Source organism: Sabethes cyaneus, chromosome 2 (assembly GCF_943734655.1).
Source record: "Sabethes cyaneus chromosome 2, idSabCyanKW18_F2, whole genome shotgun sequence".
Taxonomy (NCBI): Eukaryota; Metazoa; Arthropoda; class Insecta; order Diptera; family Culicidae; genus Sabethes; species Sabethes cyaneus.
In genome coordinates, this window is record NC_071354.1 from 36,181,118 (window position 1) to 36,325,296 (window position 144,179).

At 40.1% G+C, this 144,179-nt stretch overlaps 3 protein-coding genes across 3 annotated transcripts; 2 read left to right on the forward strand and 1 right to left on the reverse strand.

Moving 5' to 3' along the window:
* The first annotated feature begins 245 nt into the window (after positions 1-245).
* LOC128735283 (protein stum) lies at positions 246-55,983 on the forward strand. The gene is made up of 11 exons (XM_053829774.1): positions 246-432; positions 902-1,382; positions 12,658-13,122; positions 13,182-14,161; positions 14,222-15,764; positions 54,523-54,880; positions 54,941-55,161; positions 55,225-55,339; positions 55,391-55,489; positions 55,548-55,770; positions 55,838-55,983. Exons 1-11 carry the CDS (start codon positions 246-248, stop codon positions 55,981-55,983), a joined length of 4,818 nt encoding a protein of 1,605 aa, XP_053685749.1.
* Positions 55,984-70,827: 14,844 nt separating this feature from the next.
* Positions 70,828-118,076, reverse strand: LOC128737036 (EH domain-binding protein 1). Its single transcript, XM_053831582.1, has 12 exons — positions 117,037-118,076; positions 97,520-98,106; positions 96,742-97,456; positions 96,478-96,680; positions 86,710-87,206; positions 86,491-86,589; positions 84,616-84,963; positions 84,383-84,506; positions 72,649-72,745; positions 72,382-72,570; positions 72,149-72,303; positions 70,828-72,089 (listed from the first exon to the last, which is right to left on the reverse strand). The coding sequence occupies exons 1-11, from the start codon at positions 117,138-117,140 to the stop codon at positions 72,222-72,224; spliced, it is 3,045 nt and encodes a 1,014-aa protein (XP_053687557.1). The 5' UTR covers positions 117,141-118,076; the 3' UTR covers positions 70,828-72,089; positions 72,149-72,221.
* Positions 118,077-127,887: 9,811 nt separating this feature from the next.
* Positions 127,888-142,878, forward strand: LOC128737037 (integral membrane protein GPR180-like). Its single transcript, XM_053831583.1, has 7 exons — positions 127,888-128,706; positions 129,130-129,556; positions 129,620-129,763; positions 129,830-129,900; positions 129,963-130,147; positions 130,284-130,388; positions 140,893-142,878. Exons 1-7 carry the CDS (start codon positions 128,201-128,203, stop codon positions 141,195-141,197), a joined length of 1,743 nt encoding a protein of 580 aa, XP_053687558.1. The 5' UTR covers positions 127,888-128,200; the 3' UTR covers positions 141,198-142,878.
* Positions 142,879-144,179: the final 1,301 nt, after the last annotated feature.

Consider the following 144,179-nt stretch of genomic DNA (forward strand, 5'->3'; position numbering starts at 1 on the left):
GCTCCAATCGCAGATACACAGAAATATTAAAAAATAAACCATCATCGGCTAGCCGGAATAAATGTCGCCTGACCCGATTACCATTATTGAAGTGTTATATGATGGCCAAAAGTCATAATACGAAAGTCATTGCGTTAATAAGCGCACTCGGGGCTGTGCTTCGCAAAGGCCTAAAGCGGAAAATTATTTTGCGAAGCCCCAACGTGGTACCAACATGGTTATTTTTTTTCTCGTTTCCACCAACTATGCCGACCACCAACTATGTTGGACAGCAGGGCTGGAGAACTCACGCTGCTGGTCAGCAGCGACGGTGTGTTCCGACAAGCGACGAACAACGGTCGCTGTCTCGGAACGAGGTCATTCTTTCCCCTTGCTTTAGTTCGCTCTGGTTGCCGGTGGAGGAAAATCCGATCAATAAGAAGTGGTCTAGAAGTTCGTTAACCTAAAAATAAAGCAAATCGTGACCGGTTGACTGCGAAAGCAGTAATATTTCTTCGTCCTGATTAGTCTTAGGCCTATGAATGTTGGCAACAGTAACAGTTACTTATTTTTAGAGTTATGTGATTTAAACCAATCAGTTTTGATTCATATATTTTACGTTACACACTTTCGTTTGCTCGAGTTCCCGAGTTCTAGCCTCAATCAAAAGTAATTAATGGTAGCAACAGTAATTATGTTTCTTTAACTGTGAATTGACCGTAAACAAGCTTGGCATGTTTGTAGCAAATCATCAAAAATAGGTACATGCATTAATCTTGTTCCAGCAATTATGGTTTGATTCTTGATACGAATTTAATGGAAGAATTAATTAATTGCTTTTCCATTTCCTTACAGATAACAATGCTCCGGTAGAACAGACGGCATCCGGCGACGGCGATAGCGAGGGCTTGAATACTACTAGAAACACACCATGCTATTGGTATGAACATGTTCAACCGGAACGATGACAGTTCTACAGTTGGATCGCGGTCACGCTATGGCTATTACTATTCGACGTCATCGCCGTCATCATCGATGGAAAACCAAAGGTACACGGATCAGACGAGCCTGTTTGGGGATCCGGTTCTGCCGGCTAGCCGGCATTCGGACCTACTGGAGGGAGGCGATCTATACCAGAATCTCAAGAACAACATCGAATTGTACCACTCGAAACTGTACAATGAACAGGAAACGGCACGACAGGCGGAACGGGATCAACTGTTCAACCAGTTTGCCATTGGTGGCCAGCAACAGCAACGGATGACCTCGTCGGCAACCAGCAGTAGCGTTAGGAATCACTCGCTCGGCAGTACGACCACCGCGAATCTTGTGGCGAATGATTCGATACGCCGATTCCCCCGGACCCAGTCGGCCAGCATCGGAACGGAATTTAGTGAGAATAGGTGAGAATTATCAACTTTTTTCTCTTTATGTCTATTTGGTATGTTACATTTAACCTTCGCTATTTCATAATTTTTGGTCTCTATTTTTAGTCTTGTACCTCTACGTTATTTTCAATTTTCAATTTTCAATTTTCAGTTTTCAATTTTCAATTTTCAATTTTCAATTTTCAATTTTCAATTTTCAATTTTCAATTTTCAATTTTCAATTTTCAATTTTCAATTTTCTATTTTTAATTTTCAATTTTCAATTTTCAATTTTCAATTTTCAATTTTCAATACAGTTGGATTTCGATTTTGGCAACAAATGCGTGTCGCCTATGTTGCCAAAATCGAAACCGTGCCAAAATCGAGACCCTTTTTCGATATGAAAAAATTTAATGTAAATGCTTTAGAGGTTGACTAAATATCATTAATCACCGATTGCAACCATTTTATGTTTGAAAAGTCCGACAAGAGCTATCCGTCCGGTGCAAATAAGTTATTGACACCCTGCGGTAAGACGTAGTCCTACGGCAACAAAAATATTATTGTTCGAAACCACATAACTTTTTTTCATGAACATACTCAGGGCATCATTTTTTCGTCATTTAAAGCATGTATGCGGAAACTGATTGATATTTAAGCATATTTTTCGAAGAAAAACATCTTGTGTTGCCAAAAACGGATACTTTTGTTGCCAAAATCGAGGCATGCCAAAATCGAACCATGCCAAATTCGAAATCCAACTGTATTCAATTTTCAATTTTCAATTTTCAATTTTCAATTTTCTATTTTTTATTTTTTATTTTCTATTTTCTATTTTCTATTGTCTATTTTCTATTTTCTATTTTCTATTTTCTATTTTCTATTTTCTATTTTCTATTTTCTATTTTCTATTTTCTATTTTCTATTTTCTATTTTCTATTTTCTATTTTCTATTTTCTATTTTCTATTTTCTATTTTCTATTTTCTATTTTCTATTTTCTATTTTCTATTTTCTATTTTCTATTTTCTATTTGCTATTTTCTATTTTCTATTTTCTATTTTCTATTTTCTATTTTCTATTTTCTATTTTCTATTTTCTATTTTCTATTTTCTATTTTCAATTTTCAATTTTCAATTTTCAATTTTCAATTTTCAATTTTCAATTTTCAATTTTCAATTTTCAATTTTCTATTTTCTATTTTCTATTTTCTATTTTCTATTTTCTATTTTCTATTTTCTATTTTCTATTTTCTATTTTCTATTTTCTATTTTCTATTTTCTATTTTCTATTTTCTATTTTCTATTTTCTATTTTCTATTTTCTATTTTCTATTTTCTATTTTCTATTTTCTATTTTCTATTTTCTATTTTCTATTTGCTATTTTCTATTTTCTATTTTCTATTTTCTATTTTCTATTTTCTATTTTCTATTTTCAATTTTCAATTTTCAATTTTCAATTTTCAATTTTCAATTTTCAATTTTCAATTTTCAATTTTCAATTTTCAATTTTCAATTTTCAATTTTCAATTTTCAATTTTCAATTTTCAATTTTCAATTTTCTATTTTCTATTTTCTATTTTCTATTTTCTATTTTCTATTTTCTATTTTCTATTTTCTATTTTCTATTTTCTATTTTCTATTTTCTATTTTCTATTTTCTATTTTCTATTTTCTATTTTCTATTTTCTATTTTCTATTTTCTATTTTCTATTTTCTATTTTCTATTTTCTATTTTCTATTTTCTATTTTTTATTTTGAATTTTACCTTGTTATTTACAATATTTCCTTTTTGTTTATTTTATGTGCTAGGTTGTGTTTTACTATCTTTGGCTTGAATTGGCTTGAAAAATTCGGGAGAAAAAATTTGTGGGATATAAGTCAAAATTTTTGAATAAAAACAATAGTCTGTGGACTATGGACTCTGCAGCCTAAAATACTCGAAAAATGACGCCTCCCCCTTAGTTGCTCAACATCAGTGGGACAAAAACTTAAAATAATTTGTAACGGCCTTTCCTAATTTTATTATGCGTTTTCCGTTTGCTTTCTTTTTCCAATTTTCTATCCGTTTTCTAAAGTTAATTTTCTTTTTTCAATTTTCTATTGTCTATTGTCTCTTTCCTGATTTGTATTTTATATTTTGTATTTTGTATTTTGTATTTTGTATTTTGTATTTTGTATTTTGTATTTTGTATTTTGTATTTTGTATTTTGTATTTTGTATTTTGTATTTTGTATTTTGTATTTTGTATTTTGTATTTTGTATTTTGTATTTTGTATTTTGTATTTTGTATTTTGTATTTTGTATTTTGTATTTTGTATTTTGTATTTTGTATTTTGTATTTTGTATTTTGTATTTTGTATTTTGTATTTTGTATTTTGTATTTTGTATTTTGTATTTTGTATTTTGTATTTTGTATTTTGTATTTTGTATTTTGTATTTTGTATTTTGTATTTTGTATTTTGTATTTTGTATTTTGTATTTTGTATTTTGTATTTTGTATTTTGTATTTTGTATTTTGTATTTTGTATTTTGTATTTTGTATTTTGTATTTTGTATTTTGTATTTTGTATTTTGTATTTTGTATTTTGTATTTTGTATTTTGTATTTTGTATTTTGTATTTTGTATTTTGTATTTTGTATTTTGTATTTTGTATTTTGTATTTTTTTTATTTTCGTTAGCCGTGAAAATAATGTTACTGCAAAAGTATTCAAAAATTTGCCCACACCGAAATTTACTAACCCTGTGTCACCTGCAAACCGTAGTTTATGTCCATACGGTTTGACGGTAACACCAACCCCCGCAAAAAAATCTGTGAATGTATGTTAATGATATGCAGGCCACGAAATAGGCGCGTATAGGTTCGCTCTACTGTTGCTTAAGTTTATAAGAATAATTCGATATTCTAGTAAGAGGTTCTATTTGATGCCTCCAAAACTACAGTGAAAATGTGTTACAATTCCCACTTTCTAAAATGTTATAAATTCCCTTCAAAATAATGACACTTAAAAAATTTTTACGGGAATGTTAATATCCATAAATCTGGCGACACGGTGTTCAAACGACACAGCGAAAAGAAGTCCTAGCCATAAATAAGATGCCGGCTGCCATCGTCCCGTTGCCGTCGTTCTGCTGGTTCTATCCTACAAACAACGTTTACAAACCACTACACGTTTACTTATAGGTATCAGTCCTGTCCGAATCTTTCCAATTTCCCATCGGGGAAAAAAACTTCGTTCCGACAAGGCGCGGGACGCGTGGTCACGCCATAGCACAATTTTCATTCTGTTTATGCAAATGGGACGCCGCCGTTTGGCTTCTTCTCGAGTCCCCGTTGGCTCCTCTGGTGCCAACTTTCATTGAACCCTGCCACCCCCTGGACGACGATTGCGGACCTCATTCGAGGCCTCCTATTGTAACGACGTACACGAGGCGAAGTTCAGGGAGAATCGTACAGACGTGCCACCATTAGTTGCGGGGTTAAAGGAAGTTTCATCGAATTTTTACGCACCATGATAGTACGATGCTGACAGGAACGGTAACGACCAGCTGGTCAGCCGGTCGGTGGTGGCTTGGTGTTAGCATCCTTGATAGAGAGAGAGAGCGAATCCTTGGGACTAATCTGGCCGGGTCCACAGCAATCGAACAGAGCAAAAGCCCTCGCGACAACACGAAGCGTGGTTTTGCTGCATTCGTTGTTGGTTTTGAACTTTTCGAGGATAAAGAGGGGGCTAATTTTGTTAGGAGAGTTATTCTGGGATTCACGGGTAATTGCATATTTTGGTTTGCGTACTAAACCGGTAGCCAGTTTGTTGCCACTCCTTCCGAGCAAGGTTGCACCCGCAATGGCCTTTAAGAAAATGCCAAACTACGCGAGATGACGTGAGTGGTCGTCGTATATTTTGTCTAAATGTTAAACTAAATCCAGAGCGGTTATAAACCATCCACAGAATAAATATGTACTGCTTGGAAAGTATAACGCACTATTCAAAGTTTTGCATAAAAGACAGCAAAGATAAAAAACTCTACATTAAACTCAAACTAAAACCATAATTTCGAAATAATATTGCGAAAAATGATTTATCGGTAAAATTAATGATTTTATTGGCCCCAAGGTATAGGTATTTACTAACCAAGTTCTATTTGAATGTTGCTTTAAAAAACAAATCTAGCGAACAACTTAAGAAAACTAAATAGAAAATTAGTAGAAAAAACTCAAATCAACAGCATACAACTGTTGATAAAATCACTAACGTGGTAAAGTATTACTAGATTACCTCAAATATAAATTACGATAGAAAATTTAAAACTAAAGAAAATAGGTAGCATAACATAGTATAGTTTGGCCACCCGTGAGTTGTCCGCGATTGAAATTGCACTAGGAACCATGAGAAGTGGCATATCATTCCCAGTGTGCATTGTAAAATGTAAAATGGAAAATTAACAGTAAAAACAGAACGTGAAAATGGAAAATTAAAAATTAAAAATTAAAAGTTGAAAATGTAGAATTGAAAATTGAAAATATATAATTGGAAATCGAAAATTGAGAAATGAAATTTAAAAGCAGAAAATGAGAAATGTAACAGGTAAAATTGACAATTGAAAATAAAAAATTGAAAATCAAGAATTGAAAAATGGAAACAAAAAATTGAAAATCTGCTACATATATGAAAGACGTGAGTTTGCTCCCAATTGCTCCCCGTAAATGGCGTCTTAGATCCGGGTTGCAACGCTGACCGTCTCAACTGGATACCGGAACGCAACGACAATAATTCGAGCCATTGCAGCCAGCGTACAATAGTCGTACCGGTCCAGCGTGTGGATGTGGGGAACTGGACTTGCGTAGCCCATCTCATGGCAAGTAGGCACTTCGATTTCTTTCATCCTCTCTTGATACGTGTCGCAACTCACACAGTGTTAGTAGATAGCCTGCTCCCTGATCCGTGCCTGTTTGAAACCCTGCAAGAAAGTAGTCGACCACTTGTTTTATCTTTGACGATGCACCGGGGCGTACCTGTATTGGTATCATGGAAGCCCCTAACCTCCTCGCCGCAGTCGAGCCTATCCTGCCAGCGCACAACAGTCGTTCCGAACCTGCACGGGGGTGTAGGGTACGGAACTTCCAAAATCCCAGACCTTCAACACCTATTTCTCCATTGATTTCGATTCGCCGTTACAGGATATTCAACCACCGCAACTTGATGCAGTACCTACAACCGAGTCCAAAACATCCCGCGATGTTACTGGCCGTATCTGGGTGCATTACCCGAATGTACGAGGACTTAGGACGAAGGCCGTGGACTGTTTTCTTGCTACTCTTGATCTTGATTGCAATTACGGCGTTGACATGTTGACAGAAACCGGCCTAGACGACTGCATTCGGTCACAGCAACTCTTCGGTAGTCCGACAACGGTTTGGTGGAGCGGTTATTACTATATCACAATATCACAGATGTATTTTCAGGTTGACAAAACTGGCGAACTGATTTAGCGTTTACCAGAGCGTTAGCGTTATTAAATTATGGCGGTGGCTGTCAAGCAGTGAAAGCTTAATCGGTTTTATTGCTGCTTTCAGCAGAGCGTGATGCGACTACTTGTGCTTATAACCTGGATCTTATAGAGGTTATGGAAACATTCTGAGGAATGGGTCACTTGATTAGAAGGCAGTTTTATAGTGATCATCAGAAAGTTCTGGTGGAGCTCATAGTTTTATTAGCGGTTTTATAAAATTGGTCATAAAAACCACTATAGGAAAGTAATAAAACTTCAAATTGTTACTTGGTCATGCTGTATAAGTGTATAAATTATATGTTATCTGTGTTCAAACGAGTCTTCGGTATAACCCCGGCAGTTACTGGAGTTTCGGGTGGATTCAAGCTCTTTGACATCATTGTGAGCACCCAGGTCGATGTCATATACACGGCCAGGCATTCGACCGAATTAAACCTGTATTCCTGTTGTATAAACTAAGTGCCTAGGAGCATCGGATGATATGATCCATTAGCTGCGATCTTACCTGGTCGGTAAAACACTTCGTGTACGATTGGATTCCAACACTTCAGAATCATTCGTTTATCATCTGGTATACCACACGGTAGCAACTTAAGCCCGCTGCAAACTAGTATATGTGGATCATTTGAACATGTTTTATGGAGTTCGTACACGTGATGATTGCACGCACCTACAACTACATTGACTGGTGCAGACAAAATCGGCTTACGACTAGCATTCCAGAATGTGTCGTCATGATGTACAACCGCAATCGTTTTCGTATTATATTTGACTATAGAATCGATGGTGTTCTACTACCGAAGGCAGACCAGGTAAGCGATAGTTGCGAAAGCTAATCGGCAACTAGGATTTATTTTTAAGCTCTCTAGGACTTTATGGAGCCTTATTGCCTTAAATTACTGTATTGTGCACTAGTTCGACCAAAATTGCATCATTATTGTGGTATCCTTATTATCTATCTTGGACTCTACGCCAAGAACGTGTACAAAAACGATTTGTTCGTCTCACTCTCAGGAACCTACCACGGAAAGACCGCGCAAATCTGCCGCCGTACCGCGATCGCTGCCGGTTGTTGAACTTGGATACGCTTGAAACACGTTGCAAGAATACTCAATCGAGAACTTAACGCCCCATGGCTGCTATCGACATTGAACTTTTGAGCACAGCAGAGATCGACGAGGTCAACGGCGTTACTTAATATCACACCCCCTATGCGCTAAATGAGCCGATTACATCCATGATCCGGACTTGTAGCGTGGCCGCAGAATTGGGATGAATTAGAATTTGATATTTTATAAATGTTTGAGCAACTTACAATTTCTGTCTCCTATGTTTGTTCCTACCAACAAATAATTTTAATTTAATCGCTAAATGAGCGGTAAATTATTCGTGAGGTTAACCCTTCCATTTTCGCGTGGTGTGTAAGTATAATTGTGACTTTCGTCGGTAGTGCGCGTTCTGTTAATGGTTGTGGTCGTTGTGTTACTCCCTGTGAGCTTAGCTGGAGGAAGTGGTTGGGAGTCAGCGATTCTTGCGCCTCATTATCCAAAGGAACTACTGTGAGTGGCCACGAGTTGACTACTCCTTCCGCTTCGATCAAAAGCGTCATCAGGGTTTCTGGTGATCGAAAGCAGTTTTTATTGAACGGACTAGCCGCCCCCACGAGCCGCCCATATGTGGCGCTGAGGGTGAGGGTGGATTGAAAATCCATTTAGTGTTGGCGTTAGTGAAAACTTCCGACACTTCCGTTGATTGGTATGGTTCACCGTTCGTCGGCTGGCGCCGTACCGTTGTCGCTCTAGATTTCCAGTGGGAATCCTCCTCGTACCAGGAAGCGTCGAATAGCCTTCTTGCAGGAATCCGTGGACAGTGCATGTACTATTTCTAGGTGCACTTCTCGTAAGGTGAGACACGTGAACAATGCGACCTATTACTTCACAAGTAAACCTCCTATTTTAACCTGCATAGTGCCGAAGTAGTCCAGGCCGACGGTGCGCAGAGATGGTGTATGGAAGCACTACCTCATCTTGTTGAGAACCGTTTCGTTATTTTCGTGAAGACACGCTCTGTGATACCAGTCCAGCAGTAGGATCGTTAGCGGATGTGTCTTTGGCAGAATAATTGGCAACTTTGCTTTAAAGGGCATTAAACTAGCAGCTCATAATCGAGAATCCATACGAATCACTCCACGATCATCCATAAAGGGAGATAACTTGTAGATTCGGTTCGATTTTTCGATCTTTGCAGATAAACCTTGCCCAGCGACCGCTTTTAACAGTCCAACTTCTTCCTGAAAAGCACATTCTTGCACGAGACTCCAGACCGTCTACCCTATGGGCTTTATTCAGCTCGTCCTGCGTTAAATGGCCGCATCGCAGTTGCTGTCTCTTTCATCGCATGTTTTCTATTACTCGGTGCCTTGACATAAAGGAATTACCACTGGGGGTTTGAGACATTTAAATGAAAAAAAAACGAGTTTTGTTTCTTGCACTATGAGAATTTTCGTTACAATAAGGGATGTACAAGTGACAAGGAGCACCGAATAAGATCGGGCACTCCGCTAGTTTAAAATAAAATTGAATCTATATCTATAAAAAAGGATTTCTGTCTGTCTGTCTGTCCGTATGTTCCTTATAGAATCGAAAACTACTGAACCAATCGGCGTGAAAATATGCATGTAGAGGTTTTTTGGGGCCAGAAAAGGTTTTAGAGATGGTTAGAAACCCCTCCCCCCACTAAGAGGGGGAGCTCCCATACAAATGAAACACAAATTTCTGCATAACTCGACAACTAATCAAGCAAATAGAACAAAATTTGGCATGTGGGTGTTTTCGGTGACAAGAATTTATTCTATGGTAAATTGAGACCCCTCCCCTCTTTATAAGGGGAATTATAACTCCTCTCCTCTTTAAAAGGGGGGGCTTCCATACAAATTTCCTCATAACTCGAGAACTAATCAAGCAAATGGAACAAAATTTGGCATGTTGAAGGTTTCGAGGGCAAAAATATTTTCTATATTGAATTAGAACCACTTCCCACTTTAAGAGGGGGGGCTCCTATACAAACGAAATACAAATTTCCTCATAACTCGAGAACTAATCAAGCAAATGGAACCAAATTTGGCATGTGGGTGTTTTTGGAGACAAAATTTTTTTCTATGATGAATTGGGACCCGTTACCTTTTTAGGAGGGGGGGGCTCCCATACAAAAGAAAAATAAATTTTTGCATAACTCCAGAACTAATCAAGCGAATGGAACCAAATTTAGCATGAAGGTATTTTTGCAGGCAATTTTTTTCCTATGGTGAATTGAGATTCCTCCCCTCTATAGGAGGGGAATAATGACCCCTCTCCCTTTTAAGAGAGGGGCTTCCACATAAATGAAATACAAATTTCCTCATAACTCAAAAACTAATCAAGCAAATGGAACCAAATTTGACATGTGGGTGTTTTTGGAGACAAGAATGTTTTCTATGGTGAATTGAAACCTCTCCCTGCCTTAGGGGGGGGGGGGCTCCTATACAAATGAAATACAAATTTTCTCATAACTCTAGAAGTTGGGGGAGTTGTTTTCTACTTTACTGTGAGGAAAATTTGTATATTAAAACACCTATGAACTCCCCAGAAACTTGCAAAACTCAAGATTGTGAGAAAGGTCATCCGAGATTCACGATTTATGTACAAAACAGGTTAATTTTTGGTAATACGAAGTTTGTCAGGTCAGCTAGTCTTATATATAAAAATGGATTTCTGTCTGTCTGTCGGGATGTTCCTAATAGAATCAAAAACTACTGAACCAATCGGAGTGAAAATTTGCATGTAGAGGTTTTTGGGGCCAGCAAAGGTTTTAGTGATGGTTAGAGACCCCTCCCCCCACTAAGAGGGGGGGGGGGCTCCCATACAAATAAAACACGAATTTCTGCATAACTCCAAAACTAATCAAGCAAATGGAACCAAATTTGGCATGTGAGGGTTTTACGAAGCAGGATTTTTTTCTATGGTGAATTGAAACTCCTCCCCCATTTAAGAGGGGGGGGCTTCCATACAAATGAAATAAAAATTTCCTCTTAACTCAAGAACGGATAAAGCCCCCCCGCAGAAATCCCCTCTGCCTAGGTCTGTCTAGATGTGGAACGTGACTACATGAATGTAAGGATGCTTCGTCATAACTCCGAAACGCCTTGACGCCTGAGCAGACATGTTCCTTGACATGAAAGAATAATCAGCGCTGGGAGTTGACAAAAGCGGGGGGTCTCTAACAAGAAGAAAAGGTCCTAATAAGTAAACGGGGTCGTGTTCCTCTTGCCTTTGGAACGATAGCTGTTGTACAATAAACTAATAAACAAGTGGCTGGCCGATAAGGGAATAGGGTGGCCATTGATAAGGGGAAGGTTGAAAAATATAAAAAATGCTTTGTATATAACTTTATACAGATTATCGAAAAGAAAATAGATTTACATTTGGTGGGGGAAAATAGGTGGGAAGATCACAAAGTGTAGACACATTCAAATGATAAAAAAGATTTTTCTCTAGCATTATGAGACTTTTCGTTATAATAAAAGTTTGATTAGCTTGATTAGTTTTGGAGTTATGCAGAAATTCGTGTTTTATTTGGGTGGGAGCCCTCCCTCTTAGAAGGTGGAGGGGTCTCTAATCATCATAAGAACCTTCCTCGGCCCCAAAAACTCCTACATGCAAATTTTCGCGCCGATCGGTTCAGTAGTTTTCGATTGCATAACGAACATACCGACAGACGGACAGACAGAAATCCATTTTTATAGGTGTAGATTTCATAGAAATGGTAAAATGGAAAATGAAAAATAGAATACAGAAAGTAGAAAATAAGTAATTGCCTATTTTCAACGGAAAATAGAAAATAAAAATCAGCAAATTGAAAATTGAAAAAGAAAATAAAAAACAAAAGAAAACAAATAGAGAATAGAACTATAAAGATAGAAAATTGAAAATAGCAGATAAAAAAGACTGAAGTTTTTGGAGCGTCTTAGTAGAATACGAAACCTGAAATTAAATTATTTTATTTAATTTCAGAACGAAAAAGAGAAGATAGAAAATAGCAAAAAAATAAAGACACAATATGAAATATGGAATATAAAAAAATGAGAAATAGAACAGCGCCAATAGAAAACTGGCGTTAAAAATGAACTAAAAACTGCGTTTGTAATTTTTAATTCCCTGATTTGAGCACAGGACAATTACAGGGCTAGTGCAACAATTCTGCTGACGGGTAACTGACCAGTGCAGTGGTGTGCATTGTACGCCAGACTTTGGGGCTAAGCAAGCCAGTCGTTTTCTTAAGTTTTTTGCTGTTTGTCCCTTTTGTTCAAGTTACTGATAAAGTATTGTCTTTAACCAGCCGACTTGCGACAAACACATATTTTATTGTATACCTGCATCCCTGCGGTTATGAGAGCGAGTGTGTATCAAAATATATTCTCACCGAAAGTTATCCTTCTCACTGGTGTGAAGGGTCATTCATTTGTCCTATTATTTTGTTATCGTAATACATTCTGGTTGCTACGTATGCTTGTTTTATAAGCAGAGAATAACTGGTTTATCGCTCTTCGTTTTTGTCGGTTATTTCTGCGTTTGAACAATGATATTTCGATCAACGATTGATGCCTCAGCATTTGCAGGAAAATATTTTAAAAAGTAAATAGCAGATGCAGTTATAACAAAAAATTTATGGACTTTTTGACTTAGTTGAGTGTTATATTTAAACCCGATCCATTTAGTTTACATTAATCATTCTTTATAAACCAATTTCTGTTTCTCTTTCGCTGCAGAGCCCCACTGCTGGACATGGATTTGCTGAAGCAAAACGACTGGATTAACTACTCGGAGTATGAATACCAAAACAGTCTGATCCCTAAGAACAGCCAAACGGTGGCGGACGTCCAACAGTTCGCCAACAATAACCTAAACCGAACGATCGAGAACGGTGTCTTCCAAAATCCACGCATTGCAGCCCTCCGTTCGCGACGCAACTCTATGAGCGACAATCTGTACACGACGTCGACCACTTACAGTGGCTATGAATCGCTAGATAATGTGAAACCCTCTACTTTCACCATTCTGGGTCATGGATCACAGCCTGGATATTACAGTAGCAGTGCCACCAGCCGTTTGAAGCCAGACCATTCGACTTACAGCGAAAACATGACCGAATTTGAGCGAATGATGCACTACAAGAAGGTCGATGCTACGACACCCATAATCAAGGACAAAATTACCACCGGTTCCCATTTCAGGTAAGAAATTAACAAGCGATTGTGTTCCAGGAAAATAATTATGCCTTCTATTTTTTTAGAGTATCTGAAGCACGCCAGCACAAGAAACCCGCATTTACCATAATAAACGAAACCCTGCCGAAGTCGCATTCTTTTGACTCCTCAGCCGGTCCGTACAATCCAAGCCTAACCAAACAACAGATTGCCGTCAATCGAATCCTTTCGGCCAGCTCTCTGGGCAACAGTGGTTTCTACAATCGCACTGGCGTACGCCATACGGATCCCGAGCTTGATCCCGATGACTTCCAGGCGTACCGGCGACGGTACAGTGCCTCGGAGATTGCATTGCCTTCGCCTGCTCGGCGGAAAAAGTCCACATCTAAAAAAGGCACGAAGAAGGGGAAACGATCCAGCAAAGCCGGTGCGGATGTTACTCAAATCGTTCCGAACCCCAGTCGGAAGCAGAAGGGAATCCTGGGAGTGTTCAATAAGTCAAACCTTTCGCAGCTACGTGCCCAAAGTGCCAAACTAACCGTTACTGCAGCGTCCGATGATGGCCGATCCTCGATAACACCGGAGAGTGAGCTAACCGACAGGGTCGAAATTCCAGCCCATCTGATGCGCAACATGAAGCTGCTATCGTACAAACCATTCGGAGGAAGGGCCATGCTCTCGCCGGTACCGGACAAAAGCTCGATGGAAAATTCTCAAATTGATCTAGAAGAACAGACACCTGTTAAGAAGCAGCCGCAACAATCATCGCCTAAAAAAGAAAAAGCAGGTTATCTCCGGACGCCCATATTCAACATAAGAGGTTTGCTGTCGCCACGGAAATCGAAGGAACGGGAAACCTCACCGGTTAAAACGGAAAAACCTAGCGGCGGGTTGGGAGCAATAGCGGCTGCAGGAGCATTAGCCGTAGTCGCAGCTGCGGCTGGAGATGACGGCAAAAAGGAGGAACCACCAAAGCCAAAACGAAAGTTCAATCTAGCTAGGGCCATAATTGATTTCGGCAAAAAATCAGACGACGAGGAGAAGAAGAAGGAACAGCAGCAAACGCAGCATCAGCAGCAGCAACAGTCGCAACAGCACCATCAACAAAAACAGTCACACCAACAATCGAAACATGCATTTCATGTGAAGAGAGACGGCATTCGAAAGGACTCGGAAGGAAACCGCGTGAAGGAAGACAAAAAGAAGGGAAAAACGAAAGCCGGTAAAAAAGGGCCCCGCGATGCCAACGATGATTACCACGAAAGTCAGAAGTCCCGAAAAGGAGTACTAAAAAATTTAACATCTGGTTTCGGCCAAAAAGGAGCGGCAAACAACAAGAAGGTATCCGAAAAAGTAGCCAAGTTGGACCGGGTTGGTAGTGCCAAGCGACGGGACAAAAGCGCCCGCGTTAGCAGCAGTCGAACCGGAACACGTGCGAGCAGTGGCAAAGCGTCGGCGAAGCTTTCGGCCCGGCCTGGAGAGAAGTCTGCAACGAAAGCGGGCAGTAAAACGCCGCAAAAGACAGTAGTTAGTCCTAAGGGAAGACCGCTAAGGAGGAGCAGTTCCGCAAGTGCCTTAAAAGTAGATAGTGTGAAAAAAATGAACAGACTGTACGAGAAGAACGTCAAAGCTAACGATCGCAGTGGGAAACTGCTGAAAGGAGACAAGAAGACTCGACAATCGACGGACAATCTGTTGAAGAAGACCGACAGTAGAGGAGAGTTGAAGCAAAAGACTGTAAACAAATCGGCTACCGCGAAAGAAATCCAAAAGCGTGACTCGGAGAAATCGTTGAAGAAGAGTGATAGTAACAAGTCTCTTGGAAAGTTGAGCAAAAAGAGCGATTCCAAAAGTTCGCTGCTCGGTAAGCGGTCTGATTCGAAGTCCAGTTTGCACTATCAGTCGGAGGGTAAGGGAGCAGCGTCAATGATGGACGGCGGTACCCCTAAAAGTATTGGAGGGGGTCGAGGGGAAACGGCGCAAACTCCACCGAGTACAATGAAGGAAGCAACTCCTGCCAAAGCGAGAATGACTCCGAAAAAAATCCTCCAAAGTAAAGGATCCCTGCTTAGCTTACTGAGTATGCGAAGTGGAAGCAGCCGTAATATGGCGGATGTGGAGAAAGGCGATGGTTCCCGGAGTGGTTCTCGGCCTGGAACTGGCACAGCAATTGGACGACTCAAATCGGCTTCGGTTAGAAATCTGAACGAGAAACCCGGCACCCCGAAGGGCAGTGATCCGGAGCTCGGATCGCGGAGTAGCATGCGAGATAAGCCGGGCAGCACTAAGGCAACGCGACGCGGGCTGAGCAAAAACAACAGTCTTATCTCGATCAAAAGCGTCATGTTGGCTCGTTCCTTCACCAGCATTCATCGGCCGGCTTCCAGGGATAACAGCGAGATGAAAAAATCCGATTCGATGTCACAGATGACTAAAGTGCAGGAAGGTTCCCAGGAGCTTGATGACGGTGATGAAGCGGCTCTGGCAGCCGGTGCGATGACAACTTCAGCTGTGACGCATGAAATGAAAATCGCCGGCGATGGGGAAGGCCAAAAGGTGTCCAACGAGTATAGTGAGCAAGGACTAGCGGGAGCCAATCCGATGAATCTAGCAAGTGCCAATGCCGGCTCGATGATGGCGCAAGGCCATCACAATGGGGCGGAACACAGGTAAGTGCGGCTGCTGAACGTTCGTCCGCAGGGAGGGTTTGTCACTTTAGCTAGCGTTGCGGTCGTTTGCCTTGAACAGGTCCTTCTAATCGAGTAATGTCTTTAATATTAACAACAAGCAGTTTTTCTACAAATTTTACAATCTTCTATCAAACTAGGTTCATTTCCGATATTGGAGCAGACATATTTAGACTCAGGATAGTAGAAAAATATTGGTTTTTTGTTTTGCCTTCCAGTTTGCTTCGAGGTATGACGCTGGCCTAATAGATCAGTCGTCGTATGTTCGAATCTCGACTGGGAGAGGCGGTTACGAGTCAAAAGGATGGCTGCGAAGTCTGTCGTATAAAAACGCAAGTTTCGATAACGGACTGTAGTGCCTAGGCTTTGCTTTTGCCTTCCTCAAATCGGTATTTGGTATGGAGACTTTTTAAAATTACCGTACAAGTTTGGGTCATAGAGTTTTAGAATTTCACTCGACCTGGTCTGTTTTCCTAGAAAACTCCGAAGGAAACTTTTCGATTTTTTCGAACATCGTATATTTCAAAAGTTCATAACTCTTGAGCGTTGAAAGAGAGGGTTTCGGAAACATTTACGGTACGTACAAAAAAAAAAGGATGAAATGTATACAGAGCGGAAAAAGGAGGTGAAAATGGACATTTTTACTTTTAACATCAAATTATTCAAAAATAAAAATACCTAGCTTGTTCTAAGAAATTCATTGATATTCTTTTTAACAAAGTAAGGAAGTTGCTTTCATATTCTCGTTTACAAGCTTACAGTTCATAGAACGTGCTCAAAAATCAAAGTTAGGGATTAGCGTAAAAGATCATATATTGATATTCTTATTTGCAAACTGTTATTGCTGCTTATCGTTAGTGTAGACCACAGATTGCTTAACCTTGCATTTCGGTCTACCTTTCTTCTTCGATTTTTCCTTCTGACGGTTCAATTCACGTTCCTTTTCTTTTGCTTCTCTTCTCTTGTTTTTAACCGTTCTTTCCTCTCTTTATCTTTCAACCCTTTCATCATAAATCGTTTTATCATGTTTTGTTCCTTTTGCAAAGCCTGGCGTTTCTTGTCTTTCTCTTGCTCTTCCATCTCCTTAAGACATCTTCGCTGACGTCATAAAGCTTTTGTGATTTTGTTTGGGAGGAATATTAAAGAATGTCGAAATGCTGATCCGGCGGCCCGCTTGGTTAATGTTCGTTAGTGCATTCTCTTTGTTGTTCGGTTTTAAAGTAGAGCCTTTGCTATCCCATTCAGCGCAGTTCACCGTTGAAGACATTTGTGAATTGACCTTTGATTTGGTTACGGCTTCCAAGTTCCAAGTCGCAAACAGGTTTATTATCAAGGTCCAATGCGTACCTACCAGTCGTTTTCATCAACTTGTGGATTTGAGTGGATGACGAGATGGGAGAACTCGGAAGCATTATCTCGGAGGCAATTGATCATCAGGTGGCCCGCTTGATTTTTGATGATGGTCCCGTTCGAATCCATTTTCAGCATCAATTTGATCGATATCACCAGGCCTGTCCGAGTCGTATGGCGAAATAAGCGTTTTATACACATATAAAAGGGCTTTTTCTGACTCACTTCACGCAATCGATTTAATCCTGGTGGCGTAAATCAGCTTGAGGGCTTCCGTTATATGGCAAAGTTTGACGAGTACTGCTTCCTCAACCATGGATAAATTTGCGGTACAATCAGGAACTCTTAGTACCCGATTACCTTTGGAAATGCATCGCGTATAACCCACTGCGTCGGCGTTAAAGGGATAGAGTCCGCACCTGTGAAAACCAGATCGAATAGTATCTTCTGACACACCCTGGTCGATGACTTCCTTTAGCACTTTACCAATATAATCAATTGTAATTGTAAACATAGTGTCCTTCATTCTGTGCTTTCCACTCCCCAACTGTTCTTCACCGGTTTGAAGATGGCAACATCTGCCGGCTGCATTATGTGTGTTGCATTCGGGCGGGTGCAGTGCAACGAGGATTATGCCGAGTTCTGCACACAGCTCTGCAGCTTCAATTCCCGTATGGGAGGCATTAAGACTGTCGCAGTGGCCTTTTAACCCAATGCCCTTCTGGTATACAAAAAAATGGGAGGAATATACCCGTCCACACAATATACCACGGCTAGTGGCGTTTTTCGAGAAGCTGCAACCTACGCAAAGAAAATTTTAGGTTAGGTTTGGCAATTGCTGGGCAATGTTTATGTATTTACCTGGTGTGTTATTCCTGAACATAGAATTACTGGGGCTTTAGTCCAGGAAGGCTTTCGTTATAGAAATTAGGACATGCTTCGTGCACGGGAAACCATGACGCTCCATCTTCCGCATCTGCAAGTTATAAACTTTGATTCCTACTCAGCTGTGAGCATAGTTCGCGGACCTTGACGGAAATTTTTCGTCCATTTTTGGCTCACTCGGAACTTAAATGCAGATTTCGTCACTCCGAAACATCTGAATACCTGACCTAATGTCATTGTCTTAGTTTATACGGCAACAGCAGCCCGTCGAAGAGAGTCCTCTGTGTATTTTTTACATGTTTTCGCTGAAAGCGACGCATGGCTGCTGGTTTCCGGAATCGGAAAAGTACGTCGCTATAATCAGGAATAAGATTTAATTATAGAAAAAACCATTTACATATACTTCAGGATTACCTTCACCACACGAACCGTTGCTTTTCAAGAGATGGCGCTTTTCTAGTGGTAGTCAGTGATGTTAAAAACTCAAAATCTCAAAACTCATCAAAAATCAAAATCAACTGTGAATCATGTCAGCTTGATCCTATGCATAAAAAAAATCACGCGTGAGATTTTCTGTTTTCATAGCAAGAACCATCTTAATTTATGAATGTGTGCTGGCTTTTTTCGCTGCTGATGTTTTCTCTGGCGGTTAATTCTCTTTCGCTCTCTGGTTCGTTGTATGAAATGCCAGCTGTGGAAGAAGTAAGCAAAATGCTCACAGCTGAATTTGGTTTACACCGCATAGCAACAGAGACATCGCATATAATAGCGAGAGAAATTCATATGTGAGTTCGGCGTTTCTGATCAAAGTTGAAATTTCTTGTGCTTGAAATCTCATTGAGTTTTTTGCAGCTATGAATTTTTCAACACTGCTTGCGGCCAGTAATTTGGCAGATTTCTAGTACACACATAATGAGAAGAAATACCAGAATAACGATAACATCGCTTGCTCGTCGTATCGCACACATTTCGGAGCGGAAGAGACACGCTTCAACATTCTAGCACCATGCATGACAAAAGGTGTAGTGGTTTTTGGTATTCTCGTTTGCTACTTCATTCGTATGCCTATAGCTTTTCCCCAAATAATGCGGATTCAAAGAAAAACGATCCCAAACTTGAAAACGAACTCTACTGTATCTATTCTTAGAAGATCTTTAATGTAGTGATCAACCACAAAACCGTGCAAAAGAATTAACAATTACATAAATTACAGGTGAAAAACGCCTTAATAATTACACCTTATTCTCTATTGCTTGTCCATACTATTCCAGCTACAACTGTAAACAAAAAGCGGCGAATACTTGTCACTTCTATACTGTGACATTTTTTTCGACATGTCACAGTGAAATAAGAATGTTTGCTTATTATCATGTACGTATTCCAGCTAGTTTCAACACATCAAGAGATAGGCTCTCTCGATACAGAAACAATACGAAGCGACGGTATTGGCTGAGATTATGACATGGCACTACATACTGGCAAATGTACAGAAAAAATGTAACCGTTTCGGTCCCTGGATCAAACCAAGCTATAATCAGAGATTATAACCGGATTCGAACCCACAACACCCGCCAGGGCGTGTGGCTCGCTGGTACTTGTACCTTTGAACAATAGAGGCGCTGGACAAAAAGAGACTGCGCAACCCCCTTATTAATGTAGCACATTAATGTACCGCCCTGGCGGGTGTTATGGATTCGAATCCGATTATAGCTTGGTTCGACCCGTGCACCTTCCAGCATTGGACAAAAGGTAGGAGATACAACGACAACTTGTTAAGCGTAGCTACCTATGACTCCTCCCTCCCCCTTACCTTTCTACTCTTTGAAACCACCGTTTCGAAAAATATTAATAAAATATGTTTGACCGCATCAAGGTCAAGGCTAAAAACTCGAGGTTGGCCTATATTGAAAATATGCTTGTCTAGCAAGGAGGGGTGCAGTGAGGAGGCAATTGCGAAAAACTGATGGTTCAAATTGCTAAATTGCAAACATATTTAGCAAACGCAGAAAGTAACCTAATAATTTTCGCGTGGGACTCTAAATAATGTTTAAAAACTGTGGGGGCTGAGTACCCCTGAGATAGAATATTACATCGCGTTGCTCCGGTATCAGAGAATAGATCACGCGGTACACTCTCTTGGTAGTGCTACACTATGCTTCCGCCGTGTAGACAGCGTGATCGGTTCGGTACGCCATCGTGTCGACGATCATTGGTATATTCTGCAGTCCGACCGCGTTGATAGTGCTGGTTGCTGCCGACCACACTCGATGGTTGGCAGTCGGTCGACCAGGTAAGACTTGGGCGATTCTTAGTGACGGTAAACCAGGTCTTGCACAATGGCGACCGTGATAGGTCAGTTTCTGCTGTAACAGAATCCAATAAATTGGTTTTTTCCTGTTATCTATATGAGAATCGCCCAATAAATCCTGCATCTCGTGCATTAAATGCTACGGCACGATCATTACTAGATGAAGCTTATGGTTCGGTACGACCATTAAAAAGAAAAATGATTCGGTACAATCATTATTGAGTTAAGTATATGGTTCGGTACGACCATTGGTAATTAAGATGTTTCTATATGGTCATAAATTGAATGGATCGGTACGACCTTTATAAATTAAATGATTCGGTACGACCATTGATAAGAAACATGATTCGGTACAATTATTATTGAATGAAGTATTTGGTTCGGTATGACCATTAATAAGAAAAAAATGATTTGGTACAATCATTATGGAGTGAAGCATATGGTTCGGTACGACCATAGATGAAACAAATGGTTCGGTTCGACCATTGGCAATTAGGATGGTTCTATATGGTCCTAAATAGAATGGTTCGGTACAACCATCATAAATTAATTGATTCGGTACGATCATTACTAGATGAAATATATAGTCCGGTACAACCGTTAATAAGAGAAATATTTCGATACAATTATTATTGAATGAAGTATTGGTTCGGTACGACCAAAGATGAATGAGATGGTTCGATAGGAATATAGGATTTGTTTGGTCATATATTGCACGGTTCGGTACGACCATCAAAAATTAAACGACTCGGTACGATCATTATTGGATGAAATACACTGTTCGGTATGACCATAGTGAAATGAATAGACATGGGTCGACACAACAATGGATAAATGAAATTATTCGATATGACCTTTGATAAATCGTGTTTATGCACGATCACGATCATAGCCATTATTCAGCGTAAAGGTCCTTCATTGTGTACAGAAATAAGGATACTACAATGGCGGAAGCAGCAATGTAATTGAGTGCTTTTAATCATGAACAGAATTGAACTATTTTTCCCTTCTCTGGCATTATAGTATTTAGTGTGTCAGAAGGCAAATATCATTGATCATTGAAATCATTGATGTCGATGGTGTCTAATATGGAAGAGACTCCTCGTAGGAAGATTTTATTGTATCTAGGGAGCCAAAAAAGAGTTATACGAAAGTTGGTAGGAGAAATGCAACAGCCTCGTCTCGCAAAAATGCCAACGAATTGAATTCTGCGGGTCGAAAAGTAGTTGCGCAAGCAAAAAAATTGCTTGACGGCCTAAATAGGATGAAAAGAGTACTTTTCGCATTACCGAAAAGCCAAGAACAGTAGTTGCGTGAAGTCAAGATTCATCCGTGGTTTACCTTATAAGTCAATCAATCTCCAAAACCAGAAGACTTGGAATCTCGTGGTTTCTCTCAGACAAAGACTGTTAATATGGTTGGCATACGCTGGGACACCCGATCGTTAACAGGGCATACCTACCAAGTTCAAAATTGCTACAGATTTGTAATAATGCCCGTGTTGGAAACCGTATCAAACTCTCTTCTTTTGATAGCATGACCAATGAATATGAATGAATAATTTTCGCGTGGGACTCTAAATAATGTTTAAAAACTGTGGGGGCTGAGTACCCCTGACATAGAATGTTACATCGCGTTGCTCCGGTATCAGAGAATAGAGCACGCGATACACTCTCTTGGTAGTGCTACACTATGCTTCCGCCGTGTAGACAGCGTGATCGGTTCGGTACGCCATCGTGTCGACGATCATTGGTATATTCTGCAGTCCGACCGCGTTGATAGTGCTGGTTGCTGCCGACCACACTCGATTGTTGGCAGTCGGTCGAACAGGTAAGACTTGGGCGATTCTTAGTGACGGTAAACCAGGTCTTGCACAAAAACTTTTTGGGATCGGAAAAATGATCATGATGAGAATTTTGTTAATCAAAAGTACGATCGCTTACGCAAGCACCGTTTGCCTCACACATTTTTTCAACGTATTCTCTCGTGATCTCTACTGTTCCCAAATAGAATGTGTTGCTTACAAGTGTATTTACCTGACCGATTATTCCGGAACGGTGTGATCCGCTCATTTGATGTCAGGTACTCACTAACTTTAAACAGAAGTGCATGACGGGAAACAGGGAAACCACGATAGTGAATATTGGAATCCGGATCTGTTTACAGCTTGCATAAACCGTCATCCTGGAATTGATGATCTCGCTGCAACATAAAATACCTTTCTTGGAGTAACGTTTATTGGAAATTTGCTTTCGATGTGCAGCCATACTGTAGAACGTAATGCAAATAGGGTAAGGAACGAGTTAAGCAGTGTCACCTATTTTAATCAGTTATGAATAAACGAGCCGAAAATGCACTTTTTTATTCATATTTTCAAAATCTTTTGATAGGATCATCTTCACAAATCACTTAACCAGACATTTGATTCACACAAACACAATTTACTGGGTTTCCGACAAGAAATATGGTGAATTAAAAATTGTTGTCCAAAAACGTACATTTTTCAGCTGCTGAAGGCGTTCGCCACCTCGCTACTAACGAAACCATCACATTTTTCAGCACTGATTACAACTACTCTAAAAGTCAAGCACTCAATTGTCACATACCGTATTATTCTCTCTCTTTTTTTCTAAGGCTTTGTCACTAGCCGAAAGTTTTATTATTTTATAACAAAACTGAAAACAAATTCTGAATTGACGGAACCTGTTCACCACTAGCAGCAGCTGCAGCATAACTGATGAACTATCGTGTTGCCAAGACACTGTTTCGGTTCTGGAAATAAGAATTATAGGTTTGAAATTAACTGAAACCTCCAATGGTGAAAACGTGGTTCAATACTTTCAAGAGAAATGTATGTTCATAATTAGTTTTTCTTTATTAAACACAACAGAAAAAACAGCTTTTTCAATAATTTTCGAAGATTTTCTCAGTGATTTAATAAAGCAACGATGTGTGTCAATGTTATTTGCTTTGACAACACTGTTCTGAGTCGGACTGTGTGTACTGCTATATGTTTACCTCTTTTGTTCTCCCACCATCCTTATGAACAGCGAGTGAGACGTCCAACTCGCAGTTTCCCATAAGAACACTAGAGAATAAAAGAAACGACGAATACCGTTTGCCGAACGGTGCGGTGAGTGTATGTCCCGATAAACAATTTAGACAGATGGTATTTCACGCATCTATGCCGATACGCTATGTCGATTACGCATCAGATGCCGATTTGTAGGTCGCGGATAGGAACGCGAATTTACTGAATAGGGGGAATAGTTCGAGTGATTTTTTATGGGGACGTAAAAAAATTCAGATTTCGGGATTGCTTAACAAAGCACCTTGAGGGTGAAAATATGTTTGGTCTGATCAAAATTAGTTCCACCGCTCGAACTTTTAAAGCGAAAAATCAAAAGTTTAGCTGAGCAATACTGTCTTCCAATGGTAACAGCTTGAAGAACTAAAGATAGCAAGAAGATTGGCATGCTGATATCCCCCACTTAGTCAACCCATCGCTTGTAATAAGGTAAAACAATCAGTGACCCGCTTAGACTGCTTAAAACCGGTTCTTTACCCTATTGTAATTATGTGTAGGTAGTATGTGGCTAATTTTTGTACATACCTGGCATTTTGATAACAGCGAAAGCTAATAAAAGCAAATTAATTTTCTATTACATCCGGTAAACAACGCATTATGACCTAAAGTGATAGCTATCAGAAATGGAGCTTTCTTTTGCTACGATACTACGGCATCGCCTACTACGATGACAGGTGCGTCGATATAACGGGTGGCAACTAAGATTTTGGATTTTGGAACTAAGATTTTTTGAACATATTCAATGATTGGTCATGCTTCCCAACTCCTGTATGAAGGGCCAAAAGGGAATTGGTCGATAAGCAACATCACTTACACGTACCAGGGATTTAGAGAATCTCCTTCCAAGAGCTAAGTCGCCTGAGTCAATCGTTGAATAAACCGTCTTAATGCAGAATGACTCCAGCAGGTGGGGAGAAGAGCCCGCTCATTATCCACGATGTGTTGTTAATCGGGCCAAGTTTAACCCTAGAAAGTTGACTGTTTCACTCTCCCTAGGCCCACCGCTTCAAACAAGTGCTCTGATGGTCTCTCCCTCTTCCCCATTCTAGTTTATTTATGAAATGTGGTATATATGAATAAAAATAGAACAATCTCACCAGCAGTCCTTCGAATGGAACAGAGTTGCGTCCTTTTAGTTTCCATAAGTGCTTCCAATAATTAGTTTATTTTTTTCTTCTGGTATCCAATATCCATGTGCAGTATTAACACTCGTATTGGAAAAAGTTTTATATAGCAGGAGGTACTTCATAAGCTAAAACGAAAAAAATAATTGAAATAACTTATTGTTGAGACTTAGAAGTAAAATCGACCGCACTGGCGGATAGAATTGCATCCTGTAGCAGATTGGTGCTAACGGGCGTACATTTAGACCAGTTTTGCAGCCCTTCTGGTAACCCGTCAGCCGCATAATAATTTCGGTAGCGATCGGACGATAGTCACTCCAGATCGAACCAGTAGCAAGAGTGAACGCAAAACTTGCGTCTTCGTTATCCTGCAATCAAATATACTTACCACTCTGCAATACTTACCTGTGTAGTTAGTTATTAGTTGAACCCGTTTAGCCTGAAATAAATCTCTAAGTTATAGTGCCTAATACGGTGACTTAAGTGATATTCTGTAACAGTGAAATTTCCGATCCACTACCATCCTCTTTGGTGGTTATTATCCAGCAGCCGCCGGTTGTCGTCGTTCCCGCCTGCTATACACGCTTGCTGCCGGCTATCGTCGTCTGCTTTTTTCCTTCAAAATACACAACGTAGGGCAAGCGCCAACACTTATTTTATGCTTACCTATTAACAAGGTCGTCTGGCTCCGCCGTCTGCCCAAAGCCTTGATTTTGAGATCAGGTAGTCGGGAATCACCCAACATCGCACCTCCTAGCTTGGCTACTCAAAAGAGCATTACCAGGTATGGCCAAGTGGAGGCGCTAGGTAGGGGCTTGGGATGGCTAGAGCTATATTGGACACTCCGTATTTGCCTTCCCCATTTCATACCCAGAGACGATGAGACGATGCTTTATCTGGCCATAACACGTATTGTCTATCTGCATGATGTTTTTGTAGAAACGAAATCAAAATTTTCTTCAAACATGTTAATTGATAGCCAAACCAGAGGGCTTCTACCACGGCTTAGAAATACTTCTCTCGGAAATGACAATGTACAGCATCACTTTCTATTCAAACTTCTGTTTAAACTTATGCAGGTATACATTTTTAGAGCTTTAATAGGGCCTGATATATAAATATATGATATTATTACGAAGTGCCTCACCCCTCGAGAAGTAACTTTCATCGACCAAAATAAAGCATTTTCTGGAATAATTTTTTATCAATCAGTGGCACTGGGGTTTCAGCGTCGAAATCAGCCCCACAGTGTATCCCGGGGCTTTTAAATGTTTTGCCGATGTACTGGTGGGACCAGTTAAACTTTTTCCGGCATCCCGTTGGCGCACGGAATTCTTGTTGTTGAATGTACGAGAAACAGAACAAGGTCCTTCTGCGTCTATAATTTTGGCTGGCCTTCCATTAGCTTGCTTGCGAGTAGTTATTGGGGATCTTAGGATATGGTAAATAGTCGATGCCGCAATATTTTCGTTTTTAAAATGTTGTACCGTATACTTTTTGCCGAGTTCTTTGTGCAATTCGTAGAAGTGTACAACGCGCACGCGATTTTTTTTTGTTTTGACGCCATTTTGAGCAAAACTTGGCAAGCATAAACAAAACAAAAAAATGCTGGCAGAAAGAGGAGACAGAAAGAGTGCATGCAGGCTTCTAAAAAAAATCAAAATTTTAGTTGCCACCCGTTATAAACTACATTTGCCGAAAACAAATCCACATGGGGGAATTAGTTACAACCTTCTTAACTAATTCAATATATCGACACAAGAAAGTTAGTTCTTGTTTAAAAATACATTTTTCAATTAGGAACAGTATATCATACATGTTAAAAATTAATAGACTCTCTCGTACTATCATGACTGGTGCTATGACTATATCAGGAACTTCTACCCTAGCAATCGCACTTTCATAATCAATTATGGTAGTTATGAAATGAATTTCACTATCGAGCTTTTCATGAGCAGAAATCGTGGGAGCAGTGAAAGTATATTTTTATCAGACTCCATGGCTTAATTTTGGCCTTTCTACTGTATCTCACATCATAATCAGTCCGGTCCGCTGCGTGAAATGTCAAAAATCGGTCGCTATTTCCGCTTTCCGCAAGGTCTTCCGATTAGCTAAATTGGCCGACTGTAATGGGTTTGATCGAATGAAATTTCCGCTACCATTTGGCAAGCAAGGTTGGCTGCCTCTTCTAGCTTTACTTCGGCTTCTGCTCGAGCGGAAAGGATTGAAAAACTACGCTACGGGTTATGTTAGAATTTTTTTTTATAATTTAAGTGTCTGAAACTGTTTCATACATCCACTTCAAGAGGTCAGGTTTAAATTTTTAGTCTATCGGTAAAGAAAAGAGGTTTTATAAGAATGGTAAGAATGGTTTTATTTTTCGTATAGAAATTGGACAGCTAAAAACTTTAATTGATTGATTCTTCACTTGATTCTTCAATTGAGAAGGCACATTCTTGAACAAGCACATATATAAAAAGATGGGTACCCTCTATAGTGAAGAACATGCGGTTTGAGCCTTGATTGAGGTTATAGCGATCATAAACTGAAAGCCCCAACTACATTGCATTATAAAGCAGTAGGTACTGTTCATAGGAAGGGAAGACTGACTAGCATCAGGGCGAGAGAAGGTTATGAGGTTAAGTTCCTTATTTTCAATGGCACCAATATATAATAAGGGGCATACGTTTCTCACGCAGCGAGAATCGTGATAGCCAAAAAAAAATACCAAGAGGGTAGAAAAAAACATCCGAATATATTATATTATACTTGCACTCTTCCATACCGGGAGCTTTGTAACGTAATGCAAAAGAAATGATGATGATTGAAAATAATTGAGGAGGAAATTGCGGTGATTTCAGAATAATCTAGCGTTGACTACACATCAGAACGATTACAAACCATCTTATATGGTCACGTTCTTGCTACCAAACTAGCTGATTTTTTCAATAAAAATTAAATTTATTATGGAAACAACAGTTTATGGGAAAAAATTGTATTTCCGGAAAAGTTTAGAATCCTTTTTTTAATGTCCCGCTTTTCCGTTAAAGACCGGGCACTATTGAGAGTGTATTCTAAATCAACACTAAATGTCAAATGTTGACGCTAAAAACTAGTCTAACTAGGCTAGTCTAGAAGCAAAATTTCCACTTAATCATATGATGGTTAGAATGAACGCAACCATAATCAACTCTTCGAAAATAAATTAGAATATTCCGCTGTTACGTGCAGGTGTCCTTCGTGTCGAATGCAAATTAGCTAGCTCACATGATTCACTTTACAGTATATGTTTACGTTTGGAAAAATAAAAACGTACCTAAAGCAAACCCGAAGAAACATTACGTAAAAATTGAAACAACATTTCAACAGTAGCCCTCCAGTGCCCGCGGTAGGACCACTCGGAGCAACTACATATCGACCGACGCCGGACGACGTCAGCCTGCTGGCTGGTGACGGCGCGTTGAGTACCGCAGAGCTTTTTACACTCCCGTATGTGGACTAATAAAATCCGTTCCGTGTTGTTTCGTGTGATTGAAATGACCAACAAATTTTATGCAGCAGCAATCAGCAGCAACTGCTGCGAAGGAGGTCTACCGAATCCAAGGAACGTCCGACTTGTTTCCGAGGAGGCAAAATGCTAACAGGCAAACTGTCCTTGTTTATGCTCTTAGTGGTCCGTCGGCAGCGTTGCTGGTGGCGGTAACCACAGGAACATGGAGAGTATGCTATGGAACAAGCCAGCCCTGTAGCGACGGTGCACTAGATGGTATTTTACTGCTGAGTTTTTTTCTCATAAGTTGAAAAGATACACAAAAAATAAAGCAGAATAGTTTTCCGCATGCGATACTTGTTTGAATATTTAGCGTGGACAAACTTAATCGACTGTAATGAATATGTGACTGGGAAGTATTGTATTATTCTTTTTTAAGATTATTCTGGTTTTGAAATGTTGTTAAATTTACAATAAAGTGTAAATATTGATTCTCTTCTAGAACCACCAAATAATCTGAAAGACATTACAGCCTTCCTTCTAGCAGCTTCAGTAATTTTCCCTTAATTCTCCCCAAATCCTTTGCAAAAGGAAACTCATTTCCACCGCAAGGAAGAAGGCAAAACGGTCCGTTATGTGACCTCCTTCTGCAGCAATTGCATACCAGCCAAATTACCTTGCGACCGTGCCGTTCCTTAAACGTCGTCGACGACGGTCGTCTTTCAGCCATCAACCATTCCGGCTTGCTTGCATGGGGGAAAATCCCATGGGGAAACGGACATAACGGCCACTCATCGTTTGACCATCTGCTGGGCCAGTCGCACGAGTTACGCGCCGGTGGTGGATCCTCCGTCCAAGGTGTTCGCGGCTAAACAAAAAACAACGCGAACAGCGCGAATAAGTGTCACAAATCGATTTCCAAGCTTGCTGGCTCAGTGCTGGAGTACTGAGTGAGTACAGGACGGAGTTAACGCCTGTCGAACGGTCGAGGAAACTCGCGGCGGAAAGGTCCTTCCGTTGACCGCGTTTCTGCCGCGTTTACTTCGCAATCCCGTGACCGGCTGACCCGTGTGTCGGTCGAAGTGTGCTAGTGTGTGTGATTCGTGGGCAGCAAGGAAAAATTCGCAGCGCCCGATGACTAATTATACTAAAGGGCGCCGGTTTGTGGATTGGTGAAGGGAAACCAGGAGCTGGTCTCTAGCTTTGCTGTAACTGTGATATTCCTGTTCGGTCGTGATTGGAAAGCGTGAAGCTCCAACATAATGGAAAAGAACCTCTGAACCGGACGTATGGCGTGTGTGCGTTTACTAAGTGTAAATATAAATGAATGCTTTTGCCCATGTCGAAAGTATTTTGAAATGTGGACTAAGCCAAAGTAGCCTCAAGTTAGAAAGTTGCTATTGCACAGTGGTAGAGATGATGAGAAAATTGTTGAATTTTTTTGAGTATTTCAAAAACGAAGGTATCTGTGAAATATAAATTTAGAGCAGGCCAACAAAGATATGTGCAACAAAATAGCTCACTGACTGCGATTATCTACTCAAGAAGATCAGACATGTTACGTTTCTTCGAAACTCAGTTAGTAAAAGCAGTTAAATCGGAGTCTACAAAATCTGTAGTATTTAAACAAATCTATACCTACAGTCCATAAATTTTATGATATGAGCATTTTTCAAAATTATCGTTCAAAAAGACCAAACGATTTAAAAATTTAGTGAAATTTTAAAGGGCCTGATTTTTGCAATTATGAACAAAAATAATGGTTGAACATTTTCCAAGAAAAGTCTAATGAAAAATTTTTTAATTTTTATCAGAATCACTTTTTCGAAAATTCGCAAAATCTTCGCAGTAACGTCGAAAACACCATGTAAACCATTCATGTAAATTTTTTGCAAAAATTTTCTCTAGTTCATTAAAACCTGATCGTTTGGTGATAGAAATTTCACGATACCGTTTCTTTTTCGTTTCTAAGATATATCTAATCCTGAATATTACCTGCTTCAAAAATTCTACATCATTCTGAAATATTCTTTTCTTGTTTGCCAATTCATTGATATTCTTTTCCGAAGAGTTGCTGGATCATTTTGGGCATAACTGCTGTGCGTACGAAAACATCAATGCTCAATACTTGGAGAATAGTGGCTGGGAAGTTTTATCCCACCTACCATATTCACCAGATCAAACAATTTGTAAATGCTGCCGCAAGCGGTAGTCTTGTTTACCGTGAGCGTACCATATTCTGTGTAGTTAAGACTTTTTTATGATTCTTTCGCTACTATAAGTATTCTAGATTTGTATTAACAACGTTGAAAGCAACGTGTAGTGCTATGGTCTATAATATCTGGTAAAAAATATAGGTGTTATAAGTCGACCAACAATTGAATATATTTTTCGTTTTGTACACTTATCCACGGTGCCTAGTTCTGCGCACTTTCTTGCCCATGTTCCTAATTATGCGCATGTTTATTCCTAATTCTGCGCACCTAAAAAGTAACAATAAATATTTGTCATGTTCTTTATGTCTTTATACGCTGAAAGCACACCAAAAATCCGACATTAGACCATAATTAAATCCATGATCCGGTCTGCTTGTGCTGTCCAGGTGGCACAGGAATATTGTTAACATTTTGATTGGCTCATTTTAAATACTTTTTTCTCGATAACGTGAAGAGCGAATCGATACGGGTTTTCTGCATATGGAACACCACACTTTAGACTAACATTAACAATTGTGTTTTGATATAGAAGCCACTTCAACACTCCCTGAGAACTCCATGAGGTTGGACATTCAACAAAAATCAGAAGACATGGTTCCATGAATTGGCGCTCGTAGGTTTGGACTCCATGATATAGCACAGCAGCAATGCAAGTGAAAGGTTTTACTGTAATTTTTATGCCTCTATGTCTCAGCCATTTGGGCGAGGATGTGTATTCTTTTGCATTTTCTTCGATCATAAAGTTGTTAATTTTCTAAAAGGACAGTCTTAGCGTTGGTGCTAACGACGATGTTTTCTGACATTTAAAATACTTTCAGTTTCACTTTAAATTATTTCGTTGTCAAATATTATGGCCCGTTTGGGAATAATAGCGTAATATTCAACAGAAATTTATAAAAAAATAACACAATGATCATAGTTATGTACAATGTTAAAAAATACAAATATAACGAAAAATGCGCAGAATTAGGAGCGGTCACGGTAGTTTGAAAGACCAAAAAAGAGGTTTCGACGGTTTATATTTCATAGGCGGTGCATCAGTGCGAGCACTAGGAAATTCTAACTAGAGCTGCGTTTTCCAATATTTTTTTTGTGCGCGAACGTCTCAAGAAATGTCATAAAATCTTGGGTCACTCGTCTCTAATTTCTTCGGTGCTCCAGAATCCGCAAGTCGTTTTTGATCTGAGTAGCTCGCCACTCTCCGTTTTCAGTTTGCACTTCGTCAAATATCGTATAAGTGCCTGCCGCTTGAACACAGTATGTCCTCCATGCGTCGCGTCACAGTTTCAAGTCCGTAAAAAACTATTGTAGATTCGGGCAAAATTGATCAGTCGGGTGAAATTGATCACCGGAGACCACCGAGCAAAAAACTCATTATTCTACGTGTATACTGATTCATATAGCTAAATATGCTCCCATTCACATAAAGATTGAGTTAAAGATCAAAGTCACTTGGATTTCAACTAGATTGATCATGTAAACAGCTTGATTTTTTGAAATTTACTGTTTTGATCGAATCGCAATCTTCAACATGTATGATAAAACTCGTTTCCGTTACCACAAATTTCGTTGCTGAAGAAAGTTTTAATTCCGTTCTCTATTGTGAATAAAATAATGCGATAGAATTTGTTTAATTGAACCTTTTAAAAAATTAATTTTTAATAACATCATGGACTGAGACAACAGTTCCAGTTGGCCTCGAGGTAAGACGCTGGTCTAATAAGCCAGTCGTCATATGTTCGAATCTCGGCTGGGAGAGGTTGTGAGAGTCAATATGATCGTAACACTGACCCTGCACTGTCCTGTATTCTAACAGCTGGTTGCGAAGTCTGTCGTCAAAAAAAAAACGAAATTTCGATAACGGAATTAGAACCCAGGCTTTGCTTTACTGAGACAACATTGATTTTTAATTCGCTATGGGTGCGAAAAGGAACTGCCACCTGCGAAAATTTGTTCTACTTGTGAAGCAGAATAGAGATTTATAAAAGAGTGCAAAAGACAGACAATACTTTGAAAAAAATTTACAAACGTTTCATATGGCAATTGTGTGCGAGTACAAGAGATCGGTTTGTGCTTACATGGCGAAATGCAACTACACATTCAAAGAGACAGTCAAACGTTCCGTATATGAAGAGAATTAAATTATCAGTTTTACTAGATAGGAAAAGATTATATACGTAAATCATCGTACATTTACACATTTACATTTTTATACAGTAACGATTTTTTTTTCGTTTTGTTTTAAACAGACGCAGTTACGATGCTTAAATTTGCTTAAAATTCTTTTTAGTGTTCATATTTATTCAGCAAACGCATCAACCCTGCTTATGCAGGGCCGGCTGCCTCATTTTTCTACTAGTTGCCTATGCGCGACATTAGGCCGTATGAATAAAACAGTTTGCTTTGCTTTTCCCGTGTAACTCTTCTATTCATACGGCCTATTGTTGCCTATATGTAGGATAAATCTCGATTACGCTAGATTTTGTGCTGCACGCTAGTTTACTGCTGTCAGAGAACATGGTTCGATAGCAATATCGTCTTAATTTCTATGCGATCAATGTCACCCGTAAATGTGATTTTTCTTTTTCCGTATTACATTAAATTGTATCTAAAATAAAACTATTTCTATAAGATGTACATGACACTGTCGTATAGCCAGCACTACAGTACTTATTTTAAAATTGAATCATCTTCTTAAATACGTTTCTGTTCAAAGATATTTGGGAAATACTCGAAAAAGTGATCAATTTCATCCGAATTTACGGTACCAGTCTTATGAGAGTTGTGTACATTGTCAAGTTCATACGGCGACATATGCTTCTTGATCGTAACGCGTTTTGCGAAGGGGAAACTAGGTCCGATTTCCCGCTTAAATGCGCCACTGGACCGTCGCGGCCACCAGCGATCCCATTTACAGGAAACATCTACCACTTCTAGTATATCGCCGTCAACGGTTATCGTCCGTGGGAGGCACACATTTGTGTCTTATGAGCCTATTCATTTTATGTATTTGGTCTACGACGCATTTTTTTAGTCCAATCTTCTCAGATTCCGCTACAGTCTGGCGTAGATTTGCCTGGCTATGATATCAAAGTTATTTACGAAGGCTAGGAGTTGGCTACCTTTTGTTAAAAATCGTGCTCCTTGGTTCGATTTCGGACCATGCCTTCAAGAGTGATACTGAAAAGCATGCAGGATAAGTCGTCGCCCTGTGTCAACCTTCGACGCGCCTCGAAGGGACTCGAGAGTGTCCCCGCGATGCGCACGAAACACGTCACGCAATCCAATCAGTCACTAATCAGTCGCGTCAGTTTGTCCGCAAAATCGTGCTCGCGCATTATCTGCCATAGCTGGTCGCGATCGACTGTATCGTATGCTGCTTTGAAGTCAATAAAGATGTGTAGGACCGATTTTTATGACAAACTTCGGAAAACCCCAACTAGCGGTTATTTTCATTATTTATTTTTATGTCTCCACTAGCTCCACTGCTGGTGAAAGGTGGTGGTGCATGCTTGCTTGCAAGAAAAAGCGTACAGTTTTTCGACATTTTCTAAAAATGTTGGCAGCTGCTTCTACATAAAATTTGCTTCATCGAGTAAGCTATCACAAGAATCTTCATTTGGTTGCATCTATGCTTCCAAGTCACTGTTTTTATTTAGCGCCAGTGATATTGGCAGCGGAGTTCCGCATTGGAGATCCAAGTGCGAAGCTTCCAAGCCCGTACAGTGTATTGCTGACAGCGGTTTACGAAGATCTTTAATTTACGCGTTATCTTCGCCGATACGCACCACATTTCGCAGGCATACAGTAGAACAGATTTCACGTTTGAAACGAAAATTTGTGTTTTGATCAGTGTGAGGATTTGATTTGAACGTCAAACATTCCGAAAGCCCATCAAGACACCATTTTGATTGGCCAAGTCAGGGTCATACCATTGCTCCATTGTCATAGAGTTTCAGGGTAATGGTTGATTTGGCTCACTATCAATGGCTCTAATATTAAAACTGCGCCCCAGATGCTTTCAAGATTTACTTTTTCGAAATCAATAAAGATAGTCCAGGAATTCTTCGATTTTCTCCAACACATGGATTCGGTTAAGACCTTGTAGAGTACTTTAAGAGTGATATAGTGCAACATGATGCTGTACCAGTTCACAAATTCAGATAGGTTCCATTCCTTAAGGACTTGTATAAAGATGCCCTGAATGCACTCTACCAGAAATGTTACGGTTTCTCAGGTATTGCCGAAGAGCTGATGCATATTTGCATTTGCGTATCGTTGACGGGCATCAGCTGTTTTAACTACTTTGTTTCGTGCTCTCAATGCTGGCTTTCGCCTTTCTCTGATCTTCGATCATCCTCCACGTTTCATCTGAAGCTCTGCCGATGAAAGCAATAATGATTTCAAAAGCTATCCCATATCAGACTAGAACTGATTTGTAAGAATATAACATCTCTATTGTCTATGCTAACAGCTGTTGAATTTGATGTTCAGCGCAAAGAAAGTAAGAGAAATTTTTCGCCTATACTGCCAAATTTTTCGCGAAACGCCTAATATTTTTGACGAACCCACATTTAGGAACCGCTTAACTTAACCGTTAGATGCAGTAGATCTAAAAGAACGAATAAACGCGGCAGATGTGTTTTCTGTGGGGCGTTTTTTGAACGTTATAAAAAAAACTACAAGGTATACAGCCCTAAGGGTTGTACGAAAGGGTGACGTAGGACTGTGTCATATAATACTCATTATATTGATAACATGTTTTAATCGATGAAGTATAACTTTATGTCTGATCATTAAATCAAAGACTAATGTAAACTGCATTTCTGGCATATGCATATTTGAGTATTTGTGAGTATCATTGTTTGAGTGTTTATTTGTAAAAGAAGAGCGAAATATTCTGATTTAATTCTTCATTGAATCAATGGTGGTTTTAAAATACGTTTACGGTGGTTACGTAAATATAACGCCTGCAACCATTTAGACATAGCGAATTCTTTAACAAATCACTACTGTATTTCACAAAGGTTGAAATAGCAATGAATGGCCAGCCCACAGATCATTGTAATAAATATGTTATGCGTAGTTTGATATTTGAACCAACTTCCTTCAAATAGTTTCTGGCCGCTGGTTACAAATAATAATCAAAACCATTTTGCACATTTGAGATAAATTCTGATTATGCTTCATTTAATTAGTTTGCGGCCCTTAAAAGGGCCATTGGTTACAAGTAACATCAACCTCTTTAGTGCAGTCAACAATCGGTGTTGCCACCAATAACCGGTCTTGCCGCCAAATGCCGTTGGTTTCGCCACCAATAGCCATCGATGGTAAATACTGACCGTCCGTCAGTGCGATTGTGCGATGAATGAATGTTGGGTATGCCCTGAACTCTACGGTCTTTTCCTGATTCTCTGCTAAAAATAGTTCTGGTTACTCTCTCGTCGGGCATTACGGTTACGTGTCCAGCCCGTCGCAGCCTGTCACTTTGTGCTTACTATATCAGCCTATTTGTATACTTGATACAGCTCGTGGTACATGCGTTTGCGTCACATTTTATTTTCCATTTTGCCATCGCGGAATTTTACGCTCAATAACCCCAAGCACTCGTCGGTCAGCTTTCTTTAGCGTTCATGATTCCGGTCCGTAAAAAGCCACCAGAGGATTAGTGTTCTGTAGAGCGACAGTTTTGTGTGAATTAGCAAACGAACGGAACTTGCGATGGCTACGTAATCCGTAGAAAGCCCGATTCTCGACTGCAATTCGTCGTTTTACTTCGCGGCTAACATCGTTGTCACATATCACGAGCTTACCAAGGTTTATGAATTCATCCACTACTTCATATCGTTCCCCACATCCACTCTACCTCGGCACCACTGGACTCGCATGTTCACTGCCTGCAACCATGTACTTCGATATTAATGATGAGTCCCAATCTCGCTGCTTTCCGTTTAAAAGGCCGTAAAGACCACGTCATCCGCAAAACCAAGAAGCAAGGGAGATTTCGTGATGATAGTTCCATTCCTTTCCACGTTTGCTCTTCGTATAGCGCCTTTCAAGGTAATGTTGAATAGCAGGTTGGAGAGTGCATCCACCTGCTTCGGTCCATCCAACGTCACGAAAGCGGCGCTATGATTTTAACCTATCCAAAACGCTAGCACAAATCAGCGTAACTAGTTTCGTTGGAAAACCATGTTCTAGCATTATCTGCCACAGCTCATTTCGTTTGACTAAATCGTACGCCGACTTAAAGTCCACAAACAGATGATGAGTCTGCAAGTTGTATGGGATTATCCCCGATTGTGAAACGGCTCCGGTCGTGAAACACCCATAATTTTTGACGTGTTTATTGAACTAGTGCTACCTAATTACTACCAATGTCCCGTCTCATTGTATTCTAGCTGTTGAACAAACAACAATCAAAATACAGCTTTTAGAATGTTTTGTAGGAAATGTGTTCAAATGTGCTCTTTGCAATCCTCACTTTGTGCAATCCTCACGAAAACCAGCTTGGTACTCGCTGACGAAGGATTCCGCATCGGTGATATCCGAAAAGTGTCGACCATCAATCAAGACATGATTGATCTGAGAGCTAGAGTCACCATTTGGATGCCTCCAGGTGTGCTTTCAAATATTCAGACGTGGAAAGAAGGTGCTACAGATTTACGCAGCGAAATTTATGAGCCTCAGACTATTATCATTGAGCGACGAATGAAGGCTACGTTTTCCAATAACAGGACAGAAACTGCTGATCTCCACATTTGCATCCCCGATGATGATTTCGCGTCATGTTCTGGGCGCACTCCATAGGTCCTCTCGAGTCTATCATAACTCGTCCTTAGCATCATCGGATTTATCATTTGTCGCTGCGTATACGTTGATTAGGCTATAGTTGATTAATTTGCCCTTAATTCTCAACACACTTATACGATCATCAACGGGCCTCCAACCTCCAGTTGCTTTCGCTGTCCCAACACTACGGAGCCGACTCCATATTCCGGCTTTCTACCGTCACTGTAGTAAATGTAGTACTTGAATGAAGTGCTTGTAATAGGGTCTACTGCGCGGAACTCCCTTTCTCCAGAAGAGTTGGTCATCGAACTTCTGGCATAGCAGCGACCTCCACTACGAGTCGATGTAGTTCTTATGCAAACACGCCAACTCGTGCCAGTTCATGGTACCAAGTTTCAAATCGTTTCCGTGTTCTTTGACGCCCACTATGCCGATTGATCCATTCCATATTCCCATTTTCTTTCTTCGTGGTAATTTAGAGTTATACCGAAACTACCTTATCAGGGTCGTGATACCTACATCCCGCTGAAGGGTCTGCCATCTTAGGTGTGGCTTGCGGGATACTGCGTTTCATATTCGGTCGCTCTCTCCGAGACAGACGCTGTTTGAACCGCCCCTCATCTGGGGAACCGGCGCTCGAGTTCGTACTTCCAAGCGTAGCTGCTCCAGTATGTACATGAAGCATTTCCTGGCATGGCCATCAATCGTCATCATTTGACTTAGATCTTCGAAGAGGCACTAGTAGGTGGTACTTTTTTATTATTTAACTATAGTCACCTTAACAGCTTGGGCAGTTGGAATTTGAACGCCGGGATTGACCCCGGTGAATTGATAATATGATAAATCTTGATATTTTGATATTAATATCACAACATTCTGCCCATTCGTTCAAGAATTAACTTGTGTCAAAACTGAGAATCCAGGAAAATTACGAAAAAAATGTTCCACAAATTTTGCTTTCGAAGAAATACTAGAACAAAATAAATGACCTCAAAAATTTTCTATGGGTAATTTACATGCTTTAGTTCGATTTTGTAATATATCTGTACCGAAAAAATATCTGGGTAGAACGTTAGATATGAGAAATGGTCATCGCCCAATTTTTTCGTTATCGTACAAGTACGGACCTATGTTGATCGCTAATTTTCTCGTAAAAAAATCAAAATTCATAAATCGAGCATAACAGAATCTTAACAAAGAATTGTAAGCGAATGGTCATTAGTTAGTCAATATAGATAGAAGAAAACTTCGCAAAATAAGGGAGAATACGGCTCATAAAAATGGAATCATAAAAATGTCGAACATTAATTTCCTAAGTAATGGTCAAACACAAAAATTTTCTCATCGGTTTTTTGTGTTGTACCTAATTTCGTACAATTGTACGTTGCATGCAATCATGAAACAAAACTTCTCATAATTATTATTTTTCTTTCTTTTAGAGGTTTTCAGCCTGCGGCTGGTTCGCCTCTTTCCAGTTCCCATAGCTTTTTATGACTTTTAAGTCATTTTTACGTCAAGTCAACTCTGGTAAACAGGCTTACATGCATATAAACATACATTACATTAATTTTCTATTGCGTGAAAAAAAATATTACATCATTCGCAGTGTTTTTTACTGTGCATGTTAACAAACGCAAATTTACATAATTTTTTCGATGTGTGTACGTGTAGTGATGCAGAAAAGAGAAATGCATTTTGAATGGTAACGCAAACGATAATGATCCAAAAAACGCAACGCATGCCTACTATTAAAAAATTGTTTAAGGACCAAAAACACAAGACCATGGCGTGGTCAAACTAATTAAATTTAATTGTAATTGAGCCAATAAAATCCTAGAAAGGAGAGAAATATAAGGAGCGTGCTTTATATTTGCAGTCATAATATTCAGTAGCTTGATCGATTTATTTCCTGAAAAAGTTGAAAAAGTGATCAAAGAAGGCCAGTACTTGTACTAAGTTATAAACATCATCTCTGTCCCACTGTGTGCAATGCAACGAGTCCTCGCAGTTCCAGCGAATAACTGCCACATTTTCACACTCGAGAGAAAACTCGCTCGGTATTTACTTTTTGCTTCCTTAAGAACAAAACTTTCCAGCCAAACTTCCTTTACCAGCTCGCGATTGTGTGTTGTGTAGGTATGTAGGTATCCATGAAACGTTGCGATAAGCGAAGTAAAAACTGTGCCCCACATTCGGCTGCTGCCCTCCTGTTGAATTGAAACACCAGCCGACTCCACCATCATCGCATCGCATCGCATCGCCTCGTTAGAGCCATGAGCGGCCACAGCAGAAACGACCGGACCGTCTACAGCATTTCGCTGCACGACAGTCAGAGTGAATTAATTCAGGTGTGGAGCAGGTAGGTCGTATTTTTTTTTGCTTCTTACTACGCTACGATCGGAATAAATAATCAAACCTAGCAGATTTCGGGTGTTCTCTCCGCTGGCTGCCTGCCTATGTTCAACCGGTGCCTCCAAATTTAGGCAAAGTGTGGTGATGGAGGTGTCCACGATTGAAATGAAATACGTTTGATTGAAGGTTAGTTTGCCAAGGATGCTAAATATAGCGCCGAAAAGTTCCCCGTTTGGCCACCAGTAGGTTAACGTTTTCCGAAAAAAGTCTCCAGTTGTGAATGTAGGTCGGAGTGGTTAACAACTTCGGGAGGATTGTTTGTTTCGCGTTTGTCTAGCTATTGAGTGAGACATTTTCGTGGTGAAGTTGCTGATATGGACAGTGTACTACTCAAAGCGGGAAATTATATGTTAGAAGAAGCGGCACGTGTAGAGACTAAATCTGCTTGGGCCAGGTAACGGCATGGTGAAAGGATTATCCTTATTACGAACCTGAAAAAAATGTTGTAATCGATCAGTTGGCCATCAAGCAAACAAATGTTGGTTTTAGTCACCAGTTTGTTTCAAATGCTAGATGCTTGGAAAAATTAAGGGTAAAACATTCTTTCGCAAAGATGCATTGGGCATGTGTTCCTTATAATACCTGGTCGAGCCATCCAGTAAGTTGGGTTTCTAAAGGCCCTCATACGCGTACCCGAAAGTGTTGGTGAATTCATGTTCGGTCAACACTAACGCCTGTGTTTAAGCGCCACGAACCAAGCAGGCAAAAGAAGATGTTGGGCTTGTCGCTCGACCTGAATGACCCGCTAGCATTTTATTTGTTTCCAGTCTAACACATGCGAACGTGTATGAGGCCCTTGGCCGATGAAGGTCTAGAAACGAACAGATTCACTGCATGGTTATCCGGTACTCTTGCGACGTGTCCGACCCATTGTACTCTCCCAACTTTCGACAAGTGTACTTTGAGAATCATTCCAAGTAGTGCCTGCAGTGCATGGTTCATACGCCTACGCCACTCTTCGCTTTCCGTTTGCGCTCCACCTCCTCCCGATGGAAATCTATTCGCAACAAAACACAACAATCGAAACACTGAGATAAACGTGATGGAAAAGTGTCATTGATTTTTCGGGAGAGATTTTCGAATCTCTTCAGAATCCGTAATCAGCAGATTCATCTTCGATGAAGTAGCAAGATATGAGGACAAAGTTTCTGAAGTAACAGGAAATATGAACCGAACGTTTTCGTTTTTGAAGGTTTATCATTCTAATAATGGGTTTCAAGAAATCGACCATTATTCAAATGAAATGGCGGTTGACTGTGACCAGTGTTACGAATCCCGCTCTTGTTTCGCTCTAATTTTCTCACTCGTACTCGCACTCGTTCTAATGAACACACCGACATAAGCATTCCTTTCGGACTCCCGCTCTTGTTTATTTATGCACTGCAATGACTTTTGCGAATGTGTATTTAGCTAACCGCCACGTTTGTCGCTCTCGCACGATATTACAGCCTGAGAAATTGATACCGATCACTCGCGAGGACTCGCGCTCCCACCCACGTGTAGAATCGAGGGCGTAATGCAAAATCTGTATCCTAGTGTGCTGCTAGCCCTAACGGGCAGCTGGCTGATCACGAGTTGTTTGCCACGTAGGTGATTATGCAGAAAGACGCTACGAGACTGTGCGTTTGCGAGTGCTGTAGGTAGTAGAATGTCGGTACACAGCAACGCCGGTTATTTTTCGTTTGTTCTGGGGGCGCCATTTTGAGAATTTGCGTGGAGGACAAATTGGCTAGCGCCGGCCCTGCCCTTTACTTTAATGATGGTATATGGCAATGTAATAAAATATGTGTTATATGAATATAGAATATATGAAGGTATATGGGCAAAAATAGAACAATCTCAACAGCAGTCCTTCGAATGGAATAGAGTTGCATCATTTGAATTTCCATAAGTGCTTCCATTATTAATTTTTTTCTTCTGGTATCCATGAGCATTAATATTATTTTCGGTCAGAGTTTTCACTATCCAGTAGGAGGTGCTTCATGAGCTAAAATGAAACAAATGATTAAAATAACTTATATTAAGCTTACCGCCTAACAAGGTCGTGTGACTCAGATCAGGCAACTGGGAACCACCCAGCATCGCACCTCCTGGCTTGGCTACTCAATACAACATTACCCGCTAAGGCCACGTGGAGGCGCTAGGTAGGGGCTTGGGATCGCTGAAGCTAAGTTGGACGCTTCCTCATTTGCCTTCTCCATTTCATAGCCGATAAAAATTCCATTATTACTTGCCACAAAACTACCGATTAGTTTGAAAACTCCGCACTTTCGGGTGCGATTGGATTTAAAATCATAGATGAAACTGGACAAGAAATTAGAATCGAAATTGAATATAGGACATTACATTAGACTAGAATTTGAACTAATAGGGGCTTGAGGATTTATTCCCCTTTTTTATATGAGTTTGTTTCGTTGTTTTGTTTCGACGTAGGACTACGTCCTACTTTAATAGGGTGGCATGCTACGAAAACAAAGACAATCGTTACACGAAAAAGTGATAGATTTAGAACGCTTATAGCTCAACCAATTCTGAATATATTTTTATGGTTCGCATACCATTCGAACCACAAAAGATGTGCCTTTCGTATAGTTTTCATCAAAAGATTGAATTTGGCAAGTAACTTTTGGAATTTCCTCGTAAAGTTGAAGAATTTTTATAAATTCGCTACAGTTTTTAGCACATCATTTCGTTATTAGTTTTTATTGCTAAACTATTGTTGATAAACGATGTTGATTGATTGCTAAGGTATTGTTGATAAACGGAAGCAAATAGAAAAAGAGAGGGACATTGAAAATTTGTTTGAATGAAGCCAAGACTAGCCGAGTTTTTCCATGGGGTTTCTGTCAAATTTCCGCAACGTAGTAAAATCCGTATGCATTGTGTTTGGGCCTTAAGTCACGCCATTTCGGTATGGCTCACTACCAGAGTTGCTCCACGATTACCTTTCGCGGGCTTTAGATCTCCATTAGTTTCCTGTCATCTAAAGAATTAGGACAAGCATCTGGTTGTCTCTGAAGCTACCAAGGTTGTTACCAAGTACACTTACTCTAAATTAATGTTTTAGAATAAGCTCTATGAATCACCAGTCAGCCTTTTCAAGGGCAGTACGGCACTTCAAATTATTTCATTTCTTCGCTTAGCAAAATAGTTTTTTAATCCGGATCCTTCCTTATTAAATCAACCAGAAACCCGTTCCCGCAAATAAAGCAAAAGCTGATGTTATCTACCGGCTGCAGTTTCTTGAGGGTCCAAAACCCAATGAGATTAATTTTTTGTAAGGCGCTAGTACTTATTATAAGCTAGGCAATTATCAAAAATCTGCTAATTGGCCTGAACAGTATCGCAGGTTTATTGTGTTCTGCACTAGCATTTTATTGCATCAGCATTACGTAGTCCTACGTTAAACAGGCGGTTGAGCCTTGAAAACAACCTTCCATTTTTTCTTCGTTTTCTGTCCCATTCCTCTTATATTCGATCTTGTTTTTCACTCGTTTTTTTGTTATTTTCTTTCTCATATTTCGTCTTCATTTTTTTCTTTTTTTCTCGCTTTCAGTTTTTGTCTTTTTCTAACTCTTTTAATTTTCTTCCCTTTTCGTTTTTCGGCTGTTCCGTTTTTCCTCTTTTTGGTGCCTCATTTTTAATCTTTTCTGTCACGTTTATTATAGTTTACTTTTATTTCTTCTTTTACTTCCAGTTTTATGTCCCATCTCTTTCCTTTTATATCACGTTTGATCTCTTTTTGCTGTTTTCCATGTTTCCTGTATCGATTTTCTTTTTTCTCGCAATTCTTCTTTTCCCTTTTGATTTCTCCCGGTTTTAGTTTCGAATTCCCTGTCCTGTCTCGGTTTTTTCTTTAACTCTCTCATTTTTTCCGTTTTTCTGTCCGCCGTTTGATTTCTGTTCCTTCTGATTTCTCTTCTCTGTCCCATTTTTCGCCCTTTTCATGAGTCCTGATTTTCCTCTGTCCCGTTCTTCGTCTTCAGGCCCGTTTTACTTCTTTAATTGTCCCATTTTTTGTCATTTTCCGTCTTATTTTTGAGTTTTTTTGGTCCAGGTTTTCGTCTGTTTTCGCTTTTTAATTCCTTTTCTATCCCGTTTTTCATCTTCATCTGTTTCGTTCTACCTCTTATTATGTCCTGCATCTCCCCCTTTTCTGACACATTCCGTTTTTCTTTTTATCCTTTTTTGACTTCTATTTGATTTTTTTTTCTCTCCATTTTTCTTCTTTTTCCGTTCCGTTTCTCCATTTTCATACTTCCGTATTTTTTTTCTTTTCTTCCTTTTCTATCCCATTTTTTCTCCTTTATTGTTCCGCTTTGTCCTCATTGTTTTCGCTTTATTTATGTTTTTCACTTCGTTTCTCTTCCGTTCTTCGTTTTTTTCGGTCCAGTCCTCGTCTCGTTTCCCTTTTTTTCTCCCGTTTCCTTCTTTTTCATTTTTTATCTCTTTTTATGCTCCCATTCTGTCAGGTTTTTTTAATCGTGTTTCTTTCTTGTATGCCAGTTTTTATTATTTTTCTTGCTCTGCCGCGTTTTTCCTTATACAGTTTGTTGAAGGAAACTTCGTGCTCTTGTTGGTTTTTTCCTGCTTTTCTCTCTGATATTTTTCTATTTTTGAATTAGGTAAATATCGTAGGATTTAGATTTTAGCATGCGTCGATTTAATCATAGGCTTCAACATAGTTCGCATTCAAATTTTAAACGATGAAAAAATAATGAATTCAGTAAGTACATGAAAAAAAACGTTGAAGTTTCGAGTATTTCGGAAGGTTACATTTTTATTGCTGTAGGATCACGTCTAACCGCAGGCCGTAAAAAAAGTGGCGTGTGTCGGCTTGTGCTGCTCTCGTCTAGTTAGTTAGAGGTAAAATTATTGCAATCGTGGAAAAGTCGTTGATTTAAGATAATTACTCAATATTTGACACATATATTCAATTTTTCCATATCAACATTGAGTACCAATTTTGGCACGGTTTTTGGCAATATAGGCGATATGTATCTGTTGCTAAATTCGAAATCCTACTTTATTCAGAAAAACCGAGTTTTTCAGCCATAGCATGAAAATTTTATCGTTAGATAAATTAGATCAGAAATTCACAAACAAGAAAAAAAAATTCCAAAAATTTCCATATGGCAGACCATATTTTTTCAACATTTCTTTGGCACTTTTCACCATCATTTAGAATTGGTTGAAATTAAATGACGGTCAGCTATTGTAATTCGATACAATCAGCAACTGAGCGAACTCCAAGGAAGATTTCGAGGCCATCAGCGTACACCAATCTGCATCTTGGAGGAGGTATCATGCAGACATCGTTGTTATACAGCGAAAGGATTTCAACCACCGGACAAAAGCAGCAGAGGCACCGAGATTCTTTATTTTGGCTTGCCGTATGATGTGGTCAACAATATCGAACGCTGCTTTGATGTCGGTATACGCACCGTGTCGACTTCTGCTCCGCCTGTCATATGCTGCAAACAAACTCTCCACCAGAGTTTGTTTACTCCACCAGATTTGTGCTAATCGAGTGACCAGGAAAAAGGTCATGCTGATCGGGGGGCACCCATTTGGCATAAAGTCATTTGGCATAATGCTATTTGGCATAACGCCAATTGGCATAACCCATTTGGCATAATCATAAGGGGCTATTTGGCATAATGCCATTTGGCATAACGCCAATTGGCATAATTCCTCAAACATTATTTTATGACCTAATGGTCACTTTCCTAGATGATTCAGGGCGAGCCGGCCGTAGGCAACGGCGAGTGTTCGCCGGTGACCCGCCGTCGGAAGCGCCGGCCACTGCGGGGGGCAGCCCCCCCGCAGAAATCACATCTGTCTAGGTTTATTTGTTTTCCTAGGTTTACTGACCTCTAATTCTTTCCTTCAGTTGGGTCCGAACGAGCGACAGCGAGTAAGGACGGATCACACTTTCTTTGTGAGGCGATCGAAGTCCATGGGCTTAATTAAGTGGATTACTAACGAGTGGTCCTCATTAATAAGCAGCGAAAAACGATTTTGAATAATGGTTACCTGCACAGAAATATTCGTAAATCACGTTTATTCCAAATCAAGAACTTATTTCCAAAAATATTATCCGTAAGACATAGACATAACGGTGAATAAATTTTTGTGCACGGTGAATGACATATTTAGAAAACTTTTATTTTTTTCATACAAGTGATAATTTGGGATATCTGTTGTCAAGGATTCGTTGAAAAATAACAAAAAAACATTTTTTTATAATAACTAAAAGCTTTGTGCTGCTGGCTGGACATATACTAAAAACTTGACTTTGTATTTAGTGTATAGTAGATGGTTACTGTGTGCTATATGAAGTGTCAGTAAGACTTTCAAATACAGCAATGACTCGCTCGTAAAAAATCTCGTTTATTGGGCTGTTCGTTAGTTGGGTGTTCTCTAGTTGGGCCCTGCTCTAACTAAAATGCACTTGTATTTCAAAATTCTATCGTTTCAACGAATTCAGACTGTATAGGTATATGTAACGCACCGGTACGTTTTCAAGTGATACTCTTAGTTCTTTTCGAAAAGTTATGTAAGATTTCTTTCTATGGCAAGAAGCAACAAAAAATTTCTTGAGGTTGACGGCAGATAACCAATTACCTGAAATTTTGAAAAGCACAAAAGTCAAAGACATTTTAGCATACTATGGAACAGGAAATCGGTACGCAAAGATTAATTATCAATTACTAATTGTCACTGGTGTTATAAGAATCGAGTTTAATGTTATAAAGTTTATGAGTGTTTGTCGGCGAACCTTTGCAGAAATCACTTTTGTCTAGGCTTATTCGTTTTAGTAGGTTTACCAACTACAAAAAACATCTTTAGGAGGGCGACAAGCGTACCCGGCTACCCAAAAGCGAACTTTAACAATTGTCATAACAAATTTAAATTGATTTTGACGCAACAGGTGTTATTTGTTTCGTAAATTTATCTAGTTTAGACACACAGGACTATTTGGCCATTAAAAGACAGTGCCAGAAAATCCGCAATTACTACGGAGTGTCAGCTATGGAGTAGAGAACTGGTTGGATTACAAGAATAACTGTCATGATGTGGGTGGGCTCTAGAAATTCATTTAAAGAACTTCTTCATATAATGCGATGAATCAGGTTGAACATTCTGGAACAGGTAGTAATTTTTGTTTTGAATGGTCATTGCGAAACTGGCTTCTACAGGATCACAGATTATAGTTTAGGATTCGCAATAATGCTTAGCACTAAAACCATCGATTATTCGTTTAGAATCAGTTCAGATATGATCAATCAGTACTACTGTGACCATATCCTTTCGAAATGTCAAAAAGGATCAGTGAAAACAATTCTAATTTTGTCTTGTGTACCCAATTGACTATTCCGCAGGAACAGATTCAATTGCCCGAAATCAACAAATTTTACGATGTCACAAAATTTCCGTAACGTATCTTCCAAATTGACTGAGTTCTAACAATTTAAAACTGAAAAGGTACTCAGTAAATTGCTGCACACATAAAGATTAAGCACCAAACAACAAAACCTGGCTAGAATATAAATTATGCCAAAAAGTCGTTATGCCAAATAACCATTATGCCAAATGACTATTATGCCAAAAGACCGTTATGCCAAATGGCGTTATGCCAAACAGCATTATGCCAAATGTCTTTATGCCATATAGGGTAGCCCCATGCTGATCAGTTGAGATGTACTGCGCAACACTTTTATGCAACGAGCCACTAATAATTTTTTTGTTTCGCTTTTTGTACACAAAAAAGATATAGGACCTTTCCAGCATACAGCAAATGTTCAGCCTCGAAGACTCCATGGATTTCAACTGCTTCAAATCAACTTCTGCTTCATTTGGCGTGACACTCGATATGCACACGTTTGCGAACGAACTTCAGAGCTTCCTGGACGTCTAGGTCTAAAGCACTACCACTCGCTGCACTAGAGAACTGCTGACCAAAAAGATGAAAGATGTCTACAGTAGTGCTGGTACCAAAACCAAAAACGTTTGTGATTTTATTTAAGATTCTGTTACTTTCACGAAACATATTTCGAGTAAAGATGGCGGTTATGGGTTCTGTATCAACGACTGGTTCTAAAAAACTCTTATTTGCTGATCGCATCCCGTATACGGGAGTACTTCTTCAGTGCTGCAGATTTCTTACGTTTTAAACGACGAACCCATTAATTTGAGCACGGTGGTTACCGGTTTGAGCAGTTGGTTGAAAAAGGGTACAGCCATATTCACATCAACCCCATCCAGGAACGACAAATCCGTTGAACGCAGAGCTTCGTACAGGCCAGAAGAATCAAGGCGGTGGAAACTCCCGTTCATCAAGTACCTCATTGTATCCAATGAGGGGCGGACAGCTAGGAGAGACAAGTGCTGGATAATGCAACTGATCAACTTTGATGACAGCTTCAGGTGGTTCCTCGTTACGGGACACTAAGTCCTATTATGCAGATCGGTTCCTGTTTCATCAAATACTTGGCACTCTAGTGGAAAATGAAGTACTCTTTAAACAACTATTTTACAAGGTATTTGCCAAAAAATTAGTGAAACGGGAGGCGATTCACAGAGTAACAATGGGTGCTAATTGTGTCCCGTAACGCTAGAATGTGTCATTGACAAACACCAAGTCCAAATCCCGGTCAGGGTCATTTGTGAATGTTAAGCGTTGAGCTGTTGAGCGAAACCGGGAAGAGCGTCGGGTTTGCAGTCTCCACTTCTGTATGCATCGCTCCACATTTCGACGGGTGGCTCTACACAGCATTTGTACCCGCACTGCGTACTTCTCAGCCAATATCTGCTGGCACACCTCGTCAAACCATTCGTTACGTCGATTCGGTGCCATACGGCTTAGGACGTTCTCCGCTACGCTGTTATTGGCTGTTTCCACGGGATTCCAACAGTCCTCAACCATGCCAGTGGTGTGCGTCCACCTTGGCGTTAGCGTTTAGCACACCAACGAAACGAATAGAACCGCCATCCGGGGTGAGATTGTGCCAAAAACCAAAAATGTTTATTTGTGAAAATTTATTATATCTATAGCGACTGGTGACCTAAATTCAAAATGATGATGAACATAACATATTTATTCATAACTTAGAATGGAACACAGATAATATTAGCAAATTATTTAGCCTATACAGGGTGTCAAAGTTCGTGATCAAAAATACTCGGAAATAACGCTTGTAAAAAATATCCCGCATAAAGCAACCCAAACAAGAAATCGCACCAACTTGCTATTTTGAAGGTATATAAACTAATCATTTACAATGTATTGAAAAGTTATTATGCGTTGGATAAGTTTTGATTACGAAAATAATATTTTTCGAAACTTTGTACTCTTCGAGCTTCACGGGGGTGAGATTGTGCCAAGCCATAATGATCGATCCAATTTGTGGATTTCACATATACAACACAGATACGTCAGTATACACAAGTACACTCACATTCTTTACTATTATGCACAATATTTTGAGAGATTAGATTGCATCATCGATTTTGGAGCACACAGCATCAGACCTATGATAAATAATTTAAACTAAGTTTTACATTTTCTCTGGAAATTTCAGATGCTTTGAATAAACACTCCAGTTTTGAGGAGGGGGAGGGGGTGGGATAGGCCACATGTTCTGCGGTCGCGAGTTCTCGAACGAAGTAATGGTTACTTTTGTTAAATAATCAAATAGTTGTGCCCCCTTAGGATACACCACTTCATATATCTCCCCTTGTTAACCCTAGAGACGCTACTGGCTATATAAAGGCTGTCCATTGACTCATTTATGGTTATTTCTAACCTCCCCGGGCTATTTTCGTTCATACTTTTTGTATGACGCGTTGTTTTTGGCCGACCCCCTGCCTATAATAGTCCACTTAGTTCATGGACGACCCCATATGAACTACTTTATTTATTTGTGTTGTTTATAAACATGCTAATGTTCACTGTTTAGGTTTTTAGCTTAACTTTATGTTTTTGGCACAATGTCACCCCCTAGAAGGGGTGAGATTGTGCCAAAGTTCATGCACTTCCAGTAAAATTAGGTTTCATTGTAACTAAACCATCTCTACGGTAGTTGTTAATTGAACAATTTTGTATATATTGACAGGTTTGAAATCAACTTAGTTCCTAAATTGTGTGTATACTGAGCTAAAGAACAAGAACATATGCTTTTTTGGCACAATCTCACGCCGGATGGCGGAACCGCTTTTCATAAAGCTATGAAGTCAGGTCTGATGGTTTTCACGAAACAGACAATTGAAATTGAAGTAAAAATATATCAGTGATATCCAGCTATTTAAATAAGTCAAAAAAACAGTGGCGCACAGTGGCTTCACGGCTTCAAAAATAGGCGGACATCAGCTTTTGCGGCGAAACTATTAAGTTTTCCGCATTAGTGTTTTCGCAAAAGTTTCTTGGTTTTTAATGTAATTTTTCGTTAGATAAAAAAAATAACATTAAGGGGATATGAACGATTAAAAATTTTGGAAAAATCATATTTTTATTTCAGATTTTGATTCTGCAGTCTTTTCCACTTATTTTGATACTAAACTTGTAATGAATGATCCGACCACGGGAAGTGGTCGAAAAACGATCATACACATAAGCATTTCAGTGCGGCGTGGAAAAACTTCGGCGGAATAAAACGCCGCTCCTGGAAAACCACGATTTTCAAACTTTATGTACCTTTTTCTCAGAAAATACACAACGTATTGGAACAAACTTTTTTTTTGTTTTGTTGGTAGTAGCTTGGCAAAGACTTTTATAACTTTTGAGGTTTATAAACGAAACACAACCACAGAAAAAAGAAAAAGAAGAGATAATTTTATTGTGTCAGGCATTCATTTTTCTTCTTTCTCGTTTTTCTCAAGCTGCGTTTTGTTTACGAAACTCAAAAGTTATAACAGTCTTTACCCAGCTACTACCAACAGAACAAAAAAAAAGTTTGTTCCAATACGTTGTGTAGTTTCTGAGAAAAAGGTAGGTAAAGTTTGAAAATCGTGTTTTTCGAGGAGCGGCGTTTTAATGCTTATGTGTATGATCGTTTTTCGGCCACTTCCCGTGGTCGGATCATTACAAATCTAGTATCAAAATAAACGGAAAAGACTGCAGAATCAAAATCTGAAATAAAAAATAATAATTTTTGCAAAATTTTTGGTCGTTCATGTCCCCTTAAGGGAGTGGGTCAATATATAGAGAAATTAACTTTTTTATGTTAGGTCCAAAATAAACAGTCTCCAAGGAAAAGTGGTAGAGGACGTTATTTAAAGAGTATTTTGTGACGGAAGAAAGTTTCTATCCCTTAAGGGAAAAAAAGAAACCCCCTTAATATCAGTTTTCCTAATTTTACTTGCTTATTTCCATTTTTACGTAGTTTTGATGTTCAGTTAAGTTTAAGATATAGTAAAAATACATCTTTTTGCTGAAGAAAGCGAAGCTCCAACGTTATGGGATTTTGAGCTGTTACAGTTTTCATATAATTTTATAGTCAATTTTAAGGTGATTTATTTTAAAAAGTATGCGCAGCCAACCTCAGCGACTTTAAGTGTTGTGGTGTAGTGCCTTTCATTTCATGTATATGTCACGGTGGAACACGGTGGAACATTTGAGCAAACTGTGATCTATTTTATATCACGTTTTACGCCTGAAAAATTACATAAAATAACATAATAGACCAATACAAATGGTATAAACATTTAAAATAAAAATAAATTTAATAATATATGATTTAAAAATTCAATGATGCTATATTTCTAAATAACTGTTCATTTCTTCATCGTTAGCTTCGGACGAATCTGGTTCACGCAATAACTTCAGTGTTGTTTCACTAAATGGCATTTTCTTCCGTTTTGTGTTCTTACCCACTGTTGAAATAATCGGATCAGATGATAGTATTGAGCGGTTAAATATATCTTGATTTGTAGATACTCTGTGAACATAAGCGTATGCAAATAGGAACAAAATCTATACCTATAAAGAAGGATTTCTGTCTGTCTGTCTGTCTGTCTGTCTGTATGTTCCTTATAGAATCGAAAACTACTGAACCAATCGGCATGAAAGTATGCATCTTTAGGGCCAGGAAAGGTTTTAGTGATGGTTAGAAAACCCTCCCCCCACTAAGAGGGGGGGGCTCCCATACAAATGAAACACAAATTTCTGTGTAACTCGACAACTAATCAAGCAAATAGAACAAAATTTGGCATGTGGGTGTTTTCGGTGACAAGAATTTATTCTATGGTAAATTGAGACCCCTCCCCTCTTTATAAGGGGAATTATAATTCCTCTCCTCTTTAAAAGGGGGGCTTCCATACAAACTTCCTCATAACTCGAGAACTAATCAAGCAAATGAAACCAAATTTGGCAGGTGAAAGTTTTCTAGGATAAGAATATTTTCTATAGTACATTAGGACCCCTCCTCACTTTAAGAGGGGGGGCTCCTATACAAACGAAATACAAATTTCCTCATAACTCGAGAACTAATTAAGCAAATGGAACCAAATTTGGCGTGTGAAAGTTTTCTAGGGCATGAATATTTTCTATGGTGAATTAGAACCCCTACCCACTTTAGGAGGGGGGGCTCCTATACAAATGAAATTCAAATTTCCTCATAACTCGAGAACTAATCAAGCAAATAGAACCAAATTTGGCATGTGGAGGTTACTGGAGACAAAATTTTTTTCTATGATGAATTGGGACCCCTCCCCGTTTTAGGAGGGGGGGGATCCTATACAAATGAAATACAAATTTCCTCATAACTGAAGAACTAATCAAGCAAATGGAACAAAATTTGGCATGTGAGTTTTTGAGGGCAAGAATATTTTCTATGGTGAATAAGGACCCCTCCCCACTTTAAGAGGGGGGGCTCTCATACAAACGAAATACAAATTTCCTCATAACTCTAGAACTAATCAAGCAAATGGAACCAAATTTATCATGTGGGTGTTTTTCTAGGCAAGAATATTTTCTATGGTATATTTTCTATGGATTTCCCCACTTTAAGAGGGGGGGGGCTCCTATACAAATGAAAAACAAATTTCCTCATAACTCGAGAACTAATCAAGCAAATGGAACCAAATTTGACATGTAAGTGGTTTTGGACGCAAGATTTTTTTCTATGGTGAATTGAGACCCCTCTCTTCTTTAGAAAGCGATTTAAGCGAGATCATCCGAGATTCATGATTTATGTACAACACAGGTTAATTTGTGGCAATACGAAGTTTGTCGGGTCAGCTAGTACAATATATATATGATGACTAATATGCCCCTTGAACATTTTGAAACAGCAAACGGGAAACGGATAGTCTTGACTCCTCTGAAGCTAACGATGAAGAAATGAACAGTTATTTAGAAATATTGCATCATTAAATTTTTAAATCATATATTATTAAATATATTTTTATTTTAAACGGGTTTATACCATTTGCATTGGTCTATTATGTTATTTTACGTAATTTTTCAGGCGTAAAACGTGATATTTTAGTCGCAGTTTGCTCAAACGTTCCATCGTGTTCCACCGTGGCATATACATGAAATGAAAGGCACTACATCACATCACTTAAAGTCGCTGAGGTTGGCTGCGCATACTTGCGCCTTTTTAAAATAAATCACCTTAAAATTGACTATAAAATTATATGAAAACTGTAACAACTCAAAATCCCATAAGGTTGGAACTTCGCTCTCTTCAGCAAAAAGATGTACTATTACTATATCTTAAACTTTACTGAACATCAAAACTACGTAAAAATGGAAATAAGCAAGTAAAATTAGGAAAACTGAGGGGTTTGTTATTGTGTAGCTCAATATCTTTTTTCCCTTAAGGGATAAAAAGCTTTTTCCTTCACCAAATACTCTTTAAATAACGTCCTCTACCACTTTAGCTTAGAGACTGGACCTAAAATAAAAAAGTTAATTTCTCTATATATTGACCCACCTCATTACTGCAATTTTTTTTATCTAACAAAAAATACATTAAAAACCAAGAAACTTTTGCGAAGACACTAATGCGGAAAACTTAATAGTTTCGCCGCAAAAGCTGATGTCCGCCTATTTTTGAAGCCGTCCCAGTGTGTGGCGTACCGAAATCGTTCTACGTGAAGATCTAAGAAAGCCGCATATTTTTACAAGGTTAATAAATTGCTGTAAACATCAACCTACGTCCTAATCTGTCGGGTGGGGTTAGAAACTTTTGACCTACCTACTTTGATGAAATTAAAATTGGGATTGGGAAAACTGCAACATTTCTATGATGCCTATCAATTATATGTAGGTCAGTTACTCTAGTAATCCGCAAATGTCACCACACAATCCAGCAAGTTAGTTCTATTCTCAGAACCAAAACTTTCTTTCCACGGCATTATTTACACATTCGGATAGAGAAGCCACTTTGCATGAAGCATGATATGACCTCATTTACGGTAGGTTAGGCGAAATTTATACCTCCATATCAGTTGCGGGTAACATGTCTACTTCCGTGGTCGCTCCCTACTGGTGCTTGGCTAAACGACACTGCGGTCATTTTTCAGCCGCTCCCCGAACCGGACGACACAGAGTTTTCTTCATGTACCTAGCTGCCCTTCTAGTAGGACATTCGTCAGGTGCCGTTCGGCTACGGAACGAGTAGTTTGCGTGACAATGACTATCGTTTTTTAACTTGGAATTCAAGTGAAATTTTTCTCCATTCTTGTACCTATGCTTTGCGAACTTCGATTGTGTTGCTGAGTTTCGTTTTACCTTTCTGCGGTTCGAAGATAGTGAAATCCCATGGTAGTTTATTCATTAATCTTTTCTGCTTTGTTAATGATGATTAATTGTTGTTTTGTTCGTCGTATGTGAAACGGTGACTTTCACGTTTGGGCAACGTGACCGTCAAAAAATGAGGTCATCAACCCTGCAAGCAATTTGGCCACTTTGCCTCTCGGCAAAGTCGACACAACCTGGTAGTACCCTTTCACGGTACCCGACGCTAGCGTGTCAAATCTGCGATAAACTTTTCACTCCGTGATTAATCACCAGTTACTCATTCACAATCCTTTTCCTTTTTTCGTTCTCGCCCTCGGCCTGCCCAGTGACGAATTCAACGAGACTGGAAAATCGAAATGTTGTGCCTGCTGCGCGCCTTGTTGGACCAAGACGTGCCTTCCGTTTAAGCGTTGCTTCGGTTGTAGTTCCTGCTGCGGCAAGGGAAAGCCGGCTGGGCCAGGAAACGGGCAGCAACAGCAGCAGAAGCAGTCCAAGCCGAACAAGGCGGACCCGAAGCAGCAGAAAGCTTCCTCGTGCTGGCAGCGATTGAACTGCTGTCGGAGTTGCCGTCGCTCGAAAACATCGCCGGCGGAAGCGCAACCGGCGGCCACACCGAAGAAATCCTGCTGGCAGTCGCTGAGTTGCTGCGCCGGTTGCCGGCGGAACAAATCCCGCGAGTTGGTGGTGAGTTTCTTCAAATGTAGTGACAATTTAGGACCGTATGATTATTTTCGTGAATTTCAGCCTCGATCTTCAATCGACAGCGAACCGGAAGAAAAGTGCGCGCGATGTCGATCCTGCTGGAGGAAGCTACTGTGCTGTAGTCGTTACCGGAAGGATCAAAACCAAAGGCAAAAAATGCAGTCCGAGCCGGTCGAGATGGAAACGGTCAAGTGCTGCTTCTGTTTCAAGCGAACGCGACCCAAGCTGAAACCGAAGCCGGAAAAGAAGAAAGTTAAATCGAGGTGCGATAAGCCGTTAACCGTTTGAATTATCGACCTAATGTGGTAATGTTTTTGCTTTTCTAGCTTCAACTGCATGAGTTGCTGCATAATGTGCTGTCCGAAGAAGGGTGATAATAATAGTCGGAGGACCAGTAACTTCAGCAAAAAGCAGAGCATTGCTCCAACCATACCTCCGGAGGTAAGGTTAAATAACTCTGAATCGGTTTCGTTGTTAATCCTCTATTTTTAGGATCTACGACCGAAAATCGACATGTCGCTGGTAGAACACTCCTCGATGATGCGTGGTGCGATCCCGGTGCTGCCGATCTGTTTGGCCTATTTTTGTTTGGTAAGTGCCTGAAGCTAAATATTCAATTTAAACTCACACCCTCTTTTCGTTGTTGCAGATTCTCAACGTTGTGATACCCGGCTCGGGAACGATCCTGTCCGGTGGGTTCTGCTTGTGCATCGGAAAGCCGCGCTTCTCCCAGCACGATTCCATCAAGGGCCGCATCGGTTCCTTTATCATCAACTGCATCGTGGGAGTGTCGCAGTGTTTCACCATCATTTTCTGCGTGGTCGGCTGGGGATGGGCCATCTGGTGGGGCACTATCATGATCCGACTAGCCAGTAAGTTCGATTAAAAAAGACGTGTCAAAAAAATGGATTAACCAAGCAGAGGGGTTTTTGCTTTCAGAACAACATCAAAAGATCCTGGAGATGGAAGCAGAGCAGGACGAGGGCGAAGAGCAGACGACGCTGTCCCAGCGAACGGGTGCTTCCAATCCACCGGTTGCCATGGTATCGCAGAGCAACCGACGGGACGTCGAAACAGGACGATAGGCTGGCCGCGTTCTTTGACTAACACTTTGTTCACAGCAAACAACAACAACACTAGTAAATCTACCGCAAACTAACAGTGAGCTCCACTTTCCGGCACAGAGTAGTACCAGTTCCACTAAAACTGCTAGTAAACCTACTACGAACTACGACAAAACGTGGTGGCAATTCCATAGGCATTCTAGCGGCGTTTTTAAAACCGAGAACCTTTTTCTAGTCACCGTTTTTGCAGACAGCAGATTGGTCGTAACGTCGCGTCATCGAAATCCCTGTACGGAAGCAGAGCTTCGAGTCGTTTTTACTATGTACTCCTTTCTGAACCTATATACTATCTATACCTGTTGAAAAAATAATCCGACCGATGAGAGAAACCGAAAGCATTGCAAGGGGAAAATAAAGTTATGTCTTTTCACATTTTACGTATTAAGAATGGTTACCGCTTTTGTAGAAGCATGTCCGAAAAGCTTTATCTCAATATGTCCGCGCAATAAAGATTGACTTGAGTGTAGCTTTAGATTCTCATAGAATTGATAAAATCTGTGTCGTTTGAAAGATAGTTATGTTTGCTTACTGAGAATTCATGTTGGATGACTTCAACTGCATTTTCATCGACATCCACAATATACATCCAAATCAATGCGATTTTCATGTTCCTATTTTGGCCGTCACATGCATTAGACCAGCTCAGGTCCACTTGCTCAAAGTGTTGTTCCTTTACTGTTTTGAGTTCAGAAGCATCCTGTGCGTCGCCGTTTTTCACCGTTCAATAGAGCTTCAATTTGAATTTACAAATTATCACATACTTTACATGTATCCTTTTTGAGATTCTGGAATTTAAGACAGTAATGTTTATAAATATTAAATATCTGGTAGGTCGCCTCTTCGGCAGTGGCTTTTGTATGAAGAAAATGAACTTTTACCATATTGATATCGGTGATTGCGTTTGCGGGACGATACTTTCCTTTCATATCCGAGATAAATTTTGAAGAGCAGCATTTTGCAGAGATCTGTGAATCCGTGTACTGCTGCCAATGTATAAAAACAGGTTTGAATGACAACAAATATTAAATAACATAATTAAAAACATACCTTATACGTCACATACGTCAACGTCGATCGCATTCAAACATTCAAACCGACAATTGCAATCGAATTTATCAAATGTTTTCGCCGGAACAATGTGACCTAAAGTGTTCACGTACTTCCTCCTAAATTCCTCTTCTTCTTCTTCTTCTTCTTTCTTTGGTTCTCTTTCCACAAGTCAGGCTCAGCATTGTTTCGTTTCTTGGGACGCTCAGAAGGACCAAATTCCATGACCACCGAATCAACCTCCGACTCTATAATTTTATGTACCGTGAACGTACCATATTCTGCGCAGTTAAAACATTTTTGTGATTCTTCCGCTATACTAGGGTATCCTAGATTTAAATTAACAACGTGGATAGCAGCAACGTGTAGTGCTACGGTCTATAATATCTGGTAAAAAATATGGGAATTATAGGTCGACCAACAATTGAGTATTTTTTTCGTTTTGTAAACTTATCCACGGTGCCTAATTCTGCGCACTTTCTTGCCCATGTTCCTAATTCTGCGCACCCAAAAAGTGAAAATAAATACTCTTGCCATGCTTTTTATGTCTTTATACGCTGAAAGCACACAAAAAAATCCGGCATTAGCCATTACCATAAATAAATCCATGATTCGGCCTTCTTGTGCTGTCCGGGTGGCAAAGGAATATTGTTATCATTTTGATTGCCTCATTTTAATATTTTATTCTTGATAACGTGAAGGGCGAATTGATTCGGGTTTTCTGCATACTGAACATTACACTGTAGACTAATACTAAAAATTGTGTTTTTATATAGAAACCACTTCCCCACTCTCTGACAGCCCCATGAGGTTGGACATTAACAAAAAAATAGAACACATGGTTTCATGAATTGGCGCTCGTAGATTCGGACCCCGAGACACAGCACAGGATGCCAATCAATGCAAGATTCTACTTGAATTTTCATGTCTCTATACCTCAGCCATTTGGGCGAGGTTGCGTATTTTTTCGCGATTTCTTCGTAGGATACATTACTGCGCAGAATTTGGAACATGAATAAAAAATCTCTGCCTAAATCTGCGCATTATTGCATCGCATTTTTCTAAGGAAAGCAATGCATGCAATCACTCTTTTTGTCTAAAACATGACTAAAACTAATTATTCTTTCTAATTATGCTGGGTAATTTGATCATTGCAAAGAATTTCGATCATAAATTTGTTAATTTTCTAGAAGGACAATCTTAGCTTTGGTGCTAACGACGATGTTTTCTGCCATATAAAATACTTTCAGTTTCACGTTAAATTATTTCGCTCTCAAATATTATGGCCCGTTAGTGAATAATGGCGTAATATTCAACAGACATTTATAAAAAAAATTACGCAATGATCATAGTTATGCACAATGTTGAAAAATACTCATATAAAGAAAAATGCGCAAAATTAGGGGCTGTCACGGTACGTTTACCAAATACATTACAATTCACGATGCTTCCGTTATTCTGTAAGCTCCAAATTCGCCAATTCTCGAAAATCTTGTACGTTTTCTTCTTCGGTAGAACCGAATTCTTCAATAAGATCATTGATTTTGAAGTCCGAGTCGCTGCTATAGTTTGAAAGTATTTTTAGTTTTTTTATTGTGACTTATATAGAATTTTGTACCGTTCTGATTCAAACTTCGAACACTTAAGCTATGCTGAAACTTTCTTTAAAGAAAAATATTCGAAAACTTCTTTATTCTACTCCCATAAATGGTTTAATAGCATGACAATTTAATTATTTTCGTGTTAAAATTTTAAAAATGAGGATAAAATGTGAATTTACATTGAAAACACTAAAAAACTGCTGTTCGGTTTTGATTCACACTTCGAACACTTTCATGGTCGACATTCAAAGCTCGAATATTTCAGTCTCAGACATCGAACACTTGTATTACTTTGAAAAGTATTAATGTTTTTAGTGTCATTCAACTTAAATAAGTGAAATTTCATCCTTTTTCTAAGCACTGTCTTTTTAAATCCACCTAACAGTATGATTTAAATATTCCACACAATAATTAATTTCAATCCGTACTTCTGCAGTCATTTCCCAAGTAACAATCCAATAGCAAATTGGTCTTATTCATTTCTTATAGTAGTTTTATCAGAGCACTTCAAAGTCTGTTAGGTTTTATAATGCTTCTCCTCAAGTGAATTTTATCTTATTTGACTAACATTTCTGAAGTATGACTGAAGGAGACTTGAAGAATCACCCATAAAACTAAATTATCAATAAGTGTAATTTACCTTATAAGGGGTTTTAAAGGATACTTCATTTTTGCAAAACGGCACTCCTTAAAACTTAACAATAGTTTTGACAAAAACTTATGACATTCTTCTGCAAGATTCATTTATCTTAACAATACTGCCATAAAACTATCTTAAAATCGTATATTCTTGAAAGAGAAATTATACTCTTGAATAAGAACATTGTAACGTAAACAACTAATCTGTCAAAATGGGCGTCTGAACCTGGAGAAAATTGAAGAATATAGATCTTTTAAACGAAAATAAGCGAAAATATGTGTAATATTTTGAAAACTCTTTGATATGAACAATCAGCGAAATCACAAAACTGAACTGTGGAAGGACAGTGCCGGTAATGATGCATTTGCCAGAGGCGGTGTGGGTTTCCTCTAGAGCTTTTAGTATTTTTTTAAACTAAATATAGAGTTCATAAATCAGATGTCTTTGTATGGAAAATGTTTGGAGGCACTGAAGCAGTTGAAGCATAATTTTTAAAAACAGTTGTACCGATTGTAAATTAAACGCTTGGAACCGTCATGCAGTCCAAACAGCACAACCAACACGTTACGTCGATACTTCGTTGATGTTTTCTTGCAAAAACTTGGTGCCCTCAAGTAATTCAAACAATTCTTATTCAAGCGCAACTTATCTTCTTCAAGAATACAATAAGTATTGATGAACTTATCGCGCTCTTGGAAAAATTTTCTTTGTCTTGTGCAAGAAATGTTAGTCTAATAAGCGCTTTCGGGTTGATTTGGATAAAACCATTGAAAAAATGGCGAACAGGGCTATTTTGATTACTTTTGAAATAGTAGTCAATTGCATATGGGCGCTTATAAATATGGTATTATGCAATACCATTAGTGATCTTATCTTTTTAAATAAATGTTTAGACATATAAAAGCCTTTTGGCCACAATTAGTTAAAAATTTAGTAGCTATCAACTTCTTCATGAAATCATTAATTTTTTTTATTAATTTAATTTTTCAGTAATCTAGCAAAAATAACTGGCGCGTTAAAATTTTCTAACTTTCATGTCACAAAACATCGACAAACCGAGCGTGGTATGAAAAATTTCTCATTTATGAGCAACAAAGCAGCTGCTTTTGTCACCATTTTTATTTTCAATTTTCATTTATACCCATTTCGAAATAGCAATATCTGTGAATACTTATAGCTTATAGCTCTTGGTCAATTTAAAACATTTAAGGCTGTGAAAAGTGTATGATGTCTTGCAAGTGTTCTTTGAAGAGACAACCATAAAATCATCAACACTTGTGGCGGTTTTCTTTTTGTTTCAAGCGACTCTTGGAAGTCATTATAAATAGATATCGAGAAGAATTACAAGTTTTAAAAGGATCTTTGGAAATTTTCTTGAGAACCTTCTTTAGTGTGGGCCTCCGTCGCCTTATAAGGGTTTTATGACTGTTTTATCGCAGTTTTGTAGAATTACAAGTTTTGAGATCGGTTTTAAGCAGCAAATGCTGGAAACCTCTTCAAGTGCACCTTAAAATTGAAATTATTACTTGGGATTGCTAATATTTTCAATCTCTATGTACCACATCAAAAGCATGTTAACTTTGTACAGCTTTACAATGCAGATAATTCATGTTCCCGAAGGAAAATCCGGAAAAACCGGATATTAAAACGTTTATCTAATCTAATATCTTTGAAATAATGCATGAAATATTGTATTTTAACTATGCTTTAGTACGTATATATCTTGCACTCATCTAATAATCGCGAAGTGGGAAGGTAAAAGTTCTAAAATTGGTAAAATAATGCAAACGAAAAAACAGCTACTTTTGCACCAAACGCTAAGAGTATACGAACGAAGTTAAAATCTGAGTTCTCACTTTTTTCCAGCGCCTGCTGATTTCTTACAAGGAGTCCTACAGTTCAATGTCATACCTCACCGGATAGAGGACATTCTAACGAATGTCCAATAAGCATAATATTTTATAATATTAGCTATACTAACGAGTATTGTATTCTGAAGTGTTCGAAGTTTGAGTCTGTTCTAAGTTTGAATCAGAACGGTACTTCATATGAGGGAATAAATTTGTTTTTGTGAAGAACGAACATTGCACGTTTGCAATGCCAAAGCCGGTCATCGTTACAGTCACCATGGTTATATACACTTGGTCCACTCTGACTGCATACTTTGATGGCTTTTCGTCATTGATTCAAAGTAAATTTATGCCATAAAGGTGCGAGCGTTGAAAGAATCTGGGCAATTTTTTGGTAACCTGAGGAATGCGACATGTTGCAGGTTGTTGCTCAATGTTGCTTTTGTCGCTACCTGAACATTTCTCGTCTAGGCCCTATTAGTGCAAATGACAAATTCTCTTCATGTCTCCTCTCTTACGCTTATCACGGCTACATGAAAGCAGTTCAATCCAATTTTTCTTAACGGTTGGACACACAAAGAGAAACTTTCATTTGCAGTAATGACCTAGGCCAGATTTGTGGTACGTTGCCATATAGTTGCTCGGAAACATCAGGCAACAGTTTGGAACAAGTTGCATGTTGCCGATCTAAACGCACTTTAAGCTATGAGTTTTGCAACATTTTTGAAATATAATTACAGTAAAATGTAGCTAAGAAAATTCTTGATTCCTTGCTGCCTCCATTAACCCATTTTTTCAGTTTTGCGACTTGGCTCGGTCTGACTTAACACTGACCAAATGATCAATTAAAGCAGTGGTGCCCAGGCATAGGCAAGGTGCGGGCCAAATGAGATCGCCCCATCGCGGGCCGCAAATTCCTCTGGCCGTTCCTGCGCATAACAAAAAGCAAAATATGCGGCAATAAAAATCATTTTCTGAGAATTACCACAAGATTTAAACCGGAAATCATTCGGAACTACAAAATGCACGAGGCATTACGGCTGATTTGAGTGACCCCTGTGTCATCAAAAAAGTTACTCATAAGTGCACCATTTCTCAAATCAGTCCGCGGGCCGCACAAAACATCTTGAAGGGCCGCAGTTTGGCCATCACTGAATTAAAGTGAATCTCTTACTCACTTCATTTACTTTACTTTTTCGATGACAATCTGTTTATCGAATCCGTGCCGAATTCAGGAGCCGTCTCAACGCTTGACAGTCTTGGGCTGCCGCTCTCCAATCGCCCCTAGCACCCGCTGCCCCACGGGTAAGTCATCGGCCTCTATCGTGTTCTCTGCTGAATATTGTTTTAGCTGTTCGCTCATCCGGCATCCTTGCTAGGTGTCTAGCCCATCGCAGGGTGCTGCGTTTTAGCCACCACGCAATATCGCCTGTAAGCCGCCCAGTTAGCTTCGGGGTACAATGCTGGCCTAACAAGCCAGTCGTCGTATGTTCGAATCTCAGCTGGGAGATGCTGCTATAGAGTCACTAGGATCGTTGCACTAGCCCCGTAATTGTCCTGTACTCTAACAGTCGGCTGCAAAGTCGATAAAGAAGGGTCAAATTCTCAACAGGACGTTTATACCTCCTTCACACTCCTCACTCCTCCGCCACACTCCTTTTGATATGGTGCCAAGAAATGATCGTAAGATTTTACGCGCGAGCCACCACCAAGAGATCGTCGATCGCTGTCATTCAATGTCCACGCTTCGCGGCCGTAGAGTTCCACCGGGAGAATCAGCGTCTTATAGAGCGCGAGTTTTGTGCAGAATTACAGGCCATGGGACGCCTGGGATGCCACGTAAAATTCTGTGTTTTTGCTGGAAAAATATTTGTGCAAAAATCTGTCCATTGCAAAATAATGAGAGTGAAAGAGATGGAGAGTCATTTTGCTGACTGTTTCCGGCTCTTTCACTATCATTGTAAAAGCTCCTCGGCTGGCTACGTAATCCACAGAAAGCGCTGTTGGCAGCTCTTATGCGGCTTTTAACTTCACGGCTCACATCCTTGTTACATGTCACTAACATACCAAGGTAAACAAATTCGTCGATCACTTCAAAAGTATCTCCATCCATCACCACCGCAGTTCCAAAACCCGAAGGGTTACCACGCTTCCTACCAGCCACCATATACTTTGTTTGGAAGAATTTAAGCCCTATCTCCGCAACGTGTACGCTTCTTGCACAGCTCTACTACGGTTAACACCGACGATATCGATATCGTCCGCAAACCCTAGGAGCATGTGCGATTTCGTGAAGATGGTACTGTTTCTTTACACGTTTGCCCTTCGAATAGCACCTTGTAATGCAATATTGAACAGCAAATTCGACGGTCCGTTACTCTGCTTCAAACCATCTAATTAGGCTGACCAGACGTCCCGGAGTACTAAACGTCCCGGAAAGTATCACGCATTGATTAATTTTTTAATCGAAACAGTTTCTAAGGATGAAACATAGGAAATTATGTTACATTGCATGAAAAAACCTACTGCTGACACCGCTTGTCAGCTGTTGCACACCTTCCCCAGTCACGGCCCCGGCCAGCAGGCACCTCGAACTCGTCATCTGGCCAATGTCGCTGGCGACTGTTCTCTTCATCTTCAGCTTTCGCTTCATTAACCCCCCGTATTTCAATACTGGACAAACTCGGGGATAATTTGGTGCACTCAGCTCTTTTGAGATGAACTGAAGTCCATTGTCCATTGTAGCATGCATGCTGACTGTGGCAGGCTATCATGGGACTTAATGAAGGGCAAAACCCGCCTGGTGAGGCATCTACCCTGTGTATCTCTACCATTATTCTAATCCCTGGTACAATAATACAATTCGAAAAGCTATGGTTGATCGAGATTTAGCATATCGAACATGGAAAATTTCTCGAGACGATAGTGACCACGTTCTTTTCAAAAGGCTCCGCAATAGAGTAACCTTTTTAAAACGCAAGGCCAAAGAGCAATACTTAGATTCACACCTCCATTCGCGTTTGCCGCCTAAAGAATTATGGAAAAGGTTGAAAAATGCAGGCATCCAGGATTACAAAGCGCATACTACCATTCCATTTTCCGCTGATGAAATTAATGACAGCTTTGGTAGTCATTTTTCCAATTCGTCTGATATTTACTGCCCAACTGAAACATCTCAGAATTCATTTAATTTTCAGCGTATCAGTGAAATAGATGTGTTGAGTGCAATGTACCATATGAAATCCAATGCTGTCGGCCCCGATGAATTGCCTTCCAAATTCTTAAAATCCATTTGCCCCTTGGTAACTAAGCCTATTACACACATTTTTAACAGCATCATTAACACAGGGAATTTCCCACACCAGTGGAAAAATTCTAAAGTAATTCCCATTAAAAAGAAAACTAACTCGAGTTCCTTACAAGATCTCCGACCAATCAGCATTCTGTGTGCACTATCAAAAATTCTTGAAAATATCTTGAAGATTCAAATCAGCGACCACGTCCGACGTTACAATTTCCTATCTCAATTCCAATCAGGTTATCGGGCCAAATACAGTACAAAGACTGTTATGCTTAAGGTCCTAGATGATGTTGCTATTGCTATTGATGGCGGCAGGCCAGTTGTATTGATTTTGCTAGATTTCTCCAAGGCTTTTGACACGATCTCTCACAATATTTTATGCACGAAGCTCCAAGCTAATTTCAATTTCTCAAACCATGCATCAAGTCTTATTCATTCATACCTTACCGGAAGAAGTCAAAAGGTTTTTAACGACGGTTCGTATTCCAGAGATATCTGTATAACATCGGGAGTGCCTCAAGGATCTATATTAGGACCACTATTATTTTCAATGTACGTTAATGACCTTCCTGATACACTAAGGTTCTGTACAGTACACCTTTTTGCTGATGATGTGCAGCTATACTTCAGTTGTGAGGGCATGTCCTCTTGCGACGTGGCGGCCAAAGTAAACTTCGACCTTACCAGGGTCAAAGAGTGGTGCGCTACCAACAGACTATCTCTGAATATATAAAAAAATAACGCTTTATTCATTACTAGAAATACGTGTCATATTAGTCAAAAACCTATATTGAAACTTAACGATGTAAAAATTAATTTTGTCGATAGTGCTAATAGTCTTGGATTTACCATCCAAAGTAATTTGGAATGGGATAAATACCTATTTAAACAATGTGGCAAAATACATGCTGCTTTACGATCCCTGCATAAAACCGCTATGAATTGCAGCTCCATTATAAAATTGAAACTTTTTAAAAGCTTAATCCTTCCGTACTTTGCTGCTTGTGACTTTCTACTCTCGGAGGCATCTGCGTTAATTTTATCTAAATTGAGAGTAGCTTTAAATATGTGCGCTCGTTTTGTTTTTGGCCTCAGTCGACTCTCTAGTGTGTCCCACTTACATAAACTGTTAATTGGATGTCCTTTCGAAAACTATGGGCGTATGAGATGCTGTTTATTTTTACACAAGCTAATTGATAACAAGGAACCAGGCTATTTACTCAACAAACTTCAGCCTTTCAGGAGTACTCGAAGCCGCAAATTCGTTCTACGTCGCCATAACACCTCAAAATACAGTGATACCTTTTTCGTCAGAGGTGTATCCTATTGGAACTGTTTGCCAAATGACTTAACTTTGGAAATATCTCATACCGCATTTAAGAGGAAATGTATTGAGCACTTCAATCAATGAGCTTTATGATTAATGTTAAAAAACGTACAGTAGATTTTTTTTAATAGTTTACGTGACACTCATTCTACCTTTTACACGATGTGACATTACAAGACACTGTCTTAAGTTATGAATAATAAAGACCAATAATTATAATAATAATAATATCTCCGAATTCCTATCCGTCACAAAGCACTGGTTTTCACACGGATGCCAATGAAACAGATCCCTTGCCAAGTCATGACCTTTTATCATGTACCCATCCCCAAAACCTATCTCGAATCTGCTACAAACCGTACCGTGAGTCAGAGCACCCCGGGATTTAGCTGAAATCGACCTTCTCTAAAGCCTCTCTCTCGCGTTTCGTCACCATCCGGCCACACAGCCCACGAAACCGCATTCTAGCCTTTCCTTATTGTTTGAGGTTTCTGTTTAACTCCCCATTTGCTCGTTAACACTTGTAGCCATTCCGAGTCGGATTCGCCGTAGTCAGTATTCAGTTTTTTCGCCAAAGCGCTCAACCGCAGTTGACGATCAAGAGTTCTAGTCCAACGTCTGGCCTGCACCTTGCGGACAGCCCTGAGAGTTTCCTTGCAGCACCCAATTACTCACACCACAGCTCTTTTACGATAATCTGTCAGTCCCGCCAGCTCACGAGCCGACGCTGATGGATTCTGCAGGTGACCGCACACAAATTCTTTCATTTCTCCCCTGCACGATGAATATCTCCAAACGACGTTACCTTTATACTGCAAAAAAATATACCGAGCAGAACCGTTTACAAATAACACAACGCTACCAAAAGCTAGCATCTATGACCACTGGGAGCGCCGCTATCGCCAAAATGAAGCGCCCAATTTCTAAATGACCCCATCTTTACTGCCGAATCGATTTAGCAAATAAGCCATTTACTATGGCCCGCATTCATCCAAAAAAATCTGGTGTCACTTGAATCTTATGTTACAAACGAGTCCGATGTCGCACCCGCATTCCTGATTGGATTTGAGCTATCAAGGGTAGCACGTATCAGCCTAATCAGTTTTGTTGGAAAACCATGTTCAAGCATAATCTGCCACAGCTCGTTTCGTTTAACTGAATCGTACGCCGCCTTAAAGTCTATAAGCCCGGATTCCCGGAATTTATCGAGGATCTGTCGCAAGGTGAACATTTGGTCCGTCGTGGTGCGTCCCGCTCGTAAACCACACTGGTACTCGCCAACAAAGGTTTCCTGCAACGGCCTGTCTGAGAAATAGAATGCAGGAGAAAATTTTGTATGCAGAATTGAGGACAGTAATGCCTCGGTAATTGCTGTATTCGAGTCGATGCCCGTTTTCTAAATAGACCGTGCTAATCCGTATGTGATTCCTCCTTAGTCCATAATTTTAGTATAACCTGATCAATTGCACAATACAGCCGTTCGCTCCCGACTTTCAAAAGTTCGGCGGGTATGCCGTCCTTTCCAGCTGCTTTGCCGTTTTTCAGCTCTCTCGCCGCTTCTCTAATCTCGTTCAGAGTTGGTGGATCCACAGCTGGTCCATCATCCTCAATCGTTAGCCTATTTCTGTTAACCGCTATAAGCTACTTGTTCACCGATCTGCTCATTAGTCTTCCGAGAGTACTCTGCAGCAACTTCTTCCGCTGATAACCGCCGAAGGTTCAGTCGTATCTTCCTCGTTGGCTTCGATTTGAATACTTTGGAAAACTGAGCGCGGATCTTACTTACTACGAGATAGTAGTCCGAGTCGACGTTTGATCACCGGATGAATCGCACGTCTGCGACATCAGAAAAGTGGCGGTCATCAACCAGAACGTGGTCGATCTAAGAGCAGGCCTCTCCATTAGGGCGTTTCCAGGCGTGCTTCCGAATGTTCCATCATGCGAAATGGGTTGGGTACTACAGATAACCATTCCTCTGGCTGCAGCGAAGTAATTTAGCCTCAGGCCATTGTCGTTTGCGATAGGATGGAGGCTTTCTCTACCGATAACGGGACGAAAGAACTCTTCACGTCCGACCTGTGCATTTGTATCCCCGATGACTATCTTTATGTCATGTCTGTCGTTCTCCGCATGAACAAATTGCTTGTCAAATCAAGAGTTTGCTGCAAACTTCTAGTTTTGTGGGTTCTTTGGAAAATCAAACTTATCCTTGGCAGTGAAATACTGGTACCCCCGGAATCTGGTTGGAGTCCGCTTTTACGTAGGTGTCGTCGTCCACAACGAAGCAATGAGGTTTCGTCAGCTTTTGATTGTATAACATTCGGGGACGGCTTTTCGCGACTGTATTATGTTTTTCGTCACGGTCTAGGGCCTTGCAAACCTAGAATGTTCTAAATTCAGCTAGAATTTTTGCCTTCTGCACGAAGCTTTTGCTTAAATTCAGTTTTTTGCCACACCGGAGAAGTTTGGTTTCTGGTAGAAGGCCCCAACTACGCGCTTGTGACTTTTAACACTATACAGATAACTTTTTTCCCCGCATCGTGACTTACGATCGACAGTCAGACGTTCCTCAAATCTTTTTATGACACGAGAAACGTAGAAATCGGAATTCACTACTTTTGGTGAATGGTACGATGCGATAGATAAAAAAAAATCACACAGTGTAAACAATGCACTTTGAACTATCTCTATGCAAAATTTCAATAAATTTTACTCAACGGTTCAAAAGTTAAAGCAATTTGAATGTGGTCCAATTTTACCGTGGACACCCTTTAACCCTTTATAAGGCCGTGGCAACTACGCGTGGAATTAACACAAACTTTAGCGAAACACAATGTTAACATTCGGTAGAACCCATTTATATTCTTTTTGATGAGAAAATTGCTGAAAAACTTGAAAAAATTGGTGGCAATATAGTTGCCACTGCCTGTTTAGAGCAAAACATTGGTGGCAACATAGTTGCCGCTGCCTGTCTGGTGTAAAACGTTGGTGGCAATATTTTTGCCAACCTCTCGCAGGATCACTTTTAAGAAACTGATCAAGATCTACCATTTAAATCTACAACTATACGAAGTATTCATTAACATTTAGCTTTTTTTGCTGGAAAAATTGCTGGAAAACTTGAAAAAATTGGTGGCAATATAGTTGCCACTGCCCGTCTAGCGCAAAACGTTGGTGGCAATATGTTTGCCGCTGCCCGTTAAGCCCAAAAAACATGTTCTCGAATATTGGTTCTAAGTTTTTGGATAAATCCACATAATCTATCACAAAACGCCGTAAACTGAATATTACCATCCAAAAAGTTTCCAATTTAATGGTTTTTCTACGAATTTAAACCAAATTTACTGTTGACACTCAAAAACCAAGATTTGTTTTCATAAAAGTGGTTCGTAAATTACCATTTTTACAAATTCAGTGATTTAAAAACATTGAGAATGTTGCCAAAGGCTATCAGAACATATTGAGTACATAATATGCTAAAACGATATTGTTAGAAAAGCAAAAACAATGTTTTTCGTTGGTGGCAATATAGTTGCCACTGCCTTATAAAGGGTTAAAGACGGTTGAAATACATCAAGATTTTTTTTTTCAAGTGAGCTAAAATAGATTTCCCTTCCCATTAGATAGGCAGCCAAAGATTTGTCCCGTACTAAACGTAATTTAAAGCAAATAAACTGACGATCGAAGCCCAATGATTTGATCGATAAAAGTCATCAATAGAACATGGAGGCGATTGTAAATCGATGTGGGAATTTCCTGTTTAGCAGGTCTGGCGAAGGTTTTTTCATGTGTCCGGGTTCAGGAGTTTTATCTGTAGTTTTTGCTTTTTGTGAGCTTTTCTACTGGAGAGACTGACTCCGAAATCAGCCAAGGACACTCTCCAATCGTTTTTATGGTCAGTTCGAGGTGGGAAACTGGACTCGGCCAGTAATGACAATACCCCGTCCCCTTTACTGTTTGCGCGCAAGCTCAAAACCTGTTGTATTCAAGTGCCAGATCCGCACTTAGGCAAAGTTTTCTGTTGGCCTGTTCGCCATGCGGAGTATAGTGCAACGTGTTTAAATCTGCCAATTTGCTTCTCTTACCTCTCCCTGCGAGGATCTCAGGCTGAGCAACCGATAATTTTGGTGGACAGTTTATCCTTTGGAGAGCTTAATATCGGGTAGTGATCAAGCGGACCAGTTACAAATGTGCACTGGCATTGTCCTTTGTTCACTCTGTGGTCTGTATTGACATTGTTCCAATATCTTGATAACTTGGGACTGCTTTACATCCGGCAGCATTCTAATCATACTAAAATTACCTGTGCAATAGCTTGCCACTAGGAATGATGGTACCTACCTAGTTCCATTAATTTTCAATCACGTTTTACATTTTCATTTGGACTCCAAAAGTTTCTCACTCAAAAATCTCTTTTCCACGTCAAATATCTTTTTTTTTGTAATTCACTCTGTTGATATTCCCAAAATACATTCGCAAGCACAACTCAGGCATGATCGACCTCCTGAATAATTTCAACTTCATCCAATGATATATTCCAGCCATTTAGGGTTTTGAGGATGACGACACAGAATGTGAATAAGACCGTTCTACGGCCGCAAATTGTAACAACCTACCTCTTTAAAAACACAGTTAAGCTGACCAAAAATATAGCACTGTAAATTGAAAGTTGAAGAAAGTCTTTAACAAAAATGCGGCAGAGTTTGTTGACAGCAAGAAAATTTTGCTTGGCTTCCGAATGTGCAGTTTACTTCGATCTGTCAATATTGAATCAATGGAAGCGCATTATCTTTTGTAAATACGAGCGTATTTACTCGACACTATGCGCCTCCACTAAAAATTATGCGTTCGCATGGTTCTACTTTACAAAATATGGAGGAGATCGTGATAAATCATACAATTAGAATTAGCAAAATTAGGACGGTAATTCACCCATGCGACTGAAAAGTCAATACTATTGGAGAGCAAATGGCAATGATACTATCCTTACGTACGTCTTTACCCGTTCAATAGTACATGTTCGTAACGTGTATGTATTTTTCTCCATATGAATCCCTAGAATAGTCATAATGCATGTCTCGTTTAATCATCCGAATCGGGGAGGGTCAGAGAAATGTATACAATAAATTAAAATTGCAATCAACACTCATCTGGTATAGTGGCAAGTGTTTCAGCAACTCCTGCGCGCTTTCTATGTATGAAAAGAAAAGACCATTATTGCGTATGTGATCTCTCTATAGCTTTTCATGCGTCGTATGTTGGTTTTGTTAATTAAATTAATAATACTAGCTTTACAATTAGTTTAGTTGCTTTATCTACAATACACTCGAATGACTAGAATATTTTTATTTGTATTCGTTTTTGTTTGTTCTTGAATTTTTTTTTCTCTCTTCTGATAGTTTGGGAGCGTTACCAAACGAAAGCTCACACATCCTGGTACAAATTGTTTGTTTCAGGATGCAACCCCGCAAGGTTTGCTATCAAGTAGTTTAAAAATAGAGTACAATCTTACTTACATAGTAAAAGGTAGCATATAAAAATAAATGTGTTTTGGATATATTAATCATTATCACGAATAATCACCATTTTAAAACGAAAGCGATTTGTTCATATCAAACTGGTTTCTTGCCATTGCTACGATCACACGATAACAGTCCGGTGTTCGCAAGGTTTTCTACCCACCTAGAACTGCCTATTTATAGACATAAGTTGATCAAAAGTTCTACTCAACCTACTTGATTTGAAAGTTGAAGCGATGCAACTTAAAACTTATTCACTGTGAAATTGTGCTCCTGACTTGTAGGGAGCTTTCGTCGCGGATGTTTTATTATCTTGGAGCGTTTTTCTTTTTTTGGTTTTCGCATTATAAGCAAGCCTAACAAATATATACAACCCAACCCAACCTATAGAGCGCTAAAAATTAGTGTGATGATGAAATCTCCACCGAAGCCCAAGCAAGCTCAGCCAATTAAACAAAAAAAAGGAACATCTAGGAAGTCCGCTCTACTGCAGGAAATCAAAGTTCTCGGACGGAATTGATCAATTGTGTGTGACGAATTCAAAGCCTGACACGAAGACTTCAAAAACCTAACCGAATCTGCAGCGCTCGGACCTAGACGATGGTTTAGAGCTTTCCTTTTTTTTTAACGATTAATAAGAGGCCCCAAGAATTACCAACTAAGACGACACAGTGGATTCCTGTATGTGTTGCTAGTTTCGTTTTTTTGCGGTTTAATGTCCCGCAAACTGCTACTATTTACAAATGATTCACGTGAAATATTAGAAGACGAAATTCGATTTGCTGAAAGCACAAAATTCTCAATAATTTGAAACCTGTTACGAACGACTTCTTTCAATTACCTGTAGTTTCTAGTCCAAACTTGTTTGAGTATTCAAAATATGCTACTTTCCTTAGCTGACTTCCGATCCGACTCTATTGAATCACACATTTTTCATCCTTGTGATTGATATCCACCGTTTCCAGCTTCCGTTCGATTTCATCGTCATCCTCAATGCTGTTTTTTAGTTAGAAGAGAAAAAATAAAATAATTTTAGTCAATTGCAACGCATTTTTTCACTAATTTTTCACTTACGCCTGCTCCTGGCTGTGCAGATTCTGAACCAGTTCGTTGCGTTTATCCACGATGGCTACCAGTTCGGCCAGCAGAAGGGCTTCCTTTTCGCGCTGTTCCTCCGTTTTGCGCCAGTCCTCGATCGAAAGAGCTGCTCGCAGTTCCAGATTCAGCATGTCGTACTTTTTCTCAAGATCATTCTCTTGTTCACTGGAAAATTTGAAAAAAAGTTGAACCAACGTGAGTTGAAAGAAATTTTAGTTGAAATAATTTTGGGGCGGTACTTACAGTAGATTCAGCTGCATCTGACGCCTTAGCAGAGCGTTCTTCTTATTGACCAGGGTGAACCACTGGGACATTAGTTGATCTTCAGTTTCGCTTACGTCTGAAAAAAAAATTAGTGATGTAAATAATGGTGAGCTTTTCAAAGCATTTAAGTATTCGTCTTCGAGATAAAGGAAAGGTTTTGACCAGCGCTGTATTCCATCACGAGACAGGACGTGACCGGAAAAGAGCGTACCCAAGATAAGAGTACTGCGATAACCTGTTTTACCCTTTATAAGTTACTAGCTGCCCGATCTTAGTCGGATCTCTTTGTTTCTCAGCCACTTGTTTGTACATCTGTTATTGTAACGAAAACTCTCAAAGCCGTTTTTCTTCATTTGAATTAGTCTACTCGTTGTCAGCTCCCCTTTTGTTGCCTCCTAGTCATTTGTAAATCTGTCTTCTTTTTGACAATCCCTATGAGCGAGACGAAGTTACGTTTTTAAACGGACCTCTTATCAATTACCACACCATTCCCCTCTTTCAGCCATCATCTCTAGTCGACCTTTTGCATCTCCCTGCGCTGATTTATTAATGTCAAAAAACATGTGTCTCAAGTTTGATGAAGAACCGTCCAGACGTTCCGGAGTTATGGTGGAACATATATTCATACTCACGTTCCTCGCCCCTCCTCTAGCCCCTACCGTTAAATATTAATATTAGAGGGAGGGCGTGCCTATAAGCACTCCATCGTTGACATTGCTGGTGTAGGTTCAAACAACACCCTCTGTCATGCCATACCGCCGCACCCGTCACCTGGGACCTGGCCCACTCGCCCCTTTATCTGACCCTAGCTAAGATATGCCAGGCCCTGTCGTTGCACCCGTTCTAGCCGTTGCAACTCCGTCATGACGTCCGTCACCGCCTTATTGACGGCGCCCCACGCGCGCTGCTCCGCGCACATTCTTTGCACGATATTGTCGGCGTTGGTGTCTACTCCATCCGTCTACTCCGCAAGCGTCTTACGGCGAGTGCCCTCGAAACGTGGACAGTGAAACATCGCGTGTTTCGGAGTTTGATCGGCTGCAGTACTGGGGCAACTATGCAGTGCAAGCATCGCAGTTTGGTGCACCCATTCGCGAAGTGGTCTTCCTCTCCACAGCGTCTACACAGCTAAGATCGATCGAGGGCTATGCACTTCCCCGCCCTATAGCCGACGGCTTCACGAGCTGCTTGGTCATGAAACACACACGGACCAACCTGCCCTAATTTTGCCAAACGCCGACATATTGTTGGCGATTGCTTCTGGCACATTAATGGTTGTCTGAGGGCACCACCTCAGCTTTGAGCTAGTTCTTCAGAGTATTTTGCAGGTCAACTGCCGTCGTAACCTCTCTGAAGATTTTACACTCAACGAGAGTACGATGCGACAGACCCTTGCCCTGACCCACCTCATCCAGAGACTTTTCAACCAGTTCATTGTACTTCGAGCTCTGGATCGCCGGGTGCTTTTTGAGTTCGAAGAGCATTTCCCGGGGCCTCTTCCGCCTGCTTGTTGCCACTTTACTACCATCGCCGCTTTGCGCTTGGCTAGTGATGTGCACGCCCGACTTGGCGTGGCCATAGCCTTAGCGGCAGCGGCAAGGGCTTCGCCACTCTCGAAGCATTTCAGCAGCTCCTGCCACTCTGCCTCGGCAGTTATGACGGTAGAGCGGAGGCTCACCACTAGCTTTTTAATGTCGAGGTGGACATTCGACCGCGAGTTGATGAACGAGTACAACTCGTCCACCAACCTTTTTGCTTTCTCCAGTATGCTACTAGCTGGAGGAAGCACTGCTCCCGCATCAAGAGGATTCGCAACTTTCTCGATCTACAGCAACCTCGGTTTATTTAATATTAAGGTATATGGGCTTCGCCCGTCATCTAATGCAGAATCTATGCCTATAAAAATGGATTTCTGTCTGTCTGTCTGTCGGGATGTTCCTTATAGAATCGAAAACTACTGAACCAATCGGCGTGAAAAATTGTATGTAGAGGTTCTTGGGGCCAGGGAAGTTTCTAATGATGGTTAGAGACCCCAACCCCCACTAAGAGGGGGGGGCTCCCATACAAATGAAACACAAATTTCTGCATAACTCGAGAACTAATCAAGAAAATGGAACAAAATTTGGCATGTGGGTGTTTTTGGAGACAAGAATTTTGTATATAATGAATTGAGACCGCTCTCCTCTTTAAAAGGGAAATTATGACCCCTCTCGCCTTTAAGAGGGGGGCTTCCATACAAATAAAATACAAATTTTCTCATAACTCGAAAACTAATCAAGCAAATGGAATCAAATTTGGCATGTGAAGGTTTTTGGAGGCAAGAATTTTTCCTATGAGAAACTAGGACCTCTCCCCACTTTCGGAGGGGGGGGGGGTCCAATACAAATGAAATACAAATTTCCTCATAAGTCGAGAACTAATTAAACAAATGGAACCATGTTTGGCATGTGGGTGTTTTTGGAGGCATGAAATTTTTCTTTGATGAAGGACCCCTTATTTTTATAGGAGGGGGGCTCCCATACAAATGAAATACAAGTTTCCTCATAACTCCAGAACTCAACTACACAACTCAAGCAAATGGAACCAAATTGTTATCATGTGGGTGGTTTTATAGGCAATTTTTTTCTATGGTTAATGGAGACCCCTCCCCTCTTTAGAAGGGGAATTATATCCCCTCCCCCTTCAATAGTCGGGGGGGGGGGCTCCTAAACAAATGAAATACAAATATCCTCATAACTAGAGAACTAATTGAGCAAATGGAACCAAATTTGGCATGTGGGGGGTTTTGGAGGCAGGAATTTATTTTATGATGGTTTGAGACCCCTCACCCCTGTGGTAGGGGGATAAGGACTCTCATACAAACAAAACAGAAATTTTTGCGTAACTCAAAAACTAATCGAACTCGAAAAATTTTAGACTCTGTCATAAAACATTAGTCAATAACAAGACCACCAAAAACTATCAATAGTATTACATTAGATAATTCAGAGCGAGTCGGCCACAGGCCGCGAGTGTTGCCGGTGACCTGCCGTCGGAAGCGCCGGCGGCAGCCCCCCGTAGAGATCACCTCTATCTAGATTTATTTATTTTCCTAGATCTACTGACGTCTTTTACTTTCCTTCAGTTGGGTCACCCCTGCGAAATGGTACTTTCTATGAAAAGATATTCCGTGAAATGGTACATCCCGCGTAAGGTTTTACGCGAAACGGTATTCTGCGAAATTCTATATTGCGCGTTATGGTCAACCGAGAATTGATGTTCCGCAAAATGGTATTCGGCAAAATGGTTTGTAATTATGGCGACTATTTAAATGCGCCTTATTTTAGAGTTGTTTTCTACTTTACTGTTTGGAAAATTTGTATATTAAAACATCCATGAACTCCCCAGAAACTTGCAAAACTGAAGATTGTGACAAAGGTCATCCGAGATTCACGATTTATGTACAACACAGTTTAATTTGTGGCAATACGAAGTTCGTCGGGTCAGCTAGTCTATACCTATAAAGAAGGATTTCTGTCTGTCTGTCTGTCTGTCTGTCTGTCCGTATGTTCCTTATAGAATCGAAAACTACTGAACCAATCGGCATGAAAATATGCATGTAGAGGTTTTTTGGGGCCAGGAAAGGTTTTAGTGATGGTTAGAAACCCCAACCCCCACTAAGAGGGGGGGGCTCCCATACAAATGAAACACAAATTTCTGTATAACTCGACAACTAATCAAGCAAATAGAACAAAATTTGGCATGTGGGTGCTTTCGGTGACAAGAATTTATTCTATGGTAAATTGAGACCCCTCCCCTCTTTATAAGGGGAATTATAACTCCTCTCCTCTTTAAAAGGGGGGGCTTCCATACAAATTTCCTCATAACTCGAGAACTAATCAAGCAAATGGAACAAAATTTGGCATGTGAAAGTTTTCGAGGGCAAAAATATTTTCTATGGAGAATAAGGACCCCTCCCCACTTTAAGAGGGGGGGCTCCTATACAAACGAAATACAAATTTCCTCATAACTCGAGAACTAATCAAGCAAATGGAACCAAATTTGGCACGTGGGTGTGTTTGGAGACAAAAAATTTTTCTATGATGAATTGGGACCCCTACCCACTTTAGGAGGGGGGGCTCCTATACAAATGAAATTCAAATTTCCTCATAACTCGAGAACTAATCAAGCAAATAGAACCAAATTTGGCATGTGGAGGTTTCTGGAGGCAAAAATATTTTCTATGGTGAATTAGGACTCCTCCCAACTTTAAGAGGGGGTGCTTCTACACAAATGAAATACAAATTTCCTCATAGTTCGAGAACTAATCAAGCAAATGGAACCATATTTGGCATGTGGGTGTTTTTGGAGGCAACCATTTTTTCTATGATGAATTAGGACCCCTTAATTTTTTAAGAGGGGGGGCTCTCATACAAACGAAATACAAATTTCCTCATAACTCTAGAACTAATCAAGCAAATGGAACCAAATTTGGCATGTGGGAGTTTTAGATGGCAGAAATTTTTTCTATGGTGAATTACGACCCCTTCCCCTTTTAAGAGGGGAGCTCCCATACAAATGAAATTCAAATTTCCTTATAACTTGAGAACTAATCAAGCAAATGGAACCAAATTTGGCATGTGGGAGGTTTTGGAGTCTTGAATTTATTTTACGATAGTTAGAGACCTCTCACCCCTGTGGTAGGGGGATATGGACTCTCATACAAATAAAACAGAAATTTTTGCGAAACTCAAAAACAAATCAAACTCGAGAAATTCGAGACTCTTCCATAAAACATTAGTCAATACAAGACCACAAAACTATCTATAGTAACACTAGATCATTCAGGACGAGACGGTCGCGAGTGTTGCCGGTGACCCGCCGTCGGATGCGCAGCCCACTGGGGGGCTTGCAAAACTCGAGATTGTGATAAAGATCATCCGAGATTCATGATTTATGTACAACACAGGTTAATTAGTGGCAATACGAAGTTTGTCGGGTCAGCTAGTAAATATATAAAATATAATACTAAATACAAAATAATATAAAATGCAAAGGTTTTAGTGTACATGTAATTGATCTCTCAGAAATAGCAGAAAGTTTTTCCTTAATAGCCGACATATTTAAGTATAGTACATTTCTGAAATTTTTCATTAGCTGCATAAAGCGATAGGCTGGTTCATTGCGCGCGTAGTTAGCTCGACGGTGGTCTAGAGTGAAGGGCCTTGGTCTCCTCAGAACTATTGTACTCTGTTTAGCAGTTATCCTGGATTTCAAATAATCGCTGTCGTATCGTCCTCTCTGCAAATTGAGAAAAAAGCTAACGTCCACAATCTGGTACCTATTTTCCAGAGTATCCATTTCCAGCAGATAGCACAAGTCTTTATATTCCGAAAGATTTCCTCTCTATCCTAAATTTCTCACGGCGAATTTAACGATTTTCTTGTGTACCGTTTCCAATTTGTTCATGTATGTTGCATATATTGGCCTCCACACCACGCTTGCGAATTCCAATTTTGATTCCAATTGTACCAGGCTCACATATATAGATTTCATTGTACACGGGTAATCCAGTTCTATTGCGAATCGTCTTTCTACAGCAAATAGTGCAAGACACTCGGAAACCAACTAGCGTATTCACGCGATCATTGAAAGTCAACCCTGCGTCTAGATTGACTCCTAAGTCCTTAACCCTGCTTATTCGTTTGATGCTTTTTTCATCCAAGCTATAGTCGAATATTAACTTGCATGCTGAACAGAAACACCCAAAAGTTTGCACGTCTCTTTAAAGCTTTAAGCAATCTTCCTGCTTTCTCACAGGATAAAACAGCTTCACATTATCAGCGTAAATTAATACGAGGGCATTATCAATTGCGGTAGGTAGTTCATTCATCTGTAGGATGAATAGAAGTGGTCCCAAATGATTGCCTTGCGAAACTCCTGATGTTACATCGTAAAGTTCTGAGTTTGTACCATCTACAGTAACATATTGCTTTCTTCCGGTCAAGTACCCATGAATCCATGTTATCAACGGGCCACCAATGCCGGCACGTGCCACGGCGCGTAACATCTCTAGAATTCCAACAACGTCGAAGGCTTTCGCCATATCTGTGTACACACAAACAACTTGATACCCCATTTTCATCCATTCTATGACACGCGTTGTGAACTCACACAAGTTTGTTACCACTGACCGGCGCTTGAAGAATCCATATTGTGCTGATGATATCCAATTTTCCACTGCTGAATACAACTGGTTATAAACAAACGCTTCAAACAGCTTCGGGATGGCGGATAATAGAGCTACTCCTCTATAATTTTCTGCTCTTATTTTGGACCCCTTTTTATGAATAGGTTTTAGCCGTGAGATTTTCCACGAGTTAGGTTGCTTTCTACTACCGCTGTCACCTGGCTTTTTGGTGGAACCAGCAACGGCAGCCACCTGCAATCTAACCGGCGTGTTAGGCTTCGGTGGAGTCGACTTCTTGGGCAGCGCCTCGATTTTCGGAGGGCTTCCCTTCTTAGGCAGTGTGGCCGATTTCGGTGAGATTCCCTTTTTAGGCTGCGCACCCGATACCGGAGGGCTTCCCTTCTTGCCTAGTGGCGAACGCGCCGACTTATTACATCAGCTTTGCCTCCAGTAGTACCCTCGGTCGAACCGTCGTTAAGAATAAGATATTTATTCATGGTGTTGGGTCCCAAATCTAGGCCGCTATCTCCCCTCGTAGTATAAAAACAGCTTTAGGCCATGCGAGGGTTGGACCGCTATCCTTCATGGGGATGGGGTGCAGAGCCAGATCGGCATTAGTCAGGAATGTATCATCTACAACCTACAACCACCGACTTTGATGTGGGTGACGAGCTTCGAACGTAACTGGAGACCAGCCATGTTTTTAGTGGGACGGAAAATAGCCGTGCCCTTAGCCTATTCGCCGTTTCGAGAAGGTGTCACCTTACCTTACCTAAAGTAGTAGAATAGCACAGCTGTCGGCCCTATAATGTCTTATCGAATTACATCCGGCAAATCCAGTATATCATAATTAGGATCTTTCTGGAACCGATCCTAATGTCCCACTACCGACATGGCTTTATGGTTTATAGTCCTGAGCTCTAACAGGACACTACACACCACTTTACACCGTTACACTACGCCACCCGCAGGCACTAGGTGCCCCCTTTCCCTGTTAGCACACAACCGAGGGAACAAATAAAGACTGATATTTTGTCGATCCTAGACCGCGTGGAGGTAGGGTTAGGAGTTCCCACTCCCATTAAAGTGACTATCGAGGTTGGTACAAACCCAAACCTGACCTTGACTGGCCTACAACCCGCTCGGTATGGACCTTCACCGGTTGTCACGGTATAATCTAACGCGACTGAAGCTACCGGATGTCGTCAAAAGCTAGGCGTTATCTGTCCAAGCCGCGCTGCCGGAAGAGGGTGAGGCCGCTGCATGAAGGTCCTCTTGAGAACCATTGGAGTGTTGTGAAAACAGCCCTTAACAGCGTAGCGGAGAACGTGGCACAAAAGCGACGTAACGAATGGTTTGATGAGGAGTGCCAGCGGATATTGGATGAGACCTCCTCCATCGATAAGCGAAGTTAACTACGGCTGAAGAACAACAAAGTAGCAAGAAAGGATGACATTGGAGCGGGACTTATTAAAATGTGCCCGGACAAGTTGACCAGCTGTTAGCATCAATTGACTGTCACGATCTGGGATACGGAACTACTACCGGAGGATTGGAAAGACGAGGTTATTTGCCCTGCCTACAAAAAAGGCAATAATCTGAATTGTGATAACTACCGAGCGATCACTATCCTGAATGCCACCTACAAAGTGCTGTCTTATTTGTAACGAAAACTTTCATTTTTCTGCCACAGCTGTAATCAGAAGACACCCGTCGAACTTGGTTAGCACCCGGTCGTACAGCTTTCGAGCACGGATTTCGGCCACACTATTCTGTTTTATGGTTCGGTTTCGCTGTTTGCTAGCTCGTAACGACTTGATTCCTTCCCGGAGTTGAATTCTCCTCACGGTACTATGGGCAGCACCAAATTTTCTAGCCAAATCACGGTCCGACAGATTGGGATTCCTCTTGATGGTCTTCAAAATCTTGCTCCGCAGTTTCCGGACGACAATTCCACTCCGATGATTAAGTTGAGGCTTCCGAATCGTCGACAATGTTTCCTTATACCGTTTGATAACGCGCCATACGGTATTTCGGGGCAATTTCAGCTGTTAAGCTAGCCTAAATACAGACCACACTGGATGTTCCAAATAACTGCGCACAATTTTTTCCTTTCTTTCGGCTTCCATATTGTTTGTTTACAAACAATGGATCAAATCTACACCCTGCGGCAGATCCTCCAGAAATTGCCGCAAATTTCGAGTTCCCACGCATCATCGTCACCGCATCATCGACTTCAAAGCCGCATATGATAGTGTAAACCGATAGATAGGATCCAGTGCTGTGTGAAAATCTCAGGTGGGTTGTCGGACCCATTCGAATCTCGCTGGAGACTTCGACAAAGAGATGGTCTTTCCTGCCTGCTATTCAACATTGCGCTTGAAGGTGTTATCGGACGAGCGGCGATCGAAATGCGGGGCACGATTATCAATAAATTCAGTCAATTTATATGCTTTGCCGACGACGTGGATGCTGTCGGCAGAACATTTGAGGCGGTGGAAGATCAGCACACCAGGCTAAAACGCGAAGCAGAGAAGATTGGGCTAAAGATAAATACATCGAAAACGATACTGCCGGGCGGAACCGAGCACGACAGGGCTCACTTGGGCAGTACCGTGGTAATCGACAGGGATGAGTTTGAGGTAGGGTTCGTATACCTTGGTTCACTGGTAACAGAGGACAACAATACCAACCGTGAGATTAAAAGGCATATTATCAGCGGAAGTCGAGTTTACTACGGACTCCACCAACACAGAGCCGGCGTTTAGGCCGGCAAACCCGTGCGGCGGAACGGAGCCGCGCGCTTGGTGATGGCTAGACAAAATTTAAAAATTCTAGTGGACAATCCCTGGCTGTATACAGCACAATTGGTTGTTCAGAAAAATTTGCAGGATTTTTATTGTTTTCTTTCCTCTTTTATTGAAATGTCCAGTGTTAAGAAAAAATCGATTAAATTAGGCCTCGTTGCTTTGAAATGTGTCGTTACATAATGTGCCAAACGATTTCGCTCTGCTTACACGCCGATTGTTTAAGGAGGACTCGTTCAAATGGGCACTTAGCTCTTTTGAACCAATGAAACCTTCAGATCCGGGTGGTATTCAGCCCGTTTCCCTACAGAAAATAGACAGCAGTATAATGTCGGAGCTTATCAATATTTTTCGAGCTAATTTCACTTTGGGCTTATCCTGGAGAATTAGCGGAAAGCAGGCAGATACCTAAAAGCATACCTAAGGCCGATAAAAAAGAGAAAACCAAGCAAATGGCTTTAAGACCAATGACATCACCGCTTCTCAATATGATAGAGGAAATCGTGGATAACTATATCCGCAATGAGTAGTTGGATGGAAATCAGCATGCATACCAACACGGTAAATCTAAGGAAACTGCATTGCTCTGTCTTGTGTCGTTAATTAAGAAATCGTTCAAACATCAAGAAACGGCACTTTGGGCTTTCCGTGATATTGAAGGCGCTTTCGAAACCGTGTTATTCGCTTCAGATTTTACGGCTCTCTTTTTAAACGGAATCGACTTATAATATGCTTGATTCAAGCAATGCTTTCAAGTAGCGAAATCACAGCCTCATTGGGAGATACATCGCCTAACATTTTCGGCGTTGAAAGGAAGTCCACAAGGAGCTTTCTCGCCCTTGCTTTGGTCACTTGTGGTCGACGCATTCCTTCACAAGCAGTACATCTTGGTTACGCAACTATTACTTATGCCGAGGTCGTAGTACTTATCGTCAGAGGAATGTTTGGGCTAAATAGATTATGCATCTCGTTGGAATCAAAAACAGGGTTGCAGACTAAACAGTTAAACAGTGAGCTTCGCACAATTACGGGACTCCTAACTGTACACATTCTCTCTCTTTATTATTTAAACAACATCGAATGATACCGACACCTTCCGCTTTTGTGAATCTGCATTTGAAAGTACAGCGCAACTGATCTGCAATTACGGGGCTCTTGCTTTGTCTAGGCATAACTTCTTCGGAAATTTCCGTCTTATTCAATACCGAGAATAGAACCCAAATCCCAAAAAGTAATGGATTCCATTCATGACTTCTAACATTAATAAATTTACCCTATAGTTCTCGTCCACCATCCATCAAATCAGTTCGCGGGCCGCAAGGACCATATCCAAGTGTCGCATGCAGCCCGCGGGCCGCAGTTTGGCCATCACTGATTAAGACTGTCGCAGTAGACTTTCAACCCACTGCCCTTCTGGCATATAAAAAAGGGCCTCGCTGCTTAATCTGCATAGGGCATCGCGCGCTGTAGCGCCGGCTCTGCACCAACACTTGCGGTCGAACAATCTGATCCTTCGTACTAAACGCTAAAGAAACTGGTTGTGTTCTACGGACATGAAACGTGGATACTGCTAGTAGAGGACATGCGCGCACTCCGAGTTTTCGAACGGCAGGCGCTAAGAAACATCTTTAGCGGTGTGCAAAAGAACGGTGTATGGAGGCGAAGAATGAACCACGAACTCGACGTCTCATCGGGGAAAGTGGCTAAAGCTGGACGGAAACGCTGGGCAGGACATGTTACTAGAATGCCGGACAACTATCTTGCAAAAACGGGTTTCGCATCGAATCCGAACAGAACACAACGAAGAGAGGCATAGCGAACGAGCTGGAAAGACCAGGTGGAATGAGATCTGGCACGCACTAGGTGCCGGCGGAACTGAAGAACAGTTGTCATAGACCGATTTAGATGGAGGAATTACGTTACGCAGGCCTTGTCATAAAACATAAGACCAACTAAGTAAGTAAGTAAGTCCCGACATATGTCTGATATCGAACTTGATGTAGGTTTGTGAGCCACTTCCTGTGCAGCTTCCTTACGTAAATTTTATAACCTCCGTGTACTATTTGTCATTCCGTTTCGATGCCTTACGAACTTTGTCATGTAACGCACAAATTACTTAGCTACCGCTACCATCCTTCCACTTTGTAGTTTAATGCTTCTTGAACGTTTCTGATCACTTGGGATACGGTTGAATGAGCGCTTCCGAACTGTTAACCGGTCCATCGACGAGTAGCATTTCAATGTTTGAAGTGAGTCTGAGTACGCAAATTTTTTGCGGGCTGCTTCTTGTTTCAATGGCGGGATTAAAAGTTACAAACAAATGAGCGAGTGCCCAATTTTTATCGAGAACTGTCCTGTACAAGAGCCTACAATAGTTACAATGCACCTGTAACTCAAAAGCATGTTTAGAACACGCTTTCCAACACCTTTTCCTTTGACATTATTTTGGAAGAATCGATAGTTTTCGGAATACGATTTTTATAATACCATGAAAATAAATAAACCCTTTTTAAAAACGAGTCTCGAATCAAAATGGTGCTAGTATCTATGGAAGGTGCATGTTTCCTCCTATTAAACACGTAGGTAAAGAGTCGTCCAGCCAGAAAGGTACAAATTTAGTCATTGACCTATTTCACGTGGAGTTGCTCATGAAACAGTGACTGACTGTGAGTATTTATCTTTGCTTATCATCTATCATTAGCCCTGCCAATGCAATGTTGCAATACGAAACACTTACTTGTCATTGTTCCGCCCATCACAGCTCGCAGTTTCTTTTCCAGTGCATTTGCTTTCTGATCAATCGCCTCCTGCTCACGCTCCAATTTATTCAACTCGCTTTGAATGTAGTTGACTTTTTCCACCTAGAGGATGAGAAATTGAAGAAGAATTATACAAGGTCCGTATAAAATTACAATTTTCAAATATTCAGCAAACGCTTATAAACCCAAATCAAAAACGCAAAGCTCTTACCCGGCCCTCGTTCTTCGGCGCAATCACCTCCAGCAGCGAGGGCGACAGTTTGTTCGGCGAGGGAGACGTTTTCTTCAGCAGATGGTTACTGTTGGCGTCGCTTCCGTCGATTGCACTGACGTTCCGCAGCGGCGAGTCCTTGGTGCCGTGCCGACTTCGTTGAACTGTGGGAAAGATAAACTCCGGCACGTTGTTGATCGGTGAGATGGTTCGTTCGGGCGAAAAGTTCAACCGCTGGGCGTTGCTAATCTTCGTTGGCGACGAAGGTGAATCCAGGTTCAGTGCTTTAGCTTTGGTTTCCGCTATTAGCTTGCGTGCCTGCTCTCGCAAACGAGCTTGCCGTTCGTTCTAGGATAAGCAACGGATGCAAGCAAGTTATTTTAAAATCAGGAAAAAAAACATTTGCGTTAGTAAAATTCCTTTTTCCTTTCCTTTTTTCGGGTTATCCAACTGGTCGCTTAATAGCGTATAAAACTCTGCGCTGGGCCCTTTTGTGTTGTCAACAAAGTGTCAGGGAGACCTCAAACATCAGTTCTACCTGACGAGACAGGCACTGGCGCCCACTAAAACACAGGTAGAGCCCCAAGCATAGCCGTCACGCCTATACCCGCAGGCGGAGGCGTTTCGGCCCTGCGCGGACTCCACGAACTGACTCTAAGATCTCTCTGCCAAAGGCCGGAATATCATATTTTAAATATAATGATGATGATGACGATGATGATGATAATGATGATGATGAGAAGAAAAATAATAGATCGAATTTGTAAATGTGCTTTGGACTTTTTGTACCACTCGAGTTACAATATGTGGTATAGTGAAGAAGTGGAGAATTCGTCAGCCCCGCCTGACACTGGTCTTCAACCGCGCGCCCGCTTTCAGTTTTCCAACACAAACAACCACAAATGAACTAATAGGTAAGACAAATTTCGGAGCATTAGTGGTTATCAACTTATCAGGGCAAATTTAATCTTTCATCCCCTTAGTATTCACAGTGCATTCCCACGATACAAAGTAAATTGAGCGCAGCACAAGCTGGACGTTCGCGGTAGTCGACAGAAGCTTCAAAATATAGAGACTCGCCCGCCTTCCAACCCTCGAGACCAAAGTGCTGTAAAGCTCTGGGCTTAAACATCTCTTTAAGACTCGACCCCTTCCCATCGACAGAGCCCGCGGGCGGCCATCAGAGCTCAGGAGAGCCACGGGGCCAGTGCGAAAATCCTACTCTATCTAGCAGCACCGCCTAGCCGAAACTCGAACACGCGACACGAATTGACCTAATTTTCCCATCTGCTACCTAAGAAGTGCTATTACCAGTAATCATTACAGAGTGGTCCTTCGGCATCCAATCGGATCTGGTATCCCGCTTACATCCCCTTACCAACCCCAAGCCCCCGACCAACTCAATCAATCCGACATTCTTCGGAGATACCTGTGACAGTTGTGATAAATAAGGATGAATCCCAGAAAACTTCATCTATTGTCAGAGATCCCCATACTGGCCTTATTCTTAAACGGAATAAAAGCACTTTCTGAACAACGCAACAATCACATTTGGTAAATTTTTACCCCGAGTCCCACTTGAAATCACAAAAGTATTTTGATATATACCCACATTCAGAAGTAAACGTGACCGCTGTTCATTTACTGATTAGTTAAAAAGCCCTACACCACGACAAGGTTCAGTTTTATCGTAGGGAAAAACATTTGCGTTAGTAAAATTGCAATCAAAACAAACTGGGCTGTTTTGAGAATTATTTCAACTGTATCTAACGAAAGGCTTTTTTGTTTTAAGAATATGAAGTAAAAGTAAGCCCAATACTAAACATATTTACAAACCCAATTTGATGAAGATTAACGAAACTAAACTAAACTTACAGTATCAATATCACCAGTTTTATCAATACCAGTACTTCTTAGTTTTTCAATCATTACTCTCGCCCTTTCACTCATTTCCTTATGCCGCATTAAGAATTTCTAAAAGAAAAAGAAAACCAAACAAACCAAAACAAGAAAATAACCAAAATAAAACAAATCACTCTAAACACAAAGCATAGAATAAACCAACAAGAGGAAAACATCTGTTGTGCCACTTACATTCGCCGTTTGTGTGTCTAACCGGGGCAAGCTGTCGTTGACCGATTTTTTCACGCCATCCTCAAGCTCGCCATTGGTTTCCACGGAATTGTAACTCCGGATCCTATTGTTATTGACAGCACTGGAACTATTATTGTTATTTACACCTTCTCCAACGTCATCACTGCCACCACCACCTCCTCCAACGTCACTGCTGACACCATCACAATTGCCCGACCGATCCTCTTCGGAGGAACCATTCACGATGAGTTGACCACCGTCCAGAGTCGTAGGCGTTTCCTCCTGAGCCCCGGCTGCTAGCCGGTCCTTGGCCGGCGAGAGCATCTTGCCGAGAAGTGCCTTCGAGTTGGCCAGCAGATGTGCCGTACTGGACTCTTTCCGCAGCAACAGGTCGTCCTCTCGTGGTGTTATCATTTCGTTCAAGTTTAGCAAGTCCTTCGTCAGCTTGTCCGACTTGTAATTTCCGATCACGTAGCTGGAATCGTCCGACGTTTCACCTGGCAAAACGAGGATAGACGGGCATTAATTGATGGGCATTGAAAAGCACCTGATGTTTAGTATAATATAATTTACGACGCGTTCGATGTTAGTAGAAGCGTGACAAAGCAGTGGTAAGCTGAAAAAGTTAATTTCTGTCGCATTCAATATGCTGGTGAACCAACTTGGAATGGTGTTACCGCTTTCAACTTCTAGTACAATGGATGATTTCACGGTTTTCGATAAAATTACGTCTCTCAGGAAGGCAGCTAATCCAGGGGGTAACTCCTACAAATCAAAAAATGCGAGCGTCACGAAAAAAAGGACAGATTTTGAACGCTAATAGCTCTGCCAATTATGAATGGATTTTGATGGTTAGAATACCAATCGATTCATAACAGATGTAGAAATTATGTGGTTTTCATTACAATTTTCATTATCAATCATTAAATAGTAAAAATTAAGGAAAAGCTTCAAGGTCATATTTCTCCATACATTTTCTTTATGATTACCTTTCTTCACAGATAGGGAGACAGTTAAACACACCATCTGTTTAGTGTGGTTTTCTTTAACAGTAAAAGTAACAAAACTCCTTCGTCCCAACAGTTCAAAGATTCTTTACGACGTTTAACCCCTCTAAGGTCTACATCATTTTTAGCACCGCAAAATTAACTAAAATGGCCGTAACTTTTTTATCTTTCAATATTTTTTCACCAAATTTGGGAATTTTGCCGAAAATATTTTCTATTTTCATAATATCTATAGATAATGGCCATATGTCATATGGTCGCGGAGTTATTCCGGAGTTCCTTGGGGGACCGAGATTTGGCTTTTTTAGATAAAGTTGCCAAATATCTAAAATTTGTTTGAAATCTGTTGATTTTTGTAAACATATCATCGACTGTGGACATATCAGTTACTTTGCCGCAGTTAGGAGCCATGGTGCGCGCCATCCGGATCCGGGGGGACACTATAAATCCGGAACCGATTCCCGTAACGGGACATTTCAGCATCAGTAAAGCATGTCGTGTCGCATATCAAAAAACATCAGCATTCGACAAAATGGCGATTGATGATCATCTCATGTCTCTCAGAGGCCGTATAACCGGTTCCGGGTCCGGGGAGGGTTTCTTTTCTGATTCAAGCACGGAGCGAATTTCGGAGGAACTTGTCCGGGACCTGGAATCGGCCATATGGCCTCTGAGAGACATGAGGTGATCGCCAATCGCTATTTTGTCGAATGCTGATGTTTTTTGTTATGCGACACGACATGCTTTACTGATGCTGAAATGTCCCGTTACGGGAACCGGTTCCGGATTTATAATGTCCCCCCGGATCCGGATGACGTGAACCATGGCTCCTAACTGCGACAAAGTAACTGATATGTCCACAGTCGATGATATGTTTACAAAAATCAACAGATTTCAAACAAATTTTAGATATTTGGCAACTTTATCTAAAAAAGCCATATCTCGGTCCCCCAAGGAACTCCGGAATAACTCCGCGACCATATGACATATGGCCATTATCTATAGATATTATGAAAATAGAAAATATTTTCGGCAAAATTCCCAAATTTGTTGGAAAAATATTGAAAGATAAAAAAGTTACGGCCATTTTAGTGAATTTTGCTGTGCTAAAAATGATGTAGACCTTAGAGGGGTTAAACCTATAGCCATTTGATATCTGTCCTTGGGAAATACGCCAAAGTGCAAAACCACCCCTTTTTCTTAAACCGATTTTATCTTTAAACATTGAATCTAAACCAATTTGATATCCTGAAGATGAAACGTCATAGAAAAATAAGCGGTTATCCTTTCTTTTTGCCAGGCTGCATCCATATACTGTAAGAATTTGTTCTAAACTGTAGTCTTGCACGAAAACAGGGATATTTGTACATGCGGCGTGACGCAACAATACTCAAAGTGAGGAAAATCAATTATATTTCTATCGAGTATGCCATTAGCTGTAGAGTTTCGAAAGGAACTAGTTAGCTGCAGAGGACGTTAGCCAATTGATATTTCAACTGGCTGTCCACATGTTGGTTGTAAGACTACTATAATACTTCAAATCAATCTGTCACAATACATGGTGCTATCAACAATTTTCGTGAAAATTGACGAATGCGAATCAGTGTTGTAAATGATTACCCAGAATAGTTATTTATTTTTTCGGTTTAACCGTAGTTGCAAGCTCCTTAAGTAAGCTAACTTCGTTCAACTGCATACCAGTTTCATAGACGCGAATGACCATTAGGGTTAAAGCGTCTATAACTAAAAAAAATACCAGTTTCACGCGAGAGGGTATGAAAAACATAGCATTCACCGCTTACGCCGCTCACGCAAGCGTAAATCAAACAGCCACCATGGCTGTGTACTGATATTCTGCTACTTACATACCCGCGAAAGCACAGCCTCATATCGTCTTTCTACATAGCACATTCGCGTGTCAAATAACTCGTGAGAAATCAGCCCAGCAAACACCAACTCGTATATCAATGTACGAAAATTATCGTTATTGATTTTTAATAAATTCAGTATCGTAAATATAGTCTAATGAAACGAACATAAGTTTATACTATATCGTATTTGACGATAGCAAGTGATTGACCTACGACTTTCAGTACAGAATTGTATGAATTGTAACTGGGAGCTTCTCATGAGGACTAGTGGCGCTCAGGGAAACAGAATTTTTTTTTGTATGAGAGTCCTTATTCCCCTACTACAGGGGTGAGGGGTCTCAAACTATCATAAAAAAATTCTTGCCTCCAAAACCTCCCACACGCCAAATTTAATTTCAATTGCTTGATTGTTCTCTAGTTATGCAGAAATTTGTGTTTCATTTGTATGGGAGCCTCCCCTCTTAGGGGCTCACGGTTTTGAAGGAATTCGCGAACTTTTCCTATAATATGGCTCATTAGGCGGCGCGCACTTTCTTCGTCCATCGTTTTGGCTATCTTATTTCACCAGATCTTCATCTGATTGATGTCTTTGACAACTTTTCCCTTTGGCTTGAGTCTCCTCTTTATGGTTACCCAGTATTACTTATTTACTTTAGTGGCAACGGTCCGTTACCGATCCTGCGCCGAACAAATTATGGTCCTCCAGTACCGTCGGTCCTGGGCTGCCGTTCTCCAAACCAGCTGAACGTGCATCGTCTTCGGCAGCACACACCCAACGGGAGTGGGGTCTGCCTCGGAGTCTATGGCCTCTTCCAGGTTCTCTGCTGAAAATAGTTTTGGCTACTCTTTCGTCGGGCATTCTGGCCACGTGTCCAGCCCACCGTAGCCTGCCACAATGCATTACCTTCACTATATCAGCATATTTGTATACTTGGTACAGCTCGTGATTCATGCGTCTGCGCCACACTCCATTTTCCATTTTGCCGCCAAGTATAGATCGCAGAATTTTACGCTCAAAAACCCTAGCACTCGCCGATCAGCTTCCTTTAGCGTCTATGATTCGTGTCAGTAAAGGGCCACTGGGAGGATTAGTGTTCTGTAAGGCGCCAATTTTGTGCGAATTTGCAAACTACGGGACTTCAGCTGGCTACGTAATCCGTAGAAAGCCCGATTCGCGGTTGCAACTCGTCGTTTCACTTCGCGGCTTACATCGTTGTCACAAGTCAGGAGTGTACCAAGGTATACAAATTCCTTCACTACTTCATAACGTTCCTCATCTAACTCCACCTCGACACCAACACCACTTGGGCTCCCACATTCCCTACCAGCAACCATGTACTTCGTTTTGGTGGTGTTAATGGTAAGTTCCAATCTTGCCGCTTCCCTTTTAAAAGGCCTGAAGGCCTCTTCCACTGCTCTACGGTTGATTCCGATGATATCGACGTCATCCGCAAAACCAAGAAGCATGTGAGATTTCGTGATGATAGTTCCATTCTTTTCCACGTTTGCCCTTCGTAATGCATCTTCCAAGGTGATGTTGAATAGCAGGTTAGAGAGTCCATCCCCTTGTTTCAGTCTCTGGATGTTGAAACGCAGTGTCCTTTCAGTGCGAGCTTCCACCGTGTTCGACAGCCTTGCGCGAATCTTGTTCACTACGAGATAGTGGTAAGAGTCGATATTTCGTCCCCGAAAAGACCGTACATCGATAACATCTAAAAAGTGTGGACCGTCAATTAAGACATGGTCGATCTGAGGGCTAGAGTCTCCATTTGGATGCCTCCAGGTGTGTTTCCGAATATTCAAACGTGGAAAGTAGGTGCTACAGATGGCCGTCCCTCTGGCCGCGGCAAAATTTATGAACCTCAGACCGTTATCATGTGTCGACACATGAAGGCTATGTTTTCCACTGACTGGACGGAAGAATTCCTCCCTCCCGATCTGCGCATTTGCATCTCCGCTTGCCCAGTATTAATAGTATTAATAGGGCGGAACTGGCAGACAATTAGGTGGGTTAAGGTCTTTCGGAACAAACTGGACGCCTTTCTCTGCATACCATTCTTGAACGACTTTGCTGTAATGACAGCTTGCCAAATCTGTTCAAAACACCACAGGATGGTGGTGGGATCGAATGAACGCCAAAATTCGTTTTTGGAGACCCTCCTTTTGGTACAGTTCCGACGTCATTCTCTTATTTGTTGTAACGAAAACTTTCGTTTTCCTGCCACAGCTGCAAATGCCCTGCCAAATCATAAACTTTCGTGCAAAGTTGTCGGCAAAAACAAATTTAAACTTGCTTGGAACATTCCCCCGAGCCCCACTATTCTTTTTTATGGTTTATGGACTTGATTCCTTCCCGGAGTCGAATTCTCCTCACGGTACTATGCTGCCGGTGGAAGCATAATTGTCCCATGTGACATTTTGTCGTTTTCGACATTTTGCTGGTTACACGCTTAAAAAATTTAACTCACGAATGATTAAATGAAAGATTAAATAAAAAAGAGTAAAATCCGATTCACTTTTACAAAAAGTGGACCAACCCAAAAATTTGAGTATTTTGGCAATTTCTCAATTCTGAGTAGTTTAGGTCGACCTCATAACTGAGTTATATTTAATCATAATTTGTGTAAATACTACTCAATTTTGGATGAAATGGCACTCATTTTTGAAAAAATATTGCTCATTAATGAGCTTCTGCGTTGAACTCATAAAAGGAGTAAGAGTTACTCCAAATAGTGTGTAAAAAATACGCATGTTTTGAACTGTTCCACTTTTTGTGAAAGTGGGTCAAATTTTTTAAGAGTGCGACGTTATAATTCTATATGTATTTTTAAAATAAGCCGAAAACATGGTGTTTATACTAAAAAACACAAAAAAATGAAGACAATTTGTCCCACGTCATTCCGCAGACGCAGATTTGTCTCAGTGCATATAACATTTCATATATATGTTTTCACGTTGTATAAAAAATTTCTCGCGTAACTTTTCAAAAGGACCTATCTAACAAAACATTTTTTACGAATAAAGCGCGCGCGAAGATTGATGAAATATTATTTGAAAGTGTTTAAAACTGAATCAATTTTTTTCTATTCTGTCCTCGGCAAAGTCAGTATGCATAAATGTACTTTGTAGTAATAAAGACATCTTGTAATTTTATGCAGAATTTACATTGAATAAGCCCAAAAAGTTACATAGGACATTTTTTCAACCGGAATGTACATTGGACATATTACATAGGTCGCTTTGATTAACTTATTGTTAGATTGGTCGTTTTGAATTTTCTCATTTCATGCGATATTTCTATGATACGATTTCAATATCATGATATTTAACATAGTGGCTGTACATATGAGCAGGAACGGGGCAAAATTTCTTCTAACGTCTAAGAACATAAGACTTTCGTTCAAATCGCTATGTGTAATCAATAAATAATTTATCATCTTCTGACGATTAATTTAACATTCTTAACAGATCTGATTTTTATGTTTAACAGATTTGATTCATTAGTATGATTTGATTCATATGACTGCATAAACAAATTTAACAAATACCGGCCAGCTATTAGTTGTGTGCTGAGCGCTATTCTCAAAGTAAGCAACATTGGTACCCGTTTGCCCACTGCTAGATAAGATGTTACTCTGTAATCGACTGCTGTGATATCAAATTCATGTGACCGCAGATCCACTGTTTGTCATAAGCTATACAGATCATGATTTGCACAGTTGGCGATATCTTTCAATATTGTTCATTTTCCATCTCTCCATACGATATAACAAACATATACGGGAATGTCCCCGGTTATGAAAAAGGTTTTGTTTTTTGGTCATAGTTTCTTAATCGGATCAATCAATCTCGAATATTTTTAAAGCATTTAAAAGTTTGAAGACATACAAATTCGTTTGCTAAAGACTGCGTATTTTTTCGCTTAAAACAAAAAAGTTATAATAAAATTAGAAAACAGGGTATTTTTTGCCAACAAAAGTGCCTCCGGTTGTAAGACACTTTGCAAAATCCATTAAACAGAAATACAGATGGAAAATAATATAAAAAATTATTTATTAACGAAAACTCCTTAAATACAGTCATTTATCAGAGTCTTTATTTAATCATCCATATCTGAATTGCTTTAGACACATTTCAGCGTTACGGGACTCAGAAGGATGCCGTAAGCTGAAAAGTATATTAAAATTGTTCAGTCAGTCAGTATAAGTTTATATGATGTATTATCACTATAATATTTCACGCAATTACCGTTCAATTGGTTAGATAGCACTTGTTTTTTCCGTATTCTATGCAGAATAAACACTAGCTGAAGAACTAATGGGCATCCTTTTGAATAAGCAACTGCCTTCGGTGCGTTCAAGATTAGATTTTTGGAACTTGATGTGCAATAAACTTGAATACAAATAACGACCAAAGTACAGATTAGAGTTGTTTGATTTGTTTTGTTACTTTGGACGTTGTCTTGGTTACCAAAGCAAATGTCCAATATAACAATGGAACGAGAATGAATCAAAATTGTACATAGGATATTTTACTTGCTTTGATTTTCTCAATTCAAAGAATATCAATTTGCATGGATGTTTTCGTATAATAGTTATAGGCATGTGATTAACTATAATCATCTATCAACTCGATTTTTTAACATTTGTTACTTAGGACCTTTTGAAAAGTTCCGCGAGATTTATTGAAGTTGTTCAATATTTTCTCAAAGAGGGACAATTAATAACATTAAAATTAAATAATTAGAAAAAAAAACCGTTTTTCAACTTTGAGCGCGATTTTCACATTGTCGTGTTTTGTAACATGGGACAGATATGCTTCCAGCGGCAGAAATGGGAAACACCGAATTTTCAGGCCAAATCACGGTCCGACAGATTGGGATTCTTCTTGATGGTCTTCAAAATCTTACCACGCAGTTTCCGATCGACAGTTCCACTCCGATGATTAGCTTGAGGCTTCCGAACCGTCGTCAATGTTTCCTTATACCGTTTGATAACGCGCCATACGATATTTCTGGGCAATTTCACCTGCTTAGCTAGCCTAGATGCAGACCACAATGGATTTTCTAAATAACTGTGCACAATTTTCCCTTGTTTCGGCTTCCATGTTGTTTGTTTACGAAATACAGTCGTTTTGCGGAATGTCAAAAATACACAGGTGAAGCTAACAAAATTTCCGACACGTGGGCGCCAACAACTTTCAAATCCGTCCACCAAGAGCGCCGCAATAAGAGCAAAAGTTTGTTCCAATTCTAAATGAAGCAAGCTTTATCAGGAGTTCTTCAAGGAAACAATTTAGGCCCATTGCTTTTTACATTATTCATCAACGAGCTCAGTGTAGTCGTACCAACTGGATGCCGCTTGTTTTATGCTGACGACTATAAACCTTATATACTTGACTGCTTGAGACTACAACAAATGATCGAGTTATTTGAAGGCTAGTGCACGAAAAATTTACTGACAATTAGTGTCTTCAAACGCCCCAGAACGAGGAATATGAAAATATGGAAATAAATTCAATCAAATATGGCCTATAACCAAAACGTGAGGGGCTTCGAACACTTAAAAATTGTAGTTACTGTTGATCTAAGTAGTTATGAGCTCTCACGGACTTACAAGTGAGTAACGGATCAGGTACCAACAGCATCTTCTGCTACTTTAGGAAAAAATTTCGTTTGCTTGGAAGTCAACTTACATTGCATTGTTCACTTCCACAAATCGAGAAACCAAAATCTCGTTGCCAATTAGCGAAATAAAAAAGATCAAGAGAACTGATTCACAGCGTAATTTCACCATTCATCTCCCAAGAATACCCGACTTGGTCTCGCAAAAGGTTGATCAATTTGGCTAGCAATTTAATATGCCACGTCTGTACTTCTACTGTCTAGGAAGACGATAAGCGCGATCGTTCTGCGAACTGGGTGTTGTTACTACTATCGGTTCTAAAGTCTGACTCAGCACATTGGAACTTTCTTGTTCTTGCGGGTTTGCTTCGTTGTGCAATCTCCAGTGGAGCGATCCAGATAATCGTATACAAGACCAACCGATTAAGTTGAAACCTCTGTCAGCTTTTCGTAATTATCATCAACCGAGGATGATCGTGGTAGACGTAATAAAAAGAATCACCGATTGTTCTGCACCAGTGGAGTTCAGTTTCGTTTAACATTCGTTTAAAATATGAGTGCTTTTTTTATAACAGATAGGTGCTCATATTACAAGTCACACAAAAAAGAAAAAGAAAAATCAGAGAGTGTAATGTGTTTAATGCATGATAATGAGTTTATGAAAATGCAGCAATCAAATCCAATCACAATCGCCGTTTTTAATAGCAATCAAAAGAACTCTATTGGATTTCAGCTTTGGTTAGGTTAATGAACCGACGTCCTTTTTCACCGTCGACTATTGACTTTATTTATTATTAATATCGTAATAAACTTTTTGGAATGGGTATCGTGAGAAAGCGATTATACATATTCAAAGCAAAAGCATCAATGAATTGCGTACTTTTTACGGCAATAGTTATGATGCGTATGATTTATGTGTGATTTTTATGATTTTGTTTCTCTTTCGCTTCTGCATGAGGCAAACCATAAGCGCTTCGAGCATTAAGGCACTGTTGTAGTAGATAATATGAACCTAAGTCGAGGTTAGTTGTGAAGATTTCAACGTATCATTTTGTTGGCCAAAGCCCTCGTACTACTAAGCCTACTACCTCTTTTATTTTTCGTTTGCGAGTAAATGCACATAGCTTGTTCGGCCGCATCGAAGCAAGCCTTACACGGTACGCCCGAATCTAGGTGAAAGTAGGAATAGAATAGTCTATAATGGAACCACCACCAATTTCCGTTGTCAACTGATTTACTGGGTACTAGAGATAAACTGAGCACTTACCTATAGTGTGAACTTCAAGCTGATGACCGGTGAAGTGCGCTCGCAACTGGTACAAATAGGTCATAACGGCCAGCTTATCCGGCACGGCAAGCATATTCATATCACGTGGTTCGATAACACGTGGAATTCCTAGTTTTTCTGCTGCATCAAACGCTGTTCGACAATTTTCTATCACATTTCCAGGGGAAAGATTGGTCATATCACTGAAAAACGAACCTCAATATTATACACAAGGAAACATCAACAATCACCGAATTATCTTACATCAGACTAGGATAGAAATGGTGTATGATAGCGCAGAATGCCATTCCGTTGCGCCAGCTGGTGGTGAGATTCGTAACCTTCACGCCGTGGTAAGTTTTCGTGATCTCCTTACACCACTCGAGTAGATCTTGGCCCGGCGTACTATCCCGTAGAATTGGTTTCATCGGAGGAATTTCCTGTTCTACCACCGCCGCCGGAGGATTCGTTACGACCGGTACGACTTTCTCCGGTGGTTGGTGATCGTAGCTCTTGATGAGATTTAGTGGCTTCAACTCTGCTCGGCTGTTCTGGTTTTCTTCTGGAGATTTTCTGCTGAAAGATTCACTATCCATATCTGTTGGTACGGTTGGACTCTGCACTACCGGAGCTGGCTCGGGCGGTGGAGCCTGAGGTTTGACGGGTGTCTTTTCTTCTTCGAGTGCCTCCAATGGATCCAGTTGTTCATCTTCCGCTTTTTGGATTTCGTCTAATGAGTTTGCGGTGTGTGGAATATGGGTGTCTTGGAAATCTTCAAATCTGCTACTCCTATCCAATTCTGTCGGAATCTCTTGCGCTGTGTTAAACTTAGTTTCTGGAGGTATTGTTTTGTATTCTTCTGGGTCTTTTGCGCCACCCTCGCTAGTTACCGAAATGTATCCACGGTCATTCAAAATCTCTTTGAACATATCTCTCGACCCACTAATTATCGGTGTTTGATCGTCCGAGAGAGAGGGAACTGAAAAATAAACAGAGCTTAGCTTTAGCTAAAATTTACTTTGCAATAAAGCAGAACACTCACCACTCATTGGCGTTGCCAGATCAGAACTGTTCAGACTAGTGGTCAACTGTTCCAGTTGTTGCCTGAAATCCAACATGTGCTCGGAAATCTCAATTGAACTCTCCAAATCCGGGATGTCCTCCAGATCGTCCAGCGGGGCAATATCGGTCACATTATTAACAGACATCAGCGAAATGATACTCTGCATGTCTTCGTCGGTTGCTTTTCCCTCCCGAAGGAAAACGCAACTCAAAGTCAGTTCCAATTGTGCCGAAACAATTTTCTTCGAAACAGGCCTCAGTTCCAGCGAAAACGTTTGCTGTGTCGACTCTATACTGGCGTACTTGCGCATGTTAATTGTGGCGGACGCTAGCGGTCGTTTCTTACCCAGCTGGGAAACATCCTCCAGCACAAAGGTCCAATCTTTGTCCTCGAGTTCGTGCGTTCGGATATCTTTGAACAGTGTGACGGCTATCGTGTGGTTGTCCGGCATTGGCCAGGCCATTGTGCTACTGACCGGATTGACGAGATCCGGTTCCCAGGCGAGAGCGTTGGAAACCACTCGCCGTGAGCGGCGTGTCCAGACGATGTGAAGACTGTGCGGACGCCTGAAAGTGGACAGGCAAAACAAATAAATAATATATGAAATCGTTGTGCAGAAAATCGAGAATTATTTAGGTTTGATTTGTAATATTTGCATTACGAATTCACAATAAAATCTGTTCTTTGCTATAAACGGATTTTACCAAAAATATTTATACTAAGTTTAATGAATAATAATCAATAAGTCTAAATTACCATAAAAACTTCTTCTCAAACTTACTGGAACACCAAGCCTGAAAACTATCTACCAGCCGCTAAAGCACTGGATGGTTTCAGCTTATCAGGCATACCTGTTTTGGACAAGAATCTACAAGCAGCAGCGATTAATAGCATTAAAAATGATGGTTTTATACTGCTACCCTGTGGCACTCCTGACAAGAATTGCACTCCAATTTTTATCGAGGGCGTGAGATTCCTCAGATAAGATATTTAACCATGCCACAAAATAGCAAACGAAATAACAAGTTCTTCGAATATACTCAAAAAAAAAGTTTGACGAATTCGATTGAAACGCGCTTTTAGATTGAATTGAATTAATGAACCGATTTTATCAACGCGGAACTAAATCAGATCAAATGTTTCACTCACCTATTTAGAGTCTGCTGCACGTTGGACTAATTTAAAATAATTCATTAAAGTTCGACAGGTGTGTTGAGGAATTAGTTACCCGCTGCACGCATCGAAAGCTTCTCTCGAGAAACAGACCAATATATTCAGTTAGTCGAGTAGAGTACTTCCGTGGTTTCATAGTTGACGTCTAATTTCACCAAATATTATAACCGGATTCGAACCCACAACACCCGCCAGGGCATGTGGCTCACAGTTACTTGTACCTTTAGAGTACCATAGAGGCGCTGGACAAAAGGAGGCTGCGCAACCCCCCTTATTAAGCTAGCGACATGGGTTGTGTTGTTAGACACAAATTGTGCCTCTTCCTACGTCTACGGTAGAAACCACCGACCGAGAAGTTTTATCTAACCTTGTTTTTACTGGCGGGACGAAGACACCATGCAGGCTCTTGCGAGTTGCGACTTACAAGGTACTGTGTGTGACGCTGTTCCTCCGTTCCTATGAAATAGACCAAATCTCGTGTTTGTAGTCTTGACCTTGAAATGCGGTTAATATTTTTTTGAAACGGTGGTTCTATAGTTGATGAAGGGACGGTAGGGGAAAGTGATGAAGAATTATTCTTCTTCATCACTTTTTTCGTCAATAGTTTTAAAACTTCATTTTGGCATTATAACCATATGTAATACGAAAATTTTCGAATCGCGCTGATCAAAAGGCAACCCGAGCAAAGTTTTAGAGCAAATTGAAAACAAAATTTGATATCTTGATGTAAGGGATTCTGAATACTTGGTGTGATTTCATTTTGGTCGACTTAGCGGTTAAAATATCAAAATTGATTGCAAAAATACAACGCTGTGAAATTAAATTGAATACTACTTTTGCTATCAAAAATATCAAACGGAATACTAACCTTGCTGTTACACAATATTAATAGGAAAGCAAAATTAGTTGTCATTTTACTATCATATCATCATCATTTTGCTATCATCATATAATTTGAACCAACCATTTTACTAGAAAAAAAAATTATGTGAAGATAGATTATTTTAAATATCGAAGGCTTATTTATATCATAAATAGAATCTGTCAACACATTTTCTTTCAATAAAAATGAAAACAAAATGATAGCAAAGTCTGATACATCATAAGTGCCATTTTGAGTTGGTAACAAAACATGTTTTCTAGTTGATATCAACAGCAGAATATATAATAATTTTGATATACTTTTGATGTCAATCCTTGCTCGGGAAACGCACGGATCGGCTACACAAATTCAACTGAGTTGTAAATTTATTTAATTTGTTCCATCACCTTTTAACCAATAATAAACACAATAGCAATCAATACACACGTTTAATAATCATTAGTTGAAAATAGGCGTGCTTTAATAAATTTGAAAAACATGTCACTTCAATATTACTGGCTTAAAGCTGGTTATTTTTGGTTTGTCCTTCAGTTTTAGTTCAGTTTATAACAGAAGGCTTAAATTTAACGATAGATTCGATAAAATCCCATGGTTTCATCCCAACAGCGTCATGTGGTTCTACGTCACCTCCTGACTTTTTCACACAGTTAACAAGTCAGGGAAGCTATATACTTCTTCTCGGAGGACATGCTTATTCTGCGCTCTACAAATGTACATGAACGAATCTGCGGACATGTAAGTATGTCCAAGCTTCAAGGACTTCACTCTAATTTGATGAGCTTTGATCGACGTGGAATTAATAAGTAGGTATAGCAACACCATCGAATCCCAATTCTGGTTTTGGGCCGAATAATTGTCCTGTCAAAAAGTAATGTAAAGGTTGGACCCAAAAGAAGAGAAAAATTTACAAAATATACTGGCAATGTGATAGGCCTTTCGTCCTACAATTACATCGTCCCACAAAAAGGCATGAATAGGACTTCCACGTTTCACAACCGGAACATCGTTCTTGTGCGCTTTATCGTGATATCGATAAATTATGTTGCTGAAGTTATCAAGAAAATATATAACATGAATGGTAATTTGTCGTTTTAATGACAATACAAACCTGCTTTTTAAACCAAAGCCTAATGTATTCAGAAAAAAAAACGCAACACACATGCTGTGGTACACCCCTTTCACCCTCTAGCTGATACTCGTATGGAAATCGTCTCCAAAAATCCTGTTAAGGACGTTTGCTGAACTGCAATATAAACGATTTTTGCTGATTAGGCTTAATTAAACAAACCACTGCTCGTCCGGACCAACGCCTGCCGTACGCGACCGTCACTCGCCGGGATGCCCTCCTCGATTCATCCACGTACCCGGATCTTCGCTTTGACCCCTCGACTACGTAGACTAGGTCACCTCGCTTCACCGTGCCATTTCGACCGCTGGTTCAACGACGGCATGTACTCCTTGATACATTGGCCCCACATCTCCTGCGCCAACTCCCGCGAACGCTTATACGCATCCCGAACAATTTCTGCTGGGTACGGTGGAGGGGGAACCATCTGTGGCTCATTCGGTGAAACACCTCGCAGAAAGTGGTTCGGGCTGAGCGCTTCTGCCTCAGCAGTCTCCTACAAGACGTACACCAGCAGCCTCGAGTTAATCATGTCTTCTGCTTCTGTTACTGACGTGTGTAGAATTTCATCCGTCAACCGCTTCCCGTCGTTCAGTGCTTTCAACGCCTCCTTAACCGATCTGACCAACCGCTCCCATACCCCACTCATGTTGGGGGCAGCTGGTGGATTGAATGACCACTGCATCCGCGCGTCGGTCAACTCAACGCCTGTTGGAATTCCTCCTGCTTCAACGGGGTACATACTGCTGACCACCTCACCAACATCAACGACTTCGCCTGGTTCTTCGTCGCCTTCAAGGTTTCGATCGGATCGCTTTTCATCCGCCTTCGACAGTTGGACCCAGCGTTGAAAAATTCATAGCAGCAAAAAACTCAATGAGATTTCAAGCACCATGAAATTTCAACCTTGATTAGAAGCGCCGAACTCACATATGATTTTCTCTCGCTATTATATGCGATGTCTCTATTGCTATGCGATGTGAACCAAATTCAGCTGTGAGCATTTCGCTTACTTCTTCCACAGCTGGCATTTCATACAACGAACCAGAGAGCGAAAGAGAATTAACCGTCAGAGAAAACATCAGCAGCGAAAAAAGCTAGCACACATTCATGAATTAAGATGGCAAACAAATTGGCGGAGTTTACATTTTTCCTTCGCGAAAATCGACATTTTCTTAACTAGAAAGTAAAAATCCTAATAAGAATTAGATACAAATGTAGTTTAAATGTGTGTTTTAGTTTAACTTCACGATTTATTTAGAGATTCATTATCTTACGCTCACTCACAGTTACGTATCGCACGAGAGAATGCCTATGCTGTTCAACGAATTTGTATGTATATGTGTATAGCTCCGGGAAGCAGTTGAAGTAAATCAGAATATGATCAAGCGAGAAGAAATATGTGTGAGTTTTGTGCTTCTTGCTGTGAAAAACAGAAAAACTCACGCGTGAGTTTTTTTTGCATAGGATCAAATTAACATGATTCACAGTTAATTTTGATTTTTGATGAGTTTTGAGATTTTGAGTTTTTAACATCATGGACCCAAATCGGCATACACAAGCCACCGTCCTAACATTCTATTTGGAGAACCGATGAACGTCGACCAGAGTGTCCTGCACAACCACGTCATGAAACAGGAACTGCGGCCAGAGCAGTTTGCTGCGGCCAGTTCGCCTCGTCTTGGTACAAAAAACTGGGCCCTTTGAACCAGCTACTGTTCTATTCCAACTGTGCGTCACGCCTCCACTTAGTAAGTCTGTCCGCCTTGTTTAGTTTCGTCGGTGTCCAACGCCAATCGGACAGATTCGTACTGCTGAGGATTTCTCCAATGCGAAAACCGACGAATGGCTTATACCTTCGCTGATCCGATCTAATCCAAGACAAGACCGTGCGCGAATCGGTCCACAGGAACGTTTGCTGAATCTTGTAACTGTGGCTCTCTTGAACGGTGCGTACTATCCTGGCACCCAGCACTGCGGTCTGCAGTTCTAGTCGTGGAACACTCAGTTGCTTCAGCGGGGCAACCTTGGTACGACTCATCACCAGCAAACAAACCAACTCTTCGTTGACGATAGCACGAAAATATCCTACGCACCGGTACGCCTTCTCTCCAGCATCGGTGAATATGTGAAGCTGTAGGTGTTTCACTTTTTGGGAGTGCGCTTTCCCGAAATAGCTTCGCGGAATCCTAATCTCCGCAATCGTCGGCAGCAACTAAACCCACCGCATCCATTTCTCCATCGATTCGTCGTCGATTCGCTCATCCCATTTACACCCGGTTCTTCACAAGTCTTCAATCAACATTTTTCTGGATATCGTGAACGGTGCTAGTAGGCCTAACGTCGAACATCGCCATAACGCAGCTGAGAACATTCCTCTTCGTTCGCAGCACTTCACCTGAGATCTTCGACTGGAATCCTGCATTGGTGATGGTGGAGAAGGAAAACTCCCAGGAACTTTAGAATCCCAGACGATCTTAAGCACCCGTTCTGTTTCGGCTTGCTTGTCTTGGTGAAAATGCACCGCGCTGCTGTCGCGTTGCTCTCCCATCTCTCGCAGAAACTCCGACGAATTTGCGATCCAGTTTCGGATGTTGAAACCGCCACGTGAATGGATATCTTTCACCTCCTGGGCTCTCCTAATTGCCTCCTCAACCGTCTCTAAACTGTCGAAATAATCGTCGACATAATGGTTTTTCACAATCGCTGCCGCCGCTTCCGGAAACTGCTCCGCGTGCTCCTTTGCATTTAGATTCTTGATGAATTACGCAGAGCAGGGTGAGCAAGTCGATCCGAAAGTCACCGAAAGTCGATCCGTCCATGACGAACACCTGCAGTTTGTCGTTATTTGAAGGACGATACAGGAACTGTTGCGCCTGTTTATCCTCCGCTCTAATCCGCCAAACCCGACGCTTCGCTCACAAAAGCGTTGAATTACTGCCGGGAGAGACGTTAGTTCTGTATTCAGGGAAACGCCGTTTACTGTTGCAGCTGCGTCCCACACAAGGCGCACCTTTCCCGGCTTCTTAGGATTCGTCACAACGTTAAGTGGTAGATCCCACACCGCTGCTGGATCGGTGTCGAAGAGTTCAGCCGGTGTCGCAATATGCGCGTAACCCTTCAATTGATAGTCGGTGATAGACAGTTTCGGCCGACTCCGGAATTCTGGCCGGTGTAACTCCTGCTTCCTCCGTCACGTATTGACTGCGAATCATACCATACAACGCCTGGTTGCTCGCTGACTCCACTGCGTGAAAATTCACCACCGCACTCGAGAACGAACACTGGTTCTTCTGTCCGTAGACTGTCCAGCCTAATTGCGACCGAACATCGATTAGCTCGCCCGGTCTACCAACCCTAGATTCGAGCGGAGCGAATACGTGCATGTTGTTCAACCCGATCGTCATTTTCGGTTTTTCTGCGTCATAATCCTCAACCGGCAGGCCCTGTAAATGGGGCTCAGCTGTTCCGTTGATCTTCAACTTGTTGGCGATAGAATCCTCGACCGGGGTAATGGAGGACCCCTCATCCAAAAATGCAAGGATATCCAGTTGTCGGTTCCCGACGTGAAGCGTAACCGGTAGCATCCTTAGCAACACGGAGGGATTCAGACGGTTGTGAGCGTTACACTGGACCTCCATTATCTGAACAGCTTCGTCGGAACGGTGCAAAAGCGGATTATGAACTCCTTGAGTCTGCCACGTTGCAGCGAATCTTAAAGTTGCAGCGGCTCTTTCCATGGTTATTAAGGCACAGTTCACACAACTTGAACTTTTCGACCAGCTTTGGATGTTCTGCGATGTTTAGTTTACGAAAGTTGTCGCAAAACCTGATCTTATGATCAGTTCTCTTGCACACCCAGCACGGCTTTTCACTTTTTACATTCGGCGTCGTTTCCCTTTTTCCGGGGTTTAGTTGACCGTGGTCGCTAAAAGAACACACCCCGGCTGAACGTTCGGCTGTGTACGTGCAGTGCTCCCAACAGCAACCTTACGGCTACAGGGCGGCTATCCCTAATTCACGGCACTTGATTTTCTCTAACACTTATTTCGCTGCGGCTTTTGACTTCGGAGTGGCTGATAATACTGGTTGCAGTTGCACGTTGGCTTGAATCGTCAGCAAACCGGAATCACTTTCTTCACCCTTGTCGGAAGTACCATGTTTGTAATAGATCCAGAGCATCTCCACCGGACATTTTGAATCTTCACTTGCCAATTTATTTCCACGACCACTGAAGATAGTGGTAGAAAAAATGACGTAATTGAACTGTTAGAGGGAATACAGCCTAGTTTTTACGATAACCTGTTTTGATGAAGGTTCATCAAAACGACTGATTATTCGCAAGAATTGGCGTAGGCATTTTTCAGAAAAAAATGCAATTGGTTGAAAATGTCAACAGATACCTACGGTGATCTAGTTTGAATAAATATAAAGCGTTTTTCCAAACTCCGACAACGATGGTGATGGTTGTTACGTCAACTGCCGACTAAGTTAGTCAAAACTATCGTGTCCAGCAAAGTGCTACAACTGAGTGAAATTGTGACACAATTCACATATTTTACAAAATATCCCTTTAAGCCCGAGCCCACACAATTGTGTAGGTGAGACATGACTACTTTTAAAAAAATTTCCTTTCCTCTCTAAACGTCGTACTTTTACTTATATGGCACCAATCTCTTGTGTAAACATCGTATCTCGTACAACAAATAGAAAATAGCTGAAAAGAATTTTTCTTTTGTGCTTGGATTAATTATTATCTAGTCTTCAAAATCTTGTGAAAACAGCAAAAAGTTTTATCTGTCGTATTTTCTTATTGGATCCGTATCTCGAAATTGCTTGGATAACAAATTATTGACAATAAGTATCTCTAATTCATGTAATTAAAAATTTACGGGAAATAACTTTTACAACTTACTTTTATGCACATTGTTTCTCATTCCTACACAATTGTGTAGGCTCGGCCTTATTGTATACCTAGTTTAACCTTTACGTTCCCGCCGGGACTTCAAAAATTAGTGTACTTGCCGTAATGTAATTTTGGCTCTATATTTACTATTTTTTGATCGATTTTTATACAACTTGTCTTCAAAGAACCACCTTAGATTGACCTCCAATGAAAAAATATATTAGCAAATTTTGAATCCATTTTCCCGGAGATATTATAGATCGCAGTGGGATTATTTTTTCACGTCATAAGTAACAGATAAAATAAAACGAAATCTGCTTCTGCCATATCATTTTCGGTCAGTAAGAATGAATGCATTATACTGTAGAGCACTCGTTTATCCTCTACACTACGGAATTTCCGTTTAGAGTACCACCGGAACCTAAAACTGGTCATTTATAAATTGTAAAATAATAAAGAAGTGTGGCAAATGGTGTATTCAACTACGGGATTTTCTAATACAAATTCTTGGATCAACATTTGGATGTTTTTGAGCCAATGTGGACATTCAGGTATATCTGTTGTAATCAGGTTAGTAAAAACTTAACTTGCAAAAAGTTGCGTGTATTTCGATAACTACCTAACGCCGTTCTGCTGCTTCAGATGCTGAAGTCTATGAGCCTCAAAGTGATGATCTCACTCTAAACTAAACGGAGTCAACCCTATTCATGTCTGTGGACTTCTTTACACAAAATAATTTATTAGATTTTTATGTTTTGTTTTCTCAAAGCCTGGCTTGGTATAGTCCAAAAAAGGGTAAAAAATGTTAAAAATTGGGGAAAATGAGCAAAATGGGGCGCTTCCCGATGACAAACAGGAAAGCGGTGAGCACCATGCGATTTTCCGGAAAATTTTACATAAGATCACCTACATTTTATCAGCCTGCAGGCCATATCTTAATTGCGTTCGTTCTTTCGGCTCGGTTTTGCCCTTAGTGGAATGGTTTTTTTTCTCTCCTGTAGAGCCATATTACAACTGCGTCCATTGATAAGGAATATTGTTGTATGACCCATATTTCATCTGGTGCTAGTTAGATATCCTATCAAAATTAAGGTGTGATGGACAATGGTTAACATAGCACACGGTCCCAGTTAGGCTCGACTCGTTGTATAAAGCCTAATGCGCTACCAGGATCGCTTTGCCAAATTTCGAAAGGCTCTAATAACCCCTTTCCAAATATTGACTTCCTTTGATTGAATAGTGCTTTACAATTGCAGAGTATATGTTCAGCAGTTTCTATATCTAATCGGCAAAAACGACCTTCAGTAGTATCATTTTTACCTATTTTGTTTAAGTGATATCTGCTCGGGCAGTCAACCAGTCAACAGACCAGTAATTACCCGAAGATCTTTTTTACTAAGATTTAATAAGATCCGGGCTTTTGCTGCACTTGTTCTTATGAATCCTTTTGCTTGTCTGGATGTGTCCGTGGCGTTCCAATTTGATTCTATCGTGGACATTTCCCATTTTCTTATTTCGGTTCTCAGATCACACTCCGGGACTCCGCAAAACGGTTCCGGACCATTGAAGTTTGATGCAGAACCTTCTCTAGCTAGACTGTCGGTTTTTTTGTTTCCTTCAATACCACAATGTCCGGGCCGGGTATAAAGTTACTTCGATTCTACTGGCCCATTGTCTAAGAGAAATAATGCATTCCCACACTAGCTTCGATTTACATGTAAAAGATTTAAGCGCATTGACTATCTGTAAATATGCAGATCTTTGCAAATCTATACTTCCTATTTAAACAGATATTCGCACATTCAATAATGGCGTGAATTTCTGCTTGGAAAACCATTATACTATGACCCATAGCTCCAGTGTTTTCATCCATCTTCGACCCATCGCACAGTGGTCCAATCAGCGAAATTCGTGATCGTGTGATATTGCGGCTAAACGTGAAGTTTTTCGCATATAGTATCTTTAGGAACATTTCTTAGTATAACAAGCCCCTTCTTGTGAGAGAAATCTTTGGGTGATTAATTCCCTTAAAAGAGAGATAAGAAATTTATTTTCTCGTACATTCGAGATACAGGGTTGGTATTTTCAGCAAAGTTGTAGTAAATATCAATGCAAACAACTTTGTCAAAGACACTATACTTGTATCTCTTCATGGAAATTATCTATGAAGCGTTATTCGTGGACAAACCCTTCAAAACAGTTTTTAAACCCCAACTTATTCTGGTCAACTTTTACGTGTTCATAGTGTTCTAGAAAGTTGTTTATCTTGCGAAAATCAACGTTTTTGTAGAACATTACTTTAAGTGATTTTCTGCAGTTTCGGAGATTTTGAGCATTTTTGGTGAAAAATAGTACTACTTTGAGCTTAAATATTTCCCAAGGTGGCAAATGGTGGCAGACCAAACAACTCCTACTTAAAAGTACAACAAAAAACCTTTAAAATCAAATATCAATTGACTGTATCTGTTTGTATCCTCAAAAGTTATAGTTGTTTTAAAAATCCTTCACAGTCATGTTTATCGAACAATTAAAATGTACTTCGGATGCAATAAACGCCATATTGTTTATGTTGACAATCTCTTTCTAATAAGTTGAGTTACCAGCAATTTTTTCGCCTATTTTCGAGTCGAAAATGAATGTGGACTCAAAATTATTTGACGCAATTAATAACAGAAAACCTTCCAAACAACTAACTTAGGTCTATTTTGTTCAATACCTTCGATTGGAGTCTTTTCAAAAGATCCCACTCATAATGGGCTGGTACCAAATGGCCGAAACACATATGGTCGAATCACGAATGGCCGAAATCCAAATGACCGAATTTCAACAACAGTCACAGATGACCGAATTTTCTCGGAATGACTTTTTAGTCTATTTAATAAGAAAACACAAATTGACAAGTAGTTAACAATTAACTTTACTCAAACAAAAAATAAAATAACCAACACATGTTTTTGTTGTACTTTAAATACGAGTTGTTTGATCTGCCACCATTTGCCACTTTGGGAAATATTTAAGCTCAAAGTAATACTATTATTCATCAAAAATGCTCAATATCTCCGAAACTTCAGAAAATCACGTATAATAATGTTCTACAAAAACGTTGATTTTAGCAAAATAAACAACTTTCTAGAACGCTATGAACACGTAAAAGTTGACCAGAATAACTCACGGTTTAAAAACTGTTTTGAAGGGTCTGTTCATGAATAACGCTTCATAGACAATTTCCATGAAGAGATACAAGTATGGTGTCTTTGACAAAGTTGTTTGTATTGATACTTACTACAACTTTGTCCAAAGTACTAAACCTGTATCTCGAATATACAAGAAAATAAATTTCGTATCTCACTTTTAAGGGAATTAATCACCCAAAGATTTCTCTCACAAGAAGGGGCTTGTTATACCAAGAAATATTCCTAAAGACACTATATGCGAAAAACTTCACGTTTCGGCGCTATGTCAAACGATCACGTATTTTGCTGTTTGGACCACTGTGCATCGGCATAGAACACAATAGAACCTGGACGCAAGCTTGGCTTCGGGTCTCCTCTCCTCCGCTTTTTACGGCGATACTAATGCATTGAAAAGAAAATTTTCAAAACATTTTGTTAGAAATGTATGTAAGTATAAGATGTAAGTGTAAATGTAAATGTAAGAAATCACGGTTTTGCCTTTCTACTATATCAATATATAGTATAAAGGTATAGAAATCACTTGGAAAACCGGAAATGGAAAGAAGGTCATCAGCCATTCGACTCAGTTTCGAAAACTGAGCATTTTCTGTGTGTGTGTATGGGTGTGTGTGTGTGTGTGTGTGTGTGTGTGTGTGTGTGTGTGTGTGTGTGTGTGTGTGTGTGTGTGTGTGTGTGTGTGTGTGTGTGTGTGTGTGTGTGTGTGTGTGTGTGTGTGTGTGTGTGTGTGTGTGTGTGTGTGTGTGTGTGTGTGTGTGTGTGTGTGTGTGTGTGTGTGTGTGTGTGTGTGTGTGTGTGTGTGTGTGTGTGTGTGTGTGTGTGTGTGTGTGTGTGTGTGTGTGTGTGTGTGTGTGTGTGTGTGTGTGTGTGTGTGTGTGTGTGTGTGTGTGTGTGTGTGTGTGTGTGTGTGTGTGTGTGTGTGTGTGTGTGTGTGTGTGTGTGTGTGTGTGTGTGTGTGTGTGTGTGTGTGTGTGTGTGTGTGTGTGTGTGTGTGTGTGTGTGTGTGTGTGTGTGTGTGTGTGTGTGTGTGTGTGTGTGTGTGTGTGTGTGTGTGTGTGTGTGTGTGTGTGTGTGTGTGTGTGTGTGTGTGTGTGTGTGTGTGTGTGTGTGTGTGTGTGTGTGTGTGTGTGTGTGTAAGTTATGTATAAAAATACGAAAAATATGGGACTTCATTATCTCATAGGTCCCTTAACCGATTTGAACAAAATTGATTGCATATGAAAGAGGAGCCTTGCAAACCCTTAACTTCCAAATTTCATGACGATTGGACTTGTAGTTTGAAAGTTACATAACGAAAAGTGAAAAAATAGCATTAAAAAAAATTTTGGAACATATAAGCATTCATTCAATGAAAAACATCACACATTTTATTATTATTTGAAAATTACTGCTGAGATCTATCAAACGAAACCAAGTTATTTAAAATCGGACGGCTCATTCAAAAGTTATTTAAACTTTAACACTTAAGCACCGTATATTAAACCGTTATAACGTGTGAAATCAAAACAAATGTTGATTGTATGCAATGTGTGTGATGTATGTGTGTATGTATGTATGTATGTATGTATGTATGTATGTATGTATGTATGTATGTATGTATGTATGTATGTATGTATGTATGTATGTATGTATGTATGTATGTATGTATGTATGTATGTATGTATGTATGTATGTATGTATGTATGTATGTATGTATGTATGTATGTATGTATGTATGTATGTATGTATGTATGTATGTATGTATGTATGTATGTATGTATGTATGTATGTATGTATGTATGTATGTATGTGTGTGTGTATGTGATGACAATTTGCAATTTTTAAATTTGCATTGAAATTCAAGAAAAGTGAGAAACATGTCAATTATCTGAAGTTTTTGAAGCCTCTTAGTGGAATACGAAATTTGAAATTAAAGAAAAGATAAAACTTTTACCGACTAAATTTCACTATTTAATATTTATTTGCGACAGATACGTATACGCTTTGAAATAAGACACTGATGAAGCCTGCACGTCGTAGGCGAACTACGTATTTGTTGCAAATAAATATTAAATAGTGGGATTCAATCGAAAAGCTTTTTCTTTTGTTTGATTTCAGATTTCAATTGTCATTTTGTTCACTTGCTGTTACTCACAATTGTGCAAGAAAAGCAAAACGCGAAGAAAAGCAGTTAATTTAAGCATGTAGGTATAGTAGTGTAAAGGATTAAAAATACTAGTGAGCCGATTTTTCCAAATAAATTTATACAAATTTCAAACAAATTCTGCGCATCAATAGATGCTCTTTTCAATCAATAGATACTAGAGCTTAGTAATGTTATATGAAAAATTGGAAGTAGGGTATTGTCGTTATCATCGGGCCACTGTTATGGTCGGGCCAGTACGATTTTACAGTTTTAGTAACTTATGATATCTATGATACAACCATTGTTGTTCAGTGCAATCGTAGTTAATGAGACCCCTCGAACAGACATATAAATTGTGGTTCATAACTCCGTGTAGCAAATCGATTAAAACTCCACCTACCGATAAATATCATAAACAATCTCGGATGTTAACTCAGCAGTCAGCAGCTTAGAAACGGATTGTTAAAAAAAAGATTAGTAGCGAGTGGTAGACATATTAATATTTCTCAGAGAATTTCTTATCGCTAAAATTATAAAAGTATTTTTTCCTTAATTAAAATTTAAAGTGACTTATTAACTAAACTTATTTTCTAGAGTCTATAACTAATTTCTTAAAATTACTATCTAAAAGTTATTCTGTTCGTAAGGAACCAATTCGGAGACTAGATTGTAAGTCATATGCAACATTACTATGAATTATAACTAATAAAATTCAATTTAGCTTTAGCTGATTATTCGGAAAAATTGAGTGGTTTGCTGAGAGGATTCCGAAATACACTTTTCTACGAACAATTGTAAAACTTCTTACTGTGATAGCTAACTTTTCACAATATTGTGAGTTTTAATCGTGTATTCAAAACACCCGTACTGAATCCAGTGACTAAATCTTACAAAAAAAAGTTTTCCAGGCGCTATGAACTTTTCTTCAAGAGATGATTCATGAAATGCAATTATCGAGATAAATTTTGAAAATGTATGAAGTGTGTTGTACTGCACACAAAGACTATAGAAAAATCCCCTCCAGTAAGGTGTTTGGGAAACCTAAGATGAAATACTAGAAAAGCGCTATGTATTTGTAAAGGTCGGGTCACTTTGGTAGTCGTGGTTGGGCCACCATAATTTTAAGCGCAGAAGCGCAATGATTGCTAGAGAATGTCAGTCGCGTAAAATGTGATGAAATAAAGCAAAATTAATACGAAGAAGATCTAGATTTTTGTTGTTTTTTTCAGTTTTTTAATTCACTACGGAAAAGACGGTTGTAGCAATATTGATTTTACAAGATCGCCAAAATTTCGCAAAAATGCAATTAAAAATAGGGTATTTGTACCTATATGAGCCGTTGTTCACGGAATTCATTCTTTTCATGTCTCTATATAGAATTTCAATACGTATGTCTTAGATTTTCTGCGGTGGCCCAACCTGTACAACATGGCCCGACTATGACAATATTTTTTGTCTTCACGTAAATGCCTATAACTTTTTTATTTTTCAAGCAATCTTCAAAACTTTCCAGAAATATACCTTATCCTTGGACCTTTGCAACGACATATTTAGATTTCCAAAATTCCTTTTGAAACGATAGTTATGGGCGAATTCCAAAACGTGGCCCAACCACGACGACACTCCCCTACACGTTGCACGGTAGTAATTTTGTAAGATTTATTTTCGTTAGTGACATTTTAAAGGACAGATGTCTTATGTCATGTATCATGTTTTAATAAATAAATCAAAAAAAGACAAGCACTGGGAATCATATCGATCATATTTCCCATTCTCAAGCATGTTAATGGCGCAGCTTTTGCACTATTTTTCGACCTCATTTTGTTTTCCTAACCCTCTAACATTGTAAAAACGATGCGATCAAGCTAATGACTATCTTTTCATGAAGATGCATTCAAAAAAAGCTTAAGTTTTGATTTTCATGCAAAAATAATTATCTGAAGGAGCGCCAGCTAAGAAAAAGTTCAATTTCTCTTTTTCATATCTAATGCTCTATTTAGTTATTTTTTCTAATTCAGATATATTGCAAAATTGAAGCTAAGCAAACTAATAGTAAAATTTTGAGATTAATCATTTTGTTGTCGATATCCTTTTTCTTCAAAAGTGAAGTATATAATAATTTTTCTGAATTCTTGTTTTATTTTCAACGATGCTAACTTTTGAACGCATGGTATTAATATCAAAAAATCTGCTATGAACACATATTTCATATTGTCAATTCAAAACGAGTTTCGTATGTGGCTCTGAAGCCCGAAAGTTAAGGCCGACCGATTATAAAACTAAATAACGTGTTCATCAAGTAACATAAATGACGCTTACAAGTATTTACGCACCCAAGGAAAGAAATATAATTATTCTACGCAATACGTTGTGAATTTTACTGGCAAATAAGGATTTTGAGGAATACGGAACGCATATTTAAAAATATAGTCAAGTTGATTATAGATGTTCCTGAGAAATAAATAGTGATTATTGTGGCAGTAGAAAGGCTAGGTCACGCCGCTAGGTGGATTAATTCGGGTTTTCTCTTAAGCTTTTACCACTAGTCGGTATGCAAATTTCATAATAAATACAGTCTATCTAATTGATATACTGTCATACTCGATGATTCGTCACAAAAACGGCATTAACAAGGCATGTTTTTCACATATATTGTAAAAAACTTCAAAATACAAAACAGGGGTAGAATGCATCACAGCGGGATCGAACAGTTATAAAATATTTTTAATTTGCAGTACATCTTTTGTTTCGGATTATTTATTAAAAATGAAGTAATATTATGTATTGTATAGGACTTAGAATTTACCTTAAACCTAATTGTACATTGTTTAACTTACAATATTTCATCACACATCAGTTGGAGAAAAGTAGATGATTAAATTTTATTGCCAATTATGTTGAGATATGAACCCATTATATCCCAGAAACAAGCGTATGTAACAAACGCTATAACGAACGCTTCCGCCATTTCGGCAGTCTAGTTTTAGGAGTTTATACAACACGTAATTAAATGTAATTATGTCACTAATTGGAGCCTTCTGCACTTCGTACGTATGCAGTCCCTCCGGGTTCTTGGCTCTCTGAACGAACAACTTGGACAGATTCAACTTTTTGGCCACAACCCTGACCGAAGCAGCATTGGGATGCCGCTTAAACGCTTTCACGACACACTAGTGTGTCATTCCGATCACTAATAGAACATCCATTCTGATCGCATTTCTCCTTCCGTTCGATGCTCACAGTTTCGTAGTAACGTTTAGTCACACAACTCACCGTTGACTGCACGATTTCGAGTCGGTATATCGGAAACCTCGATGAGTTGAGGTATTTCCAGGTGCTTGTGCAAAATCAATTCGCAACTTTCTTTTTCGGGTGACGCCATTCTTTCAAAAAACATTTTCGAAAAACTGACAGCGATAAAAATAAGGTGTAAGCAATACATTTTCTACAGAAAGAAATCATTTAAGACAACACCAACCACATCCCGAAAGATTTACAGGGACCAATATTTACTGTTGGTAGCTTAACAACCGGAGCGAGAGTCGTTAAATAATATATAAAAAAAACTGCGGTCCAAGATGGCTGCCCTGAGGAATCCCGGAAAAAGCAATGAAACTTTAAGATTTTCACGAGAACGATTTACGGACCAAATTTGCAGCAGTGCCGCCTCTAAAGAACATGGCTGAATATCGAATTGGCAGTATGTCAAAGAACACGGATCGGATTACCAGACAATTCCAAGGGCAATTAATGATCGAAAAACTATGTAAGATAAAATGTTACTTCAGTCTGCACTTGACGTGCCATTAGAGATCACCGTGTTGATTTGCTGAATAGTAGCTGTGCTATAGCAACCAAGCAATTCGTTGATGATCAAAGAGATTGTTGAAAACCCCAAGTCTGCGAACAGACAGCTATTTGTACCCTCGCGCCAGTGAATAACGGGAAGATTAAAATCAGCCAAGATCAGCACGTCGTCTGCAGCTCAAGCCGAGGAAAAGATCTTTCAAATCGATGCCATATGTGCATTCAGAAGACTACCTTTCGTCCCAAAAATTACCCGCACCTGCCCGACAGATAGCCATTGAACGAACAATCAAGATAAATAGAAGCCCTGAGATAGCTCCTAATATTGAAGTCTGATTATCTTAGAGATTGCCAGATAGCTTCCGCATTTTCTGTAGAAAATTTTGTGAACTGTTCTGTTGGTGTCTCCTCAATTCTATCATTTCAGAGCAGGTGTCATTGAATCGCTAAACTGCGCAAATACTGGTATCCCACAGCATTTGCAAAATAACTCAGGGCCATTACCGTCCATCACACATATCTAACTTTCTTGCAAAATCCTCTAGCAATTCCACTTAATCATTTTTGAAGTGTCACGACAAGCGCAAAACTTTCAGTCACTCACGAAAACAAATATTTTTAACCTACATATGTATATCAACAATAGCTTGTGATGCGACGCATAAAAGAGTGAACATCGAACAAATGTTTAAACGCTATTTTTGAGCTGTGTCAAATAAACTATTTCATTGAGAGAAAAAAAAACAATCTTTGAGCGATGCGAAATAAATTGCTTTTGACGCAATCGACAGGCAATGGGTTTCAAATGGAAACGCAGCAATCAGATCGATAGCCCGCACCCCCCAATCATCGGATCCTGTCTCTGTCTCTCTTTCTCTCCCTCTATATATACAAAACAATTCCGTCAAAGCCCCCGGGAAAATCATAAAACATATACGTTATTTGCGAAAGCACGCGACGTGCTCCTCCGCACACCGTGTCCAATCGCGCGCGAACACCCGGTGCCCGACGGCTCTCGGAACCCACCGCAGCACGTCGTCGTCGTCATCATTCCTAATGCGGTAAAAAACAAACCGATTGCTGCGCTCTGCTCGCCAAATCAATTGGCGTGGAGCCGTAGCCGGAGCCGCCACACCGTACGGCTGAGACAACGGAATCATCGGCCAAAAATAAATCTTGCCTTGCGGCAGCAGCGGCAACAGCGGCGGGCGAGTATCACAGCAATATTCGCCACCGCCACATCAAGGCAACAACCGTTCAATCTACCGCGTTCTTCATTCAACTCTGACTGAAGAACAGCAGGGCAGATTGGGTTGGGGCAGATCTTTTTCTCGATGGGCGTTCGGCAAAAAATATTGACTTGCGGAAATTTTAAGAACCACGACTGGATGCTCCTACGACAGGTGCTGATTGTGGTTCAACCTTTTGATCTGTTGTAATACACAACTGATTTCGAATGCGTGAAGCCGCCAACAAAAATCAGCCGCGGAAAATTTCGCCAAACGAGGGACATTGTACCCATTGGTCGGCATAATCGGAAACACATTTTTCCGTGTGCTCCACTCCGTGAAGAAAAACAAGCGTACATTGAAGGAGCACTTCGAAATAAAGTAAACAATTCCTTGACCTATCGATTACATGTGCGTTCGTTCGTCCGTCTGCTCGCACACTCGCAATCTTACATTTTAGTTGGTTTTTTTATATTTAATAGCCTATATCGTTTCTCCATCGTAGCGGCTGTTTTCTTCGATTTCTTCTTTTCCTATCATATAGAACGTACGGCCGTTGCCTGATTGCCTGCCTGCCTTGCAAGTTGCTCTATATAGCCACTCACACAGTACTCCGTCTCTTCTGCGGGATCAGCCAAGCACGCATATGTTTTGCTTGGACTCAAAATGTACTTCCGCGAAAAGATTCTGTCTGCTACATTCCGCAGCATCATTTTTGATGGATTTATTGTTTTCTTTTTCTTTAGTAGAGTGGAACCGATATTGATAGAAGAGGTTTAGATAAGCACTTGAACAAACTTTCTCTTGCGATTCTTGTATCAACAATATTTGATCAAAAAACGAAGCGTTCTGAAACATGCTGAGCTGTTAAATCTGGATTCTTTCCGCGGTTAGTAACTCTACGCTTTCTCAAACATTGGAATCAGTTCTCGACCCGAGAACCTTTATCAATGTTTCAGGAATCGTAAATAAACACAAAAGGTAAGCCATAAGTCTGAACTTTATCGAAAGGAAACCTTGTTAGATAAATAAAATATATCCAAAATACACACTCACCATTTGGCAGTGGTCTCCATGTGCAGCTCATGGTAGGACACGGTAAACGAGAACTTGGCAGCCCGCTTGTTAACACGCTGCAGCCGTTTCCAAACACTCCCCATTGTTTACTTTATGCCGTTCGCTGGTTCCAGCTTACAACCCAGCTAACCAGCAGTGTTCGTTTTTAATATCGCTCCCCCTTTCTTCCGTTCCGTTCGGTTCCGTTCAAGTAAGTAAATCGTAGACGATTTCCCGTTTCTTACGCACGCACACCCTTCCCCTGTCTGTTGTTCCTTCCACCAGCAGGCAGAACAAGAGCAGAAATTTCCAACGCTGGTGGTGTAGGTTTCGATTGGGATTCAATTCACGCCCTTGTACTGATAAGAATCGACCCTACACTGCACTCTCTGCCCTCTGCACCACGGCACAGCAAATCACTTTCTAGATAGTAGCACTTTCGTCCAACACCACGAGCCACAATACCTGTTTATTTTTACAACAGGCACTCTACTCGGTATCAAAACACGTCAATTATAATTTGCAACTTTGTCAGGTAGGCAAGGTATGGGGAATGGATATCCTATGCGCGGAATTCGTTCGAGCTAAACGACCGCAAAAGGACACCTCACTCAAGTACAAGTACAACACCAACGACCACCACCGCACACGTCGATGTTCCAATCCGTCCGTCAGGGTGAAAACCGAATTTCACAGCGGATGACGACAATGTCGATGATGTTTGACTCTGCTGCTGCTGGTCAAGGTTGAAAACCATTTTTTTTCACTGTTGTTTTTTCGCCTCCGACGATGGGGTATCACTATTTTTCAGGAAGTCTGAAATCATCATCCCATACCATTATACAGCAGCAATTGCCACTGGAGTCTATTCCGTAACACGTAATCGGTTGTTCCTTCGGTTGCCCGCACACTCAACGACGACGACGACGACAACGACAAGCACTACCAAATCACGACTAACGAACAGAGTAATGATTTTCTTCACTTGGTTCTTAGAAAAACGAAAAAAGTCTTCGATTTTAATCAAAACTGTTCTCTGCTTGCCGTGGTTACTGCACAAAAAATATTAATGCTGGTGGATTTGACGTTTCTGACTTGCACAGTGACACCACACGAAAAGTGTGAAAGAGGTACGGCAAAATGTGTGATGAGAGAAGTGGAGATGAACACGCAGAAGGGAATGTTCATGCCGGGGGGATAGTGAATGAGATTCGTATATACCGTTTTTGGCTGATGGTTGAAACTTGGTTAAAACACATGGTTAAAATTTGGATAATATTTTGACGGCTCTTGCAAGATCGGTCTCGATGACCATGGATGTTGAGGAAACTGCAGAACATGCTTTCTTCATATGCCCTCGTTTCGCGGGCGCGAGAAGCAACATGATGGCAGTGAGCGGACAGGACACTACTGCGGATAACTTAGTCCAAAGCATGTGTTACAGCTCGGACGTCTGGGGAGCGGTCAATGCGGCAGCTACCCAGATTGTACTTGAGCTACCCGCTGGAGAGCCGATCAACGGCGAATATATAGCCTAACTACCATAGTCCAGTAGTTATCTAAGAGTGTGTGTTAAGCACAATAGCCCCTCTCTTCGGTGCCAATCAACAGTTTCTACATCTTGATCCAAGATTCTTCGTCAGCAATACCACGGAAGAGTTGATGCAATGTGCTTACGTCATTCAAACCAGCTTGGTGATGGGTAGCCAAGTTGCGCTCATAAAACGTTCATTAACTGTCGTTTCTACCAAATCCCCGCACTAACGAATTGACCGCTCTCGACTAATGAGTCAGCCTGTGCAGCCATATCACAAACTATAGTTTGTGGCCATATCCTTGATACGATCTCGATACGCAAAGGGTGGCAAAGGGTGAACATATGCATTCCATAACCTCTGTTCATTAACTCCTATTCCTACCTCCACGAGGTGCCGGCTGGGGTACGCAACTTCGGTTGTCGTTATGCTAACAGGAAAGGGGGCGTAGTGGCTCCCGCCCACATTAAGATGGCAGCCCCATCAGCGGGATAAGGACCTTAGGTTAACAGCCTACTTGTCCAGAACATAAAAAAGTTACCGAAAATGAAAGAAGAAATCTCTCTGATGGATTATTGGCAACGACCTTTAGCATGAAAACACGGACACGAATCGGAACATGGAATATACTGACCCTTGCCCAGCAGGGCAAGCTGGCTCAACTTGCAAGGGAAGCTAGCCGCCTGAAGCTTGAAATCCTGGGGCTGAGCGAGCTCCGCTGGCCGGGTACTGGCGAACACAGGATATCATCCGGGCAAGTCTTACTAGCATTGGGCGATACTGTATCTGTATCGAAAAAATCGATACTTTTGAGCCGATACATCGATATTTTGGATCGATACTGAGCGTCCCGATACCGGCCAGTATCGATGCTAAAACGACGATATTTGTATCGATACCTTTATAGTAAATGCTAGAGAAACTAAAATACTTTACTCATCCTAATGCGATGTTCATTAGGATTTCACCTGCATAACAATGTTCCGCCAACAAACTCGATCCATGGCTGTCCGCCTCCAATTTCTCGAATGTCCCACACTTTCCAGGACTTGCTCCACATGGTCTAACCGTCAAGCACGCTGCGTACCTCTGCGCCTGGTACCAACCGAATTCGAGGCAAACATCATTTTTACGGGATTGTTTTCTGGCATTCTCACAACATGTCCCGGCCATTGTACTCTTCCAGCCTCAGCAACTTTCTGAATGCTGGGTTGGCCGAAAAGCTGCGCCAGCTTGTGGTTCATGTTTTTCCTCCATAGACCGTACTCACATACACCACCAAAGATGATCCTAAGCACACGACGTCCAAAAGTGATCAGTCTCCGTCGAGCATTGTCCACGTTTCGTGCCCGTAGACTATCGGTCTTATTTGCGCTTTGTACGTGGTACATTTGGTACAGGGATGAAGCTTGCCAGATTTTAGGGTCTTGTAGAATCCGTAGTAAGCACGACTTCCGGCAAGAATACCTCTGCGTATTTCTCTGCTGCAGATGTTATTCGACCACCTCGAACTCGTAGAAATTAAAATAAGAGGTGTACCTAATTAATGCGGCAGCTAATTTTTTTTTCGATAAATAAACTCTGCAAAAATAGATGCATTCCCAGTTCCAGTCTTAAATCAAATTTTAAGTAAAACTTCAATTTCAATTTGAAATCTAATTTAAAGTCGGATTTCTTGGGTGATGTAAAAAAATCAAATTCAATTTCAAATCCTATTTCAAGTTCAAGTATAAGTCCGATTTAACTCCAATTTCTGGCAAAGTTGTAAGTATAATTTCTAGTCAAATTTTACATCCAATTCACTATTAGTTACTAGTAAAATTTTAAGTTCTTTATTATGTCCTATTTCAAGTTCAATTTCATGTCTCATTATAAGTCCTATTTCATGTGTAATTTCAAGTCCAATTTATATATTCTAGTCTGAATTGGTCCAAACTTGAGTTTAACTTCGCGTCCAATTTTAAGTGTGATTTGAAGTCCAAATTCAAGTTCCACTTCAAGTTTAATTTTAAGTTAAATTTAAAGTCTTACTTCCAGCTCAATTTAAAGTAAAGATTCAAGTTGAAATTGATTCAAACTGAAGTCCAATATCATTTGTTCATCAATATCAATTTGAAGTTTAATTTTAAGCATAATGCCATGCTCAATTCTAAGTTAAATTTCAGTTCCCATTTCAAGTTCAATATCAAGTTTAATTTCAGGTTCAATTTTAAGTAAAATTTCAAGTGCAATTCCAGCTCCGATTTTAAAATTAATTTCAAATGCAATTAGACAACTCACAAGTTGCAGAGTGAAGCTCTGCTTTCCTCAATGGAGGTAGCTGTCTTGGCACTCGAAGATGGATGTGGTTGGATACGCTAGACCGTCAATGAAGCCGCAACTGCGTTGTTAAGTGAAGAAACCCTGAGTGCATGAAATAACTTTTGACGGAGATGAACTGGAAGGGGTTGATGAATTCATAAATTAGGGATCTCTGGCAACCACCGTCAATCATACGAGTAAGCTGATTCAACGACGCATTCTAGCTAAGTCAGGTCTACTTTTCCCTTCGTAAGTCATTTCGATCAAGGAGCATAAACCGTATGCAAAATATAAAAGCATTTGCTAGCGCTTGGCTGAGTGGTCGATTTCTGGTCGGCCCGGCCGGTTTTTCACTTGCAAAGCCGGTGACCGATCAATCTGGCAAAAAGTCGGTTTACCAACTTAAAAAAACGGATTTGTACTTTTTGTCCGATTTTTAAAATTTATTTTTCATTTCCATCATTCCACTAGATTTTCTAATAAATTTTGTAGCAATCCTGAGCAATTCGTTGCAGTTTCCGGTCAAAAGAGTTTAAAACCGCAGGCCTGACCAGTCCGACTCAGCTATTATTTCGTTCCTAACGAGATTTCGTATGAGAACGAAAGAGAATCAACAGTAGTAAAAGCACACGCATATAATTTTCTAAAAAATTAAGCTTAATAATAAACAAAAGTGTGGTTTTCGTTGCACCCTGTCAGTGTATCGATACCGATATCAATACCACTGGTATCGATACTTGCCGCCCGATATTTCAACGGGATCGATACCTTTACAAAAATTGTATCGATATTCGAATATCGATGCTTTTCGCAGTATCGCCCAATGCTAAGTCTTACTCTATCTGGCATACGAGGTGAAAATGCTACTCGAGAAAGAGGAGTTGGATTCCTACTGAGCCCAGGGGCACATGCGGTCCTGATGAAGTGGGAACCGATAAATGAGCGAATAATCGTTGCCAGATTCAGAACACGGGTGAGGAACCTTACGACAATCCAGTGCTATGCGCCAACAGATGCTGCCGACCTGCAGAAGAAGGAGAGTTTTTACAGCCAGCTGAACAGCGTGGTTGAGAAAATCCCGAAGGGGGCCATCCAAATTTACATGGGCGACTTCAACGCGAAGATTGGCTCAAACAACGCGGACCTTGAACGCGTCATGGGACGCCATGGCCTAGGAGAGATGAGCGAAAACGGGGAGCTGTTTACAGAATTCTGTGGTAATAACGACATGGTCATTGGTGGATCGCTCTTCCCCCATAGACCAGTACATAAAGTCACGTGGGTTTCCCGCGACGGCCGAACAGAAAACCAAATCGAACACATCTGCATCAGCCGGAAATGGAGAAGGAGCCTTCTTGATGTATGCAACAAACGCAGCGCTGATATTGCATCCGACCATCATCTTGTTATCGCTGAGATACGTCTGCGCGTCGCACCTGTCCAACGACGGAAGGAGAAAGTTGGGTGCCGCTACGACGTCCGCCGATTGGAGAATCCTTATGTGAAAAGGGCCTTTGTCGAACAACTTGAATCTCGAGCCTCGGAGTTGCCACCTGGTGGAACCGTCGAAGAGCAATGGGCCGGCATCAAGAACGCCTTCATCACGACCAGTGATGAAACCCTCGGCAAAGCGCGCAGCGGGCGGAGGGAGTGGATTTCGGATGAAACTTGGAGGAAAATCGACGAGCGGAGAGAGGCGAAAGCCGGCATTGAGCGAACGCGGACCAGATCGGCAAAGACAGCTGCCCGTCAACGATACGCCGAACTGGAGAGGGCTGTTAAACGTGCTTGTAGGCGGGACAGCCCTTGTAGAGAGCCTGGACTAACTCCATAGCCGAACAAGGAGAAACCGCAGCCGCCAATGGTGATATCCGTTTGTTGTACGATATTTCTCGCCGCCTTAGTCCAATAGAGCGCCAGGGATAGATCGTATTTCAGCCGAAATGCTCAAAGCTGACTCATCTTTGTCAGCCCAGATGATGCATCAGCTTTTCAGCAATATTTGGGAAACCGCAACTTTTCCGGTGGACTGGATGCAGGGCATATTGGTCAAAGTCCCTAAGAAAGGAGACCTAACGGAATGCGGTAACTGGCGTGGCATCACGTTGCTCTGTATTACTCTCAAAGTACTCTGTAAGGTAATCCTCAACCGGATCCAAGAGAAGATCGACGCTACTCTCCGGCGGCAGCAAGCTGGATTCCTTGCTGGCCGATCATGTGTAGACCATATCACAACGCTCGGCATTATATTGGAGCAGATCAACGAATTCCAGGACTCTCTTCTGCTGGTGTTCGTTGATTTCGAAAAGGCGTTCGACCGCCTCAATCACGAAAACATCTGGGGCGCACTTAGGCGTAGAGGAGTTCCAGATAAGCTAGTCCATCTCATCGAGGCTCAGTACGAGGCGTTCTCGTGCAAGGTTTTGCACGACGACGTCTTGTCCGACCCCATAAGGGTTACCGCTTCGCTTATGGATGAGATATTAGTTGGAGCAATTGACAGTAGACCAAATCGAGGATTGCCTTGGAATCCTCTAACGATGGAGCAGCTAAATGACCTCGACCTAGCCGATGACATTGTCTTGCTCGCACAACGCCGAAACGATATGCAGAGCAAGTTAGATGACCTCTCCGAGAGCTCACAGGCAGCAGGTCTCACAGTCAATGTAGCGAAAACTAAGTCTATGGTAGTGATCACTGACAATCCCACCAACTTCACAGTAGCGGGACAACAAGTTGAGCAGGTAGACGCCTTTCAATATCTTGGTAGCCAGATAACGACCGATGGTGGTACCAAGACTGATATAGCCACACGGATCAGGAAGGCCAGAGGTGCCTTTGCAGGTCTGCGAAACATTTGGCGCTCAAACCAGATCACTCTACATACGAAAACCCGAATCTTTAATTCAAACGTTAAATCCGTACTGCTGTATGCCTCCGAAACGTGGTGCGTCTCAGCGGAGACAACGCAAAAACTGCAGGTATTCATTAACCGGTGCCTGCGATACATTATTCGTGCCTAGTGGCCTGATAATTGGATATCCAATGAGGAACTCCATCGTCGGTGTCATCAACGGCCGATAGCCACAGAAATTCGTGAACGTAGGTGGAAGTGGATCGGACACACCTTGAGGAAAGGAGCGAACGAGGTTTGCAGAGAAGCACTCGACTGGAATCCACAAGGACAGCGTAGAAGAGGCAGATCCAGAGGCTCATGGCGACGGAGCTTAGCCGTAGACGAGAACCTGTCCTGGCGACAGGTAAAAGCCATGGCGGGTAGCCGTCAGCAGTGGAGATCTCTGATTTCATCCCTTTGTTCTGCCGGACCGGCGGACTTGGACACATAAGTAAGTAAGTAAGATCTCGATACGATCCTCGCGAATATGAATGAATATCATCCGCCGTCACTATAGTTTATGTTTCTTCATTAGACTTCATTGTACGGAGCCAATATCTTCCGATGCTTATAAACTCTCAACCTCGACCAACCAAATGTCCCAATGCTAAGTCACAGCAATGTACGCTGCTTGTTAGCTTCCTTTAGCGATTAGAGATTTTTCCAATCGTTTTCAAAGTCAAATATTTCTGCTGGTCGATAAAACGCTTCTGGACGGCATCTGCCGATCCTCTAATACACTGTCAATTAAATTGCTTCCCACAGCCAAAGCGCATGCAATGCAATCGCCATTCGCAGTCAACTCGGTTGCGAATGCCCGGTGCTTTTGATGTTTCGATTGAATGTCGATAATTTCACCCGCATCACGCCGAACTCGTCGCCAAATCAAGAACGTTTCTCAATTATTTCTCATATGACTTCTGCGATCCAATATTTCCAAGCCTTAGAGAAGTCGTTCCCAACGCGCGCGCGCCTGTGTGTGTGTGTGTCTATGCGTGTGTGTGTGTGTGTATGTGTGTGTGTGTATGTGTGTGTGTGTGTATGTGTGTGTGTGTGTATGTGTGTGTGTGTGTATGTGTGTGTGTGTGTGTATGTGTGTGTGTATGTGTGTGTGTGTGTGTGTGTGTGTGTGTTTTCTCTCCATAAGCTCTGTTTGACTTTCACCGCGATCTCGCTTTCCAGTGCAATTAATTTTTGAATGGATGATTATTTTTATAGTTGAATTTATTTATTGCCATAAAACGAAATCTACCGTTTTATTCGTTTATAATGCATATGCAGCTAATATCGATATCAACCGATTCTTTGTAATTTACATTTTTGTTATTGCGTGTAACTTGTAAAAAGATGCAACAATAACTATTCAGTTTTGAAACGAAATCATTGCGTACTACTGTCACTTGAAATATAACGTTTAAGTACGTATATTTTCAGTGATTAAAATCAACGATAATTTCGATACAGGGTAATATTTTTCGAAACCTTTCGAACCAACACGATCCCGCGCAGACAACAAATATTCGCAGTGAGTCAGGTAAAACAGTAAGCAAAAAGCCTGTACCTGGTTTAAAGAAAAATTACGAGCCCGAACCCCAAACATTTATTTTCGATACCTGAACTGGTATTGTGCTTTGCAGTTGTACCTGGATTAATTCAGATTATTTTCTCTAATGCCAATGTATATGACAAAAGAAAACAGCAGCATTGCAGGTGTCACTCTTTCTCTATCTCACTCACAGCATTCGCATTGTCGCACTTTTTGTGCCAGTCGCACTTTTAGACTGCGGTGTTCAGTAAGGTGCAAAATGCGGGATATCTACTACCTACATGACTTTAAGTAGTGATGGTGCATGGTCAACGCTGTAACGCTTTATAGTGTACTAATTTTCAACTAACTTGAGTTAAATCTAAGCAGTGCATTTAGAAGGTCTTGTGTATAGCACTGATGTTTGTTCAGCCGGAAGGAGTACTCGGAGTCAACATGCATGGTACAATGGTGGATACGCACTGTGAATGGATTATCGTGATCTCAGGCTTTTTGTTGTTGTTAAGTTCAATGCTGTTATTTTTTGGTTATTTTTTATTCTCAACATAAATAAGTGTGTACGAAAAAGAAAACTCAAAAGGCAAGAATAAAATTACGCTTCACTGCAAAAGTGGTAAGGATTTTTTAATTCTAAATGTTTTCAAAATTCTAGAGTGTTAACTAATTTTTGTACGTTAGTGGGCTGCAACATATTACTAATTTTGGCTTTAGTTTCCAGACGCTCGCATAAGCCATGCAAATGGGTTCACTATGCGACCTAAAAACTAAAGCCAGAATTAGATCTCGGCGCGACTTGCGAACTTGCCAACTTCGGAACACCATTCCGCGGACCGAAAGGACGAAAAATGAGTCGTCGATGATTCTGTAAGCTTCGAAAGCAGTTTTTTTTTGTTAGAAATAAAAATTCTATTCATGAAAATATATTCTCTGTAATCAGATTGACAAGTGAATACATTTAAGTAACGATATGTTCGATCCAAGGGTGATATTTTCGAAACCTTTCTAACCAACACGATCCGGTGAAGACAACGTATATTCGGTGTGAGTCAGATAAAACAGTAGGTAGACTACTAACGACCACGACGACGACTGGTTAATGGTGTTATTATAATGCATTTAAGTAGCCCTGAAGTGGTTGTTTAGAAGCGACTTGCTAAGCTTGCTTTTCAATCTGCAAATAAGCTTGTTAATCAGCTTTTGCAAGAGAGCTGATTTGATGATCTTAAAGTAGCTTAAACAACGATTGTTCAAACACGATTTTAGTGCTTAGTTTATGCAGTATTCGTCGCTTCAAACCAGCCAGTAAAGAGCAAATCGGCACCAACTTTTCTAAAAAGCCAATCTGCAAAATGCAAACAAACCGAGTGGGGGTTTCTTCCCTTTGGTAGGCCAGCAAAAAAGCCCTCAGTCGGTTTGTTGACAAAAATGCAGATTGGTCCTTTTGAAAAGTTGGTACCGAAATGCTTTTGATTCAGCCCGTGGTTGTTGTAGAAATCGATCTTTTCGCGTGCGTAATGGCGGCTAGTGGGTACAACTTTCGGAGAACGTTAGCATGTCTTTGGCAACTTTATTCACGTGTCACGTCAAGTTGATATTTCCAGCCTTAATCGTTGTTGTAGAACTTTCAAGCATACGTGAGCGGAGTTCCTAAAAGCAAATAAACATTGTCGAAAACTGTACCAACTACTGTGTTACCTGACTCACTGCGAATATGCGTTGTGTTCTTGGGATCATGTTGGTTCGAAAGGTTTCGCAAAATATCGCCCTTGGATCCAAAATATCGTTAATTTTGATCACTAAAAATAACGTACTTAAACCACAGAGTAACAGACGTAACACTGAAACCCCATTCCATCGCCAATAAAAACGGTCATTTCAAATTTTCACTTAAGCTAACCCAGGTAACCAATAAGCATTAGTATAAGCAGTAAATCAATCGTTTATTAGCATCCCTGGCGTTTTATACTGCAGGTAGCTGTTTATCAGCCTTTTGACTGCATAACTGTTGTAAATTGGTATGCACAATTCTATTTAAATTCTTCTTGTCGGTAACTAGCTGCAAATAAGTATTGTCAGCACTATAAGAGAGCTAGCAGTATAGTAGCCGCATGTTTTGCCAAAATAGCATTTAAGTAGCATTCAAGGCAACTTAAATGCTTATTGGCTTGCATTTAAATTGCATTGGAAATGCTTATTGGTTACCTGGGCGGGTTCTGCCCGGATCGGATGTATTTCTGCAAATTTTCATGGGTCACGGAGGCCAGAAATCCGGCAGAATGTCTGGCAGAAAAAGTTTTTCGCTGCCAGATTTTTGTTCGATTTCTGCCGGACGCGCCTATGCGGGAGGTTGCGCGAGAATTCATTCATTCACTTTTTTCTACAACTGACTATAAAACTGACATCACTGCCACCGATGTGTTCATTCCGTTCATTTCGAACGATCTGACAGTTCTGCCACCCCACAAGCACAACGCCAGCGTTGTAAAAAACCTTCATTCATTCGTGTATTTTTGCTTCGATAAACAGTGCTCAGGTCGATCGGATCAACAAAGCAGTTTATTTTTTATTAATGGATTTATGTGTAACAACCTAGCAAAATATTTGTGAGTTTCAGCATTTTTTCGACCCCGTTTATTGTGCCCAAATGGGCTACGTTGCTGTGGAAAATTACTCAACGGCAGGCGCATCGGTGGATTGATTAGTGGTTCTTCGAAGGAGGACAGTTTTATGGGATTGGTGTGAGGGAATTACTCTAGATTGCTGAAAGGTTTTCGCATAGTAGGAGGGGATATATACATAATACACCCGCCCTTGCAGGATTACTTTGCAGAGATCTCAAACGTCGAAAGTGAAAGTAGATTCAGTAGATTGCGTCGAGGACAAGTGATGGTGGACTTAAAATGGTGTCCTCGAATGCTAGTGGCCCTGCTGTTGGCAGTGGGTGGCGGTCAACAGCCTTCGGAAGGTGCTCATCTGTCAGGAACGTTTCCGGTAGACGGATTTTTTCGATTTTTGATCAAATTCGGCTTCCAAAAGACGGAGAAGCATTCACAGAAAAACACGGAATCCGATACGTTCGGATACATCTACGGAAACATTACATCTGAGTCGAACTTTTCCGTGCCGATTACGTTGGCAGTGCTTGATAAGCATAACTTCCTTGAATACTATGCTAATCGGAACAATTTTGACCGCGATTCGGCTTGCCAGCGAATGTTTGATAAGCTGGACAAGGTGGCCTTCAATAGCGGTTGCAATAAAGCTGCCGAAGCGGACTATCTCCGCCGGATTCCCTGCGAGAAGGGAAAACTCTGCGTGGATGAAGACAGTCCGGCGAACGTTGTATCCGGCAGCCAGTTTACCTACGTAATTAGCGATCCCAACGTACCGAGGTAAGTGACTCGATTGCCCCAGTTGTACATTGTTTCCATTACTAGTCAAGTTACGCATTAAGCGAAGGTAGGGTAGAGATTGTGGGGCAAAAGAAAGAATTAATGGGAAAACCAGTTATCAGGGTGACAGACAAGATGCGTTTAGTGCGTGATTAACGATCGTTGCACAGATGTCTATATTTGTAACACGTGATGATATAACTTAGATAGCTAGTTGGCCATTTTTATCTAGCAGTTTAAGCGTATCATAAAGCAAATACTTTATTGTGTGCAACTCAAGTTTCAGGTTTCAAAGCAACAGCTGTGACAGCAGACGTTTTATCTCTGAACAGTTACAGTTTCATTCTTAGAAACGGGGTGTTCTATTTTAAATTTATTTAGCTTCATTATTGTTATTTTTAATGAAACTTTAAATCATTTCAGATTTTGGTACCTTTCCTTAGTATCTTGTTATCAGAACGTTAGTACCTGCCAGTGGCACTATTACGACTACCGAAAGTTCCACCCAGAACCACCGCAAATCGAGTACGACATTCAGCTGGTGAATGGAAATCCGAACCGGCAGAGTTTGTCGTTCTTCAACCCGCTGCTGTTTCATTTCTCTTTCGACCAGCAAAACACACTCGAGATGTATTTGATCTTCTTCGTCATCTACTTGGTGATGGTACCGATGCAGTTGTACGCCGTTCGGTTGCAAAAGCATCCGGTGACGCGTCTGTTTACTATCAGCCTTACGCTGGAATTCATTAGTGTATGTCTGCTGTTAACACACACCGTCCGGTATGCGATGAATGGCGTTGGGAACGAGAGTTTGGCCATTACCGGGGACATTTTCGACATCTTCAGCAGGGTAATAATAGCTGCGACACAGACTGAATCCGAGGTAAACTTTAATTCGGTTGTTTCGTTACAGACATCGTTCATGTTAATCTTACTGCTGTTAGCAAAAGGCTGGGCCGTCACGCGACTGCAAATTTCCGTTAGCAGCTGGATTTTGCTTATGGTAATTTGGATTCCATACTGTGCAATTCACGTACTTCTGTACATTTGGAATAGGGTATGTCTATCATGTCTATGTCATATGCTCTTTTCAGAATATAATATTTAAAAACTCCACTTTCAGACTGAGGTCGATATCATATCGGATATCGACGAGTATCAAACCTGGCCTGGATGGTTGGTGCTAGCCTGCAGGTGGGAATTCAGAAAAGAAAACTGTCACTATCATCTATCATCATTTCGTTTCTTTTGTGTAGGTCCACTATGATGCTGTGGTTCTTGTGGGAGCTGCGAACCACCATGAAGTACGAACATTCAACGCAAAAGCTGGACTTTTTGTTACACTTTGGTGCTTCAAGCTTGGTGTGGTTCATCTATCTACCCATCGTTGCTCTAATTGCGGTTAATGTTAACCCACTCTGGCGATATAAACTTTTATTGGGTAAGTGTTAGTCAAGTAACAAAGCAACCGCTTTATGTTGTTTTATCTTGAAAAGTCAATGTTTCGGTGAATGCTACAGATTTTCGCACTATGAATGGAAGGCGTAGTAGGCTAATGATATTTTATTTGCTTTTAGGAATAACAAATTCAGCCGATTGTCTGGCCTATTGTGTAATGATGGGTCTACTGTGGCCCAACCGGGCCGGACAGTACCTTCTTCTAACGGGTTCCAACTATGCTGGTAAGTTTTGTCACTCTTTTGTTTTTCAAAAAATTAAGCTTCTTTAAAATGTTTATTTTCAAACAAACACATTAAATGAAAAAAAAATTAACGATTAAATTCCACTATCAGCGCCGGCGTTACAACGCGCAAGGCCCTGTGCAGATTAAGCTGCGAGGCTTTTTTTTGTATGCCACAAGGACATTGGATCAAAACGCTGTGGCTGTGGTTGTCTTGATGATAATCTTTTGGGGCAAACTCCGATTGCTCTCACAGTTAACGGGTTACTCATACCCATTGATGGAGTTGAGCTAGATAGTTGTAATCTTGTGCCCCAATTTGATACTACAGGGTTAGTAAAATCAATGACCTTTTGGGATTTGGGCTCTATGAAGGAAAGTTCCGAAGAAGGTATGCCTAGAGAAAGCAAGAGCCCCATAATTGCAGAACAGATGGGCTGAACTTTCAAGTTCAGAATTACAAAAGCGGCAGGTTTCAGTATCATCCGATTCTTTAAATGATAAAGAGCGGTACAGTATCCAGTTAAGTTGAGTAGTTTTTTAGATACTGTAGGGTTTGGATTATTGTGCCCAAATGGGCTACGTTGCTGTGGAAAATTAAAATTTGTTTAACTATGTAGTGAACAACTCTGTGTATTTGATTAAAACGTGATGCTGTCTTAACAGCGTAGTCTAGGCGGCAACCCAAATAAGTAATTCATCCAGAATTATTCCCAGGAGTTTGATTTCATTACGGAAGCTCAATCTGACTAATCTGTATAGTATGTTTTCTTCACCTAGTGAATGGTATGCCTTTTTTGGGGGTTTTATATTAAGCCCGACGTAGAGCTACTGACAGTACTGCGTTAAACTTATTTCCTCTGACGATAAGTTCTATCACGGCCTAAGCAATAGTCTCAAAACCAAGCAGCGATATCTTGTGAAGAAATACGTCGGCTACCAGTGTCCAAAGCAAGGGGGGAGAACACCCTCGTGGACATTCTTTGATTACCGAAATCGTGACCAACGTTTCTCCCAATGATGCTGTGATTTCTCTGCTCGAAAGCATTGCTGGAATCTAGCTCATTGAATGTGGTCGATTCCGTTGAGAAAGAGAATAATAATTAAAACGAAAGACGTGTAATCGAAAACTCCTTCAATATCAAGGAAAGCACTTCCTGATATTTAGGTGATTTACCAATTAACCCTTTATAAGGCAGTGGCAACTATATTGCCACCAACGAAAAATATTGTTTTTGCTTTTCTAACAATATCGTTTTAGCATATTATGTACTCAATATGTTCTGATAGCCTTTGGCAACATTCTCAATGTTTTTAAATCGCTGAATTTGTAAAAATGGTTATTTACGAACCACTTTTATGAAAACAACTCTTGGTTTTTGAGTGTCAACAGTAAATTTGGTTTAAATTCGTAGAAAAACCATTAAATTGGAAACTTTTTGGATGGTAATATTCAGTTTACGGCGTTTTGTGATAGATTATGTGGATTAAAAACTTTCAAACTTTTCAAAAACTTAGAACCAATATTCGAGAACATGTTTTTTGGGCTTAACGGGCAGCGGCAAACATATTGCCACCAACGTTTTGCGCTAGACGGGCAGTGGCAACTATATTGCCACCAATTTTTTCAAGTTTTCCAGCAATTTTTCCAGCAAAAAAAGCTAAATGTTAACGAATACTTCGTATAGTTGTAGATTTAAATGGTAGAACTTGATCAGTTTCTTAAAAGTGATCCTGCGAGAGGTTGGCAACTATGTTGCCACCAATGTTTTGCTCTAAACAGGCAGTGGCAACTATATTGCCACCAACGTTCTGCACCAGACGGGCAGTGGCAAACATATTGCCACCAACATTTTGCGCTAGACGGGTAGTGGCAACTATATTGCCACCAATTTTTTCAAGTTTTTCCGCAATTTTCTCATCAAAAAGAATATAAATGGGTTCTATTGAATGTTAACATTATGTTTCGCTGAAGTTTGTGTTAATTCCACGCGTAGTTGCCACGGCCTTATAAAGGGTTCTCGGTACTCGGCTGGGAGAGGCTGTTAGAGTCAATAGGATCGTAGCAACTGGCCCTGCAATTGTCCTGCACTCTAACAGCTGGCTGCGAAGTCTGTCGTATAAAAAACAGAAGAAGGTCAAGTTTCAATAACGGAATGTGTGCTACTAGGCTTTGCTTTTACCAATTAACGTCACTACACAGTGTAGGGCGGTTTTCGAGTCAATGAACCTTTTTCGAGTCAGTTTCGGTTCCTAAAGCGGTTAAAATTTTCGCTTACATTTTCCGTGTATTAGCTTTGCTTCCCAGGCACGGACGATTTCACCAAACTTGTAGTCGTGGCTGCTGCTGCTGCTGCTTCAAGACAGAAGTATGGATGACCATTGAAAAGACAAAAACCTCAAGGCAAACTAAGAGGCTCAGGCATTTCGCATGCTACATGACGCTGCAAACAGGTGACACATGCAGTAATGGACTGGCTAATGTAAATCAATTTTCGTGCTTTGACGGTTTCAGCCGCGGAATGAGAGAGCGGACAAGAGCGAATATGTTCAGATCTGCACGACAAGCTTACTTTTTAGCAGCCGTATGAAACTGAAGGGTAAAGATGCGGCTAACATCTTTTTACGCTTCCTACACGTCCGACACAAAAAGAAAAAAAGCAAAGAAGTAATTTTGTTCGAGCGCTTACCAATACACATTCATCCGAGGCTGAAGTTAGAGCGGGCTACTCAAAAATACATTTGGTCTGAGGCAAAGTTTGTTATGGGCTAGATGAGATGTTGGCTACACGAAAAATGTATGGGAATGACATTTGTGACAGTGGGGTGCTTTTTAGGGACCGAAACGGTTATATTTTTTCTATACATTTGCCAGTATGCAGTGCCATGTCAGAATCTCAGCCAATACCGTCGCTCCGTATTGTTTCTGTACCGAGAGAGCCTATCTCTTGATGTGTTGAAACTAGCTGGAATACGTACATGATAATAAGCAAACATTCTTATTTCACTGTAACCAGTCGAAAAAAATGTCCAGTATAGAAGTGACTGGCATTCGTCGCTTTTTGCTGACAGTTCTAGTTGGAATAGTATGGACAAGAGATAGAGAATAAGGTGTTATTATTGATGCGTTTTCACCTGAAATTTATGTAATGAAAATTGTTGAATTTTTGCATGGTTTTGTGGTTGATCACTACTTTAAAGGTCTTGTAAGAATACATGCAGTAGAGTTCGTTTTCAATTTTGGGAACGTTCTGCTTTGAATCCGCATTATGTGGAGAAAAGCTGTAGGCATACGAATGAAGCAGCAAACGAGAATACCAAAAACCACTACACCTTTTGTCATGCACATGCATGGTGCTAGAATGTTGAAGCGTGTCTCTGCCGCTCCGAAGTGTGGACGACACGACGAGCAAGCGATGTTTTCGTTTTTCTGGTATTTCGTCTCGGTGCGTGTGTAGGGTAATGTCGTGACGGTCGGGACGCTGTTATGGTCAGGCCAGCACGATTTTTTCAATTTTAGTAACTCGAGATATCTATGTTTGAGCATTGTGAAACTTCTTACTGTGACAGCTTACTTTTCACAATATTGTGAGTTTCAATCGTGTATTAAAAACTCGCGTACTGAATTCAGTGATTGAATATTACAAAAAAAGTTTTTCAGGCGCAGTGAACTTTTTTTCAAGAAATGATTCATGAAATGCAATTATCGAAGTAAATATTGAAAGTGTATTGAGTATTAAGTGTGTTATGCTCCATACGAAGGCTATAGAAAAATCGCGTTTCAATAAAGTGGTTGGGTAGATTAAGGCAAAATACAACAGAAGCGACTATTGTAGAGGTCGGGCCACTTGTACAGCCATGGTTGGGCCACCATAATTTTTAGCGCAAAAGCACAGTATTCGTTAGAGAACGTCAAGTTTATTTATTTATTTCGTCAACCGATGTAGACTAGTATAATATATACAATTTTCTCATATAAAAGTCTTATAATTAAATAAAGATTAAGAAGTGTACTTATTCCTTTGTATGGTTCGCTACGCGTTACGATCACGTGTTGACTGAAACTAGCGTTTAAGTCTATGCCGAGACATTGTAAAGTCAATGTTTTCGCAGAATTGATTGTACGAGGCCATCATACGATTTAATGGACCGAATTTTTGCATAATTTGTGCGATAATGGTTTATGGCTAATAAATTTTCTATTACGAAGTTGCCGAGTAGGTGTATAAATGTTCAGTTTTGATAAAAATGTTGCTGAGCCAATATGCTACGAAACGATATCGTTTACAAATAAGACCATTGCATATTTACGACGCTCTTTTAATGATTTTACATTTATAAGCAGCAGCGTGTTTCGTATGATGGGAGAGGAAATGTTGTCCAACCTAATTTACGAAGGACCAGGCTTGGCATACACTTTTCGCCTCGATTTTGCTCTTTTGATTACTGCATCTCAGCCAAGCAAAATTTGAAAAAGTGATGTATGGGGCATTTGTAGAATTTATTATTATCTTCAATATTGCTGAAGTAAGCATTACTGTGCATTTTGTATTTATGGCGCTATAAGGCCTACCCTCTTGGTAGCAAAAAGAGCGCTCTTTTTGCTACCAACGGCATTGCTGCCCTACAGCGCCGTAAATACTAAAGATACAACTTCACTTTTTGCAGCATTATTATAGATAATTACAAGCTCTACAAATACCCCATATATCACTTTCTGAAATTCTGCTTGGCTGAGGAGCAGTAATCAAAAGAGCAAAATCATAGCGAAAAGTGTATGCCAAGCCTGCGAAGGACATATAAGAGAAATTGTTTTTGTGCTGATTCTATTCTCTCTTCGTGCGTGATGGAAAAAGTTGACCATACAATGTTGCAGTATTCCAGTATTGACCTCACATAGGTAATGGATAATGTTTTGATTGTGTATGGATTCAAAAAATTGTAGCTAAAACGTTTAATGAAACCTAGTATGTTATTTGCCTTGTGTATTATTGCGTTATAATGGTCGATAAAAGTTAGCTTGGAGTCTAAGATAATTCCTAAATCCCCAACTTTTTCACATTTTTCTAATGTTTGATTTCCTAATTTGGTAAATGATATTAGATTGCATTTTTTTACATTTAGTTCTAATAGGCTTTTTTACACCATATGTAGAATATGTGTATTTCATTCTGGAATACATTGATGTCTTCTTCATTTCTTATTTCCAAAAAGAGCTTCATGTCATCGGCATATATTAGCACTTTAAGTTTCTTGAGAATGAAGGAAATGTCGTTTACATACAAAATAAAAAGAAGAGGTCCCAAATGAGAGCCTTGAGAGACTCCAGAAGTGACTTGAATTGGATTCGAGTTCTTTCCGTTAAATTTAATTATTTGTTGGCGATTAGATAAATACGATTCAAGCCATTTCAGAAGCCCTGGTTGAATTCCAATTTTTTGCAATTTGAAAAGCAGCATTGGTATGTCAATGGGATCAAATGCTTTGCTAAAGTCCGTATAAAGTGCTTCTACATGGTTTCCATTATCCATTGCATTCAATGAATAGTCAATAAATTCCATTAAATTTGTCGTAGTCGAGCGTCCTTTGAAGAAACCGTGTTGCATTTCTGTAATTCTGTTTTTAATTTGCAGGAATAATTTTTCATTAATAATTGCTTCGAAAAGTTTTGGAATGCAAGAGATTATGGCAATGCCACGATAATTACGTACGTCAGATTTCCGACCTGATTTAAAGATAGGTACTAGTAAAGAGCTTTTCCATATTTTTGGGAAGATTCCGGATTCCAGTGATAAGTTAAAAAGCCAAAACAAAGGAGCTGTAAGCTCCATTGCAAGATTTTTTATGAAAACTGGAGGGATTCCGTCGGGTCCAGGGCCTTTTGAGGCATCTAAATTTTTTAAGGCCTGCAAAATATCCTGGGCATGAAGTTGGTTGACACCTATATCCGCTGAAAATTCCGGATAAATTGCAAAATAGTTGCGATCGCGATCTTCTTCAGAAAATGTTGTATAGATTTCTTGAAAAAATTTTGCAAAGAGATTACAAATCTTTTCCGAGCTATTCCCCACACTTTCATCAAGATGCATTATGGATGGAAAGTTGTCAGATTTTAGTTTGGTTTTCACGTAATTAAAGAAGTTTTTAGGACTGGACTGGACTGGACAAGTTCAATTTGTGTGTGTGTGTGTGTGTGTGTGTGTGTGTGTGTGTGTGTGTGTGTGTGTGTGTGTGTGTGTGTGTGTGTGTGTGTGTGTGTGTGTGTGTGTGTGTGTGTGTGTGTGTGTGTGTGTGTGTGTGTGTGTGTGTGTGTGTGTGTGTGTGTGTGTGTGTGTGTGTGTGTGTGTGTGTGTGTGTGTGTGTGTGTGTGTGTGTGTGTGTGTGTGTGTGTGTGTGTGTGTGTGTGTGTGTGTGTGTGTGTGTGTGTGTGTGTGTGTGTGTGTGTGTGTGTGTGTGTGTGTGTATGTAATGATTTTTTCTATCGCCTGTTTCTCAGAGATGGCTGAACCGAATCGTTCGCTATTACTTTTGTTTGAAAGGTATTATTGTCTAGTAGATCACTATTGAGTTGCTTCATGACACGACGTTTCGTTTAAAAGTTATAAACAAAAATGTGAAAAATACGTGACACGGGTTTCTCTAGAACTACATGACCGATTTCAACGATCTTAGTATCAAATGAAAGCCCTTATTAAAGCTAAATTATTCAGAAATTTTTAATTGAAAACAAACAAGTAGTTTAAAAGTTATGCTTAAAAAACCTGTTTTGACAAGGTAATAATTATCGCCTGTTTCTTAGAGATGGCCAAACCGATTTATGCGCTATTAGTCTGATTTGAAAGATAATATATGCTAATAGATCACTATTGAATGGTTTTTTGATTGGACGTTTAATTTGAAAGTTATGAGCAACCGTATACACCACACCAAAATTAACAAAAGTTTATAATGATTTTAACCAAGATAATTTACCTAATTTCAATTATTTTAATATCAAACGAGAGGTTTTGACACTACGAATATATATGCAAAATTTCATAAGAATTGGTTGTAGCGGTCAAAAGATATTAACCCTCGAACACTCGCGCCAACTTTTGTAACGCAGTTACTCGCGCGCCCAATAGCCTCAAACCAAAGAAAACGTGCGTACTAGAGTTTTAACTGGGAAAACTTGGTTTAGGTTTATCGAACCTTTAGAATAGTTTCTTGAAATTAAAAGCTCTATCGTCTGGAATCTAAATTTTGATTGATCATCCTAAAAGTGAATAAAAAAAAATATTTTTCTTCAGTGTCAATATAACATTGATGTGTTCTGCAAAGTTATAGAGCATATTATTACGAGAAATTTTGCTAAAGACAGTAACCTTCCATCTCTGCAGCTAAGATAGAAAAATCTTATTTATTGTATATGAATTTGTAAACTCAGTTTTTATATTTTTGCTCTTTTTGTAATTGTTGTATGACTTTTTCTTGTATTACAAAATTGTACAAATGATAAAAATACACAACTTTGCTGAATATAGTATACCTCTTTGTTTGCTTGTTTAGGAACTGTAGAACTTTGATTATAAAAAATACCTTAATTTTGACTACGAATTACTCGACTACCAGCAGACGGATACATTTTAAACATACACGGATACATTTTACATTGGCTAGTTTTGCTGCATACAGACACCATTTTTCCATATGAAGAAACGAGAGAAAATTCCACTTGGGGTCAATTGCGGTACACCTCGCATGCTGATTGTTTCGTTTCTGTGATGGCGGCTTATGCTGATCTATTTTTCAAACAATTGAAATTATTAATGCATTGAATAATTATGACATTTTGCTCAGAATAAGTTTATTGAAGAATATTCGTTAGTTAAACAACGATTTGTAACTTTATAACAATATGGCGTTGAAAAACCTACACGTGTTGTACAAAATACAACAGCGTGAGTAACCGAAGGTTAATAAAAATTGATTAAAATTATTCAAGAAAACTCTATTGATGTGAATCAAATAGAATGGCATTACAGGAAATTATGCATAGTTCAAAAACCTATAAACTAGACCTTTACTAGGCAATGTATATGTTAAAGAATAAGATTTCCTCTTACAACTTACTTTTATTTGCACTTACTCAAATTAATAACAACTTACTTATCCTTACTCAGCAATTACATGAAAAAAGGATCTATCAAAATTTAAAAGTGTTCCTATTTTGTTCAAAATTTGTAAACTTATTCAATTTTCAAAAATTTTCAAAAATACCAGACCGGGCCTTTTGATTTTTTGTGACGTCTTCTTTTCTTTAACGGTATGTTGTGTATCATTATTTCTAACAAAATTTTATAAAATATGTCTACAGCAGCGTCGACATTTTCTTCATTCTTGAGAATATGTTGCCAATTAACACAGTTTAATCTACCTCTAATACTTTCATAGTTAGCCTTTTCGTATTCAAAAACTTCTTCATATTCGCAATCGTTGGGTCTTTGGTATTGGTTTATAAATAAAGAATATTCAATTGCTGTGTGAAATGCCTCATTTTTCCAAAGTGGGTTTAATGATTCAGTCACACAGAAGTCTTCGTAAATGTTTGTGAGCAAAAAGTCTAGATAGCAATTTTGTTGGTTTTTAATTTTATTAATTTGGTTCAGACCCAAATTAGCAGTTTTGTCGAAAATGAACTGCAGTGTTTCATTTTCTCCAACGATTGGAAGTAAGATACATTCATTTTCAGAGTCCGGAATGGAGTCTGCATTGCGTTGATTGTCAGTAATGTAAAATATGATGAAATAAAGCAAAATTATTATCTGAAAAATCTTGATTGAAAAAAACAAAAATTTCATTGTAGCGGCACACGTCGGAAAAAGCCATTGTAGTAATATTGATTTTACAAGATCGCCAAAATTTCGCGAAAAAGTAACTAAAAATAGAGTACTTGTACTTATACGAGCCGTTTTTCACGGAATTAATTTTTTTCATATCCCTATATAGAATTTCAATACGTATTTCTTGGATTTGCAGCGGTGGCCCAACCTGTACAACATGGCCTGACTATGACAACATTTTTTGTCTTCACGTAGATGCCTATAACTTTATCATTTTTCATGTAATCAGTTCAAGATTTTCCAGAAATCTACCTTACTCCTAGACCTTTGTAACGATGTGTTTAGATTTCCGAAATTCTGATTCAAACGGAAGTTATTGGTGTTCAATTACTTTATAGATCATTCTTCTGGTTTCTTACAAGCACAATGACATAAAATTTATCTTTCAAATGCTTGAAATTTCATAATAGTATGATTTATCATAAGAAAAATGCTGCGAAATGGAATATTTCATCATTTAGTAAAATGTTTTTATTTCATAAAATTGCAAAAAGATGCAAAAATTTCCCACGCAACCCTCTTCCTGAGACTCTAAGCTATCAAATGGCATAAACGACTGTGATGAGAAAAGGTGAGAAAAGGTGAGAACATAAACAAATATCACTTTAAAGTAGCAACATATTTGTGCTAATTTGCTATAACAAATACTGCTCGCTTGTCATAATTATATTCATTGAAATCTAAAGTCTATATCAACAAATAATTGTAAAAACTTTGAATTTTAAAAGCCTTGTTACAGCTGGTCGATAGGATATGTATAGCCTTAGAAATGTTTAGAAAGCTAAATTATTCAGAAATTTTTAATTGAATTCAAACAAGTAGTTTAAAAATTATGCTTAAAAAACCTGTTTTGACAAGGTAATAATTATCGCCTGTTTCTTAAGCCCCAAACACAATGCATACGGATTTTACTACGTTGCGGCAATTTGACAGTTTTTACATGGGTTTTCTGTCAAATTTCCGCAACGTAGTAAAATCCGTATGCATTGTGTCTGGGCCTTTAGAGATGGCCAAACCGATTTATGGCAACATCCTTACGTACATGAGCGAAAATATATGGCCCATTTTTACTCAAAGTTTGACAGCTCTATGCAAGATGTAAACAAATGGTTTCAAAATTAACGTTACTTTGTGTGAGAGGGTTGAACGAGTTTTAATTTTCGTTATTTTGGCCAGCTTTTTGGTTCAAATACTCCTCTGTAAAGGGGTGAGGGGCGGTCTCTTACAAGGGAGGGGAGGTTTAAATGAATAAAGGGGTGCGTCTTTCTTGCATTTGGACCGATAGCAGTTGTTCAGGTGGCTGGATGACAAAAGGGGATTTCTGAAAGGTAGCCATTGACAAGCGGGTAGTAGTTCAAAATAGCAAAATAGGATTTGTTTTGTAATAGGGAAAAGAAAACCGATTTACAAGTGGCTGGTGGACAACAGAGACAGGAAGTACATTCAGATCCAGAAAAAGGGTGTCGTTTCTTACAATCTGAGAATTGAACCTTGATATTAGATATTCATTACACCAAATACCGGACCGGGACGTTTTTCCGACTGGATTTTTAACGAAAAGAGAATCCCACTCTCGAGCCAAACAATTATACTTTATTGACCGTTTTCACTTTCTCCCCGCAGGAATGGACGAACTGGACGAGTTCAACGAGGCACCGCACGTGGTGCATCGGGACTCCGGCGTGCTGCATGTGGACTGCGATGACGATTACGTCGATCACGTCGATGACGAAATCGAAACGCTGGTCCTGAGCACCGACGATCTGCTGAACAATGGCCACGCGGGCGGCGGTGGTGGTCTGGATCACAATCATCACCACCACCATCCGCAGCAGGCAAATGTTGTGACTGGCAGCGCCGGTAGCGGCGGTGGCGGTGGCGGCAGCAAACCTCTGGTGCTAAACGGTCGCAACCGTAACCATCTGTAAGTATTGTGCCCCGTGTGGTTAGGTTTATTTTTCCTTTTTCTAGCAACCAAACAACTATTAAAAACAAACGACGAATTTTGTACATAATAGTAGCATTAGGTATGATAATTTTTAAATGAATTTTTCGGACTGCAAATTTATTGATTGATATTGAGAATCTTACAAAAAAAAAAAACAAAATAAAGTACGTAATATTTTTAAATGGAAGAAATACGATGAAAACAAGAAATTGTGCCATACTGAAAAAAAAAACTTATTTCACGCTTCTGGCAGTTAGATGCAGGCAGGTAGATTGAAGCAGTTTCGTAGCAAATTTTAGCGCAGCACCAACTGTAACGCTTGTAGTGACGTTGGCTTTTTTAGCCAGGGCGTGAGTTCCAGTAGAGACTTCGTTTTCGGTTCGTCCTCTTTTCTGTGTCGAAAGCCTGTGGGACAGCAAAGGAGCGTAGCAAAAGGGATGACACATACTTGACTTCCCAGCTTCCAGTTAGTTAAGGCAAAAAGCGTGTGATATAGAAACGAAAAAAATAGCAATTAAACTCCCACTAAACATGAAACACAAAGAGTAATGATGTTATCTGTATATAGAGATTTATGATATACCTATAGTGTGGCGCAGAATGCGGAGAGGTTTTTTAGATTAACGCTACCCAAGTTGTAGCTGCCAAATCGATCGAGTATTTAGAAAATAGACAGGTAGTTTTATTATACTATACTTATTGGTCTCGCGAGAAATCTCTTCTCTGTTATTAGTGGAGATAATTCCGTTTGACAAGTCGCGAATCTTAGGGTCGACACTTTTACTAATTTCCTGTTCGGCAGACTTGCATTTCCTTCTATCGATAACCAACGACAGTTTTAGCGAAAGTTTTCTAACGTTACATTTCAGTATAAATCAGCCAGATAGATATAACTTTTTAACTGCAGTGCTATCTTTTAGTCGAGAGCGAGTCACATTCTAAAACTCAGCCAATCACTGAACGAAAAAAGCTTACCATAACTCACAAATGCAATTTAAGTACCTTTAAGCGAAAAGCACGCGAACTCCACTCAGCAAAACTCAAGAACGAACGTACCGGCAGCCGAATCCAAGCTTTGCTCCCACGTTTATTCAAAAAAATGCCACTATTTTACTGAATCTACCGTGCTAAACAAAAAAACAAAAGATATGAAAGTAAAAATTATTTTTATAACACTTGCGACTTGCACGACAGAGATTGTAGTTTATCAGATAAAAAAGAATTTTAACCAACATTGTCAGCATTAAGCAGCGAACTCAACTGAATCTAGAACAAAGTAACAAAAAAATCGCACCATCATATGAAGGGACGACGCATCTTTACGAATCGAAACGGACGGGATAGATTAGCGTTGTGATAACTTATATACAAGTGTAAGCAAATTTCTTTTGTGAATTAACCTGTAAATACTGCATACAAACTGTTGTAAATAAGTGACACAAGTGTGAACACATTGGGTATCATCAGCCTGCAGTGGCTAATGTCGTTAATGTTGTGATTTTAAAGTGACAAAAAATCAATTTCGGCGTGCTAAGCAATACGAACGACACAGATGTAGCTAACTATACCCCCCCCCCCCTCTTCTTTGCTAAACACGTACATAGTTCCAATTGGTGACATTTTTTTTACTACAGTATATTAGATGAATTTCGCCGAATCATACAAAACACTACTATCAATAAACTCTATCTGAAGCGTAAGATTTAATGAATTATTTTCTACATTTTCTGACAGTGATATATCATATTTCTGTATAATTTTTCAAATATTAGACTTGAAATAATCTTAAAAAGACAAGAGATATTCGTTTAGTGGTGCCAAGAGGAATACTAAGAGCTAGTCAGGTGAAAGTAGATCGCAAACACCTTGAGGAAAGGAGCGAACGAGATCGGCAGAGAAACTCTCGACTGGAATCCGCAAGGACAACGTCTCATGGCGATGAAGCTCAGCCAACGACATCTAATTTCATCCCTTTGTTCTGCCGGACCGGCGGACATGGACCAGTAAGTAAGTAAGTAAGTAAGCACTGGTAGATGCAAATTAATTAATAGTAACACTGTGTAGTAGAGAGAGTATTTAAAGATAATGCTTCATAGCTAAAATAAGGTCGTTTATTCGTATCACTGGAAATGTTTGTTTAAGAAATCATGCTACTTCAAACATCCTGCGCCATTGGAAGTGGTGTGGTTCATTGTTTTCTCTGATAGATGTGGCCGTGATGCTAATTGTACCTCCGCTGCAGCGGGTTTCTGTTCATCACCCGGCTGATCAACGAAGACGGGCTTCACCTCCTTCGGTATGGCTTCCTTGCCGACCTCAATTTCGACAGATTCCACAGGGATACGATGTACCGCCAGTGATTGGCAGCGCTTATTCAGCATTATAAATGATCCTAATGAGTGAGGCATATTTATAACTTTTGGTGCAATTCTGGAATAAACGTTTTGGTTGATGCATCGCTGCTGAAAGCTCAAACTAGATTGAATTCTGTTCGGTGCATATTTGTCGCTTTATATTCGACTTTGCCAGCCATTTTAGGCGGTAGGCAGATACTAGCTAAAGCATACCTAAGTTGAGTGGGTCAGAAGAAAAGGGGTGTAAGTGACAAAAAGTAAATTTCGAGAAAATCAGCTCCAAAGTTAACATCATCTAAAAAATTCGTCAGGTCATATAATACAAAACCAATGACGCACTATGGTTATGTTAATATTTCTCTATTAAATTCTATTGATGCCTTGGAAAAGCACTTTGATTTTTGGGAAAGACATTTTTGAAAATGTTATTTGCACTTACACCCCTTTCCTTCTAAGTTATGCACTTGTACCCCTTTCATTCCAAGCGATTATAAGGAATTACTACTTAGAGTGAAAAAGGTGCAAGTGTATAACTTGAAGTTATATTACAATCATCTTCGTTAAAAGATAAAAGATTTCAGAGACGTCTATGCTCTAAAAACGTTATA

Excerpts from the sequence above, each read along its gene's own strand:
- LOC128735283 (XM_053829774.1), top strand. The coding sequence starts at position 246 with ATGCCGACCACCAACTATGTTGGACAGCAGGGCTGGAGAACTCACGCT. Across the intron at positions 13,123-13,181 it reads ACCACCGGTTCCCATTTCAG|AGTATCTGAAGCACGCCAGC; the intron begins GTAAGAAATTAA and ends CTATTTTTTTAG. Across the intron at positions 55,490-55,547 it reads GTTTGGCCTATTTTTGTTTG|ATTCTCAACGTTGTGATACC; the intron begins GTAAGTGCCTGA and ends TCGTTGTTGCAG.
- LOC128737036 (XM_053831582.1), bottom strand. The coding sequence starts at position 117,140 with ATGGGGAGTGTTTGGAAACGGCTGCAGCGTGTTAACAAGCGGGCTGCC. Across the intron at positions 98,107-117,036 it reads ATGGAGACCACTGCCAAATG|GCGTCCGCACAGTCTTCACA; the intron begins GTGAGTGTGTAT and ends GTCCACTTTCAG. Across the intron at positions 72,571-72,648 it reads CAGATGCAGCTGAATCTACT|TGAACAAGAGAATGATCTTG; the intron begins GTAAGTACCGCC and ends CAAATTTTCCAG.
- LOC128737037 (XM_053831583.1), top strand. The coding sequence starts at position 128,201 with ATGGTGGACTTAAAATGGTGTCCTCGAATGCTAGTGGCCCTGCTGTTG. Across the intron at positions 129,901-129,962 it reads TGGTTGGTGCTAGCCTGCAG|GTCCACTATGATGCTGTGGT; the intron begins GTGGGAATTCAG and ends TCTTTTGTGTAG. Across the intron at positions 130,148-130,283 it reads GCGATATAAACTTTTATTGG|GAATAACAAATTCAGCCGAT; the intron begins GTAAGTGTTAGT and ends ATTTGCTTTTAG.